The sequence below is a fragment of the Salvelinus alpinus genome, chromosome 27 (assembly GCF_045679555.1).
Source record: "Salvelinus alpinus chromosome 27, SLU_Salpinus.1, whole genome shotgun sequence".
Classification (NCBI taxonomy): Eukaryota; Metazoa; Chordata; class Actinopteri; order Salmoniformes; family Salmonidae; genus Salvelinus; species Salvelinus alpinus.
This window is the reverse complement of record NC_092112.1, coordinates 15,248,060-15,380,559: the sequence shown is the minus strand read 5'-3', so window position 1 is coordinate 15,380,559 and position 132,500 is coordinate 15,248,060. Positions and strand designations below refer to the sequence as shown.

The window sequence follows — 132,500 nt, the reverse complement described above, 5'->3', positions numbered from 1 at the left end:
AGTACACATAACTTTCGCAAAAGTCATGAGGTAGAAGTTCTGTGTATTTAATTCAATGTATGGTTTCCTTTGTTCATAGTTACAGTATTTCCCTTTCATGGGTTATGCCGGATTTCCGTGTGTCTGTTGCCACGTTAAAATCAACTGGGAACTCGAAACCTCCGACTGACGCCTTCAGTGTGTTCAAAACATCTGGGAACTCGGAAAAGAACGAGCTCCGACTGGGAAACATCGATTTGAACGGTCATCCAACTCGGAATTCTAACTCGGGAACTCGGGCCTCTTTCTAGAGCTCCGACTTTCCGACCTGAAGATCACTGACGTCATGATTTGACATCTTATTTTTCCGAGTTCCCAGTTGTTCTCAACGCGGCATAAATCCCATGTGTCTGTCATTTTTGTTGCGCGTAATAGGAGCGCGCCTCTCAGTGCGCATAGAAATAGGCTACGTGGCCAGCGCTCCACGCTTGACCCGTTCTACTTGGGACTCGATTTGAGAGTCGGACCTTGTGACTTGAGACTTGCTTGTGACTCGAATAATAGTGACTTGGTCACACCTCTGCTTCTGTGTGTACATTGCAATAAATTAGTCAGTCTGACCTACCTTTGTACAGTGAGTGTTTCATAACAGGGCATAGCCAAAGACTCATTGTTGACCACAATGGGTGTTAATAATCCCACTACTACAGCCAACACACACATTCAATAACTAAACTAGATTTACTGGAGTGGGTGGGTGCGAGAGTTATTTTGAGTCACATAGAAACTGTTGCTGAAAAAACAACTTGATTTTCCATGAAATCTCTGGAAAAACAAATGAATCAACACTTTGCATATTAATTATTGGGAAGATTAAGCCATGACTTCATGACGTCTAAAAAACTATTTTCTCAATCAGTTTTTGCCTCAGCTGTACTGTATGTGCAGTTTTCTCAAAACCTTTTTGAACCCATTTCAAATGTATCTTTGTATTAGAAGTACTCATTCAAAGGAACAGAACACACGTACAAAATGGAGCCATGACGTGAATTGTACATCAAAGCCATAATATTTTAATTACATATTGTTTATTCATGTGTTATCAATTATTATAAATATTATAAAGGGTAATGCATAGAATGCTTAGAAATGCTTAGACATTTTTATAAATGTTCACAAATAATGACAGCTAACCTTCAAAAGAGACACAATTAGCCTACTTGTAAAAAGTGTGTTCAATCTGGTTCTTACATATTAACAGCACTCCATTGCTTCTGGTTTTGCTTGGTTTCAATGCCTTTCTTTCTCATGTGCTGTAGTCTCCCACTCCTTCGGCTGTTTGATAGAGATAGTGGCTCTGTGTTGTTTTAAGAACTATGGCGCCCTCTAGTGTTAATTTACTGGATTACAATGGTTGTTCGAACCAGTTTCTATATTTCTTTGGTTATGCAAATATTTGTTTATTAGGTAATATTAGGCCATTTAGAATAACTTAATTTCATTTCTATATAAGGTGTATACATTCATTTGGTTATGTGGTCTTATGATTTGGATGAGAATAGGCCAATTACGCCTATGTGGGGGCCCGCCCAGATAGGTTAATTGAGTATTTAGAGTCAGGAAGTAATGCCTGCTAGCAATGGCAAATGTTTTGGATACCGAGAAGGCATACATGATTCATATATATTTTTACCGCATATGTCTTACCTTGATCTTTTTAGTTTAAATGTAATATTGAAACCTTTGTTTACCTTGCACTTATCATTTTGGATTCTATTATAAAACATTTTAAGTGTTATTCTTCAAGCCATTGGATTCTTGACTTTCAATGGGATTTTGGATGTGCATCTCAAATCTTTCAACTGGTGTCTCCATGGGTATTTGAAAGCCACTACGATGGTTATCTGGGGTGTATTCATTAGGAACCAAACCAAACGGAAGTGGGACCTAACTTGAATTTGGCCAATAGAAACTCTCGTTTTTACAGTAAAACGTTCTCCATTGAGAACTGTTTTCTACGGTGTGCACTAATGATTACACACTTGGACTGTCTTATAAAACAGGCTGAGTGACATATTTAACAAGGAAAGTCAGTTAAGAATATATTCTTATTTATAATGATGGCCTACCCTAGACCAATTGTGCACCACCCTATGGGACTCCCAATCACAGCCAGATGTGATACAGCCTGGATTTGATCCAGGGACTGTAGTGACACCTCTTGCACTGAGATGCAGTGCCTTAGACCGCTGCACCATCCGGGAGCCACATAGACCTACATAAATTACCAAATATGTTTCAGCCTTTGGATAGATATTAACGATTGCTTCAATAGATCAATAAATGACTCTTAGAGTATAATGTGACACAAACAGTGCAGTAGGTTGTTCTACACACAGATTCATAGGATTCCAAATAAAAAAACATACATGTTGATGTGCATCAATATAAAAAAAATGATCAAGTTAAATTTCAAATGGGTAATCCACACTATTGTCTTCATCAACAGACGATTGTTGTCAATTTTGTTATTCAAAAGGAGTCCACTAGATAGAAACCAAATATTAGAAATTAATGTTTCCCGGATTTAACCAAAGGAAAATCTGTAAACAGGTAAACACACAAAAGAGACTTGGCTGGGATAAATAATTATAAGGATACATAAAAACAGTAAAACTGAGAGATCTATTGATTTAGTTAGAGATTTAAAGAGTCCAAGATACCCTTTGTTTGGACCAAATGCATTCCCCATTCCTGTAGTCTGCTGGCTCAATAACCTTTTTGCTCCCACAGCTCTCTACACCCCTCCAAGGAAAAAGTGGGAGTGTAGAGAATTCCTCATTAGCCAGCGTATTGGATCAAATGACTTTAGGTTTGTATTGATTTGCTGACCGGCTGGCTGTCAAGGTAAAATCACAGAGCAGACTCCCATGGCTGTCATCAATACTTCAAAAAGTAGATTCCTCAAGCCCCTCGGCTTTACCGGGGTGCTGCTAGGCCAAACAATAGGAAATACCAGCGATTGACCATCCCCTTCAGGCCTTGTCTAAACCAGGCATCTCAAGGTTCTCAGTAGCCCTGTCAGTTAATTGGCTAATTACGTATTTATCAGAAGGGGCAACATTAAGGCGTATAGGCCACAATAATGTGCTATGTTGTTGAGTTACTCCATACAACGTACGGTAAAATGCTCTAAGATGTAGTGAAACTCCATACAACGCAATGTAAAATGCTCTAAGATGTAGTGAAACTCCATACAATGTACTGTAAAGCGTTCCAAGATGTAGTGAAACTCCATACAACGCACTGTAAAATGTTCTAAGATGTAGTGAAACTCCATACAATATACTGTAAAGCGTTCCAAGATGTAGTGAAACTCCATACAATGTACTGTAAAGCTTTCCAAGATGTAGTGAAACTCCATACAACGTACTGTAAAATGCTCTAAGATGTAGTGAAACTCCATACAACGTACTGTAAAGCGTTCCAAGATGTAGTGAAACTCCATACAACGTACTGTAAAATGCTCTAAGATGTAGTGAAACTCCATACAACATACTGTAAAATGCTCTAAGATGTAGTGAAACTCCATACAATGTACTGTAAAATGCTCTAAGATGTAGTGAAACTCCATACAACATACTGTAAAATGCTCTAAGATGTAGTGAAACTCCATACAATGTACTGTAAAATGCTCTAAGATGTGGTGAAACTCCATACAATGTACTGTAAAATGCTCTAAGATGTAGTGAAACTCCATACAATGTACTGTAAAGCGTTCCAAGATGTAGTGAAATTGCAACCTGAACTGATCAACTGGCTGGAAATTGTGTTGTAATGTGGTAAAACAATAACAATGTGTTCACTATAAACCAATAGTTGCAATGTACAGTAGGGAGTTATGCCCTACACCCCCTTGATCTATCTCCCTAATGCCAGTTAGAGACAGATTGTGCCTCATTTTCACAACCTTTGGTGTGACTAGATGAGGGATTGAACTCCCTAACTTGCAATCTCAGGGTGTACACTCCAACCACGGGGCTAAGGAGTTGGTACATCAGACTAATTCCTGTAATCAACATGTTTCACGTGGTAGAAGGACAATACCACAGTTTTTTTTTACAACCAGGCAGTACACAGTACCTTCTCTGTGAAACACAAAGATGGAGGATTCTGATTCCTACTACCCAAGAAATTGACTGGAGGGGGGCCATATTATCACTGGAGGGAGGTCATATATTGGATGGAGGAGTCATATTTTTGCTGGATGGGGGCTATATTTGGTTGGAGGGGGGTCATATATTGGTTGGAGGGGGGCCATATATTGGTTGGAGGGGGGTCATATATTGGTTGGAGGGGGGCCATATATTGGTTGGAGGGGGGCCATATATTGGTTGGAGGGGGGTCATATATTGGTTGGAGGGGGGCCATATATTGGTTGGAGGGGGGTCATATATTGGTTGGAGGGGGGCCATATATTGGTTGGAGGGGGGCCATATATTGGTTGGAGGGGGGCCATATATTGGTTGGAGGGGGGTCATATAGTGGCTGGAGGGGGGCCATATATTGGTTGGAGGGGGGTCATATACTGGTTGGAGGGGGGTCATATATTGGTTGGAGGGGGGTCATATAGTGGTTGGAGGGGGGCCATATATTGGTTGGAGGGGGGCCATATATTGGTTGGAGGGGGGTCATATATTGGTTGGAGGGGGGCCATATATTGGATGGAGGGGTCATATATTGGTTGGAGGGGGGCCATATAGTGGTTGGAGGGGTCATATATTGGTTGGAGGGGGGCCATATAGTGGTTGGAGGGGTCATATATTGGTTGGAGGGGGGCCATATATTAGCCAAGGGAGTGGGCTCACTCACAATTTTCCTAAGAACACAGCCATGAATAAAGAATGGTACCAACACATCCTCCGAGAGCAACTTCTCCCAACCATCCAGGAACAGTTTGGTGACGAACAATGCCTTTTCCATTGTTGGAGGGGAGGGGGGCCATATATTGGTTGGAGGGGGGCCATATATTGGTTGGAGGGGGGCCATATATTGGTTGGAGGGGGGCCATATATTGGATGGAGGGGGGTCATATATTGGTTGGAGGGGGGCCATATATTGGTTGGAGGGGGGCCATATATTGGTTGGAGGGGGGTCATATATTGGTTGGAGGGGGGCCATATATTGGTTGGAGGGGGGCCATATATTGGTTGGAGGGGGGTCATATAGTGGTTGGAGGGGGGTCATATATTGGTTGGAGGGGGGTCATATAGTGGCTGGAGGGGGGTCATTTATTGGTTGGAGGGGGGTCATAAATTGGCTGGAGGGGGGTCACATAGTGGCTGGAGAGGGGTTATATGTTGGCTGAGGGGGGCCATATGTTGGCTGGAGGGGGGTCATATCAAATCAAATCAAATTTTATTTGCCACCTACACATGGTTAGCAGATGTTAATGTGAGTGTAATTAAATGCTTGTAGAAATAATACATATTAAAACTAAATACTGCATAGCTTCCTAAGAACTCGAAGCGAGGCGACCATCTCTGTCAGCGCCATCACAATCAAAAGTGGCTGGAGGGGGGTCATATAATGGTTGGAGGGGGGTCATATGCACACTAGGTTCTCATTGGCCCTGTCAGGTAATTGGCTAATTAAATTTGATCAGAAGCTGTTGTTTTTAAACTGATAACTCTACAGTCGTGGCCAAAAGTTTTGAGAATGACACAAATATTAATTTCCACAAAGTTTGCTGATTCAGTGTTTAGATATTTTTGTCAGATGTTACTATGGAATACTGAAGTATAATTACAAGCATTTCATAAGTGTCAAAGGCTTTTATTGACAATTACATGAAGTTGATGCAAAGAGTCAATATTTGCAGTGTTGACCCTTCTTTTTCAAGACCTCTGCAATCTGCCCTGGCATGCTGTCAATTAACTTCTGGGCCACAGCCTGACTGATGGCAGCCCATTCTTGCATAATCAATGCTTGGAGTTTCTCAGAATTTGTGGGGTTTTGTTTGTCCACCCGCCTCTTGAGGATTGACCGAAGTTCTCAATGAGATTAAGGTCTGGGGAGTTTCCAGGCCATGGACCCAAAATATCGATGTTTTGTTCCCCGAGCCACTTAGTTATCACTTTTGCCTTATGGCAAGGTGTTCCATAATGCTGGAAAAGGCATTGTTCGTCACCAAACTGTTCCTGGATGGTTGGGAGAAGTTGCTCTCGGAGGATGTGTTGGTACCATTCTTTATTCATGGCTGTGTTCTTAGGAAAATTGTGAGTGAGCCCACTCCCTTGGCTGAGAAGCAACCCCACACATGAATGGTCTCAGGGTGCTTTACTGTTGGCATGACACAGGACTGATGGTAGCGCTCACCTTGTCTTCTCCGGACAAGCTTTTTCCGGATGCCCCAAACAGTCAGAAAGGGGATTCATCAGAGAAAATGACTTTACCCCAGTCCTCAGCAGTCCAATCCCTGTACCTTTTGCAGAATATCAGTCTGTCCCTGATGTTTTTCCTGGAGAGAAGTGGCTTCTTTGCTGCCCTTCTTGACACCAGGCCATCCTCCAAAAGTCTTTGCCTCACTGTGCACGCAGATGCACTCACACCTGCCTGCTGCCATTCCTGAGCAAGCTCTGTACTGGTGGTGCCCCGATCCCGCAGCTGAATCAACTTTAGGAGACGGTCCTGGCGCTTGCTGGACTTTCTTGGGCACCCTGAAGCCTTCTTCACAACAATTGAACCGCTCTCCTTGAAGTTCTTGATGATCCGATAAATGGTGGATTTAGGTGCAATCTTACTGGCAGCAATCCTTGCCTGTGAAGCCCTTTTTGTGCAAAGCAATGATGACGGCACATGTTTCCTTGCAGGTAACCATGGTTGACAGAGGAAGAACAATGATTCCAAGCACCACCCTCCTTTTGAAGCTTCCAGTCTGTTATTCGAACTCAATCAGCACGACAGAGTGATCTCCAGCCTTGTCCTTGTCAACACTCACACCTGTGTTAATGAGAGAATCATTAACAGGGCTGAAATTGTGGAAGGGGCAGGGCTGAAATGCAGTGGAAATGTTTTTGGGGGATTCAGTTCATTTGCATGGCAAAGAGGGACTTTGCAATTAATTGCAATCGATCTGATCACTCTTGAAAACATTCTGGAGTATATGCAAATTGCCATCATACAAACTGAGGCAGCAGACTTTGTGAAAATTTATATTTGTGTCATTCTCAAAGCTTTTGGCCACGACTGTACTATCTGCAGGTGAATCAACGTCTGCCCTGGGTTGTGTTCATCAGGGCACACGTCTTGCAAAATGACTTGCAACGGAAAATGAAAACGTTTTTGTTATTAGACAAGTTCAGATAGTAGCTCCCTGTTTTTGAGTGTTTTGTTCTATTTCATGCCCACTGAACACAACCCTGTATGTTGAAAGATCTCTTCTTAGAAACATGAGGAAGTCTTAGTTAATGGGAGCACCTTGTCTGTCCTCTCCAGGGCTGTTGACAGAGGAATGTGAGGTGCAGTTGTGAGGCTTCCTTGCACTGTTTCCCCTGGGTAGCACTGAATAACACTGAGTATTACTGTTGCCCCTGAGTAACACTGAGTAGTACTGTTGCCCCTGAGTAACACTGAGAAGTACTGTTGCCCCTGAGTAACACTGAGAAGTACTGTTGCCCCTGAGTAACACTGAGAAGTACTGTTGCCCCTGAGTAACACTGAGAAGTACTGTTGCCCCTGAGCAACACTGAGTAGTACTGTTGCCCCTGAATAACACTGAGAAGAAATGTTGCCCCTGAGTAACACTGAGAAGTACTGTTGCCCCTGAGTAACACTGAGTAGTACTGTTGCCCCTGAGTAACACTGAGAAGTACTGTTGCCCCTGAGTAACACTGAGTAGTACTGTTGCCCCTGAGTAACACTGAGAAGTACTGTTGCCCCTGAGTAACACTGAGAAGTACTGTTACCCCTGAGTAACACCGAGTAGTACTGTTGCCCCTGAGTAACACTGAGAAGTACTGTTACCCCTGAGTAACACTGCGAAGTACTGTTGCCCCTGAGTAACACTGAGTAGTGCTGTTGCCCCTGGGTAACACTGAGTAGTACTATTGCCCTTGAGTAACACTGATTAGCACTGTTGCCCCTGAGTAACACTGGGTAGTACTGTTGCCCCTGAATAACACTGAGTAACACTGTTGCCCCTGAGTAACACCGAGTAGCACTGTTGCCCCTGAGTAACACTGAGTAACACTGTTGCCCCTGAGTAACACCGAGTAACACTGTTGCCCCTGAGTAACACTGAGTAACACTGTTGCCCTTGAGTAACACTGAGTAGCACTGTTGCCCCTGAGTAACACTGGGTAGTACTGTTGCCCCTGAATAACACTGAGTAACACTGTTGCCCCTGAGTAACAATGGGTAGTACTGTTGCCCCTGAGTAACACTGAGAAGTACTGTTGCCCCTGAGTAACACTGAGAAGTACTGTTGCCCCTGAGTAACACTGAGTAACAGTGAGTAACACTGTTGCCCCTGAGAAACACTGAGTAACACTGTTGCCCCTGAGTAACACTGAGTAACACTGAGTAACACTGTTGCCCCTGAGTAACACTGAGTAACACTGTTGCCCCTGAGTAACACTGAGTAACACTGTTGCCCCTGAGTAACACTGAGTAACACTGTTGCCCCTGAGAAACACTGAGTAACACTGAGTAACACTGAGTAACACTGTTGCCCCTGAGTAACACTGGGTAGTACTGTTGCCCCTGAGTAACACCGAGTAGCACTGTTGCCCCTGAGTAACACTGAGTAACACTGTTGCCCCTGAGTAACAATGGGTAGTACTGTTGCCCCTGAGTAACACTGAGTAACACTGAGTAACACTGTTGCCCCTGAGTAACACTGAGTAACACTGTTGCCCCTGAGTAACACTGAGTAACACTGTTGACCCTGAATAACACTGTTGCCCCTGAGTAACACTGTTGCCCCTGAGTAACACTGAGTAACACTGTTGTCCCTGAATAACACTGTTGCCCCTGAGTAACACTGTTGCCCCTGAGTAACACTGAGTAACACTGTTGCCCCTGAGTAACACTGAGTAACACTGTTGCCCCTGAGTTGCTCTCTGTTCATGTCATCCAAAGCACCGGTTCCAATACAATTGCCAAACTGCAGGCATTTACATTTGTTGGATGACGTGAAAATAGAGCTCTTTAGCCATGCTGGGGTTTGTCGTTGAAATGAGAATGCATGAGCAGAAAGGAAGTCCATACCTACAGTGACATATAGTTGTGAATCTTTGTTGTTATGGGGTTATTCTGCTTCCTTCGGGGCCCTTGTCATGAACTTCACCCAGTACCAGGACATTTTAGCCATAAACCTGGTTGCCTCTGCTTGGAGGTTGAAACTTGGCCACAAATGGATCTTCCAGCAAGACAATAACCCAAGCACACATCAAAATCCACAAAGAAATTGTTAATTGGCCACAAAATCAAGTGTCAGTCTCTGGACTTGAAACACATTGAATACCTGTGGTTTGAATTGAAGAGGACAGTCCATAACTGCAGACAAATGATCTGTAAGGGTTCTGTATAAGGTTGTTACATCTTTAAGCATGAGCTGATTTCTCTATGTTGAGAGCTCACAGCGAGATTAAACTGTGCAATCGCTATGGTGTCCCGTGTCATATGCCATATTGTAAGCAGAGCTGCGAGGTTCACAGCCAGGGAAAATCGATCCTTTGTCTGGATAGGCCAGAATATGTGACATGTCGCTCCCTATGCAAATGAGGGAGCGAGATGAGAGCTGAGAGCGGCATGCGAAGCGGGACAACCAGAACTGTCTCGGAGTGCACAGCAAACTGATGTTGCACCGTTCACAGAGTGCTCTGTACTGAGAAATGTCAGTTTTGTGAGTTGGAGAACCTATTAGAAGGGACCTTAGACCTAGTCAGCAGCCATTTGAATAGTGTCTGTGCATCGTTCAGAGGATGCTGGGCAGAAAATGCTCTGTCATCCGTAATATGGTGCCAATTTTGTACTGTCACTAAGTATGACCATATTTATTTTAAAGTCATAAGAACAATTGGAACAGCGTTGTCCGGGTTAGGGGAGGGTTTGGTTGGGGTAGGTGGTCATTGTAAATAAGAATATGTTCTTAACTGACTTGTCTAGTTAAATAAAGGTTAAAAATGAACAATAATAACTGATGGGGTGGTTTATTATCAATGTGCAATATGCTTTGAATGTGGAATACTTGCTCTATGTACCAATCATTTCACATTCCTGACCCTTTCATGAATGCCAGAACAAGGCAATGCGAAACCACTGTGTGTAAACTCACATTCACAATCAAGCCTACAACACACGACACAATCCCACCTAAATCGATCGCATCCCCTGCCAATTTTGGCTGCCACCATCCCCCACTGTTACCACCCCATCACCCACCCTTCTAATTCCACTCGGGTATATAAACCTTCCATCCGTTCCGTCGTGCCACTTTAATCACTAATTAAAGAGGCAGTAAGATGGAGTCCGCAGAGCACCAATGGTAGGGGGAGACAGATGGGACATTACCCAGCTTTAAACTGTCAATATAAAAGCGCATTTAAAACCCAATGCATTTCCCCTTGCTTTCGGTGGACACTTGGTTCCGAATCGCTGAATTGGCCACGCAGGTACAAATGGAGAGTATTCATTAGTGCAGACTGTAGCAAACCATAGCAAAACATTTTTGTAACGAAAACAAGGGTTTTGTTATTGGACATGTTCAGGTTAGTCCCTTCTGCCTGTTTCGGGCCTATTTGTTTCCATTTGGTTCCTTGTGAATACACCAATGTTCTCCTCAAACAAGCTCAGTTGGCTCAGAGAATGAACGGAATGTGAAAACGTGATTGTTTCCGCCTTGGGTAGATCTGCCCCTCAGGCAATCCTACAATAGTTCTTCTTTGTTTTTTGTTTCAAAGGCAGTAATTAAGTTCTAGAGGGGGTTTCAGTCAGAATTTGTTCAACCTGTTTGGCATCTGGCTGTGGAGCTTTCAGAAAGATACACGTATCCTCTTATGCAATATCTAAATAAATCAAGTACAGTGCTCATTTGTGTAGGTGTATTTGTACAGTACAGGTGTTTAGAAACTTTTCAAGTCAAAAGGTGCATTTTATGCATTGGTGAATTTCATCAGGTTACAACAATGATTATGGACCTGCCATTGTTATATCACTTGCAATAAAGATTCATCTTCAGCTCACTTTCTCTACACTGCTATCATTTTTTGTCCAGACCCAGTGCTACATTTCAATGTGAATTTAATTTCTCTCCTTGAATGTAAATATCATCCCAATTAGCCCAATTTAGTGTCCTAACACAGGGTTGACTTGTGAAACCCTGTACTAACAAATAGGCCTGTTTTCATATCCTGTTTTACCACATCGCTACCTTCAAAAGGAATGATGCTACTGTATACTTTATCATTTGGAACAAAACTTTTAGCATACAGAAGATTATTTTGTCCCGTAGATATCAACACTTCTAAGTACATTTTTATGGTGTAATTGGTTTATAAGTGGAGTCCGGGCTATCACAGAAATGATCTGTCAAATAGTCAGAAGGACATGTTACCTTATTATTGGAAAGTCTTCATTCACTTTCATCACATCTGAAATTCAAAAGTAGAAGCTGAAAACTTTTCTTGGTCTGACAACCTGTGCCAAAGCACAACAGAATAATACATACAGCATTTGTAATTAACCAGTGTGCATGTTTGAAGTAGGGAGATTCTTTGTGTGAATTATGTTTTGTCCTCAAATACACTGGTAACATGTGTGAGTGCATCGCTTGTCAAGAATAATTCACAGTTGAGATAAGCACCAATCATTCATTGATGTCAATTGGAGACTGTGAAAATACTGCCCATACAAAATGACCTAACATTACTCAGAAACCTAAATTCCAAATGTTCACCCCTCCCCTCACCAATGGCCTCTCTTCTCTGCCAGTGCCAGTACAGCAGGCCTGGCATTGGTTGGCGTTGGCAGCACTTAGTGGTGACAAAATGAGCAAGGTTACGAGGCACGCCTAATCAGAGACAAAGGGGAGCTGTAGCTGAGACCTAAATATCCTAGAGGGAACGTTTTAAATCTCCTGAGTTGGCAACCAGCCAGAATCACTCTTGTTACGGTTGTTCAGGTCTTCACCACAGAGAGGTAATGGGCCTTTAACGGTTGACTACACGATATCACTCCCGGTCTACTTTCCCCTGTAATTTATTGGATTGATGTTGGGCAGATGATCTACTTTATTTTCTCAAATTAAAACAACATGCAATGCAATATATTATATACAGTACAGGTAATATCCAGTTTATGATGTTGGATATTGATGTTGAAAATATATGACGACAAACATATACTGTAACATGTCCAAACATTTTACTGGAGAATGGGATAACTCGAGGAGGAAGAGGATGAATGGGATAACTCGAGGAGGAAGAGGATGAATGGGATAACTTGAGGAGGAAGATCAATGGGATAACTCGAGGATGAATAGGATAACTCGAAGAGGAAGAGGATGAATGGGATAACTCGAAGGGGAAGAGGATGAATGGGATAACTCAAGGATTAATGGGATAACTCGAGGAGGAATAGAATGAATGGGATAACTTGAGGAGGAAGAGGATGAATGGGATAACTCGAAGGGGAAGAGGATGAATGGGATAACTCAAGGATTAATGGGATAACTCGAGGAGGATTAGAATGAATGGGATAACTTGAGGAGGAAGAGGACGAATGGGATAACTCGAAGGGGAAGAGGATGAATGGGATAACTCGAGGAGGAATAGGATAACTCGAAGAGGAAGAGGATGAATGGGATAACTCGAAGGGGAAGAGGATGAATGGGATAACTCAAGGATTAATGGGATAACTCGAGGAGGAATAGAATGAATGGGATAACTTGAGGAGGAAGAGGACGAATGGGATAAATCGAGGATGAATGGGATAACTCGAGGATGAAGAGGATGAATGGGATAACTCGAGGAGGAAGTGGATGAAGAACACGAAAGAAGAATCACATTTCATACAGATGAAGTTTTTTTGCACGTGTCACAGCATAGCACAGCGTGCCTCACTCACCTGGGTCACAATCCGTGAGAGAAAACAAATGTTATTTTCCTGTTGATGATGGCATTTCTTATTTCAATGTAATGCAGTAAAATACGTTTCCCCAGGCAGGTGCAACATGCTGTGCTGTGATGAGTATCAAAAAAGGTATCTAATGATGAATACAAGAAAGAAAAAACATTACGGCGCCAAGCCATAAAACACTTTATCCTCCTCCCAGGGGTTCAACACATTCCGTTAAGAAGTGGTGCAAAGCCACTGTGCATTCCATTTCCCCATATACCACTACCAACATTCGTTATGGCCTCTGTGTCCTCGTAAAACATCAGCCACTTAATATCCAGATGCCAGCTTCCACGCTCTGAGACGAACTGGGGGGCTTCCACACTGGTAAATTACCCACAGTCTGTTGGGACACACTGTACTGGCATATGGGATGTTAAAGTGTGGCACGGGTCATAAAAGCGATATCTGCATTATGTTCCTCTAAGGTTAAATAACATTTCGTGAGCAAGAACATGGTTTGGTATGGTTAAATGTGGGTGGTTGTTTGGTTGGTTCTTGAATGTAGTTTGAATGTTGCATTTTGGTTGTGTGTTGATTGCGATCAGAGATTTCTGCCAGATCCACAGCATGAACTGATTTGTCCGGAGTGCAGACACCTTGTTGGCTCTGCATCTTACACTCACTCACTCACACACACACACACACACACACACACACACACACACACACACACACACACACACACACACACACACACACACACACACACACACACACACACACACACACACTCACACACACACACACACACACACACACACACACACACACACACACTTACAAAAGCACACACAGATGTACGCACATGCATTCACAGACACACAACATTACTACAGATCTCCAAACGGGTTTTGTTCCCCAACCCTCTTATGGTTCATGAAATGCAATCTTTTCAGCTCCCAATTGTCTTCACATTGCAAGAAGTGGTGAACTCAAAGTGCCATTTAAACCGGGTGACCAGGTTTCCGGGATCAGTCAAAAACTTCACTTGTAGAATGCAAGATCGGGTTCATGTACTCAACAAAACAATGCACAGTATACATTGTGAAAACAAGGAACTACTCAGTAATTATCTGAGAGCTACAGATTTAGGATCTTAATTTGAGCCAGTTTGCTACAGCAGGACAATAATCCTGCAGCAACAGGAAATGTGAATTATTATGTGGATTATAATTAATACAAATGTTGTAGGGTTTACTACATTTTTCGTTTCCTCTGAAATGTCTGTGTAAATTACCCTTTTAAACCTAAAATACACTACAAGTTTAACATTTTCTGCATTTCAGGAAAATTCCCGGCAACAGGATTATCAAATTTAGATCCTACATCTGTACAAAGCTACAAAGAGCTAAATATGTAATGTATCTTCCTACAGATTGCTCAGCAACTTATCTGAGTAGACACCACATACAGTACCTGTATCAGGGATATGGCTGAAAACCTTGAGGGTGCCAGACATGCTATGAGATCAAAACAGATCTAGAATAGAGAATTATAGATCAGGGAAAGAAAACAATTTGTGGAAAAAGCTTTACTTTACCAAACATTTTGTCACAGTAATTAGAGGGCATGATCTAATGTAGCAATCTGGTAATAGACTAGTAATACCATGCTAATTATAAGTTTGAATTGGACATATGCAGCTAAATCAAAATCTGTGAGCCATTGTAAAAAAGCAATAGTGTCAGCATGTATGACTAGGCCCAAATCATAACAATTAGAGAGGTCTGGGCAAACAGAAAAGTTCAAGTTATTTCACTTACATAATCATAAACCCTTTGTGCTAACCACAGAGGTTTTCTGGAAGACAACTCTGTCTCAGTGATCACTAATAAAATAATAGATATAGCAGGGGGGGCCCGGCCCGCGCTACCGTACCTCCTTGACCGTCCAAATACCATATTGAAATATTGATAATTTACTTGACGAGATGTGCGCCAACAGAAAGACGCATCAATCTCAGATAAAGCATGAGAATGAACGAAACAGCGCCCCTCTGTCTCTGTATGTGTAGACCATGTATCTGATTCTGTCTGGACAAACAGAGTATGGCATGTCATACTATTTCTGGCCAGATACATGGGTTACATATATACAGTGAGGGAAAAAAGTATTTGATCCCCTGCTGATTTTGTACGTTTGCCCACTGACAAAGAAATGATCAGTCTATAATTTTAATGGTAGGTTTATTTGAACAGTGAGAGACAGAATAACAACAAAAAAATCCAGAAAAACGCATGTCAAAAACGTTATAAATTGATTTGCATTTTAATGAGGGAAATAAGTATTTGACCCCCTCTCAATCAGAAAGATTTCTGGCTCCCAGGTGTCTTTCATACAGGTAACGAGCTGAGATTAGGAGCACACTCTTAAAGGGAGTGCTCCTAATCTCAGTTTCTTACCTGTATAAAAGACACCTGTCCACAGAAGCAATCAATCAATCAGATTCCAAACTCTCCACCATGGCCAAGACCAAAGAGCTCTCCAAGGATGTCAGGGACAAGATTGTAGATCTACACAAGGCTGGAATGGGCTACAAGACCATTGCCAAGCAGCTTGGTGAGAAGGTGACAACAGTTGGTGCGATTATTCGCAAATGGAAGAAACACAAAAGAACTGTCAAACTCCCTTGGCCTAGGGCTCCATGCAAGATCTCACCTCGTGGAGTTGCAATGATCATGAGAATGGTGAGGAATCAGCCCAGAACTACACAGGAGGATCTTGTCAATGATCTCAAGGCAGCTGGGACCATAGTCACCAAGAAAACAATTGGTAACACACTACGCCGTGAAGGACTGAAATCCTGCAGCGCCCGCAAGGTCCCCCTGCTCAAGAAAGCACATATACATGCCCGTCTGAAGTTTGCCAATGAACATCTGAATGATTCAGAGGACAACTGGGTGAACGTGTTGTGGTCAGATGAGACCAAAATGGAGTTCTTTGGCATCAACTCAACTTGCCGTGTTTGGAGGAGGAGGAATGCTGCCTATGACCCCAAGAAACCATCCCCACCGTCAAACATGGCGGTGGAAACATTATGCTTTGGGGGTGTTTTTCTGCTAAGGGGACAGGACAACTTCACCGCATCAAAGGGACGATGGACGGGGCCATGTACCGTCAAATCTTGGGTGAAAACCTCCTTCCCTCAGCCAGGGTATTGAAAATGGGTCGTGGATGGGTATTCCAGCATGACAATGACCCAAAACACACGGCCAAGGCAACAAAGGAGTGGCTCAAGAAAAAGCACATTAAGGTCCTGGAGTGGCCTAGCCAGTCTCCAGACCTTAATCCCATAGAAAATCTGTGGAGGGAGCTGAAGGTTCGAGTTGCCAAACGTCAGTCTCGAAACCTTAATGACTTGAAGAAGATCTGCAAAGAGGAGTGGGACAAAATCTCTCCTGAGATGTGTGCAAACCTGGTGGCCAACTACAAGAAACATCTGACCTCTGTGATTGCCAACAAGGGTTTTGCCACCAAGTACTAAGTCATGTTTTGCAGAGGGGTCAAATACTTATTTCCCTCATTAAAATGCAAATCAATTTATAAAATTTTTGACATGCGTTTTTCTGGATTTTTTTGTTGATATTCTGTCTCTCACTGTTCAAATAAACCTACCATTAAAATTACAGACTGATAATTTCTTTGTCAGTGGGCAAACGTACAAAATCAGCAGGGGATCAAATACTTTTTTCCCTCACTGTATACTAAGACAGAGTGGCGCTGTTTCGCTCACTCGGATGCTTTCTCCCGTGAAAGAGAGTATAAACATAGTCAATGGTAGGCTTCGAGGGGACTCCTATGATAGGTACACCTATAGCTCATCTCTTGGCAGCAGTACTGTAGACTACGGTCGTGACGTTGTATTGATTAATGTGACAACTGCTGCTCATCGAATGATTAACGGTTTTAAATGAATCAGGTAATTATTAACTCATTAACCTGGGGCACCATGGGAAAGTTTTGGCTTTATCGAGTTTCTATTTCCCAAAATAACTAAAAGAATATCAGAATATCGATTTTACAACAGTCGCTAATTAATCGATTTCCTCCACAGTCTCATTCTGAACGTCGCATAATCCGGGAATCTGCACAAACCCGAGTCTCACCAAATAAATCCGTAGCACACCAATTGAGTTAATTGTTTATTTGCTAACAAGCTAAAATGATAATAAAAGACACACATACAGTTGAAGTCTGAAGTTTACATACACCAAGGCCTCAGAAAAAAATTGTAGACCTGCACATATCTGGTTCATCCTTGGGAGCAATTTCCAAACGCCTGAAGTTACCACGTTCATCTGTACAAACAATAGTACGCAAGTATAAACACCATGGGACCACCCAGCCGTCATATCACTCAGGAAGGAGACGCGTTCTGTCTCCTAGAGATGAACGTACTTTGGTGCGAAAAGTGCAAATCAATCCCAGAACAACAGCAAAGGACCTTGTGAAGATGCTGGAGGAAACAGGTACAAAAGTATCTATATCCACAGTAAAATAAGTCTTATATCAACTTAACCTGAAAGGCCGCTCAGCAAGGAAGAAGCCAATGCTCCAAAACCGCCATAAAAAAAGCCAGACTACGGTTTGCTACTGCACATGGGGACAAAGATGGGACTTTTTGGAGAAATGTCCTCTGGTCTGATGAAACAAAAATAGAACTGTTTGGCCATAATGACCATCGTTATGTTTGGAGGAAAATGGGGGAGGCTTGCAAGCCGAAGAACACCATCCCAACCGTGAAGCACGGGGGTGGCAGCATCATGTTGTGGGGGTGCTTTGCTGCAGGAGGGACTGGTGCACTTCACAAAATGGATTATTATGTGGATATATTGAAGCAACATCTCAAGACATCAGTCAGGAAGTTAAAGCTTGGTCACAAATGAACAATGACCCCAAGCATACTTCCAAAGTTGTGGCAAAATGGCTTAAGGACAACAAAGGTATTGGAGTGGCCATCACAAAGCCCTGACCTCAATCCTATAGAAAATTTGTGGGCTGAACTGAAAAAACGTGTGCGAGCAAGGAGGCCTACAAACCTGACTCAGTTACACCAGCTCTGTCAGGAGGAATGGGGCAAAATTCACCCAACTTATTATGGGACGCTTGTGGAAGGCTCCCCGAAACATTTGACCAAAGTTAAACATTTTAATGGCAATTCTACCAAATACTAATTGTGTGTATGTAAACTTCTGACCCACTGGGAATGTGATGAAAGAAATTAAAGCTGAAATAAATCATTTTCTCTACTATTATTCTGATATTTCACATTCTTAAAATAAAGTGATCCTAACTGACCTAAGACAGGGAATTTTTACTAGGATAAAAATGTCAGGAATTGTGAAAACTGAGTTTAAATGTATTTGGCTAAGGTGTATGTAAACTTCCGACTTCAACTGTACACAAACACAGTCTAGGCTATTGATTAGAACTTAGTACGATGAAACAGGTCCCTATCGGGCCAACACAATATGGCACGTGTTACACAAAATGGTGATTTCAAAAGAGAGAGAGAGAGAGTGCACAAGAGAAAAACACACTTGGGTGCATTTGTCAGCGATGCTTATTTTAACCCTAACCTTGCCGCGAACTATCCCTCTTGTGGGTCAGAATATAATGATGTATCTACGTGTTGAAGGTCTCCGATGGGGTGTCTCTCCATGGACCGGATTCCGACTTCTCTGATGACGGTCCGTCTTCGGTTACCGGGTGTAACTCTCTGTTTATCCTAACGATGTCAGTGTCCTTTCTGTTAGGGGTCTGTTTCCTCGCCCTTGCTCTGAAAAGGGGTCTTCGGAGGAGGGCTAATGTAGATGGTTCCAGCATGGGAATAAAAACAGTGTAGACACACGATTCCTTGGAGAGTGGTGACCGGATGGTCCTGCTTGAATTCACCCCCTTAGATACAGCTACTCATCCATAGCATAGGTTGTAAAAAGGCTCCTTTGTCTTCTTCAACCTTGTGTTGCGTTTTGGGTTTGCTGACCACTCAGACCTTTGCTGCAGCTCAGGGTCACTTAGTCTGATATGTTAATTCATAACTCACATGTTTTATACCCTCGGGTCAGAAATGGGCGTTTCCGCCTTTAGGGCAATTCTCTGGGCGTACCTAGTTACGAGGCAAGGTCTGGACTTTACTCAGATCCAATTTAGACAACTAACTTCACATTTCATCTTTACTTAAACATTCTCTTTCATCGGGACATTTTCCATACAACGTACAGTATGCAAACCTCAAGTACATAGTGTGAAAACTCTTCAAGTTACAATGTTTTCATTATAACTTCGTCATTTAACTTTTAATAACATAACAAAAACGACATTCATTTTCATGTTCCATCTATGGTCACTACTACCATTTTGGCTGACGAAACATATTGTCTCAAAGTCCATTTATTGCATGGTAATGTTCTGAGGCAGGTTATTATAATTTCCTCTGGCAATGTAGAGGTGAATCCAGGCCCTGCAGTGCCTAGCTCCACTACTATTCCCCAGGCGCTCTCTTTTGATGACTTCTGTAACCGTAAAAGCCTTGGTTTCATGCATGTTAACATTAGAAGCCTCCTCCCTAAGTTTGTTTTATTCATTGCTTTAGCACACTCTGCCAACCCGGATGTCTTAGCCGTGTCTGAATCCTGGCTTAGGAAGACCACCAATAACTCTGAAATCTCCATCCCTAACTACAACATTTTCAGACAAGATAGAACGGCCAAAGGGGGCGGTGTTGCAATCTACTGCAGAGATAGCCTGCAGAGTTATGTCCTACTATCCAGGTCTGTACCCAAACAATTTGAACTTCTACTTTTAAAAATCCACCTCTCTAAAAACAAGTCTCTCACCGTTGCCGCCTGCTATAGACCACCCTCTGCCCCCAGCTGTGCTCTGGATACCATATGTGAACTGATTGCCCCCCATCTATCTTCAGAGCTCGTGCTGCTAGGTGACCTAAACTGTGACATGCTTAACACCCCGGCCATCCTACAATCTAAGCTTGATGCCCTCAATCTCACACAAATTATCAATGAACCTACCAGGTACAACCCCAAAGCCGTAAACACGGGCACCCTCAAAGATATCATCCTAACCAACTTGCCCACACGGGCACCCTCAAAGATATCATCCTAACCAACTTGCCCTCTAAATACACCTCAGCTGTTTTCAACCAAGATCTCAGCGATCACTGCATCCGTAATGGGTCAGCGGTCAAACGACCTCCACTCATCACTATCAAACGCTCCCTGAAACACTTCAGCGAGCAGGACTTTTTAATCAACCTGGCACGGGTATCCTGGAAGGATATCGACCTCATCCCGTCAGTAGAGGATGCCTGGTTATTTTTTTTAAACGCCTTCCTCACCATCTTAAATAAGCATGCCCCATTCAAGAAATTTAGAACCAGGAACAGATATAGCCCTTGGTTCTCTCCAGACCTGACTGCCCTTAACCAACACAAAAACGTCCTGTGGCGTTCTGCATTAGCATCGAACAGCCCCCGTGAAATGCAACTTTTCAGGGAAGCTAGAAACCAATATACACAGGCAGTTAGAAAAGCCAAGGCTAGATTTTTCAAGCAGAAATTTGCTTCCTACAACACAAACTCAAAAAAGTTCTGGGACATTGTAAAGTCCATGGAGAATAAGAGCACCTCCTCCCAGCTGCCCACTGCACTGAGGATAGTAAACTCTGTCACCACCGATAAATCCACTATAATTTAGCATTTCAACCCCCACAAACCCCCACAAATCTGCCTTTCATGTCGTCTGAGATTCCCAAAGATAGGAAAGCAGCTGCGGTCATCCCCCTCTTCAAACGGGGGGACACTCTTGACCCAAACTGCTACAGACCTATATCTATCCTACCCTGCCTTTCTAAGGTCTTCGAAAGCCAAGTTAACAAACAGACCATTTCGAATCCCACCGTACCTTCTCCGCTATGCAATCTGGTTTCAGAGCTGGTCATGGGTGCACCTCAGCCACGCTCAAGGTTCTAAACGATATCTTAACTGCAATCGATAAGAAACAATACTGTGCAGTCGTATTCATTGACCTGGCCAAGGCTTTCGACTCTGTCAATAACCACATCCTCATCGGCAGACTCAACAGCCTTGGTTTCTCAAATGATTGCCTCGCCTGGTTCACCAACTACTTCTCCGACAGAGTTCAGTGTGTCAAATCTGAGGGCCTGTTGTCCGTGCCTCTGGCAGTCTCTATGGGCGTGCCACAGGGTTCAATTCTTGGGCCGACTCTCTTCTCTGTATATATCAATGATGTTGCTCTTGCTGCTGGTGAGTCTCTGATCCACCTCTACGGAGACAACACCATTCTGTATACTTCTGGCCCTTCTTTGGACACTGTGTTAACAACCCTCCAGACGAGCTTCAATGCCATACAACTCTCCTTCCGTGGCCTCCAACTGCTCTTAAATACAAGTAAAACTAAATGCATGCTCTTCAATCGATCGCTGCCTGCACCTGCCAGCCCATCCAGCATCACTACTCTGGACGGTTCTGACTTAGAATATGTGGACAACTACAAATACCTAGGTGTCTGGTTAGACTGTAAACTCTCCTTCCAAACTCACATAAAACATCTCCAATCCAAAGTTAAATCTAGAATTGGCTTCCTATTTTCGCAACAAAGCATCCTTCACTCATGCTACCAAACATACCCTCGTAAAACTGACCATCTTACCGATCCTCGACTTTGGCGATGTCATTTACAAAATAGCCTCCAACACCCTACTCAACAAATTGGATGCAGTCTATCACAGTGCCATCCGTTTTGTCACCAAAGCCCCATATACTACCCACCACTGCGACCTGTACGCTCTCGTTGGCTGGCCCTCACTTCATACTCGTCGCCAAATCCACTGGCGTCATCTACAAGACCCTACTAGGTAAAGTCCCGCCTTATCTCTGCTCGCTGGTCACCATAGCTGCACCCACCCGTAGCATGCGTTCCAGCAGGTATATCTCACTTGTCACCCCCAAAGTCAATTCCTCCTTTGGCCGCCTCTCCTTCCAGTTCTCTGCTGCCAATGACTGGAACGAACTACAAAAATCTCTGAAACTGGAAACACTTATCTCCCTCACTAGCTTCAAGCACAAAGCTGTCAGAGCAGCTCACAAATCACTGCACCTGTACATAGCCCATCTATAAATAGCCCAAACAATTACCTCTTCCCCTACTGTATTTATTTATTTTGCTCCTTTGCACCCCAGTATTTCTACTTTGCACACTCATCTACTGTCAAATCTACCATTCCAGTGCTATATTGTATTTACTTCACCACCATGGCCTTTTTTTTGCCTTTACCTCCCTTATCTCACCTCATTTGCTCACATTGTATATAGACTTATTTTTCTACTGTATTATTGACTGTATGTTTGTTTTACTCCATGTTTAACTCTGTGTTCTTATATGTGTCGAACTGCTTTGCTTTATCTTGGCCAGGTCGCAGTTGTAAATGAGAACTTGTTCTCAACTTGCCTACCTGGTTAAATAAAGGTGAAATAAAATACATTTAAAAAATTCATAGGCCCATCATACAGTCCATTCCTCCATAGTGAGAGGGCAGTGGGATTTTGTCTGCTGCCTTGAGATTTACAATGGGCGTGAGGTGTCATAACCCCCCCGTACCTCTCGATCTCTTCCCCTCTGGTGGGTGTGAAAGATCTCTCTGTAGGATTGTGGTCCATGTTAACCTGATCCTAACAGGACAGTCATGACACTACTTTATCACTAACCTACACCCAGAGTCTCTTAGAGCATTCAGTCAGTCAGTCCACGGACACCCCTATCAGATCACAGCAAAATCACACTCTACTTGAACAGATCTATGCATAATCATGAGGATTCAAAGCCAAAGGAACTGAATAATATTAAGAAATGCTATAGATGGAAGGAAAGTAGTGTGGAAATCTACCAAAAAACTATTAGGCAACAACAAATTCAATCTCTTCTAGACAATTTCCTGGACAAAATGTTTCACTGTAATAGTGAAGGTGTAAACTTGGCATTAGAAAACCTAAACAGTATATTTGACCTCTCAGCTTTCCTATCAAATCTAAAAATGTCAAGCAGACAACTTAAGAAAATTAATAACAATAACAAATGGTTTGATGAAGAATGCAAAAACCTAAGACAGAAATTGAGAAACCTATCCAACCAAAAACAGAGAGACCCAGAAAACCTCAGCCTATGCCTTAAATATGGTGAATCAATAAAACAATACTGAAATATACTGTGGAAAAAGAGGGAGCAGCACGTCAGAAATCAGCTCAATGTAATTGAAGAATCCATAGAGTCGAACCACTTCTGTGAAAATTGGAAAACTCTAAACAAACATCAACATGAAGAGTTTTCTCTCCAAAACGGAGATGTATGGATAAACCACCACCTAACCCTAACCACCTCTATAACAAAGAACAGACAACAAAAACATACACATGATCAAATTACATTGAATGAATTACAGAACAAAAAACAAACACTCCAACCCAAAAAGGCCTGTGGGGTTGATGGTATCCTAAATAAAATGATAAAATATACAGAACACAAATTCTAATTGGCTATACTTAAACTCTTTAACATCATCCTCAGCTCTGGCATCTACCCCAATATTTGGAACCAAAGAACGATCACCCCAATCCACAAAAGTTGAGACAAATTTGACCCCAATAACTACCATGGGATATGCATCAACAGCAACCTTGGGGAAATCATCTGCATTATTATTAACAGACTCGTACATTTCCTCAGTGAAAACAATGTACTGAGCAAATATCAAAATGGCTTATTACCAAATTACCTTACAACTGACCACGTTTTCACCCTCCTAATTGACAAACAAACCAACCAAAACAAATGCTTTGTTGATAAAAAAAAAAGCCTTCGACTCAATTTGGCATGAGGATCTGCTATACAAATTGATGGAAAGTGATGTTGGGGGAAAACATACCACATTATAAAATCCATGTACACAAACAACAAGTGTGCAGTTAAAATGGGCAAAAAACACACATTTCTTTTCAAACGGCCGGGGGGTGAGACAGGGATGCAGCTTAAGCCCCACCCTCTTCAACATATATATCAATGAATTGGCGAGGGCACTAGAACAGTCTGCAGCACCCGGCCTCACCCTACTAGAATCTGAAGTCAAATGTCTACTGTTTGCTGACGATCTGGTGCTTCTGTCCACAACCAAGGAGAGCCTACAGCAGCACATACATCTTCTCCACAGATTCAGACCCTGGGCCCTGACATTAAATCTCATTAAGACAAAACTTATGGTATTGCAAAAACAAATACAAATTCTATCTAGATACCATTACCCTGGAGAACACAAAAAACTATACATACTGTACCTCAGCCTAAACATCAGCGCCACAGGTAACTTCCACAAAAATGTGAACAATCTGAGAGACAAGGCAAGAAGGCACCTTTGGCCTATTATGCCATCAAAAGGAACATCAAATTCGACATACCAATTAGGATCTGGCTAAAAATACTTATAAAACTCATTGCCCTTTATGGTTCTGAGGTCTGGGGTCCGCTCACCAACCAATAATTCACAAAATGGAACAAACACCAAATTAAGACTCTGCATGCAGAATTCTGTAAAAATATCCTCAGTGTACAATGTAAAACACCAAATAATGCATGCAGAGCAGAATTAGGCCGATACCCGCTAATCATCCAAATCCAGAAAAGAGCTGTTAAATTCTACAACCACCTAAAAGGAAGCGATTCCCAAACCTTCCATAACAAAGCCATCAACTACAGAGAAATTAACCTGGAGAAGATCCCCTAAGCAAGGTGGTCCTGGAGCTCTGTTCACAAACACAAACAGACCCCACACAGCCCCAGGACAGCAACACAATTAGACCCAACCAAATCATGAGAAAACAAAAAGATAATTATGCTGTAAGGCTGTAACGTTAAAAAAAAATGAGGAAAGAGGGAACGGTTCTGAATACTTTCTATAGCTACAGTGCCTTCAGAAAGTATTCAGACCCCTTGACTTTTTCCACATTTTGTTAGGTTACAGCCTTGTTCTAAAATATATGAAATAGTTTTTCCCCTCATCAATCTACACACAATACCAGATAATGATAAAGAAAAACATTTTTTTTGACATGTTTGCTAATTTATAATTTTTGTTTTTTTACATTTACATAAGTATTCAGACCCTTTACTCAGAACTTTGTTGAAACACCTTTGGCAGCGATTAAAGCCTAAAGTATTCTTGGGTATGACGCTACAAGCTTGGTACACCTGTATTTGGGGATTTTTTATTTTATTTAATCCAATTTATAATAAGGCTGTAACGAACCAAATGTGGAAAAAGTCAAGGGGTCTGAATACTTTACATAGGCACTGGAAAAATAAACATGGCACATACCAAACTCTTTGTCAGTCATTGTCATGGCTACTTTTACTATCGTCATGGTGAATTAAAAAAGATCTTGTATTATTGGAACAAGGGAGACACGTTTCGCCCTACCTTGTTCTCTCACTATGTCCTTTTCAAACGTGTAAATCCCCTCTTTCAATGACACCTGACTACATGACTGCAATTTCCCCATCAACCTTTATTTCTCTAACTGACAACTATCACAAACGGAATGCTGTCGGTACAGTTCGAAGTAAACCTAAGACAAACAATAGCGAATCTGACGCAGGCAGACGGGCGTTACCTGTGATTGGCTTATTCACAGGTATTGTAAGCGCATCAGGCACCATGTTATATGATGAAATGTGTGGTATGAGATGCCATGGCAGGGGTGATATAAAAGATTTCCAATATCAAATGTGAACAACAATGGATTCAAATGAAAATCCACTGTAGCTGTCCAATGAGAGTTGCTATAAGACAAATTATATTTAATTAGATCCTTGTGAAAACTCATCTCATATTTTGACTTCTAATTAACATTACAATTATAAAATCACCGCCGGTTGAGCCTCCTGCTGATACCATGGTAACACCATGAGGTAAATACTTTGCCTTAGAACGGAAATCCCCATTCTATGTTCTATGTACTTTGCAGCCTTCTCCCGTTTGAACTGTTTCAGGGCATCATAAGCAGAGCTCTATACGCTGTGTTTTTCGTTCGTTTTTTCTTTCATTGAATTCTTTATTGATAACTTTTGTGCAGTATCTTGTATTTCTTGCAATAAATACATTTGTACACAAAACTGCTGACAATCTTGTTAGGAGGTTTGGCGGAATTGGACAGCATAACCATCTATTAGTAAATGCTAGCAAACCCCATACCTCACTGTACCTGTTTCCAGATCTTGATGCCTTCTTGGAAACAAGAGACACTCATGACAAAGACAGATACTGTCCGTGCCCTGCTCTGTCTCTCCTGAAGCCGTGGGTGGTATGACTTCCTCCTCCGAGCTGCAGGTTCAACTAGCTCAACTAGAATCACAGACACGGACAGGAATTCTCACTAGGTGATTGGAAGCCATTGAAACAAAACTGACTTGCTGATAGCAACACCCTCTCCAAATCAACACTATGTAACTGACATGATATGTCAACATTCTTTTTACATTATTTTGGTTGGTGGGGGCACCAACCATTAAGTTGGTTGGTGCTCTCTATTGTTTTCATTAGTGATGCTGCTTAACAAAATAATGTGTCCTCCAGATATACAGTGCATTAGGAAAGTATTCAGACCCCTTGACCTACTCCAGATTTTGTTAGGTTACAGCCTTATTCTAAAATGGATTAAAAAAAATATCCTCCTCAATCTACACACAATACCCCATAATGACATCACAATACCCCATAATGACATCACAATACCCCATAATGACATCACAATACCCCATAATTACAAAGCAGAAACAGTTTTTTTTTTACATTTACATAAATATTCAGGCCCTTTACTCAGTACTTTTTTGAAGCACCATTGGCAGTGATTACAGCCTTAAGTCTTCTTGGGTATGATGCTACAAGCTTGGCACACCTGTATTTGGGGAGTTTCTCCCATGCAGATCCTCTCAAGCTCTGTCAGGTTGGATGGGGAGCGTTGCTGCACAGCTATTTTCAGGTCTCTCCAGATCAGGTTCAAGTCCGGGCTCTGTTTGGGCCACTCAAGGACATTTAGAGACTTGTCCCGAAGCGCCTGCATTGTCTTGGCTATGTGCTTAGGGTCGTTGTCCTGTTGGAAGGTGAACGTTCACCGCAGTCTGAGGTCCTGAGCGCTCTGGAGCAGGTTTTCATCAAGGATCTCTCTGTACTCTGCTCTGTACATCTTTCCCAGTGGTGGAAAAAGTACAGAATTGTCATACTTGAGTAAAAGTAAAGATTCCTTAATAGAAAATGACTCAAATAAAAGTGAAAGTCACCCAGTAAAATTCTACTTGAGTAAAAGTCTAAAAGTGTTTAGATTTAAATATACTTAAGTATCAAAAGTAAATGTAACTGCTAAAATATACTTAAGTATCAAAAGTTAAAGTTAAAGCACAAATAATAAAGAAAAATCCTTATATTAAGCAAACCAGACGGCACAATTTTCTTCTGGCACACTCCAACATTCAGACATAATTTACAAACAAAGCATTTGTGTTTGAGTCTGAGTCTGCCAGATCAGAGGCAGTGGGGATGACCAGAAATGTTCTCTTGACATTTGTGTGAATTGAACCATTTTCTGTCCTGCTAAAGGCCTGATTGGTGGAGTTGTGCTGTATTTCTGGAAGGTTCTCCCATCTCCACAGAGGAACTCGAGAGCTCTGTCAGAGTGACAATCGGGTTCTTGGTCATCTCCCTGACCAAGGCCCTTCTCCCCAAATTGCTCAGTTTGGCCGGGTGCCAGCTCTAGGAAGAGTCTTGGTGGTTCCAAACTTCTTCCATTTAAGAATGATGGAGGCCACTGTGTTCTTGGTGACATTCAATGCTGTCGAAGTGTTTTGGTACCCTTGTGCCTCGACACAATCCTGTCTCAGAGCTCTATGGACAATTCCTTTGACCTCATGGCTTGGTTTTTGCTCTGACATGCACTGTCAACCGTGGGACCTTACTGTACATAGACAGGTGTGTGTCTTTCCAAATCATGTCCAATTATTTGAATTTACCACAGGTGTACTCCAATCAAGCTGTAGAAACATCTCAAGGATGATCAATGGAAACAGGATGCACCTGATCTCAATTTTGAGTCTCATAGCAAAGGGTCTGAATAGTTATGTAAATAAGGTATTTCAGTTTTGTATTTATAATACATTTGCAAAAATGTCTAAAAACATGTTTTCGCTTTGTCATTATGGGGTATTGTGTGTAGATTGATGAGGAAAAAATTGTGATTAATCAATTGACATCCACGGCACCCATGAAGCTGTTTTTGGGAGATTAACTACCTTGCTCAAGGGCAGAATGGCAGATTTTTCCAGCTTGCTGGCTCCAGATTCAAACCAGCGACTTTCAGTTGCTGACTCAACACTCTAAATCGCTAGGCTATCCACCTCACTCTCAGAACTAAGTAGTACTGATAGCTTTTACTCAGTCAAATTTAACAAATAACTACATTTTTGATAAAGAACTTTACACCTGATACATTTGTGATATCAATATTTCAAAAAGTTTTTACAAAACTGTTCAATACAGTAATATGAGATTTCTATGTTAAACATATTTGACATTTTAGTCATTTAAGACATTCTCTTATCCAGAGTGACTTATAGTAAGTGTATTAATCTTACAATAGCTCGGGGAGACAACCACATATCACAGTCAAATATACAGGATACAAACATTACATTCCAGCTAAATGATGGATATATACTGTATGCTCCCAGAAGTGAGGTAGACTATTAGGAAGGATTTAATGAGGCGATCATGGTTGACACCTTACAAACTGTTGCGCAGCAAATTAGTGTATCCTTTCTGCATTTGAAGAGTTTATTTCCAAAATGCTATATCCACATATTTCTCACATTTGTGTTTTCTCATCAGAAATGATTGCTTATGCTCTTAAAGAAAAGGTTCTGGATAGAACCAAAAAGGGTTCTATTGCTTGTTTCATATATGACACCCCTAAAGGTTCTATATAGAACCATTTTAGAAGGTTCTTTGATCAGAACCTCAGGGGTTCTTCTCCACTGAACGAAAACTGGTTCCATATAGAACCCTTAGGTTCCATATAGGGTTCTACATGGAACCAATTTTGGTTCTAGAACCTTTAGGGGTGCCATATTAGAAGCAAGCATAAAACAATGTTTGGTTCCAAGAGTGTATGAGTAGGCTACCTTCATGTATGTGTAAAATATTACTGTTCTTAGATTTCTAATTCATAGATTTGAGATGTGTGTGAAAATGTATTTTTTTTGCTAAATGCTACAGCTGAAGTCGGAAGTTTATACACCTTAGCCAAATACATTTAAACTCAGTTTTCACAATTTCTGACATTTAATCTGAGTAAAAATTCCCTGTCTTAGGTCAGTTAGGATCACCACTTTATTTTAAGAATGTGAAATGTCAGAATAATAGTAGAGAGAATGATTTATTTCAGCTTTAATTTCTTTCATCACATTCCCAGTGGGTCAGAAGTTTACATACACTCAATTAGTATTTGGTAGCATTGCCTTTATATTGTTTAACTTGGGTCAAACGTTTTGGGTAGCCTTCCACAAACTTCCCACAACAAGTTGGGTGAATTTGAGCCCATTCCTCCTGACAGAGCTGGTGTAACTGAGTCAGGTTTGTAGGCCTCCTTGCTCGCACATGCTTTTTCAGTTCTACAAACACATTTTCTATAGGATTGAGGACAGGGCTTTGTGATGGCCACTCCAATACCTTGACTTTATTGTCCTTAAGCCATTTTGCCACAACTTTGGAAGTATGCTTGGGGTCATTGTCCATTTGGAAGACCCATTTGCGACCAAGCTTTGACTTCCTGACTGATGTCTTGAGATGTTGCTTCAATATATCCACATAATTTTTATTCCTAATGATGCCATCTATTTTGTGAAGCGCACCAGTCCCTCCTGCAGCAAAGCACCGCCACAACACGATGCTGCCACCCTGTGCTTCACGATTATGATGGTGTTTTTCAGCTTGCAAGCCTCCCCCTTTTCCCCCCAAACATAACGATGGTCATTATGGCCAAACAGTTATAATTTTGTTTCATCAGACCAGAGGACATTTCTCCAAAAAGTACGATCTTTGTCCCCATGTGCAGTAGCAAACCGTAGTCTGGCTTTTTTATGGCGGTTTTGGAGCAGTGCTTTCTTCCTTGCTGAGCGGCCTTTCAGGTTATGTCGATATAGGACTCGTTTTACTGTGGATATAGATACTTTTGTACCTGTTTCCTCCAGCATCTTCACAAGGTCCTTTGCTGTTGTTCTGGGATTGATTTGCACTTTTCGCACCAAAGTACGTTCATCTCTAGGAGACAGAACGCGTCTCCTTCCTGAGCGGTATGACGGCTGCGTGGTCCCATGGTGTTTATACTTGCGTACTATTGTTTGTACAGATGAACGTGGTACCTTCAGGCGTTTGAAAATTGCTCCCAGACTTGTGGAGGTCTACAACTTTTTTTCTGAGGTCTTGGCTGATATCTTTTGATTTTCCCATGAGGTCAAGCAAAGAGGCACTGAGTTTGAAGGTAGGCCTTGAAATACATCCACAGGTACACCTCCAAATGACTCAAATGATGTCAATTAGCCTATCAGAAGCTTCTGAAGCCATGACATAATTTTCGGGAATTTTCCAAGCTGTTTAAAGGCACAGTCAACTTAACGTATGTAAACTTATGACCCACTGGAATTGTGCTACAGTGAATTTTAAGTGAAATAATCTGTCTGTCAACAATTGTTGGAAAAATTACTTGTGTCATGCACAAAGTAGATGTCCTAACCGACTTGCCAAAACTATAGTTTGTTAACAAGAAATTTGTGGAGTGGTTGAAAAACAAGTTTTTTAATGACTCCAGCCTAAGTGTATGTAAACTTCCGACTGGTGATAGACACATTTGACAGTCGATGAACCCAGCCTGGTCTCATAGACTAGACGTAACATTGTAAATGTAAATCCAGGACACTCAAATCAGTATGATACGGTATGGTTACATAAGACAGATGGTTACTAAAGGCAAAGTATGAAATGGGTGATGGACATTCACAAATGAATATATCCCATACAAAACGTATCATACTAAATGGAGTGTCTCGGATTTACGTACAGGATAATCCGAAATGCTCTGAGACCAGGTTGGTAAACCAAATCCTATAAAGATGATTGATGTCACCAGACAGAAGAAGTAGGTTCTCCCTTACAAGCATTCTAGGACTACGGACAGACCCACACGAGTTTAGCTGAAGCATACAGGTGTGTCCTCTCTGGCTTTAGACCGGTTGGACAGGTAAACAGAAGGCGACCTTGGAATGCCCCTGCCCGCGTGAATGGACCTGAGCTTGACTGGTCGGACCGGTAAGAGCTTCATTCCTTACCGGATCATCAGACCTGTTTGAGCAGTCAACCACCAAGTTGTATAGATAAATAGAGCACCTTGTTGTTGAGAGGCACAGTCGGGATTTGAGTGCTGGAACTCACTGTCTCCAGACGAAGGTGAAGGTACCAAATCTGTACTTTACTACAGGATGCCAACTTTAGAAAACCTGGATTTGCATTCAAGATATTTTTCCTATTTTTTTGTGCAGGTATTTTTGTGCCTGAAGAACATGAATGATTGTACCTCTTTGGTCCAGTGGTTCTTGACAGTTCAACAGTCTTTACCGAAATTGTGAAATGTTTAGGACCACTCGATCAGCGCAAGGGAACTTTCTACGCCAGCCGTTGAACTTTCGTCACTACAAAAAAGGACGTTTCCAAAGACCAACGGGACAACAGAGGTAGACTGCTGTATAGGCCTATCTGTGAAGTTTATTGACACTGTCCACTATAACATGTTAGTTTGTTTTTGATCGCAATAGTCACTGTTTAAGACGTGTTACAATTATTTGCAAATGCATTATCAGAATAGGTTAGGACGTTTTTTTGTATGGGCCTCTTGCAGTAGGTACACATTCTATTCATTTTCCCCATACTAGAGTAGGCCTATTTGTATAGGAACATAATGTATGTTTGTGAATGTTTATATTTATTGATTTACAACATACATTTAACTATTGTAAAGTGAATTGTTGTTATTTTCTAAATAAATGAAAAAAATTGGTCAATAAGCATAAAATTACTTTTTTTTGCTATTATTGCATGGTTGAAGCAAAATGAGATGTATTGTCTGTCTCTAACCCTAACCCTTTCCCCTGTACCCATTTTATCTCTTTGCAAGACAATGCAACGTTGCATCTAATAGCCTACAACATGAATCTATGTTGTCCAAGCCTCAGGGCCTCTTAAAAAAACCTTGTGTCCACATGAGCCTTTCTGACACAACAAAGGCTTCGTTTTTTCTTTATAAACAAGTGAATCACCGGTGGTTCATTAGGATACAGTCCGCTTCCCCTCTCATGTCAACGGGTTAAACAGATCTTTCTGGATCACTGAATGTCGAGTGCGGTCGTTTCTAGTTACCACAGCCACAAAGTAATATACCCCACCTATTTCTACAATATGATTCTAAACCATTTTCTACCAGACACTCTTACAGTATTGAGTGGATACATTTTTTCCATCATGGCACCCCATGGGAATCAAACTCACAACACTGGCAGTACCATGCTCTACCAACATTTCTTCAGCCACATTCTGCAGCTGTTAACCAAATCAGTAACATTTTTTATTTAAGTCAGTTAAGAACAATTTCTTATTTACAATGACAGCCTACCATAAACAAACCCTAACAACACTGGGCAAATTGTGCACCGCCCTATGGGACTCCCAATCATAGCCAGTTGTGACACAGGCTGGAATCGAACCAGGGTCTGTAGTGATGCCTCTAACACTGACATGCAGTGCCTTAGACCGCTGCACCACTCTGGGGCCCATTAACCACACTGCTAACCTTATGCCTAACCTTAACCTTAAATGAAGACCAAAAAGCAAATTTTTGTATTCATGAACTTTTATGATAGGCTTCTAGCCAATTTTGACTTGGTTCTGAGCAATGAACGCGAAAGCCTGAAAGCTTATGGACATGCTCTGTTTTGACCCTGGGACATTCATGAGGACATTACATTACACGCACGTGGGCGGCAGGCAAGCACTCACACACACACACGCATACACACAAGTGACTTACTTTTATTCAAAAACTGCAATCTTTGGAAAACCTTAGCATATTTCTGGACAAATTCGAAGGTTAAATATTGTTGTACTATAGCCTAGGTCTATATGCCTACTGTTGATATAGGCTACGATAGAGACCACATTCCTCAACCATAGTGCCTACCTCTCTCGTCTTTACTGTCTGACATCAAACACTCATTGTAGATTCATGTTTTTTTTATGTTTAAATGGATTCAGCCAAGCGCGGCCTTCAACCAACCAAAACCACAAGGGTTAAACCCGATAAATTAGAATGGAAAACAGCCCAGCCAAAGAGCCTTCCATCATCATACCTTGCAAATAGAACTTGGAAAAGCTAAAACTCCAAGATCTGCACCCTTGACACGGTCCACGGACCAAATGATTGCACCCAATTGTTTTTTCATTTGTACCAGTCAGTCAACTGTCTCCAAATTGCTTTTCTGTGGTAGGCTGTCTGGTGTGAATGAGGGTCCAAATCATAGATGGCTTCCAGGGAACATTAAGAAATAATGTTGTTGTCATCTCAACGCACCAAGTGTGATTATATAACTGGTTTGGAATTTATTTCCATTTAATTTTACGTTTCACCTCACTTCCCCCTTTCCATTGCGCATGGAGAAAAGGCCTTAAAACGATGATTTAATTCTAAAATGGATAAGAAATAACATATGGCAAGACTGGGGACAGTTTTTGCAACAGGCTATCAATCAAGGTTACATGAATAGAGATTAGTTTGGATTTACCCCACAAGCTTTCAATTTCCCTATAACTGGGCCAACAAATACCTTTAACCTTAGGCCTACATAGATGTGGTAAAGAGGTCAATGGAATGCAGACCGAGGAGGACAGAAGGACACCGGATTGGCGTACATTCAAACAAATCTTATTTTACAAAGTGGATATTCGTCAAATCTGTCATAAATGATGTATTGTAACAGGCCCACAATGTGGTTACTAAAGTCAGATTTGGATATATGTTCCTGTTTTCACTGCATAACATTTAGGAGTAGTCCCTTTTCAGGTTTAGAAGAAGTGACTGCTAAATGCTAATTCCATGTTCATATAAACTGGTACTGTAGCATAGCTAGCATAGAGAAATAGTAGCCAGTTGTTTTTAACTGTAATGCAGTTGATTGGTGACAATGACATGAACATGTCAGATTTTTTTTTACCTCAACATAGTGTGATATAGCCTACACATATAAACAACAGCCTAAATGTTGGCTAATTTTGCTGGGGGGACAATGAGGAGATTCGGGATCTTTCCCCTACAGCATCTTTTCACCAAACGTTTCCATGGCATCTCCATTGTTTTGGTCGAGTTCTATTGACCTCTTTACCTCATTTGTATTTAAAAAAAAATGTAGCCTTTATTTAACTAGGCAAGTCAGATAAGAACAAATTCTTATTTACCACATCTATAGGCCTAACCTACAATGTGACTCTCTTGTTGTCTAAAATAAGTGAAACAGCCTAAATCGATCGACGGAAGCAAACATGGCCTTTGGCTCTATTTTGCCAACTGTTTCCCTGTGTTTTCTTTCCCGAGGATAAGCTAAAGGTTAAGAAGTTGGACAAAACATTTCTATCAAGAGCTTCTATTTGTATTAATTAAAGGGAAATAGTTGACTGGCGAGATTACACAGGCTGGTTAACATCTGAGATGTCCCGTGGGACACTTTCTTTGGGATTCTCGTCACCTTTCGGGGCAGACCAAGCCTGCTCCCACAGATGGGTGGCCATGTTAAATATATATTTTTTACAATGGCATATAATGATTGCCTCTGGCAATTCCTTAAAATGTCATTTCTAAGGCCTCGATCACACCGACAGTGTTATTGCATTTTGGTACACCAGAAGTGCATTCATTTCCAATTGAAAGCTGCATTTGCCTTGCAGCATCGCGTTGCAGAGGCAGTTGTAGTGCATTCTGTGTGGTGCATACGTTGGATTTATTATGCGTCAAACTGAATGTGTAGACGGCTGGACAGAAATGATAGCAGAAGGTGAATGTTGAACTTTTGTCGCACACATATCCAGAATGATGCATACTATTTTGCGCAAATTTATACACTGTCTGTGTGGTCAAGGCATAACGCTCTTGACAGGTGTATTGCTGTTTGAAAGTGTGTTTAACTTATGGTCTGATACTGGCATAGGTCTAATACAAATACTGGCATAGGCCTTATACAAATACTGGCATAGGCATAATCCAAATGAAAGAATGCGAGTAAAGGGAGTGTTTGCATATTTCTCTGGATTGTCTCATTGATTGTGGGTGGTATAGGTAGGCGAACACGTAACATAAATTCATGTTAATATGCATGCATGGCTATCAGTTTATTGGATCTCTGCTTTTTGGCCAACATTTCCAAAGGAATGCGAGAGACTTCACACCACAGCACCCATTGATATGAAATTCAATCGTCCCTCTGTAACAGTATAAATTTAGTACGTCCCCTCGCCCCGACCCGGGCGCGAACCAGGGACCCTCTGCACACATCAACAACGGTTGCCCACGAAGCATCGTTACCCATCGCTCCACAAAGGCCGCAACCCTTGCAGAGCAAGGGGCAACACTACTTCTAGGTTTCAGAGCAAGTGACGTAACTGATTGAAACGCTAGTAGCGCGTACCCGCTAACTAGCTAGCCATTTCTCATCCGTTACACTCACCCCCCTTTCAACCTCCTCCTTTTCCGCAGCAACCAGTGATCCGGGTCAACAGCATCAATGTAACAGTATAACTTTAAACCGTCCCCTCGCCCCGACACGGGCGCAAACCAGGGACCCTCTGCACACATCAACAACGGTTGCCCACGAAGCATCGTTACCCATCGCTCCACAAAGGCCGCGACCCTTGCAGAGCAAGGGGCAACACTACTTCTAGGTTTCAGAGCAAGTGACGTAACTGATTGAAACGCTAGTAGCGCGTACCCGCTAACTAGCTAGCCATTTCACATCCGTTACTGGTTAAATCAATGCATGCATACAATTGTGATTGGATCCCTAGTCTAGACACATCTTAGTCTCAAAGGGTATAGGCCTATAGCCTATAGTTCTCCATATGGAAAAGAGGATCTGGAAACAAGCATAACTCTGACCAAAGGCATAAGCCTCAGTTGTAGGCTTCGTTAATCAGCTACAGGCATCACTCTGCACTAACTACATTTGACTCCTTTATAAAGGGTCACACATTTCCAGCTGAAGGATTCACTTTATTAAAAGCAATTTAGTCAAGGTCTTACAAGGAGAGTAATTGACCCCAGCTTCTTGGAACAATCAGACAAACCGACCCCTAACTTCTGGGAGACGAAGCAATAGTGCACGTTTGACAGAAAGGACTTTGTTTTCGCTCATAATGGCCGCCTGGTTATCTGAAACGAGCTTTCTGTGTTCAGGAGATAAGATTTTTTATTAGGCATTAGGATGTAATGTCTTACAATTCGCCTCTAAAGCGCCAAAGAAAAATAGACGTTATCTACTCAATTAAGCATTGTGATGAAGTCACTCGTGGATATTCCTCCATCTCTGGCAATACAAAACCCCCTGACTGCCCTGATAGGGTTGAAGTCATTTTCCGTTTTATCTGTGGGTCAGGTGGCTTTGGCGTGCATCAATCAACATAGACACACAGAAAAACAGGTTGTTAAAAACCCCACACAAGGAGAACGCTAATGGGCAACCCCTACATGAACCGGTTGATTAATTTCAGAGCCCATCTCCCTACGGGTAGGTAAAGGTTATCCACCAAACTGTCACATAATGATGGTCAAATAAAGGTGAAGTGGGCTATGACTAAGCTAGAAGGGCTGCGGCGCATAGGTATATTACACGAATATGAAAACAGATGAGAGAGCGCACTACTGTCACTTTTAAGCAAGTGCAGGCCTACACCATATAGGCCTACAAAGGTTAATATTTTTCTTTAAAAAAATAATCGAATGAAAACATCAGGCGATCTCTATGGCACTGACAACAGAACAGTCTAATGTAGTACTGATTTAAAAAAGGTTGGCCATTTTGTCCCATGACTGCCGATCTATGCATTGAAATATTTTAACTCAAGAAACATAGTTGCATTATTACATTACTTATGCTTGAGAATATGAAATCAGTCTCCCGACCAAAAGGACACACGCACGCACGCACGCACACACCTTGTAGAGCAATGGACACAAACCAATATGATTATGTCAATACACGACATGAGAGCGTGTGGCCTATGTGGCTGCTGGTGTGGCCACCGAATGAAGGGTGAGCGCGCATTCAACAACCAGTGTTTGAAGACGCTGAGTGTGAGTGAACGAGTGAATGGCAGGGGGCGGATGCTTTCAGGTGGTCCACGCGTGGTACGCTTATATGCTTTCATTTGGGACTGATGGAATGAGCGCGATCGAATAGGATCCGATTCCAGCGCCACTGTGAAAGACATGATAGCCTACGGACTTGGGATATGCAAATGGTTTGTTGTGCAACTTTCGGAATCGGACAAGAGAAAGCTGCTGTCAGGAATCATTTTGTCATGATGGATATATCAGTGGGAATATAACGTTGAAAATATGAGATGATATCTGGTGCGTGTCGGTTTGACAGAATTATAGCGACTTGAGGGACTTTCCATGGCTTTATATAATTCCGCTGGGACCTCTGAGGTGGAGAAAACGGTGTCCACATATGAGGATCTGGGTGCGTTCTATGTGGATACCGATGGCTATCCACATGGCTATATATTTGGATATACCAGTCATCTAATGCGAAGAAAAGCTCAGGTAAGCTCAAGACATAAGAAAATGGCAAAATGACAAATTTAAAATATTGCATATGCAACTAAGGTATTGCAAGTGGATTATATTTTGTTTTTGACTGAATGGTAAAGAAGTCTACGTCTTTATCAGAAGATACGTTTACTTTTGTTTGTTGATGACTCGCCGAAGTAGTCCAAGATTCAGCACCATGAACAGCGCCCGTTCTTCCGTGGATAAGATGTTACTTCGTTGTCGTGGTGAAGTTAACACAGACGGGCTACGAAAATATACTGTCAGAGTAGGTTATCGTGTCTGCGAAAGTATGCATTTGAAAGTTAGCAAAAGTTGTAGTGCAACATGCATAAAGCCTATTGATAAATGTCGGTTACGCTAAAAGGAGTCACGAGACCAGACTTTCCATTTTTTTGCTGAACACCTTTTTATATACTGCCGCTTTTGAGTGGAACAAACTACCACAGCAACACAAAGCCATGCCGTCCATAACTTAATTTAAAAAGAATGTCAAAAGCTGGCTAATGATCGAGCTATAGAAGAAAGGAAAACATGTCTGTATGTAGTAATACTCTAGACTATGACAATGTCGTCCTGTCCTTTGTTTTGTTATGTGTTATCTGTGTAACCAATGTGTGCCAAGTAGGCTAGGTATACTGTGTAACCTAGGAATACTACGTTTATGTTTGTACTTTTTTTTTAACCCTTTAAGAGGACCACAGTGGAAATACGTGTTCAAACTTTTTTGTGTCATCCTCGATGATTGTAAATGCATTATCCACATGTGTGGCTGTATTGTGTTTTACATTGTCAAATACATCTATCTTTCTATTGTCAAATCAAACTAATTAGTCATTTTCAGTAGGCTTGTCTATCCACGCAACAGCAGCAGTTGTTTGACGATAATGCATTTGAGAAACACAGATAGGCTACGGACGTGCTGCCATTCCTCCTATGTCAGATATCAATGTCTGTACTGTGAGTCGACATTAACAGCCTAATCTATAAGGAGTAATTGTGTCAGATAATGGTCAGGTGATGGCGCCAGAGCAATACGAACCAGGGCCTTCGTCTTGTTATAAGAGGTGGCGTTAGCAGGCATCCCAACCCGAGTACAATAGCCTACCGTGGGGCGAGCGTGAGTTCTTGACTATAAATAATTTCGATCACACAGGCGCACAAAATGCATCCAAATGGATTCTTTGCATAGGGGTGGACTTGACTGTAAACGAGTAGCTTCGATAATCCTTCAGACCAAGCACTCTCCATCCTCATTGTTGGAAATGTGCGGACTTTGTTATGCAAATGTACGCAATTGAAATGTCGATCACAAAGCATAGCAATTTTTTAAAGATGTTGTTCATAAATTGAAACAGTAGCCTAATCCTTGTCATCAAGAGTGAACATAAGTGATGCACGTTTTGGCAAAGTAATATGAGGTTTATTACAGTCAACCAATACAAATTGTACAATTGAATCTCCATTATGATCTATTTTAGGCCTATGTGCAGTCATTGTGAAACTGAACTTGCTTGACAGAGCGCCCCATATCCCCTAGTCAAACGTCCCATCACAAAGTTAGAGCAAGTTGAAAACCGAGAGCTCCACCCATCCATCCCATGTAGGCTAGTGCTTCATCCGAACAGTCCACCAAATTGAATTCTTCCGCTGTCAGACGCGCTGTGGGAATGAATTAAACTGCCGAGGGACTACTGCAAGGACTATTTTATCACCATACATTGTTCTGGGCGATTTACCAAGATATGGAAGGGCCAAATCGTCACCAATAAACGTGGGAACTGTAGGAAATAGCGTTAGATAGGCTGGAGGTTCGATCGAAAAAGTGTGTGAGTTGGTAACATAGACGAGATGTACTCACAGTATTGGAATACGGCTCGAGGACGCAAACCAGACTACAGGAGATATACGGTGAGGTCCCTTGAGTAAATCGATGGATGATATTTCAGATGTCTGAGATGAGTTAACTATACAACTTTATTTGCTATGCATTGTGTAAAGTAAAACATCAGACCCTGACTATAGGCTATGACTTCCTTTTTGTTTATATGGAGACTTTTGCATATCACCTTTAATGGGCAATCAGATACATACATTTTTGTACTTTTAAATTATTTACATATATATATTACCCATTGATTTTGTAAGAATATAACTTATAAATGCCTCATGAGCTTAGTTCAACTGTCATACCCCATCAGAACCCAAAATGTAAGCCTTTTTTACTACTTTTGTTTTGTAAACAAACACTGTATAGCCTCAATACATGATTAAAACCATGATTTTAATCTGATGGATGGCCACTCCTACAATCCAACCATAGTTGTGTCTATGCATTTGAGAGTGGCAACATTTCTTCAGCCACATTCTGCAGCTGTTTACCAAATCAGTAGCGGGGTAACCGGCTGCTTTGTTGTTGTTTGACGTGCAGATTGCCCCTTTAACCTATCACCTTTATCCTAATTTCTCATTGGGCGGAAGTGTCTGTTGAATGTGATTACCAACACCTGTGCATTATTATCAGTTACAATCCTCCATCATACAGGTGTGCCTATGTGTTCTTGCTGTATTGGTAACTAGTCAGAAGACAGACACCTTCATTAAAACTTATTATTACTTCCCTGTTTTATAAGGTTGTTGAGGGAGAGACCCTGATATCTCTGGGAGTCAATGCAAGGAGGAGGCTTCACTCGGCGCCGGTGGAGGAAGTCGAATGCGGCGGCCGGCCAAACCCTGAGGGCGCCGGGTCAGTGTCTGTGACGGAGTTGAGTCACTACGGGGAAAAGGGAGAAGGCGAGGGGCCCTTGTGCCAACGATGCCAGATCATCGCTACAGAGCTGAACAGGCAAGCGCTTGCTTTGGCCGATCCTGCGTCCCTGAAGGTTTGTAACTTTGAACACTCCCCTCTTCACCATTAAAACAATTACTTAATGCAACTGTCCCAGCAGTGTAGCCAGACACACAGTTCTGCTTTTATATATATATTTTTTTTCATGGTTTTAGGCTTATAGATGCAGTCACTGCATGGTTTAAACACCCAGAACAAAAGCCCAAGTAGGCCTACAGTTTAAAAGCTTATAACTTCAGATAGACATGTCATTGGTTCAGAGACATGTCATTGGTTCAGATAGACATGTCATTGGTTCAGATAGAAATGTCAATGTGGTGTCCTGAGTGGCACAGTGGTCTAAGACACAGCATCCCAGTGCAAGAGACGTCACTGAAGTACCTGTTTCAAATCCAGGATGCGTTACATACGGCCATGATTGGGCGGAGCACTTTTGGCCCAGCGTTGACAGGTAGGGCGTCATTGTAAATAAGAATTTGTTCTTAACTGACTTGCCTAGTTAAATAAAGGTAAAATAATTGTAAAAAATGGGTTCAGATAGACATGTAGCCTATGAATGAAACCCACACAAATACCAGATAAATCTACAAAACAGCTGATGTTACAAATTATTTTTCACCTGTAGGCTATATCACAACCTGGCTATTGCTTTGTGGGGAAAACAGGGCATAAAAGGCTGCTGGTGTCCCATAACCTCTCATGGGCCTATCCCGTGATTTCCCATGTGAATGCCATGGGACTTTTGCATAAGAGTTATTTTTAAGGCTACGAACCACGATCATAGGACAATGTAGAAGTGTGGAGAGGCATTTGATACTGAGGTCTTTTGTCAGGTTTGTATTGCTGAGAATAATCCTCAAAGTGCACTCCTGTCCCAATTGTGGTCGGGGACATTGCTCATGGGCCTGTTGCCAATAGTGACAGCGCTCTCTTCCCATCCTATCAGAGCGAAAGTAGAACTTGGCGGATTCGCTAGATGTACCCAGCTATGATACAGTATGCGCTGTGCTGTGCATGTGTGTGAGAGATAGTCACAGAGGAAGTCAGAGAGTGAGAGAGAGAAGCAGAGAGAAGCAGAGAGAGAGAGAGAGAGAAGCAGAGAGAGAGAGAGAAGCAGAGAGAAGCAGAGAGAGAGAGAAAGATAAGCAGAGAGAGAGAGAGCGAGAGAGAGAGAGAAGCAGAGCGAGAGAGAGAGAGAAGCAGAGCGAGAGAGAGAAGCAGAGCGAGAGACAGAAGCAGAGCGAGAGAGAGAGAGAAGCAGAGCGAGAGAGAGAGAAGCAGCGAGAGAGAGAAGCAGAGCGAGAGAGAGAAGCAGAGCGAGAGAGAGAGAAGCAGAGAGAAGCAGAGATAGAGAGAAAGATAAGCAGAGAGAGAGAGAGCGAGAGAGAGAGAAGCAGAGTGAGAGAGAGAGAAGCAGCGAGAGAGAGAGAGTGAGAGAGAGTGAGAAGCAGAGAGAGAGAGAAAGATAAGCAGAGAGAGAGAGAGAGCGAGAGAGAGAGAGAGAGAGAGAGAGAGATGCATAAGCAGAGAAAGAGAGAGAGAGGGATAAGCAGAGAGAGTGAAAAAGTTTTGGTAACACTTTATTTTCCATCTGTAGATGCTCTTCAGACTACCTACAGACTATCAGTAACATTTCAACTACTAACCCTAACCCTAATCTTAACCTTTATCCTAACCCTAAACTTAACCCTTACCCTTACCCTAAACCTGGCCCTAACCTTAACCCTTATTCTAACCTTAACCCTAGCCCTAAACTTAACCTTAACCGTTACCCTTAGGGCTGGTTTATACTTTGTCTATCGACATGTCTGTAGACAATTAGAGTGCGACAAGTGTCGTTGGTCAAAACTACATTTAATGTATACTCTGGTGGACTGTCTGTAGACCGTCACTGCGACTGTCGGTTTCCTTGTCGCAGACAGATGAAAAAGTTCAACTTTGACCCTGTCGCTGCGTCTGTTGTCATGGACTGAGGTAGTTCTAAAGTTATATATTTCTCCGGTAGAATCCCCTGCTTTATTTCGTCACACTCACAACCACAATTAGCTTGCCATTAACTTGTAAATAATGATCTTGTTGTGAGTTTACTTTTCTGTAATAATGAATAAAACTTTGTCAGCTGTGGGATGGTCATTATTTGAACTAAAAAGCTAGAAATGAACCTAAACATTGTTTAAAAAGTTGCTTTTAGTTGCCTGGTTTGCTAGATTGACAAATACTAAATAGATTTTTAAACGTATAGGTTTATTGCTGTTAATATACAGCAGCTATGCTATTTTGGAACACCAGGCTGCTGATGTCATGCAGCCTGTCGATTTGTGTTAAAGCTTTTTTATAACGACAACAATAAGTTTGATGTCAGACAACAATAGAATGCTCATGATGTCACTGCGACAACTGTCTACAGACATGTCGAAAGACGTAGTATCAACCAGCCTTAACCCTTATTCTTAACCTAGCGCTAAACTTAGCAAGCAGTTGCTTATCAACAGATAGTTTGTTGATAGTGTGACTGTAAAGCAGGGTTCCCTAACTGGCTGTGTTTTTTGGGGGGCCTTTCAAGTACATTTTTTAAAATAATAATTGTTTTTTCATTGTTGGATATAAAAGACTGTAACGACCCTGGGTTTATAAGCTCGGATATCAACGCTTGAGCATGCCTTTGCGGCACAGTCGATAGCGCGCTGGACTTCGGGCTAGAAGGTAGAGGGTTCGAGACCTGCTCCCTGCCTGTTTCATTACATTGGTGTCAGAAGTGAACGGACCTTGCATCCACGACAGTGCGTGTGCTTGGCCGGTGAGCGCGTTCCTGTCTGACGTAGAGTCGCGAGGGCGCGCTCTTTGAAAGGAGGGAGTAGTGTAACGACCCTGGGTTTATAAGCGCGGATATCGACTCTGCCGCTTGAGCATGCTTTTGGGGCATAGTCGATAGCGCGCTGGACTTCGGGCTAGAAGGTCGAGGGTTCGAGACCGGCTCCCTGCTGTTTTATTGCAATACTATAAACACCAGGAAATATTCCCACGCATAACAGAGAGATGTGACCCCCCCGACCAGCCGCTTAAGAAGAAATCGGCCTGCAGCTGAATCTAGTTGATGATCCGTGCAGTAGAGCGACTACAGAGCGACTATCCGGACTATCCAATGAAAGAGACCAGCCCTGCCCATTGTCATGGAATGTGAGACAATGGACCCATCCAGTTATCAGAACTTTACCAGTTCACACCCTGAAAAAAAACTCTGTCTTCTGTACTTGTCAACACATTTTCAAACTTGCGCACTTCCTATGTGTGACCTTCTCCTCCTCTACCATGGTACATTTTAATGTAACCCGCTTTGGCTTACATGCATGTGATTTCTCCTACTCTTAGCAGTCAAGATATGCGTTACAAATGTCACCCTATTCCCTATTATTCACTAATTGTAATGCACTATGTAGGGAACAGGAGACCATTTGGGACGCAACCAAGTTATTTGCCCAGCACATAAAGGGGACCTAGTCAGCACTTTGAGCTCATCATCATGAGCGATGGCTTTCATCGGATCCCCATCAGCCACGGAAGAAGGAAGTGCTGAACATCAGAAATGGAGCCAGTCATGCCCATTATTATTATTATTAAGGGTATCCAGATAATGTTCATAAAACGCCACTCTTCCGTACGTTGTCCATGGCAGTTTTATATTCACCTTCTGAGAAGACCGCTTTGGTTATGGAGTTAGTTGGATTTTTGAATAGGATTTGACAGAACATCTTCAAGCTGAATTTATCACCATTTACCACACACTTCTCAGTAACACACCCCACTGGGCACACACTGGATGAGGGTATAATATAATATACTGTAGTATAATATAACCGAGTATAATTGAATATAGTATAATATACTAACAATATAATCCCAAGTTTCCCTTGGCTCATTTGTTTTTTGTTAGATCGTGGAAATCCATGCCAGATCATGCTCTCTCTATCTGTGAGATCGGCATGTCATTCCCAATAACCAAATCTGAAATGAAGTCCACCTTGACTCCACGCTGTAATGGTGGTACGGGCCGGCATACTCTCTCATGGGGCGTGGGTTTCTGCCCATGCGTGATGGTATAGGGGCATGTCATGTATCAGGCAGAGCTTTGATTATCACCCCCCTCCCTGGGCCCATGGATAGTTTAGTCTGGCTTGGAGTCTGGGGAGCGACATTTTGTTTCCGGGAGCTCCAATACTGTACCATGCCATTGCATTGTGTGTGCTGTGTGTATCGTGCTGTTTACTACATTTCTGGTTAAGTTTGTTCTCACGGATATTGTTCAAGAAAAGTTACAATATTAAAAACCCAGGCACTTGTCATCTCCCGTCTGGATTACTGCAACTCGCTGTTGGCTGGGCTCCCTGCCTGTGCCATTAAACCCCTACAACTCATCCAGAACGCCGCAGCCCGTCTGGTGTTCAACTTTCCCAAGTTCTCTCACGTCACCCCGCTCCTCCGCTCTCTCCACTGGCTTCCAGTTGAAGCTCGCATCCGCTACAAGACCATGGTGCTTGCCTACGGAGCTGTGAGGGGAACGGCACCTCCGTACCTTCAGGCTCTGATCAGGCCCTACACCCAAACAAGGGCACTGCGTTCATCCACCTCTGGCCTGCTCGCCTCCCTACCTCTGAGGAAGTACAGTTCCCGCTCAGCCCAGTCAAAACTGTTCGCTGCTCTGGCACCCCAATGGTGGAACAAACTCCCTCACGACGCCAGGTCAGCGGAGTCAATCACCACCTTCCGGAGACACCTGAAACCCCACCTCTTTAAGGAATACCTAGGATAGGATAAAGTAATCCTTCTAACCCCCCCCCCCCCTTAAAAGAGTTAGATGCACTATTGTAAAGTGGTTGTTCCACTGGATATCATAAGGTGAATGCACCAATTTGTAAGTCGCTCTGGATAAGAGCGTCTGCTAAATGACTTAAATGTAAATGTAAATGTAAAAAAAAACAGCTGCAGATTAGAATTTAATTCATCCTGTATATTTCAAATATTACAGTGCATTTGTTCACAGCGCAAGTGTCTTTGCGGGAGGAAAATGTTGCCCTGGGCATGTGCCTAACTAACCGTAACCCCCAGGTCATTTGGCTTGGTGTGATGTAGTTTCAGCTCATACCTCATGGCCTGCCTGCCTGCCTGCCTCAGACTATGGCTGGATTTCAATGGCTTTTCCCCCCTCCTTTACTTTGTGACCATTGATATCGGTTTGAACCAAATTGCTTTTTCACCCCATCATGTCATTTTATATCAGTGTTCAAGGAAAAGAGATGAAGACAGGAGCCTATTCTAGATTATTGGGACATGGCCTACAGCGCTGTGTGTGTCAGAATGGCACCAGCCACATTGAAGGGATGGCTGTTTCCTTGAGTCTGTTTAGTCCTTACTTGGTTTTTACTTTTACATTATAAAAGTTGTCTATACACAGGGTCATATAGTTGTCTATACACAGGGTCGTATAGTTGTCTATACACAGGGTCGTATACATGTAGTTGTCTATACACAGGGTCATATAGTTGTCTATACACAGGGTTGTATAGTTGTCTATACACAGGGTCGTATAGTTGTCTATACACAGGGTCATATAGTTGTCTATACACAGGGTCGTATACATGTAGTTGTCTATACACAGGGTCATATAGTTGTCTATACACAGGGTCGTATAGTTGTCTATACACAGGGTCGTATAGTTGTCTATACACAGGGTCGTATAGTTGTCTATACACAGGGTCGTATAGTTTTCTATACACAGGGTCGTATAGTTTTCTATACACAGGGTCGTATAGTTGTCTATACACAGGGTCGTATAGTTGTCTATACACAGGGTCGTATAGTTGTCTATACACAGGGTCGTATAGTTGTCTATACACAGGGTCGTATAGTTGTCTATACACAGGGTCGTATAGTTGTCTATACACAGGGTTGTATAGTTGTCTATACACAGGGTCGTATAGTTGTCTATACACAGGGTCGTATAGTTGTCTATACACAGGGTCGTATAGTTGTCTATACACAGGGTCGTATAGTTGTCTATACCCAGGGTCGTATAGTTGTCTATACACAGGGTCGTATAGTTGTCTATACACAGGGTCGTATAGTTGTCTATACACAGGGTCGTATAGTTGTCTATACACAGGGTCGTATAGTTGTCTTTACACAGGGTCGTATAGTTGTCTATACACAGGGTCGTATGTACTGTATAGTTACACACGTGTGAGAACTATGACTTGCTTTGGAAGTTGGAGAAGCCATTTGTCGACGTGCCAGTCTTTGCTCAGAAGTTGATGTTGTTGGAGAGCTCTAGGGTCCATAAAAAACCCCCAACATGATTGTGTTTTCAAAGACATTGAAAAAATTGCATAGACCAAGGTCTGAGCATCAAATAGACTTTACTTAGCTTACTTCACGTGTTTCCCAGGACCTCCAAACTATCAACAGTTCAGATGGTGTCTTAGGTTGGGGGATATGACTCATATATCATATTTAATTGTCAACACAAGTGCAGAATTTTTCTCAACTAGAATGACATCATATGAAAGGGAGTGTGAATGTATCCACTCTCTCCTTGATGTTTACTTTTAAGAGAGTTGGGCCAGTAACCGAAAGGTTGCTGGTTCGAATCCCCAAGCCGAATACAGTAGGTGAGATATCTGTTGATGTGCCCTTGAGCATGTCCCTTAACCCTAATTGCTCTTATAAGCCGCTCTCTATAAGAGTGCCTGCGAAATGACTTAATGTAATGTCATTGAGAACAAATATATACACGGAGTGTACAAAACATTATGAACACCTGCTTTTTCCTAGACATAGACTATCCAGGTGAAGGCTACGATCCCTTATTGATGTCACCTGTTAAATCCACTTCAATCTGTGAAGAAGAAGGAGACAGGTTAGAGAAGGATTTGGACAATTGAGACATGGATTATGTATGTGTGCCATTCACAGGGTGAATGGGCAAGACAAAAGGTTTAAGAGCCTTTTATGGGTATTTTACATTTTACATTTGAGTCATTAAAATATTCTCTTATTCAGAGCTACTTATAGATAGTGCATTCATCTTAAGGTAGCTAGGTGGGACAACCACATATCACAGGTATAGAAATTACATTTATACTCAATAAAGTAGCTATCAGTAGAGTCAGAGCTAGAAAGGAGTTCCTGATTTTCCTGATTGACTGACCTTCATAAAAGTAATGATTGACTGTCGTTTCTCTTTGCTTATTTGCTTATTCGAAGGAACGAAATTCCATTCCAAATGAACTTTTAACAAGGCACACCTGTTAATTGAAATGCATTCCAGGTGACTCCCTCATGTGAAGCTGGTTGAGAGAATGCCAAAAATGTGCAAATATGTCATCAAGGCAAAGGGTGAACACTTTGGAGAATCTAAAATCTAAAATATATTTAGATTTGTTTAACACTTTTTTGGTTACTACATGATTCCTTATGTGTTATTTCATAGTTTTGATGTCTTCACTATTATTCTACAATGTAGAAAATAGAGAAAATAAAGAAAAACCCTTGAATGAGTAGGTTTGTCCAAACTTTTGACTGGTACTGCATATTATTTTAATAGCAGGACACGAGTGCCGCAGCGGTCTAAGGCACTGCATCTCAGTCCAAGAGGCGTCAGTACAGTCCCATCCGGTTGTGATTGGGCGGCGCACAATTGGCCCAGCGTTGTCCGGGTTTGGCCGGGGTAGGCCGTCATTGTAAATAAGAGTTTGTTCTTAACTGAGTTGCCTAGTTAAATAAAGGTTAATGTAATACATTTTTTTTTCCATTATTCCAATGAAGAGTATGAATTAGGCTGTTTGAGAAAGTTTGAATCCTAAGAAACTTACATACTTGCATATTATTTAATGTAATAGACCAACATAGCTACTGTAGTAAGTCAAAGTGCGGCAAATCTGCAGATTTTGAGGTGGTGAATCGAATGTTTCCCGGGACAACGGTGGTCTTCTCTGATATCGTGCAGCGAAGGAGCTGGATGTTCGATTGGGACCAGAAGATAAACAAGTGCATAGAGAGAGTTGGCGCTCCGTCAATCAGCTTGTGTACGCATTTCACGGAACACAATCTCCCACCCTGCCCATAAGCAATGTGTCCCTGGGATGTACCGTAGGGGTGGAGTGCATCTGATTGATGAGGGCAAGAACATATTCTTTGAGTTGAGAGTTGGTCTCTCCAGTCTCCACCTTTCTCTTCTCCGTAGTAGGAAGACTGAGAAGGGTGCAATTGGAGCCCGCAATTCGGGGCATTCATGCAATCTGCAGGAACCACCCTTTATACTTAGATTGGTACATTTTTAAGCTAGGACTCAGGCAGGAGTGCTCCACTACAGTAGGTGGCCGAAATGCACAATAGCGTTGGGTGCCAACCATCGATAAACACCACAGAAGAAGAGGCGGGGTGACAACGCCGGTAACTAGCTAGCTAGGGACACTGTAGATAGTGTCCCCCCCCACCTGTCGGGCATTATTTTCCCGCAGTTCTGTTAACGACGACGAGGGCAGAAGTTCGGCAGGCGTTAGCGATGGAGACTGGGTGCTAGCTAGCTAGGACTCTGGTACACAGCAGGCAGAATAGGTAACCAGCTAGCTAACGATAGCTAGGACACTGGTAGACAGTATCCTTTTCCCCCGCCTGTCGAGCACTGTTTCCGCAGTTCTGTTAACGGTGGCGAGGGCAGGTGTTTGGCAGGCGTTAGCGAAGGACACTGGTTGTTAGCTAGCTAGGACTCCGGTACACTGCTGCCAGGATAGGTAGCTAGCTAACGATAGCTAGCACACCGGTAGACAGTGTCCTTCGCCCCCACCTGTCGGACTGCTTTCTCTCACTTCTGTTAATGACGGTGAGGGCAGGTGTTTGACAGGTGCGAGCAAAGGACACTGTGTGCTCTGGTATGCAGTAGGCAGGATAGGTAGCTACCTAGCACACCGGTAGACAGTGTACTCCCCCCGCCTGCCAGCATTGTTTTCCTGCAGTTCTGTTATCGACGGCGAGGGTAGGTGTTCGGCAGGTTGCCGCGAAGGACACTGTGTGCTAGCTAGGGTTAATTCTCTAAAGGTTGAAACACTGTTTGAATGTAGGAGAAATATGTTGTCAATTGGTTCCATGGTGGCGATATACCAACCATTAAAACAATGAGTATGAAAAAATACAAATCTATTTCTAAATATATTTTTTAAATATATTTTTTAAATGTATTATATGAAAAAATACATAATAGGCGCCACTTGACATTTTGACAATTAATCGGCTTTATTACTCTCTAGTTGTAATTTACTTATCATCTCTTCTAAAGTCTTCTGAAGATCAATCTTGTCACCCAGCAATTCGATCACTTTCGACAGGTCCAGAGTTTTGCTGTTGTCCTGTGTCGGATCTGGACAGGAATCTATGCGGCAAATTATGACAGTCCGTGAGTAAATTAACATTTACATCATCACAAGTATTTTTCCCCAGAAGCTACTTTGCAGTAAGGTATTGCTTATTTCTCCCCATGTGGGTGCATCTTCCGAACAGCATGCAAAACAGCACGTTGTTGTTGGCCTATCCAACAGTGTCAAAGCACAATGTCAAATCTAGTTCGCTAGCTTATCATGCAGTCTGCGCTTCATTGATAACATTGCAAACTTTGGTTGAATCTTTCTAAAATGGTAGCTTGGTCGCTGAAAATAATTTCTGGTGAAAACTCTAGGTAAGGTAAGATGCTTACCTTTCTGTGGGTTTGTGAACACAGCTGGTGGCAAATTGAGACAGTCCACCTGTTTCTTAAACACTTCCAGTTCAGCAGAGGTCAGCTCCTTTCTCTTACCTGTTCATCATAGTGAATAGAAAATATATTATGAGCCAGAGGGCCCAAAAGAAACATATCTTCAAATACATATAATTCACTTATGGTTTATCATGTCCCATTAGTTAAGTAGTAATACATTTTTAAACAAGACTATAGTACTGAATTTAGCATGATAGTTGTAATGTAATGTTCTTACTGAAGATATACAGAGTGCTGTAGTTGCTAACCAATGACAACTTTAGTTGGACAAGGAGGCAGTCAGGGCAGGTATTCAGGTAGGTCTGGGAAAAGGTCAAAGGTCCCGCTATGGCACACACACACACACACACACACACACACACACACACACACACACACACACACACACACACACACACACACACACACACACACACACACACACACACACACACACACACACACACTTTTTTTAACATGACATACCACATTGATTCACTATCCTTTAGTGCAAAGTCATATTATCTTGATGATTAGTAATAGTATTGTTATGGCTTTACTCACTTGAGGTAAACGTGTTGTTTTCCATGGTCATTTCACTGGTCATGCTCATGCATTTGCCTCCACTGTTGAGTAATGAACTGAGATAAATATACTACAGTATTCAAGTACAAATTAAATTATAAAAACACATTCATCACATTACACTCAAAACACATTTCTCTAAGTTTTCTTTGTTCTGAGAACATTCCTCATGTCACACAATTTGACAACGTTCCCAGTAGAGGTCGACCGATTAATCGGAATGGCCAATTAATTAGGGCCGATTTCAAGTTTTCATAACAATCGGTAATCGGCATTTTTGGACACCGATCATGGCCGATTACATTGCACTCCACGAGGAGACTGCGTGGCAGGCTGACTACCTGTTATGCGAGTGCAGCAAGGAGCCAAGGTAAGGTGCTAGCTAGCATTAAACGTATCTTATAAAAAACAATCAATCAATCATAATCACTAGTTAACTACACATGGTTGATGATATTACTAGTTTATCTAGCTTGTCCTGCGTTGCATATAATCAATGCGGTGCCTGTTAATTTATCATTGAATCATAGCCTACTTCGCCAAACGGGTGATTTAACAAGCGCATTCGCGAAAAAAGCACTGTCGTTGCACCAATGTGTACCTCACCATAAACATCAACGCCTTTCTTAAAATCAATACTCAAGTATATATTTTTAAACCTGCATATTTAGTTAATATTGCCTGCTAACATTAATTTATTTTAACTAGGGATATTGTGTCACTTCTCTTGCGTTCTGTGCAACAGAGTCAGGGTATATGCAGCAGTTTGGGCCACCTGGCTCGTTGCGAACTGTGAAGACTATTTCTTCCTAACAAAGACAGCCAACATCGCCAAACAGGGGATGATTTAACAAAAGCACATTTGCGAAAAAAGCATAATCGTTGCACGAATGTACCTAACATTAAACATCAATGCCTTTCTTAAAATCAATACAAAGAAGTATATTTTTAAACCTGCATATTTAGTTAAAAGAAATTCATGTTAGCAGGCAATATTAAACTAGGGAAATTGTGTCACTTCTCTTGCGTTCATTGCATGCAGAGTCAGGGTATATGCAACAGTTTGGGCCGCCTGGCTCGTTGCGAACTAATTTGCCAGAATTTTACGTAATTATGACATAACATTGAAGGTTGTGCAATGTAACAGGAATATTTAGACTTATGGATGCCACCCATTAGATAAAATACGGAACGGTTCCGTATTTCACTTAAAGAATAAATGTTTTATTTTCTAAATGATAGTTTCCGGATTTGACCATATTAATGACCTAAGGCTCGTATTTCTGTGTTAGTATGTTATAATTAAGTATATGATTTGATATTTGATAGAGCAGTCTGACTGAGCGGTGGTAGGCAGCAGCAGGCTCGTAAGCATTCATTCAAACAGCACTTTCGTGCGTCTGCCAGCAGCTCTTCGCAATGCTTCAAGCATTGCGCTGTTTATGACTTCAAGCCTATCAACTCCCGAGATTAGGCTGGTGTAACCGATGTGAAATGGCTAGCTAGTTAGCGGGGTGCGTGCTAATAGCGTTTCAAACGTCACTCACTCGGAGACTTGGAGTAGTTGTTCCCCTTGCTCTGCAAGGGCCGTGGCTTTTGTGGAGCGATGGGTAACGATGCTTCGAGGGTGGCTGTTGTCAGTGTTCCTGGGTCGAGCCCAGGTAGTGGCGAGGAGAGGGACGGAAGCTATACTATTACACTGGCAATACTAAAGTGCCTATAAGAACATCCAATAGTCAAGGGTGTATGAAATACAAATGGTATAGAGAGAAATAGGCCTATAATTCCTATAATAACCTCAACCTAAAACTTATTACCTGGGAATATTTAAGACTCATGTTAAAAGGAACCACCAGCTTTCATATGTTCTCATGTTCTGAGAAAGGAACTTAAACATTAGCTTTTTTACATGGCACATATTGCACTTTTACTTTCTTCTCCAACACTTTGTTTTTGCATTATTTAAACCAAATTGAACATGTTTCATTATTTATTTGAGGCTAAATTGATTTGATTGATGTATATTCAATTTAGTTAAAACAAGTGTTTATTCAGTATTGTTGTAATTGTCATTATTACAAATAAATAAATGTAAAAAATTGGCCGATTCAGTATCGGCTTTTTTTGGTCCTCCAATAATCGTTATCGGTATCGGCGTTGAAAAACCATAATCGGTCGACCTCTAGTTCCGAGAGTCTACCCAGCAAACCAAAACTGGTTCTGTGAATGTTCCCAGACCATTTCATTAAGTTGTGGGAAAGGTATAAGAACATTCCCCCTAAAAGTTGTAATAACACAATCTGTCCAGTTGTGTTGATGATTATACAATGTTAGTATTAATGTGGAAAAAACATTCCTCTGATGTTGCAAGAATGTTAACAGAACATTTGTTATGTTAATTTAAAGTTTACAAAACATTTCATTATGCTGTGAGAACAATGTGGGGACATTAGCACTCACATCTGACCTGTAGCACTCACATCTGTAATCATAAAGTGCTTTGGAAGCCTGGTTATGGCACATATTTTGTCTTGAACAGATGGTCAGGGAACCAGAACATAATGACAATAAATGTGTAGACTGCATATTAACCGTAAGAAGCCCAAACATATATAATATTTGATTAAATCAATCATTTCAAACCTTGCTTGGGAATAGAAGCTGTTCAGGAGCCTGTTGGTGTCAGACTTGATGCTCCGGTACCGCTTGCCATGCGGAAGCAGAGAGAACAGTCTATGGCTTGGGTTGCTGGAGTCTTTAACAATTTTCCTAGCCTTCCTTTCACACCGCCTGCTATAGAGGTCCTGGATGGCAGGGAGCTTGGCCCCAGTGATGTACTGGGCTGTCCGCACAACCCTCTGTAGCGCCACCCTCTGCTGCCAGTCAATATGCTCTCAATGGTGTAGCTGTAGAACGTTTTGAGGATTTGAGTGTCCATCCCAAGTCTTTTCAGCCTCCTGAGGGGGAAGCGGTGTTGTCATGTCTTCTTCATAACTGTGTTGGTGTGTGTGGACCATGTTAATTCCTCAGTCATGTGTACACCAAGGAAACTCTCGACTCGCTCCACTATAGCCCCGTAGATTTGAATGGGGGCATGCTCGGACCTCCGTTTCCTGTAGTCCACGATTAGCACCTTTTTCTTGCTGACGTTGAGGGAGATGTTGTCGTTGTCCACCACGGTTGTGCTATCAGCAAACTTAATGATGGTGTTGGAGTCGTGCACGTAGGTAAACAGGAAGTGCAGGAGGAGAGTAAGCACGCACCACTGAGGGGCCCCCGTGTTGAAGGTCAGCGTGGCAGATGTGTTGTTGCCTACCCTCACCACTTGGGGGCGGCCCGTCAGGAAGTCCAGGATCCAGTTGCAGAGGGAGGTGTTCAGTCCCAGGGTCTTTAGCTTAGTGACGCGCTTAGAGGGCACTATGGTATTGAACGCTGAGCTGTAGTCAATGAACAGCATTGTCCAGGTGAGAGAGGGCAGTGTGAAGAGCAATCGAGATTGCGTCATCTGTGGATCTGTTGGGACTGTATGCGAATTGAATTGGGTCCAGGGTGTCTTGGATGATGGTGTTGATGTGAGCCATGTGAGCCAGCCTTTCAAAGCGTTTCATTGCTACAGATGTGAGTGCTACAGCCATAGTCAATTAGACAGGTTACCTTGGCATTCTTGGGCACAGGGACGTATTAATAACATTCCACCCATCAAGCCACTAGAGGGCGATTTGGTCACTTGACTGCAGGAAAGGGCTACAAAATCTGTAACTATGTTTGTACAATACCCAAAGATAATGATGTAAGATGATTGAAATGGCATTTGTTTAAAAGTTTGGCAACTTCAATTAATAATGTTACACTAAACATTAGCAGAACATTGCACCATTGTTTTCAGAATTGTTTCATACTATAACTTTGAGATCATTGAGAGGGTGGCATGTAGCCACATTTTTTTTGTGGCAGTATATTGTAAAAACATTACAGGAACATTACATCCCTGGCAACCTGTGGTAGTTTTTACAGATGTTGTCAAGAACATTTTAGTAAATGTTCGGAGAACATTTACTAAAATGTCTCCCTTTCACCTAATTTATCATCTGATTTACTTAAAGGTACAGTACAGTAAAGAAACTTGATTTTCCTATGTTTTATATACAGTATATTTCCTCATTAAATGTTGGAATAATACTGTGAAGTTGTGAAAATAATGATAATGCCCTTTTAGTGTAAGAGCTGTTTGAGAAGACTGCCTGTAATTTCAGCCTGTTTTGGTGGGATGGAGTTTTGGCATGGCTGGTGACATCACCAGGAGCAAAATAAATAGACCAATAAAAATGAGTTCCACTTCCCAGTCATAGCAAAATACTTGCTTTCGAAATTGCTTGTGGTATTTTTTATATTTTTTTACCCCCTTTTTATTTTCTCCCCAATTTCGTGGTATCCAATTGTTAGTAGTTACTGTCTTGTCTCATCGCTACAACTCCCGTACAGGCTCAGGAGAGACGAAGGTCGAGAGCCATGCGTCCTCCGAAACACAACCAAGCCAATTGTGTGTCGCCCCATGGACCTCCCGGTCGCGTCCGGCTGCGACAGAGCCTGGGCTCGAACCCAGAGACACTAGCTGTCACGCCCTGACCATAGTTTACTTTGTATGTGTCTATGTTAGTTGCTTGTGTCAGCACATTTCTTATATAGCTTCACGTTCGTTGTTCGTTTATTGTTTTGTATAGTTTGTTCAGTGTTCTCTGTTTATTAAATTCATGATGAACACATACCACGCTGCATTTTGGTCCTCCGATCCTTCCAACTACTCCTCCTCAGATGACGAGGAGGACGAGCGTGACACTGGCCCCGATTTTTGTATATTTTAATTGAAAACAATTACAGTGAGGTACTTCATTGTTAACCAGAAATTATTTTATATTGAGATAAAAAACAGCTGCATTGTACCGTTTTTAAAAGGTGAAGTCTTTTGGTATTTTTTTCATTAGTCCACTGTTGATACAGTCACGTTTTCAAGATATTGGATATTCAAGCGTTTCAATAAGTAATGTGTCACCGGCCACAACATCATGATGATAAAAAATGCAAGAAAATAATAATTGTGAGTGTTTAAAGAAGTGCTCTGAACTCCTGTAATATTATCAACTATTACATTATCATTCAAATAACTATGTGTGAACTTATAGGACATTTTCTGTTATGGTAATGAAATATTATTTTGTGTGAAGTTCCTAAATGTGCTGAGAATGTTCCAAAACAAAGCAACTATCCTGCAACATTCCCAGAACGTTGTGGGAAGGTTGCAGCAAAATAACCATAGGACAACCACACTCTCACCAGGCTCTAAGAAACATGGAATGTTTTGTTACTAGCTGGGTTTTCAAGTGTTTGTAAAAGCAAAGACGGGGTCATTTTTACGTGTTACAATTACAATTTGTGTTACAACGATGTTTGTTATTATTTCATTTTCAACACGTTTTTAACATTCACATTTCCGGTACGGTATGCATACAGTCAACATACAATAAACATGAAGCGCACTTACATGTTTATCGTCTGTAATTCTTTGACAGTGTTGTTCTGGAGCCCAGGAGAGATCTGAAGCCAGCCTGTGATCCATTCTTTTGCAGCATACTCCCTGCCACCAGGGACCTCAGTGCTCTCCGCGATAGAAATCCACTTACCCCAAATCTGCAAGATATATAGGACCCAGAGATACTGTATATACCAGTGTTTCCCAAACTGTTTATAGTCCCGTACCCCTTCAAACATTCAACCTCCAGCTGAGTACCCCCTCTGAGTACCCTCTCTGGCAAAAATATATTATTAGTATTATATATATATGGCATACCCCCGACGGCATTGCGCGTACCCCCTACCCCAGTTTAGGAATACCTGGTATATACCGAACAATACAAACATAGATGGATAACAGCAGTAGTTAGATAGGCAGGCAGAAAGAGACTTTCTAACCAAATGTCTTAACAGATAGATAAACAGATACAAATGGATGGATGGATAGACAGACGGACAGACAGATAGACAGAGACAGTGAGACAGACATAGTACTAACATGGTTCATGCTGTTCATCTCTAAAGGTCTCAGTAGATCCTCACAGGACAGAGGAGCTGCCAGTCCCACTGAGAGAAGACTGAGGACAGAGATGACACACAGGACCAACATGTCTGACTACGTGTCACTAGAGTATATCTCCTGTAGTCTACTTGAAGCCTCGCTATATCTTCCTATGTCTGCCCTTTGGTGCACTAGCTGGATTAAACAACACTGCTAGGGCAGCAGAAGAGTGCCAGTCTTATACCCATGAGGTTGCCCTCCCCTGGCCTGTGTACTCTGCAAACCATGTCTGTTTATGGGAACAGTTTCTGTTTGCATTGGCTTTCCCACCATTGATAAATAATTACTGGGCAAATAAGGCCTTGATATTAGGTAGGTAGCCTAGCGGTTAAGAACTTTAGGACAATAACCGAAAGGTTGCTGGTTTGAATCGCCGATCTGACTAGGTGAAACATATGTTTATGTGGCCTTGAGCAAGGCACTTAACCCTAATTGCTCCTGTAAGTCACTCTGGATAAGAGCGTCTGCTGAATGACTAAAATGTAAAACATTTAAATATTAGAAAGGGAGTCGTACTGAGAGCAGAGCACACAGTGCTTCTGAGAGTGGACGTGTGTGTTTGGGCCACTACACTTTGACCGCCCCCCTTATTTTTCCCAAAACAATGTAAACAAAGTAGAATCGTTCCCATTATGCAAATGCTTCACATGAATGTGAATTTATTTCTGGTAAATGTATCTATCTTTTTTCTTTTCTGCTTGTATATTATACAAATGGTCAGTTCATCGCAAAAACAAAACCAAAAGAATATGAATAGTGATAACAACATAATCAACCACACTAAAAATAATCATAGATTGGCCAGTCATGACAACATTATACTACGGTTTTGATGCTGCAGCCAGTGGATTCAAAGAGGTGTGAAGTAAAAAAAAAAAATTCATGGTGTGACGTCTTTCTGGTCAGATGTTGCATGAACTTTGGATCAGTGTTTCGTGTTTCATGTTTCGTGTTTCATGTTCGGTGTTTTATGTTCGATGTCAAAATCATCCCATCGTCTCTACACTTGATTGTGGAACGCAATAAAGTTACTTTAAGATGATTTGGACATGGAAAACTATAATACTGTTTAGGGGATATTGACTTGCCTTGATTTTTTGGGACAAAAATGCTAAACAGTTGCCAAGTAAACACAGTGGTCAGGTAAACACAGTGGTCAGGTAAACACAGTGGTCAGGTAAACACAGTGGTCAGGTAAACACAGTGGTCAGGTAAACACAGTGGTCAGGTAAACACAGTGGTCAGGTAAACACAGTGGTCAGGTAAACACAGTGGTCAGGTAAACACAGTGGTCAGGTAAACCAAACCAAAACATGGATTGCTGTCTTACCTTGTCCATAGACTGCCTACAGGTTAAGGAAACTAATATGCCATTTTGTAATTTGGATGAAATGTCCCTTTAAGACTAACATGTTATTTGAGAATATTTTTAACTTTTTTTATAGTGACCTGTTCAAAAGCAATCGTCTTTGAAACTGCATATGAAAACACCTAGAATAGATTATTGCATTTATGTCATAATGTAAAACTATAGTAACGTAGAGACTGAAATACTCTCTTTGAAATAATCCCACTGAATGGTATACGATACACCCAGAATAGAGAGGTGACATATCATTCAACACTTAGTTGAAGTAAAGCCAACTCATTTTATATCACTAGAATATCTGTCAGTAGAGCCCCACATTTAAACATCCAGCTCAGTGAAACAGTCGTTTCTTTTTCATCTCTTTCAAGCAGTGAATAAGCAGACTTTTGGCTTTTTTGTCAGTGTTGCATTGGACATGTTTTTGTCTTCTGTCAGCCATCTTGGACAGAACTTAACTGGCTGCTTAACTGCTTAGACTCGCCTGTCAGTTGTCTCCACAGACGACAGACCACTTAGCATTGTCATGCCAATATGCTAAGTCTTTTACAAAAGAGAGGGGGGTGACAAATAAGGCTTTTGCTAGATGGCTGTCATGACTCGACGTCCCAATTTTTCTGCATCATCCTGAAAGGACTCAAATTACTGCAGACATTTGGGTGGCAGCTGTGAAAGCACCCTGACTTTTGTATGGGAAAGTTCTAGAAAAACATTTCAAGGCTAGCCACTACTCAAAACTCTTCACCAAGCAAAAACATCTTACAATGACTCAAATAGATTATATCACAACCGTATGAAGATCTTATTTTTATTTTTTATTTTTTACAAAGCCTCTTAAACAAACCTTCCTTTTAAAATGTGTGTGTTGAGGACCGAAGCAGTACACAAATATTATCCTGTAACAAATAGAGCAATGGGTGGTTGAGTGAAATGTTTATTTTTATTTCTTTTTTATTTAACTACTGTAGGCAAAACCCTAACCCGGACGACACTGGGCTAATTGTGCGCTGTCCTTTGGGACTCCCAATCATGTCCAGTTGTGATAAAGCCTGGAATCAAACCAGGGTCTGTAGTGATGCCTCTAGCACTTAGACCGCTGCATCACTCGAGAGCCCATAATAATAACTAGTGACTCAGTAATTTAGCATTTCATCAAAACCCCTCAGAGTCGGGGGGACGAAAATGACTTAATATCCAAAGAGAGTATCAGGAGGGGAAACTGAGAGGTGCTGAATCCTATCACAGTGAACCATATAGTCATTCCCTGACCTTAGTTCCTTTGTTATGTATCCTATCACAGTGAACCATATAGTGGGAGTGAAGGCCAAAATGTCTGCTTACTTGTCTGCCAAAGTGATTGTGTAACAAATAACCCATGTGGTGTTTGTGTGTGGATCTCTGTGTACGTGTCACACCACTGGCCTCTGTGAGGGGTATGCAAAGGACCCTGGCTTGTTGCCTCAGCGTTTTGGCCCCACCGAAATGACTGGTTTCATAGGAGCTGGTGTTGGGTGTGTATGTGTGTGTGTGTGTGTGTGTGTGTGTGTGTGTGTGTGTGTGTGTGTGTGTGTGTGTGTGTGTGTGTGTGTGTGTGTGTGTGTGTGTGTGTGTGTGTGTGTGTGTGTGTGTGTGTGTGTGTGTCTGTGTGTGTCTGTGTCTGTGTGTTTGTGTGTGTGTGTGTGTGTGTGTGTTAGACCCAAGGTGACTGTTTGGGGCATCGCCAATGAAAACAACAGATACATGCCTGTACACGGGGGTCAGTGATTACTCTGGTAGATGAGTATGCCTGGGAGACATGCAGTACCAGCATGAATGACAGACATACGGACATGGAGACAGACATGGAGGCGGGCCTCAACAACTAGCCTGACTAGTATTCAATAGTTAGTCTTTGTGTGTGTGTGTGGCGGAGAGAAAAGCACAGAAAGGTTTGTGCCATAACAGATTATTTCGCCCTAAACATAATGCTGACTGTTGAGTAAAGGAGGGAAATTGATCTCTACAGTTTTCAGACCTTCTAAAAAGTTAATAAAACTGGTCAGTGGACTAACAAACTGTTTGTGTGCATCTGTGTGTGTGTGTGTGTGTGTGTGTGTGTGTGTGTGTGTGTGTGTGTGTGTGTGTGTGTGTGTGTGTGTGTGTGTGTGTGTGTGTGTGTGTGTGTGTGTGTGTGTGTGTGTGTGTGTGTGTGTGCTGTTGTGTCTCTACTATGGTTAAATGACATGACATGCTATTTTCAAATCGATTACCTATCATTTGATTGATTACGTGATTGAATTAAACCATTAATAAAACAATTAACTTGTTAATATCCTGGGGCACCATGGAAGAGTTAGTTTATATAGAGCGGCTATCTCCCGAATCCACTCTTAAAGAGCTGAAGATATTTTATATCAATAGCAGTCAATCATTAATTATTCTTTACCTTCTATCAGTCTCATCTGGATGTCAAAAAATTGTTGGTTATCTGCACGAACCCTAGTTTCCATAATGAATCAGCAATATGCAAATTGGCTTAATTATTTATTTACTAACTAACTAAATAATCACAGAAATACATAGCAAGCAAACAGTAGATATTGGTTAATAAGAATGATAGGAAAGTCCCTAGTGGGCTAAGACGATATGACAGCTTGGTAGACTAAAGGGAAGGGGTGGGACTGAGAAAGAGCGGGAAAGACAAATGGATTCATTACACACAGTCTATAACTATATTAATTGAAATGCTAATCCTTTTCCCATGAACGGCTGCTCATTCAAAAAGAAATTGCAATTCATATTTACGCCCGGATGTCGTTGTTGTCTTCTCTGTTGGAATCCTGTCCGTCTGCTGGTGAGTTCATCGGAGTCTCTCTGGTTAACTTTCATTGAAGTCACAAAGTCTTTCGTGGTTAAAATGGCTACTTCAGAGTACCATTCAGAAATGTTCTCATAGAATAGATGCTTCGGCGGTTGTCAGTATTCTCGTTCTAGACTTTCTAGCTGCAGACTAGTAATTATACGTCTAAGATTTGCTCTTATTCTGTAGGGATCGATAGTCTCAGAGTTGAACCATTTCCGTCGGTGTAGCCAATGCTCCACGTGGTATAGTCCTGTCCTTTGATAGAGTTGTAGTTTAATCCACTTCACACACCAGCGCCACCTGGTATGTTTTGGTATTAGAAATTCAACCATTTGCAACCTTAGCTTACACTGGGGTTTGCGTGTTCTGGTGTGAATTTCATCAGGAGTGGGTTTTTTACGTAACAGTAGAAAAGGGCAGTCCATGACGCCTAATGTGATGTCTGGGCTCACGGGGGTGTGGCCACTGACTAGTTCATCTTTATATGAAAATCCATACTCTCATTTAGAAGGTTAACATCACATTACATCTTCACAAATAGTTTAATGTTTAATCACATTCTTTTCACAATATTTAGATGTCAACCTGACAGCTGGGAAATGTAGACTTTAAGAGATACAGTTATGTGTGTTTCCTGTCCTTCATGAGATCACCAAATTAAACACACTCGTCATAACTGTCCCTTAAGTGTCCACGGACTATTCCCACACTCTCAAAAGATTAGGAGTTCGGCCAAGTCTCTGTTCTGGGAGACTCTCTCCCTCAATACTGCATGGTAGTTGCTACCCAATATTTACGACCGGGGGTAATAAACCTGGGTTAGGAGTGAGAGTGAGAGTGGAGAGAGTGGGTGGAAAGCTATGATCTACATCCAGAAAGGGCCACGTCATGACAGTGCCTTTGTGTAGGAATGTGTTTGCGTGCACATTAGTGTGCGCTTCAGACTGCTGTCTGGACAGCAAGCTCCTATAATCAAAGGTTAGAAGGGACACAGACATTCTCAGTAGAACTAACAAGGTTTCATTACATCTCTCCAAACCTTAGTGTAAAAGTAGTGTTCATAGTAGGTCTCCGACACAGAAGTCAAGCCCATTAATTTCTGCCCAATACACCAACACAACAACAAGCATTGTGGTACAGAGGGGTTTGCTGACAACCTCACAAAAATGATCTGTGAGCATCGATGTGGCTAGAAGGCAGGCGTTGTTATGATTCTGAGCGGTCAGATAGCTAGCAACAATGACAAGAAGCTGACGTGGGGAATCGTAGGTGGCTCGTTTCAGCTCGTTGAATCTTGTTATTGATACCATGTCTTGTTTTGAGGTGTTTTGACATAATGTCTATTGTAATATGGCTAAAATTGGCTAGCTAGTTAAGCCATAACTATAATGATGTACAATGCCTTCAGAAAGTATTCACACCCCTTGACTTTTTCCAAATGTTGTGTTACAAAGTGGGTGTCACGCCCTGACCTTAGATATCTCTGTTGTATGTCTAGGGGTTTTGTATGTTTCTGTTGGCCTGATATGGTTCCCAATCAGAGACAGCTGTTTATCGTTGTCTCTGATTGGGGATCATATTTAGGTAGCCATTTTCCTCATTTGTGTTGTGGGTTCTTGTCTATGTGTAGTTGCCTGTCAGCACTATATTGTAAAGCTTTATGTTTTGTTTGTTATTTTGTTAGTTTGTTCGGTGTTCATTCTTTTAATAAAGAGAATGTACGCATTCCACGCTGCGCCTTGGTCTCCTTCATACGACGAACGTGACAGTGGGATTAAAATGGATTTAATTGTATTTTTATGTCAACAATCTACGCAAAGACAAATTCTAACATTTGTAAAAAATATAATGAAAAATATAACACTAATATATCTTGATTAGATAAGTATTTAACCCCGTGAATCAATACATGCTAGAATCACCTTTGGCAGAGATTACAGCTGACAGTATTTCTGGGTAAATCTCTAAGAGTTTTACACACCTGGATTGTGAAACATTTTCCTACTATTCGTCTCTAAATTCTTCAAGATCTGTGAAATTGGTTGTTGATCATTGCTAGACCGTATCCAGGTCTTGCCATATATTTTCAAACAAATTTAAGTCAAAACTGGTGACTTTAACTCGGCTTAAAGGTGAATTCATCTCCCAGTGTCAGGTGGAAAGCAGACTGAACCAGGTTTTCCTCTAGGATTTTGCCTGTGCTTATCCCCATTCCGTTCGTTTTTTATCCTGAAAAACTCCCCAGTCCTTAATGATTACAAGCATACCCATAACATGATGAAGTCACCACTATACTTGAAAATATGGAGCGTGGTACTCAGTAATGTGTGATTTGCCCCATACATAAAACATTGTATTCAGGACAAAAAATGTATTGCTTTGCCACATTTCTTGCAGTATTACTTTAGTGCCTTGTTGCAAACAGGATGCATGTTTTGGAATATTTTTATTCTGTACAAGCTTCCTTCTTTTCACTCTGTCAATTAGGTTAGTACTGTGGAGTAACTACAATGTTGTTGCTCCATCCTCAGTTTTCTCCTATCACAGCCATTTAAATCTGTAACTGTTTTAAAGTAACCATTGGCCTCATGGTGAAATTCCTGAGCAGTTTCCTTCCTCTCCGGCAACTGAGTTGAGGAAGGATGTCTATATTTTTGTTGTGACTGGGAGTATTGATATGCCATCCAAAGTGTAATTAATAACTTCAGCTTCCAGATAATTGTATGTGTGGGGTACAGAGATGAGGTAATCATTCAAAATAGCTAAACACTATTATTTTACACCGAGTGATTCCATTGAACTTATTATGCGACTTGTTATACAAATTTTACTCCTGAACTTATTTAGGCTTGCCATAACAAAGACGTAGAATACTTATTGACTAAAGACATTTCACCATTTCATTTTTAATTCATTTTGTAAACATAATTCCACTTAGACATTATGGGGTATTGTGTGTAGGCCAGTAACCCAAAATCTCAATTTAATCCCAATTTTTATTCAGGCTGTAACACAACAACACGTGGAAAAAGTTAAGGGGTGTGAATACTTTCTGAAGGCACTGTATTTGAGAGACAACAAGTTGTCACGACTTCCGCCGAAGTCGGCTCCTCTCCTTGTTCGGGCGGCGTCCGGCGATCGACGACACCGGTTTTCTTGCCATCGCCGCTCCATTTTTCATTTATCCATTTGTCTTGTTTTCATACACACCTGGTTTTCATTTCCCCAGTCAATCTACTTGCATTTAACCCTCTGTTTCCCATCATGTTTTGTGTGTAATTGTCTTCATGTCAAGTGATGTATGTTTAGCGCTTTACTTTATTATTCCGTTTTTTGAGCGCGTTTGTTTTGTTGTGCTTCCGGTTTGGAACTATAATAAAGTGCGCTTTATTTAATCATACTCTGCTCTCCTGCACCTGACTTCGCCTTCATACACATCTTGACACAAGTGCTCATTGTGCAAATATATTTATGTTTTCAATAAACATTGAGACTAAATTTATTTAAAATAATTATATATACAGTTGCAATAAAAAGTATGTGAACTGTTTGGAATTACCTGGATTTCTACATAAATTGGTCAAAAAATGTGATCTGATCTTCCTCTAAGTCACAACAATAGACAAGCACAGTGTGCTTAAACTAATAACACACAAATTATTGTATTTTTCTTGTCTATATTGAATACATAATTTAAAAATTCACAGTGTAGGTTGGAGTCCAATCAATGAGACAAGATTGGAGATGTTGGTTAGAGCTGCCCTGCAATATAGAAAACACTCACAAAATGCATTGCCTGATGTGAACCATGACTCGAACAAAAGAGATCTCAGAAGACCTAAGAATTGTTAATTTGCATGAAGTTGGAAAGAGTTACAAAAGTATCTCTAAAAGTCTTGATGTTCATCAGTCCACTAAGCCAAATTGTCCATAAATTGAGAAAGTTCAGCGCTGTTGCTACTCTCCCTAGGAGTGGTCGTCCTGCAAAGATGACTGCAAGAGCACAGCGCAGAATGCTCACTGAGGTTAAGAAGAATCCTAGAGTGTTAGCTAAAGACTTACAGAATTCTCTGGAACATGCTATTAACTTCTTGAGAATACAGGGGGTGCTATTTTCCCATTAGCATAATTTGCTCTACAGATTAAACTGCCTCTTATTCAATTATTGCTCTTACTATATGCATATAAATAATACCATTGGAAAGAAAACAATCTCTAGTTTCTAAAACCGTTTCAATTTTGTCTCTGAGTGATACAGAAGTCATTTGACAGCACTTTCCATGACCAAGAAGAAAAAAGCAAGATGTGTATGCCAGCTTCAACGCTCTGCCTATATATGGTCGTGCCCCCTATGACCCGAAACACACCTCATTGGCCTTCCTCTGGGTGTCAAGAGGACGTCAGAGGAAAAATATCTTGTTTATCTGGGACTGACGTGAAATGAGAGCTAATTCTTTGGCGTGACCGACAACTTCCGGTTCTCTAAATCGTGCGACTTGTAGCTGCGATTGTCTTCTGTTGTGCGGCCATTATGGATGAAAACTATCTCCGTCTCGAAGTTTGTTTGATACATGTGACCAGATCATCGTAATGTATGTTTTTTCAATATAGTTTAATCAGATTATTTGAATTTTTTCGGGAGTTTTGTGGTGTTCCGTTGTCTGATTTTATTTACGTTTGAGAGATCCGTGCCACTCGACCAGTACCTGTGCTAAATGGAGTGGGAAAGGAACAATTCTGAACGGAACCAACGACTCATCTTGACAAAGGACACTTTGATCAACATTCTGATGAAAGATCAGCCATAGTAAGACCCAATTTACGATGTTATATCATATCTGTTGTGCATGTGAACTGGCCGTGGGCGCCTAGCCGAATCTGCCTGGTATAGCTATGCTAATTTAGTGCTACATTTTGTTTTCGTTATAAAACATTTAATAAATCTGAAATATTGTTTGGATTCACCAGATGTTGGGCTTTCAATATCTGTACGCTGTGTATTTTTCTGAAATGTTTTAAGATGAGTAATTCGTTATATGACGTTGGTCTCTGTAATTGTTCTGGCTGGGTCAGCACTATTTCAGATTGCAGCTGCAATGTAGAACTGTGATTTATACCTGAAAAATGCACATTTTTCAAAAAGAAAACTATGCTATACCATAAATATGTTATCAGACTGTCATCTTATGAAGTTGTTTCTTGGTTAGTGGCTATATATATTTTTATTTAGTCGAATTAGTGATAGCTACTGACGCAGGAAAAAACTATTGGGAGTAAAAAAATCGTGTCCTTTGCTAACGTGGTTAGCTAATAGATTTACATATTGTGTCTTCCCTGTAAAACATTTTAAAAATCTGAAATGGTGGCTTTATTCACAAGACCTGTATCTTTCATCTGGTGTCTTGGACTTGTGATTTAATGATATTTAGATGCTACAAGTTACTTGTGACGCTATGCTAGCTATGCTACTCAGTGGGGGGGGGGGGGGGGGGGGGTGCTACCGGATCAGGGTTGGTGACTCGTGAGAAGTTATCTCTGTTGACGAGTCTACGATACGTAAAACACTAAACAAGAATGGTGTTCATGGGAGGACACCACGGAAGAAGCCACTGCTGTCCAAAAAAACATTGCTGCACGTCTGTTCGCAACAGAGCACCTGGATGTTCCACAGCGCTACTGGCAAAATATTCAGTGGACAGATTAAACTAAAGTTGAGTTGTTTGGAAGGAACACACACCACTATGTGTGGGGAAAAGGCACAGCACACCAACATCAAAACCTCATCCCAACCGTAAGGTATGGTGGAAGGAACATCATGGTTTGGGCTGCTTTGCTGCGTCAGGGCCTGGACAACTTGCTATCATCGACGGAAAAATGAATTCCCATGTTAATGAAGACATTTTGCAGGAGAATGTAAGGCTATCTGTCCACCAATTGAAGCTCAACAGAAGTTGAGTGATGCAACAGGACAACGACCCAAAACACAGTAGAAAATCAACAACAGAATGACTTCAACAGAAGAAAATACGCCTTCTAGAGTGGCCCAGTCAGAGTCCTGACGTCAACCCGATTGAGATGCTGTGGCATGACCTTGAGAGCGGTTCACACCAGACATCCCAAGAATATTGCTGAACTGAAACAGTTTAATAAAGAGGAATGGTCCAAAATTCCTGACCGTTGTGCAGGTCTGATCCGCAACTGCAGAAAACATTTGGTTGAGGTTATTGCTGCAAAAGGACTGTCAACCAGTTATTAAATTCAAGGGTTCACATAGTTTTTCCACCCTATACTGTGAATGTTTACACGGTGTGTTCAATAAAGACATGAAAACGTATAATTGTTTGTGTGTTATTAGTTTAAGCAGACTGTCTTTGTCTATTGTTTTGACTTAGATGAAGATTAGATTACATTATATGACCAATTTATGCAGAAATCCAGGTAATTCCTAAGGGTTCACATACCTTTTCTTGCCACTGTATATACAGAAGTTTGGACACACCTACTCATTCAAGGGTTTTTCTTTATTCTACATTGTAGAATAATAGTGAAGACATCAAAACTATGAAATAACACATATGGAATCGTGTAGTAACCAAAAAAGTGTTAAACAAATCAAAACATATTTTATATTTGAGATTCTTCAAAGTAGCCACCCTTTGCCTTGATGACAGCTTTGCACACTCTTGGCATTCTCTCAATCAGCTTCATGAGGAATGCTTTTCCAACAATCTTGAAAACAGATGTGCATCTGTTGGTCACAGATACTGTACCTTAACAATTTTGAAAATAGTAAAAATGAAGAAAATCCCTTGAATGAGTAGGTGTGTCCAAATGTTTGACTGGTACTGTATATATAAATGCAACATGTAAAGAAGGCCCGACAGCGTTGTCGTGCCTTCTTTACATGTTGCATTCTTCCCCTTCAGGAGGCTGAAAAGATTTGGCATTGGCCCTCAGATCCTCAAAGTCCGACAGCAGCATCATTGAGAGTATTTTGACTGACTGCATCACTGCTTGGTATGGCAACTGCTTGACATCCGAACGCAAGGCGCTACAGAGGCACAGTGCGTACAGCCTAGTACATCACTGGGGCCGAGCTCCCTGCCGTCCAGGACCTCTACCAGGCGATGTCAGAGGAAGGCCCCTAAAATTGTTAATAGTCATAGACTGTTCTATCTGCTACCATATGGCAAGCAGTACCAATTCACTAAGTCTGGAACAAACAGGACCCTGAACAGATTCTACTGAGCCATAATACTGCTAAATAGTCCAGGTAGCTATTGGTTAACTATTTAAGTATCTGTATTGACTCATCTCTGTTTATTATCTATCCTGTTGCCTAGTAACTTTATTCCCACCTATATGTGCATACTTACTTCAATTACCTTGTGCCCCTGCACATCGACTCAGTACTGGTACCCCGTGCCAAGTCTACACCAGTTTTTTACGAAGCGTGTGACAAATATTTGATTTGATTTGATTATAGGGAATCAGCCTGGCCCTTGGTTCATCCATTGGGTATATTGAGGCTCCCACCCCTAGGGTGGTGGGATGGGATCTACTGGGGGAGTCTTGTCAATACATTAGTGAGACGTCATTGATGATGAGTGAAGTGTTAAGCTGATGTGGGAGTAAGAGGAAGTTGTCACATGCCTTTTTTCCAACACTGTAGCAACCTTAACTCAACACCTAACGATCTGGTCGAAAGGTTTGTATCTCTTGGCGTAGTCGCTAAGGTGTTGGGTTGACAGTAATGGGACCCGGGTTCCAGTACCTGTGGGGCCACCTCCAAATTCACTATAAATTGGAGGCTATTGTCAGAGATGATCCCCATTGGAATAAATGGGATACCAGATGCCCTCTGGTGTACTATTCATTTAATCTGACTTTTACAAAAACTTGACAATGTTTGGACCATACTAATGGTGCCATGAGCTGTACCAGGGCCTGTACTTTGCTTGAACCTTTAGTCCCAGGATTAGTTACAAACAAAGCTACGGTGACTAAGAGAAATCTCTTTTGCATTTGTGTCGGACTTGGACGTCAATTTTCATAGTTCATCCCTGTTACTTCAAGTACCAACACAGGACATCACACCAACGCTAAGTCACTTTACACATTCCTGTCCTGATTTCTCGCCATCACTCCTGGCTCTTTCTCTCAACACCCACTCCCTCTCTATACCCCTATCTGTCTCTCTCTCCATCCCTTCCTCTCTCTCTATCTGTCTCTCTCTCAACACCCACTCCCTCTCTATACCCCTATCTGTCTCTCTCTCCATCCCTTCCTCTCTCTCTATCTGTCTCTCTCTCAACACCCACTCCCTCTCTATACCCCTATCTGTCTCTCTCTCCATCCCTTCCTCTCTCTCTATCTGTCTCTCTCTCAACACCCACTCCCTCTCTATACCCCTATCTGTCTCTCTCTCCATCCCTTCCTCTCTCTCTATCTGTAATCTTCTCTCTGTTTTGACTCGCAGTGCCACAGGAGGCGCTGTCGTCTGTCCTTCCTTTCTTCAGTTACCTCTGCTGTAGTTTAGGTGTGGATTCAGTGGTGTGTGGCTTTGACTTTCTGGTCTGGTTTCAGGTTCAGCCAGTAATGGACTATTCATCATTGGAAAAACAAAGATCTAGACAAAATTGCTTCCTTACTACAAGCTTACTCTGGTGTAATAATGTACACTGATAAAAAATATAAATGCACAATGTAAAGTGTTGGTCCCAAGTTTCATGAGCTGAAATGAAAGATCACAGAAATGTTCCTATACGGACAAAAAGCTTATATCTCTCAAAATGTGTGCACACGTTTGTTTACCTCCCTGTTAGAGACCATTTCTCCTTTGCCAAGATAATCCATCCACCTGACAGGTGTGGCATATCAAGAAGCTGGTTAAACTCCATGATCATTACACAGGTGCACCTTGTGCTGGGGACAATAAAAGGCCTTTCTAAATTGTTCAGCACGATAATGCACGGCCCCATGTCGTAAGTATCTGTACCCAATTCATGGATGCTGAAAATGTCCCAGTTCTTCCATGGCTTGCATACTCACCAAACATGTCACCCACTGAGCTTGTTTGGGATGCTCTGGATCGACGTGTACGACAGCGTGTTCCAGTTCCCGACACAATCCAGCAACTTCGCACAGCCATTGAAGAGGAGTGGGACGACATTCCACAAGCCACAATCAACAGCCTGATCATCTCTATGTGAAGGAAATGTGTTGCGCTGCATGAGGCAAATGGTCACATCAGATACTGACTGGTTTTCTGATCCACGCCCCTACCTTTTTTTTAAGATACTGTATCTGTGACCAACAGATGCACATCTGTATTCCTAGTCATGTGAAATTCATATATTAAAATCCATAGACTAGGGGCGAATTAATTGATTTAAATTGAGTGATTTCCTTATATATGAACTCTAACTCTTTGAAAAATCTTTGAATTTGTTGCATGTTGCATTTATATCCTTAATCCTATGTAGGCTGATGATGGTTAGGTCAAGAGAAGTCAAATGAAAGGAAAGACTTAAGATATTCTAGCGTAAATCCTTTGGTAACATATTATTTTCTGTACATTTCTGTGAAGATTTCCATACTGTACGTAATTAACTTTTCTCATGCATATGCATGTATCTGTGTACATGTGTATCCGTATCTCTCCACATAATCTCACCCTTTTCTGGTCAGGCATTCTGTGGGCATCCCTATGCAGAGTGCTGCTCCACTGTTCCATGTGCACCCAAGGACCCCTGTGGAGTGAGCAGCTGAGAGTGTGACTTCATCCCCGGAGGCAGAACGTGGAGACTGGCTCAATCAGCCGGAGCGAGCTCGCGCTGTGCTCAACTTCCCTTAGCGATCTTAGCCTTCACGCTAACATAGCCAGAGCAAGAGCCCAAGACCTGTCAAAAAACATCTCTCTCAAAATGGTTTCCCCGAACAAGCTACGGTACTGCGTAAAGAAGTGACTTATAAGAGAAAGTCACTATCTGGTAGCCTAATAGGCATCTTCTCCCTCCGAGGAGTCAAAGTGATTTTTTTTCAGTAACTCGACAAATGTCTTTTAAAAACACAAAGCTCAGGCTGTAGATATAAGGCCATATTGAGTCATTAGGCTTTTTAAATGGTGAGTCATTCTATTGTATTATATTGCCCTCTACAAGACGACAATATTACAGTATTACCACCATGGCTAGTAGTTAGTGATTATCTAACTAGTGAGAAGTATTGGGGTAGAATATTTCAAAAGGCTACGGAGGTCATTTGTGCCTCTTCTGTACCTCTGCAGCCTCTTGTGACTGATGCAAGAACATAGCCAATTTCCCAGTGCTTTAAAAAAAATAACTTTTCACACCTTAATTGCATGCAATTACAGAAATAGGTTGACAAGGAAGCTGCTTCCAGGGTAGACACTTTCAACCTTTCTTTTTCTCTATATGTCTATATCCATCTCTTCTCTCGTCTCTCTCTCGCTCTCTCTCCTTTCTCGTCTCTCTCTCTCTCCTCTCTCTCGCTCTCTTTACGTAATATTCTCTCTCTCTCTCTCCTTTCTATTCTCTCTCTCTCCTCTCGCCTCTCTCTCCTCTCTTCCATGGCCTGCATACTCACCAGACATGTCACCCATTGAGCTTGTTTGGGATCTCTCTCTCTCCCCTCTCCTCTCTCCTCTCGTCTCTCTCTCCTTTCTCGTCTCTCTCTCTCCTTTCTCGTATCTCTCTCTCCTTTCTTGTCTCTCTCTTTCTGACACTTTTTGTTTTGGTTTCACACACATCCATCCTGTGGAGTTACCTCCTCTGCCTTTGTCTACCTCGCTGAGGTCTGAGTAAAAAACAGTTGACAGAACCCAATAATTCAGCTAGGCAGGTCTACACACACACACACACACACACACACACACACACACACACACACACACACACACACACACACACACACACACACACACACACACACACACACACACACACACACACACACACCTACTTCCACTAAGGTTGTCCCAGTGTGTTTTATGGCACGGCTGCTGCATTAAACTAGACAGCGTTAATCTGGTGTCAGGGGGCAGTATAGACACAAGAATCTATCAAAGTGATCTCTCACATAGAGAACATACACTCTCGAGTGTGAAGCCTATCCTCTTGAAAAGAATAGTGTTCAGTGGTGCTCGTTTGTGTGTGTAAGTGTGTGTGTGTGTGTGTGTGTGTGACTGTGACACAGAGGTAGGGAGGGGGTTTTATATATGGTATATACTGTATGTATGAGGACCCTGAATAGGTTCATACTGAAAGATTAATACAAGGCTGAAAAACGTGCAACAGGGTTAAATGAACTACTTTGAATGGGCATAAATCCATACGAGCCATGTTCACTGCTTCACAGAATGCTGTACATTATGCTACAACGGCACATCAGCAACAGCATTGTAAACGCCTGTAAATGCCTAGGGATATTTGGGGAGTTTCAGCAGTGGCAGCATTTTGTTTTGGTGGCATGGAGGAAAACACTTGCACTCAATCACCAGTCATGCTGCTACTTAAGGGAGGTTCCTCGACAGACCCTCGGGCCTGATGGGACACTCTTGCTCGATGCAAGTCCTTTCTTTGTCCACCCCTGTCCATACAGAAGCATCTCTTTCTAAATGCACTTAGTGTCTTAGGTTTTGACGGGAGCATGCTCGGATGGGTTCACCTCAAGCGTTAAAGGTTGTTCCCCTTTGACGTCTTTGTTTGCCTTGTAATGCATCCTGGGTATGCAGCCTCTGACATTGCCCTGTCCATCTTCCAAGGCTGTGAATTTCGATTGACATGAATAGCAGGTAACAAACTCTAATACATCACAGAGAATCAACAGACACATTAAGCGGTAACAAACTCTAATACATCACAGAGAATCAACAGACACATTAAGCGGTGACAAACTCTAATACATCACAGAGAATCAACAGACACATTAAGCGGTAACAAACTCTAATACATCACAGAGAATCAACAGACACATTAAGCAGGTAACAAACTCTAATACATCACAGAGAATCAACAGACACATTAAGCGGTAACAAACTCTAATACATCACAGAGAATCAACAGACACATTAAGCGGTGACAAACTCTAATACATCACAGAGAATCAACAGACACATTAAGCGGTAACAAACTCTAATACATCACAGAGAATCAACAGACACATTAAGCGGTGACAAACTCTAATACATCACAGAGAATCAACAGACACATTAAGCGGTAACAAACTCTAATACATCACAGAGAATCAACAGACACATTAAGCGGTGACAAACTTTAATACATCACAGAGAATCAACAGACACATTAAGCGGTGACAAACTCTAATACATCACAGAGAATCAACAGACACATTACGCGGTGACAAACTCTAATACATCACAGAGAATCAACAGACACATTAAACGGTGACAAACTCTAATACATCACAGAGAATCAACAGACACATTAAGCGGTGACAAACTCTAATACATCACAGAGAATCAACAGACACATTAAGCGGTGACAAACTCTAATACATCACAGAGAATCAACAGACACATTAAACGGTGACAAACTCTAATACATCACAGAGAATCAACAGACACATTAAGCGGTGACAAACTCTAATACATCACAGAGAATCAACAGACACATTAAGCGGAGCCTTTTTGATGTTTTACAAAAGCGCACACCTAACATTTATCTGTCGCACTGCCGTGTTTCCAATGTGTGTGCAGGAGAATAATTCAGCTCAGCCCGGCTTCCTCTGGATCTCTGTGTCACACCACTGGCCTCTGTGAGGGGTATGCAAAGGACCCTGGCTTGCTGCCTCAGCGTTTTGGCCCCACCGAAATGACAGGGGTTTTATAGGAGCTTGTGTTGGGGTTGTGGGGGTAGGAGTGGGCTCTAATGTATGTGCGTGTGTGTGTGTGTGTGTGTGTGTGTGTGTGTGTGTGTGTGTGTGTGTGTGTGTGTGTGTGTGTGTGTGTGTGTGTGTGTGTGTGTGTGTGTGTGTGTGTGTCTGTGGGCTTCGCTTGGTCGGATACACCTTCGCTAAGGATCTTCTTACTCCTCAGCTCAGCTCTTCTATTGTCACTGTTTGTTCTCTCACTGCAATGGCTTCTGGGAACCTTGCTGTCCCTGCTGGCTGAATGAATGCTGGCCGTGCTCTTTTTGTGTTCTTCCGTATACACAACATCCAAGGACGAGGTTGCAGTGACCCACAGCCTGTACACGATGCTTGGAGAACTGTAAGTGATTCTGGGCTGGGCTGCTGTTGGGTCTCCCATGGAAACAGTTTGGAACCCAATTGGGGTGAATTTAATTAAAATGTTCCATCAAGGCAACAAAATGACCTAAATTGCAATTCATGATTCAAAATGCTGTTTTTAATCAAACATAGGAAGATTTTTGTTCTGAGTTAATTAATTGAATTTCCTTAATTTGCTCTAGTATAAAAATGGAATTGTGTAAACCAGAGTCCTCAGGGTTGGGCGGGGCATAATTTCCCGAAGCATTCATTTTCTGTCAAGCTAGATGCTTGGCTTCACAGTTTCAACGGTGACGCTTGAGCAACGGCCATGTGAACCGCTTAATAGGTTGACCCGCTGTGTGCGATCAGTGACTCGCAGATTAAGAGCCTATCAAAATGCATTAGCCCTGGAGCCAGAACACTTTGATTGGTCCAGATCAGTGAGTCATGCACTGCTCGTGGTAGGTCCGTCAATTAATCGGTCCATAAAGTCTCCCTCAGCCATTACCGCTGCTCGTCAGGACTGTTCTGAGAGCAGTGATGGGTCTTTTAATTGCCACTTCAGTAAACAGTTGTTGAGTAACAAAGATGTCAGTAACAAAGTCGCTGGGTTTTTCCCCGCATAATTAGTTACAGTTTAGGTGGCTGTTAAACAAGATTTGTCTTACACAACATGATCAAAAGTATGTGGACAGCTGCTCGTTAAACATCTCATTCCAAAAACCATGGGCATTAATATGGAGTTGTTCCCCCCCTTTTCGGCTATAACAGCCTCCATCCACTCTTCTGGGAAAGCTTTCCACTAGATGTTGGAACATTGCTGCGGGGACTTGCTTCCATTCAGCCACAAGAGCATTAGTGAGGTGGGACGATAAGGCCTGGCTCGCAGTCGGTGTTCCAATTCATCCCAAAGTTCTTGTGCAGTCGTTGCTTCCAGAGGCAGTTTGGAACTTGGTAGGAAGTGTTGCAACCGAGGACAGACAATTTTTACGTGCCGCGCGCTTCAGCACTGGGCGGTCCTGTTCAGTGAGCTTGTGTGTCCTACCACTTGAGCAGTTGTTGCTCCTAGATGTTTCCACTTCACAATAAAATAACTTAGAGTTGACCGGGGGCAGGTCTAGCAGGGCAGAAATTTGACGAACTGACTTGTTGGAAAAGTGGCATCCTATGACGGTGCTACATTGAAAGTCACTGAGCTCTTCAGTAAGGCCATTCTATTGCCAATGTTTGTCTATGGAGATTGCATGGCTGAGTGCTCAATTTGTGTATACCTGTCAGCAATGGGTGTGGCTGAAATAGCCGAATCGACTCATTTGAAGGGGTGTCCACATACTTTTGTATATATAGTGTATGTCATGTGATTAACATTGTTTTGATATAAAATACCAGTCAAACGTTTGGACACACCTACTCATTCCAGGGTTTTTCTTTAGTTGTATTATTTTCTACATTGTAGAATAATAGTGAAGACATCAACATTATGAAATAACACATATGGAATCATGTAGTAACCAAAAAAGTGTTAAACAAATAAAAAAATATTGTATATTTGAGATTCTTCAAAGTAGCCACTCTTTGCCTTGATGACAGCTTTGCACACGGTTGGCATTCTCTCAACCAGCTTCATGAGGTAGTCATACGGAATGCATTTCAATTAACAGGTGTGCCTTGTTAAAAGTGAATTTGTGGAATTTCTTTCTTTCTTAATGCGTTTGAGCCAATCAGTTGTGTTGTGACAAGGTAGGGGTGGTATACAGAAGATAGCCCTATTGGGTAAAAAACAAAAAAAAACTGGAATGAGTAGGTGTGTCCAAACTATTGACTGGTACTGTATATCTTTGAAAGTATTATCACCAGTTGTGTAGCTATTATAGTGACTTTTTATTCCTTTGGTGGCTATATCTATATAATATTTGTTGTGAATCCCTGCTAGATGAGGTTTCTAGGACCTCCCTGACATATTTTCCACCACACATCTATAGCTGAAAAGACGACTAGCCCAAAAGGGGGCCGAGTTACGTCCATCAGAGATCAATCAATCCAACATGTCGCCTATGATTGCTGGTGCTGTCGTCTCCATGGTTACACTTATGACGGACAGGGGCTTGACCCCGATGCTACCGGTGTCTCTAGCTTGTCTCCTGTAGTTTCCACAGAATTGTAGACTGCGTGAGGTAGAGGCGGGTAGATGGACCCACCTCTGTGAGGTCATTCGTTTACCCATGATTATGGCAGATGATTGGCGGTGTGCCGGCTGGGGTGCTTTCGAGGGGTTTATTTGTGCGAGTGTATAAACGGGAGGGGTTACTGACAGTCCCTGCCAAAAATAACAAGATGGCTCTCATTTTCCAGGTGAACTTGACAATCATTTAGGGGAGTGGAACGCGCATGAAGGGCGGTTTCAGGTTTGATGAAAGCGGTGCCAAAAAAGAGACACAAAGAAGAGCTAACAGGTGTTGTGTCTGTTCTGGACTTGTAATTCTTTATGTTTGCTCAGCATTGCTTTTAGTCTGTCGTTTAAAAAAAACTGAAATTACCTCAATAAAATGAACTAAATTCTTCCATCTAAGGTGGACTCTTACACATGTGGTTACAGCCAATGCTGGTGATTGTTCTGAATGTTCATTATAGCATCTTGCCTCTGGGTTGTTTGTATGGACTATTGAGTTGTTGAGAGGATTTTCCTTTAATTCTTTCACTAATATGGCTTTAAACAATTATGTTAAGTGTTTGATGAATGAACCTCCGTTCCTGTTTTTTTTTCCCTTAGTGTTAATCCAGTCCCTTTATAAAATAGGCTTTTAGGAAACACTTTAGTTTGAATGTTTTTATATAAATCAGATGATGCAAGGCTCTGCGGGAACTGGACACTTGGCTTTAAACACGATGGGAACGGTTTTACACTTTGAAATGGGCAATTCCACGGCCAGAGTGATGCAGATGAGAGGGGGAATGCCTTGTGATGCTCTCCGTGAGTGTTTCCAAGGACGAGACATGAGTGGAATGACGAGAAAGAAAAAGCAAAAGAAGAATACACAGACGGTACAGAATTAGAGTGATTCAGGGGAATGTAGAGAGTGGCAGTGAGGGGCTGAGACATTGGAGAGGAGACAGAGAGCCCGCGAGACTGAGGTAGAGAGACAGTTAGTCAGGCACGACAAAACAGACAGAAGGGAGAGCGACAGGGATCGAGAGAGAGAGGAAATAGAGAGGTGCGAGATGGAAAGGTCTGTAATTGCTACCATCAGAGCCTGTCATTAACCTGGGGCTGAGGGGAGTGAGGTGGGGGGATGTCTAGTCTGGATGTGGCTGCCAGGACCTAGGGGGTTAGGGGTAGGGATGTGGAGGGAGGAGAGGGGGCTGGTGGGGTGTTCGAGGGGAATGAGTGAGGAAGAGTGGAGACAGCGAATGAGCCGTGAGGCAGATCAATGTTGCCCCGTTTTCATGGTCTTAATTCTGGACTGTCAAAAAGCCCAAAACTCCATCATCACTCTTCCCTCCCTCCTCTTCCGTCTATCCCATCCGTGGAATGAATGGGCCTTCGATCGGCCCCAGCCTCCATCTGTCTTTGATAGGGGACATTGAGCAAAAGTCTGTGTGCACAGAGGCGGACAGAGGTGGAAAGAGGATAGGGGGGTTGTGGAGGATCTAAAACACATGCTGGTGTCCCTTTTTCTATATGTTCTCTTTAATGGGTGTGAGAGAGAGTGCATCTCGGGGGAAATAAAGTGATGTTTAATCAACGCACATTCAATCTTCACATCAATAAAATTAAATCCAATTTTATTTGTATTATTCCTTTTATTTTATACAAATATACAATATATGGAGATGTCACCTACCTAGTTGCCCCACTGTCCTCAATGCATTTATGTGCCATGCCAAGATGGAGTCACTTCCTGATTATTGATTTCCTCTCGTGCTGTTTTAGCATAGCTAGCGTCCTATGGAATGCTTAAAGTCCCCACTGTGTCACTTACCGTCTAGTAAAGGACCCAGGGGATCGTTTTATTACTGTAATGCTAAAGTTTCACTACACTATGCAGATGCTGTTGTTGAGGTGAACAGCAGCCCCTCTGTGAGTAGAGCCCAGGGTACTTAACATCTTTCCTCCTCCCTAACCCGACACACCAACCCTCCCTAACCCAACACACCCAACCCTCCCTAACCCCCACACACCCTACCCTCCCTATCCCGACACACGCAACCCTCCCTATCCCAACACACCCCAACCTTCCCTAACCCCCACACACCCAACCCTCCCTAACCCAACACACCAACCCTCCCTAACCCCCACACACCCTACCCTCCTAAACCCAACACACCCAAACCTCCCTAACTCCCACACACCCTCCCCTCCCTCACCCCCACACACCCTATCCCCCCTAATGGCTACACACCCTACCGTTCCACTGGCGATAGGTGGTATGAGCAGAGGTTCAAATGTGATGTAATGAAGTTCCGCCATCTTAGGATACTTTGCATATTATGGTGGACTGAATTTATTTCTGTAGAAAATGACCATGGCCATTTCTGGGGACGGTTCCATCACCTATGATAGGCTGCATCGTACATCTCTATTCTAGCCATTCTGTAATGTTCTGTATTTATTTTCTTAGTCAATCTTGTGTTCTGTTTTGTTGTGTTCTTGAACGTAGCCCTGTTTCGTTGTGTTCTTGAACATAGCCTTGTCTTTCATTTTTGTTCATTGATTTCATCTGTGTTAGTTACTCACCTGGTCTCATCAGCTCCTTATTTAGTTCAGTTCATTCTGTTTGTGCCTTTGTGAGGTATTGTTCGTTTTGACTCTACTAAGCCTTTTCCCAGCTCGTTTGTGAGAACCAGTTAAAGCCTTAAGTCCTAATTTTGATTCATCTGCCTGTTTGCCTACCTGTGTATGACCTTTGCCTGCCTGTGACCACGATTCCTGCCTTCTGCGAAGGAGAAATTAACACTTGCCGCACTCTGCGCGTGAATCTATACCTTTTTCTCCCTGAGTATTCATTACACATTCCTTATGACTGTTGTTGATAAGGAATGAATAAGCCCAATAGGTTCATGTTGATGTGAAAGCACCATCATTCAGCTCAAGTAGCCTTCACTCAAGTACTCACTTTACTTCTAGTTTTACAATCACTTATATCAAGCTGTCTTTATCCCCTGTGGGTACAAGGCACTTAAAGTCACACCTCCTTTCACAGCCGTCATCATCCCTTCTCTCTTTCCCAATCCATCTACTGCTAATAGAAACACATTTGGAAAGTCTTAGTTTATGCTTTTTCCTTGACCACTACCACAACAACACCATCAAATGTCCTAGCCATTAGCAGTGAGTAAGAAGCATTTGAGACTTCAGTCAACTCTGTTCTGTCTGTGGTGACATTTCGCAAACCTGCTTTAAACTTTTGGTCTCTGTGAGCGCCGCTGACTCACTTTTGGTCTCTGCCAGTTGCCTGCTTCATAATCGGCCTCGTTGTCACCTAACCCCCATTACCACGCTCTCATACTTTCTGCCCCCTTATCTTTCCATTGCCTCAGGCGGTCTGGCTGTTATGCCCTCAGATTGGATGTCATCAGTGATGCCTCAGATTAGACCGTTGGCATTTGGGGTTTGTGTTGCGGCTGTTTTGAGGAGATAACAAGATGTTTTTTCACCTACTTTTTGATCTGTTAAACATGTTCTTAGATGTTGCAGTTTGGGATGCTGGCAGAATTTCAGCGGGCGATGCTCAAATGTTTCTGCATACTTTGTTGCACAGTGTCAAATGACCCCAGTGTCGGTGAAGTAATCAGGAAGGTCGCTCGACAGGAAAGTTGTGCAGAAGGCCCGCTCGCGTAAGCATGCAATCAATCCTTGTAGTTATAGTTAGTACATTGTATATGTACAGGTGAAGTTGGAAGTTCACATACACCTTAATCAAATACATTTAAAATCAGTTTTCACAATTCCTGACATTTAATCCTGGTAAAAATTCCCTGTTTTAGGTCAGTTAGGATCACCACTTTATTATAAGAACGTGAAATGTCAGAATAATAGTAGAGATAATTATTTTAGCTTTTATTTCTTTCACTACATTCCCAGTGGGTCAGAAGTTTACATACACTCAATGAGTATTTGGAAGCATTGTCTTTAAATTGTTTAACTTGGGTCAAACGTTTCAGGTAGCCTTCCACAAGCTTCCCACAATAAGTTGGGTGAATTTTAGCCCATTCCCCCTGATAGAGCTGGTGTAACTGAGTCAGGTTTGTAGGCCTCCATGCTCGCACACACTTTTTCAATTCTGCCCATGTTCTATAGTATTGAGGTCTTTGTGATGGCCACTCCAATACCGTGACATTGTTGTCCTTAAGCCATTTTGCCACAACTTTGGAAGTATGCTTGGGGTCATTGTTATTTGGAAGACCCATTTGCGACCAAGCTTTAACTTCCTGACTGATGTCTTGAGATCTTGTTTCAATATATCCACATAATTTTCCAGTCTCATGATGCCATCTATTTTGTGAAGTGCACCAGTCCCTCCTGCAGCAAAGCACCCCCACAACATGATGCTGCCACCCCCGTGCTTCACGGTTGGGATGGTGTTCTTTGGCTTGCAAACCTCCCCCTTTTCCCCCAAACATAACAATGGTCATTATAGCCAAACAGCTATATTTTTGTTTCATCAGACCAGAGGACATTTCTCCAAAAAGTCCCATCTTTGTGCCGATGTGCAGTTGCAAATCGTAGTCTGGCTTTTTTATGGCTGTTTTGGAGCAGCGGCTTCTTCCTTGCTGAGTGGCCTGTCAAGGTTATGTCGATATATGACTTGTTTTACTGTGGATATAGATACTTTTGTACCTGTTTCTTCCAGCATCTTCACAAGGTCCTTTGCTGTTCTGGGATTGATTTGCACTTTTCGCACCAAAGTACGCTCATCCCTAGGAGACAAAACACATCTCCTTCCTGAGCGGTATGATGGCTGCGTGGTCCCATGGCGTTTATACTTGCGTACTATTGTTTGTACAGATAAGCGTGGTACCTTCAGGCGTTTGGAAATTGCTCCCAAGGATGAACCAGACTTGTGGAGGTCTACAATTTAATTTCTCTTGATTTACCCATGATTTCAAGGAAAGAGGCACTGAGTTTGAAGGTAGGCTTTGAAATACATCCACAGGTACACCTCCAATTGACTCAAATGATGTCAATTAGCCTATCAGAAGCTTCTAAAGCCATGACATTATTTTCTGGAAATTTCTAAGCTGTTTAAAGGCACAGTCAACTTAGTGTATGTAAACTTCTGACCCACTGGAATTGTGATACAGTGAATTATAAGTGAAATAATATATCTACTTTGTGTATCATGCACAAAGTAGATGTCCTAACCGACTCGCCAAAACTATTTGTGTTCACAAGAAATGTGTGGAGTGGTTGAAAAACAAGTTTTAATAACTCCAACGTAAGTGTATGTAAACTTCCGACTTCAACTGTATATATCATTCTGATATGGTTTCACACATAACATCTTCATATTGCGAAAGCTCAGAAGGTGATGAAATAGGCGCAAACATTCTTCGACTTCAATGTAGTTGAGCATATTTTGAATTACTCCCATGCCATTTAAATCAAATCAAAATCAAATTTAATTTGTCACATGCGCCGAATACAACAGGTGTAGTAGACCTTACTGTCACGATCGTTATAATGAGTGGACCAAGATGCAGCGTGGTATGGTTCCAGTCTCTTTATTTTGAAGTGAAACTCAAAGAAAACAATAAAGCGCAAAACGAAACGTGAAGCTAATGTGGTGCTCGCAGGCAACTATACATAGACAAGAGCCCACAAAGCACAATGGGGAAATGGCTGCCTAAATATGATCCCCAATCAGAGACAACTATAAACAGCTGCCTCTGATTGGGAACCATACCAGGCCAACATAGATAATTAATCACCTAGATAACCCACCCTAGTCACTGTCACGCCCCAACCAACATAGAGAATAAACAGCTCTCTATGGTCAGGGCGTGACACTTACAGTGAAATGCTTACAAGCCCTTAACCAACAACGCTTTAAGAAGTTAGTAAGTGTTAACTTCTCTAGGGTACGTGAGACGGTAGCGTCCCACCTCTTCAACAGCCAGTGAAACTGCAGGGCGCCAAATTCAAATACAGAAATACTCATTATAAAAATTCTGAAAACAAAACATATTTTACATAGGTTTAAAGATTAACTTCTTGTGAATCCAACCATGGTGTCAGATTTTTTTTAATGCTTTACGGCGAAAGCATACCTTACGATTATTTGAGAACATAGCCCAGCATACAAATCATTACAAACAGTAACCAGCCAAGTAGAAGAGTTACACAAATCAGAAATAGAGATAAAATTAAATCCCTTACCTTTGATGATCTTCATATGGTTCCACTCAGCAACGATAAAGTCTCTTTATATCCAAAAACCTCAGTTTTGTTTGCGCGTTTTCTTCAGTAATCCACAGGCTCAAACGCAGTCAAAATAGGCAGGCAAAAAATCCAAATTGTATCCATAAAGTTCATAGAAACATGTCAAACGATGTTCATATTCAATCCTCAGGTTGTTTTTGCCTAAATAATCGATAATATTTCAACCGGACAATAACGTCGTCAATATAAAAGGTAAACAAGAAAGGTACTCTCTCGGTCGCGCGCATGAAAACGCTCTGTGACACTTTAGGGTCCACTCATTCCGACTGCTCTTACTTCCTCATTTTTCAGAATACAAGCCTGAAACAATTTCTAAAGACTGTTGACATCTAGTGGAAGGCATAGGAACTGCAATTTGAGTCCTAAGTCAATGGATACTGTAATGGCATTGAATAGAAAACTACAAAACCAACAAAAAAAACTACTTCCTGAATGGATTTTTCTCAGGTTTTCGCCTGCCAAATCAGTTCTGTTATACTCACAGACACTATTTTAACAGTTTTGGAAACTTTAGAGTGTTTTCTATCCAAATCTACATGCATATCATATCTTCTGGGCCCGAGTAGCAGGCAGTTTAATTTAGGCATGTTTTTCATCCAAAATTTCGAATGCTGCCCCCTACCCTAGAGAAGTTAAGTAAAAAATAGATAAATATAAAATAAAAGTAACAAATAATTAAATAGCAGCAGTAAAATAACATTAGGAGTGTATATATCAACGCACATTGAAATGCTATAGGCCTCTTCTATGAGTGTCTCTTAGGAACTCCTAACGGCCGGATACCGTCCCTGTTCCGTGTCAGCTCCTTTCACAACTGCCTCACATTGGCTTTGTGGGATCATTCCTCAGTCCCCTTTCACCAACCTCTGAAAAGGAAGTAGCCAGTAAACAAACATTCCAGGCCAGTCTCGTAGAACAGATGAATTTGTTGTACATTTAAAAAAAAAAGTCATTTAGCAGACACTCTTATCCAGAGCAACATACAGCAGTGAGTGCATACGTTGTCATTCATATAGGTCCCCCGTGGGAATCAAACCCACAATCCTGTTGTTGCAATTGCCATGCTCTACCAACTGAGCCACACGGGTCACCCTAGGCCGCAGTGCATATATTTACACTATGATCATAACCAACATTTATTTTATGTTCATGCCTTGCTCTTACTTTGCTTCTTCAAGCATGAATTTGGGGCAGCCGTGCCCATTAAAACCGAGGGGGATGTGCTCTGGGTGAAATCACGTCAGGCCTTTCTTCACAAGTCTTCTCTGCCGCTCCATATCCGGGTGTAGGCCGAACGGTTTGACACTACAAACTCTTTACAATCAGAGTGTCTTTAATACAAAATCTTTTACGTGACAGGAAATCCTGAAGTCATTCTGTTAGCGCTGTCACCAAGGAGCAAAGACACTAAGTAGTGAAACTTTACCGTTCTGGGGAAGTAGACAAGACAACACTTGCCTTGGTGATCATATTGTCTCTTCCCACATAAACATTTTTCAGAATTTTCGTTTTTCTATAGATCCTTCTAAGGAAGCTAGCGGTCCAGTCAAGGTGGGATATGAGTCTAGAAGTGAGGTGAGGATGTCAAAATTTGACACCAGAAGACATATCCTGCCTATATTGTCGACACGAAGAGTTGTCCGTGCTATCATGGCCCTGCTTCCTGTCAAAACAGGAAACCGAAAGTGGCAAAAGGGAGGAAAGGAACGTGTTGTAGGCCTATTTGAAGTGTATTTGGCTCGAGGTCCATAGTGTTCTGCTTTGACCTTCCTGGCTGTAAAAACAAGTCCATAAAGGCCGGGTCTTGCTGCTGGGGTACACCTGATGGGGATATTTTCATCTCTCCGCCACAGCATGTCGGAATACTTCACCCTTGCTTTTGACACTTGTTTTCTTTTTGGGAGAGATTCTACCTCCCAGCCCAAAACAGAGCGAGGATCAGGGGGATTTGGAGTGGAACATACGCTGGCCCGTTGACCACTCCTGTCAGCATTCGTTTTGATTGTCCGTTTAGGAGGGGAAGGCCCTGTTAGTTGGAGGGTTTGATGGATTTTTCCACGAGGCTATCTATTGCTTGATAACCTTGATGCATGTTAGTTTTTCCACAAAGTTCCGTCCTGTTTTTACAGCCCACATTGTTTATTAGCTTTTGCCCACCAGGGACAACAATTGTGTCAACACCTTACAAGTGTCATGTTGGCATGTTGGCAGTGGCACACTGGCTGTCCAATGGGCAACAACATAGAGTGCAGTGAATTGTGTGGCAGCCAGCGTAAGAGGTTACAGCAGGCATGCACTGACAATGACAGAACTGTGTTGGCATTAACCCGAACTAATGTTTTAAATTCGATAGACAGAGGGAGAATAACGCATGACGAGTTCAACAAACGCTGCTAATTATCAGGCGAAACACAAACCGTCTGGAAAAATGACGACAATGCTTTGCTGCTGGCAAATACGCCATGGCTTTGCCTGAGGAGGAACTGTCCTAGAATATCAATGAGGCATTAGTTTAGCTGGTGTGTGTGTGTGTGTGTGTGTGTGTGTGTGTGTGTGTGTGTGTGTGTGTGTGTGTGTGTGTGTGTGTGTGTGTGTGTGTGTGTGTGTGTGTGTGTGTGTGTGTGTGTGTGTGTGTGTGTGTGTGTGTGTTTGAAGCCTGTGGTGTTTGATGTTGTTTGCCATGGCCGTCTGTTTGGATGAAGGCATTCATGGTTAAGCAGATAGGGTTGTCCTCATGGACCCTGTTCTCTGGCCTCTCGCTGTGATTGATGTTACTCACAAACCCATAATGCACTGGCTCATGTGTTCCTGGTAGCGTTACACTTATAATATAGATTCTCGTGCTATGGTGGTCTCATCGAGTGTTAGGTATTGTATTTCAGCGAGGAAGTAGCCTGTCATACATAATGACAACTGCAGTGGTTCATGTTTGTTCTTAAGAGAATATAAACGACAGTATAGTTCTTCGCCGTCTAAGCATAACTTGGAGGAGTTGGAATCGGATGAATTGAGTGCACAACCATATAGCTATTCAAGGTTTTGACGCTCAACTCTAAGAATGTGAGGCAAATATAGAATCGTCAAGAACTCCAGTGTATGAGAAATTCATTTGAGGGGTAGAATGGCCCTATCACTGGCTCGTCCTTTGGAGTGATGCAAGATTAAGCTCTTACTGTGAATGTCACATGTCCTCTATAGTGACAGGAGGTGTCAAAGACGTCAAGGAGTCTGGAAACGACCTTGAAGAGAGTGCTGATGGCCTGTAGAGTGTCAAGAGCTGGGCTGCATTTGAGTGTCTGTCTGTCTATCTAGAGGCTGTGGGTGGAGTGGATTTTCCTGAAGAAGGAACATCTGCAGGCTATGCTGACATTCCTAGCTGACATTTCTAGCTGACATTCCTAGCTGACATTCGTAGTTGACATTTCTAGCGCTGAAGCGGGGGTGAGTCATCAACGGATGGTGCAAATAAAGAAATGAACACTGACTAGTTTGTGATAGAAAATATGTTTGTTCTCAATTTGAATCAAGACTTGATGTGACGCTGAATTAATTTGAAAAAGTGGGGTATCACTCGGTGTCATCAACCTATCATTTTAATTGTATAAGTATCACTTTGTAACACTTTGCTTGTCACAAGTCAGGGAAATGTTTCAGTAACTTAACTCTAGTGTCCTTAGTCATCCTGACAAGACTGTGTCAACAATTGGGTTAGTCAGGGTGACATGACATAGGTTATCCTTTCACAGCCTACACAAAATGCCAAGAAACAATATATGCACCTGGATAGCTGCATAAATACTGTATTTCTATACAACACTTAGCACTTATGCTCGAAAAACATATATATTTTTTAAACTGTGCTGTATTTATATACAGTATTTGGTTATTGTTCCCCTCCTGTAGCAGCTGTAAATGTTCATTTTCTCCCGAGAAGACTATCAGTGCTGTTAAACGGAGTTGTAGCCTACATTGTAATTGTGTTCCTTTGAGATTTCAATTTGAACAAACACAAAGAGAAAATCATGCAGTTCATCTACTTGGGAGGAGATTATTTCGCCACCGCTCGGAAAATAAAATATCTCAGTCGACTTAATCGAGACGCTTCCATTGATCAATGTACTAATTTGCTTCCCTGATAAGCAGGTTTTTAATCCTAATTATTCTTTGAAGTGTATTTCATATTGTGAAAGGGAACTGCTTCATATCCTCCTCAAGCTCTAATTACCACATATATTACAACTATTCTCCTTTGTCAGATCATGCGTTGAAAAATAAGTCAAATCTTTCTTTTATATCTGGTTTTAATCCCTCAAATGAATTCAGCCTCAATTAGCGACTTTTTTTCTCTCTCAGGTGCTTGTTGCACAGGTCACCATTTTTGTATGGAAGGTGACCCTACCTTGTCTGCTAAAAGCTCTGTCTGTGTCGCCTGTCTCATTTGAATGTAAAGTGGACCAGCGAAAGTGGCTCCAGGACTCTGTTCTTTATGGCAGCAAGGCTGGGGGGCCATTGTCAATCTCGTGCCGGCAGACAGATTGTGACTGAGCGACCATTGTCACCATGTTTGATAGGTTGAGCGCCTGGCAACAATAAGACCCCATTTGCTCTCAAATATGAGGATCATCACCTTCTGAGCTTTCGCAATATGAATACGTTATGTATGAAAACCTATCAGAATTCTATCTACATGTACAATGTACTAACTACAACCCATATTTTACAGTGCATTCGGAAAGTATTCAGACCCCTTTCCACATTATGTTACGTTACAGCCTTATTCTAAAATGTATTAAATAAATTCTTTCCTCATCAATCTAGACACAATACTAAAAAACCCTGAAATTTTAAATGTACATAAGTATTCAGACCCTTTACTCAGTACTTTGTTGAAGCACCTTTGGCAGCGATTACAGCGTCGAGTCTTCTTGGGTGTAACGTTACAAACGTGGCACACCTGTATTTGGGGAGTTTCTCCCATTCTTCTCTGCAGATCCTCTCAAGCTCTGTCAGGTTGGATGGGGAGCGTCGCTACACAGCTATTTTCAGATCTCTCCAGAGATGTTCGATCGGGTTCAAGTCCAGGCTCTGGCTGGGCCACTCAAGGACATTCAGAGACTTGTCCGCTCCTGTGTTGTCTTGGCTGTGTGCTTAGGGTTGTTGTCCTGTTGGAAGGTGAACCTTCGCCCCAGTCTGAGGTCCTGAGCACTCTGGAGCAGGTTTTCATCAAGGATCTCTCTGTACTTTGCTCCGTTCATCTTTCCCTTGATTCTGACTGGTCTTCTAGTCCCTGCCGCTGAAAACTTCCCAACAGCATAATTCTGCAACCACCATGCTTCACTGTAGGGATGTTGCAAGGTTTCCTCCAGACGTGACGCTTGGCATTCAGGCCAAAGAGTTCACACTTGGTTTCATCAGACCAGAGAATCTTGTTTCTCATGGTCTGAGTCCTTTAGGTGCATTTAGGAAAACTCCAAGGGGGCTGTCATGTGCCTTTTACTGAGGAGTGGCTTCTGTCTGGCCACTCTACCATAAAGGCCTGATTGGTGGAGTGCTGCAGAGATGGCTGTCCTTCTGGAAGATTCTCCCATCTTCACAGATGAACTCTGGAGCTCTGTCAGAGTGACCATTGGATTCTTGATCACCTCCCTGACCAAGGCCCTTCTCCCCAAGATCGCTCGGTTTAGCCGGGCGGCGAGCTCTAGGAAGAGTCTTGGTGGTTTCAAACTTCTTCCACTTAAGAATGGAGGCCACTGTTTTCTTCAGGACCTGCAGACATTTATTGGTACCCTTCCCCAGATCTGTGCCTTGACCTCATGGCTTGGTTTTTGCTCTGACATGCACTGTCAACTGTGGGACCTTATATAGACAGGTGTGCCTTTCCAAATCAGCTCAATTTCGAGTCTCATAGCAAAGAGTCTGAATACTTATGTAAATTATGCATTTCTGTTTTTTATTTTTAATAAATTTGCTAAAGCTGCAACGTAACAAAATCTGGAAAAAGTCAAGGGGTCTGAATACTTTCCGAATGTACTGTATAATGGATTGACTGCAATGCAAATGATGGTACATTAACTTAGCATGAGAGTCAAGCTAAACAAACCGCTACGCATACCTCAACATTAACATTAACAGGGTCAGATGTCTTTCGCAGTGTTGCTGCTGTTACAAGCAATTCACTGTGCTTTAGCAGCAGCTAATCATATCCGACTGAAGAGCATGTGTGCAATTCCATCAGCCAGCCCTGCCTAGTGTGCTACCGGTGCATGTTGCATGGGATTGAAGTTGCATGGGATTGAACCTGCTGTGAATCACAGCGTTGCCACAGACTTGGGAAGCGGAGGAAGGCGAGGCGGAGGGGTTATAATTTCTGAATAGACTGATCTCATATCTGGGGTTGTGAGTCACCTTACCCCATTATGACTACCATTAGCTTTGATAAAAGGCAGGACGTGACTGTAATAGGGTGTAATGGCTCTATTAAGATGCTCCATTAGCGTCCTCCCCCCTCTTCTTATAGTCAATTACGTCTGTATCATTATCATCGTTATCCTTCCGTCGCCTTGTTTCCTGCTGTTGCCTGGATTTGTGTGACAGTTGAGCCGTATATATTGCTTGTTCAGTCAAACCAGGGATCCCGTACTTTCATATGTCTATCAACTAAAACTGCACTGAATTGCTCAGTTTATATACCGTTTTTGATGAATGGATTCCATTTCCATTACAACAGGTTGTATTGTATAAACATGTCCTTCATGCACTTACTATAGTTGGCAACATTTTGCTCAGTACATTTAGGGTACTGCAATGTTGTATCGGAGCTCAAGGCTAATTGATATCCATGCACAGTTTAGAGAGAGAGAGAGAGAGAGAGAGAGAGAGAGAGAGAGAGAGAGAGAGAGAGAGAGAGAGAGAGAGAGAGAGAGAGAGAGAGAGAGAGAGAGAGAGAGAGAGAGAGAGAGAGAGAGAGAGAGAGAGAGAGAGAGAGAGAGAGAGAGAGAGAGAGAGAGAGAGAGAGAGAGAGAGAGAGAGAGAGAGAGAGAGAGAGAGAGAGAGAGAGAGAGAGAGAGAGAGAGAGAGAGAGAGAGAGAGAGAGAGAGAGAGAGAGAGAGAGAGAGAGAGAGAGAGAGAGAGAGAGAGAGAGAGAGAGAGAGAGGATTCTCAGAATAAACAAGGAGAGTGGTCGTCTATGAGTGATGGTATTCTTATGTCATAATGAGTCAATGGTGTGTCTCAGAGGCCTAGGTCGAAGAAGCGCTTAGGTCATATGGAAATCAACTCGGTGCTGGTTGAATATGATACTCATGACATACCATGCCTAAATAGGTCATGTTTTAGCAGAAAGATTGTACTGTATCTGAAACGGTAGCCTAGATGCAGTGAAACCCAAAGGTATTGGATTTGATTCGAACTCAATTCAAATGTGTAGTCATCTAACCACAACAAATACAGTAGTCATCCTTTCAGTCTCAGACTGGGCCAACTCCACAGTTCTTCTAGGGGGCAGTAAAGAACAAGGAAAGGGTGTACCCCATTGTGCAAAGTACTTTACTTTAATTTCCGCTGAAACTGGAGCCACAGTGTAAAACATCCTTTGGTCAATATGCTCTTTAAAAGCATCAATGGGTGGTTTTAAGAACACAGACCTTCATGTGAATCTGTGGGATTGGCTTGTTTCCTGTTTCTTTCATATCTTGCTAAAAGGAAGGAAGATGGTTATTCAATTATCTTAAGACTTCTGCTAGGAACCTTCCATGTCCTGTTAAGTGGGAACACACACTGTTTGAATCAACGTTGTTTTAACATAATTCCTTTATAAACGTATTGGGACCATGGCTTAAATGTGGAAAATACATCGGGACTTTAAAAAGTAATCAACCAGTATTGTTTTAATTTCATTTCAACCAGCGTGTAAACATTGAAATTAGGCTAAAACGTACATTTAAATAGATTACCTTAACCTGACTAACAGGTTGTTACTTCAATATAATTTCAACATAATCATCGGAATTATGTATACGTTGAAATTGTGTAATGTTCCACCTAGAACCTAACGCAATTCAATATCCTATATTCAGTATACATACAGTATATTGAGTGGTTGAAAATATGTTGAATTTCATATTTGATTCAACATTTTATTTGACCTTGTTTCAATGTTGATATAATGGTATGTTTGAATAAACGTCATTGTTTTAACGTCATGCTATCAACCTAAATAAAGAGGTATATTGAAATAAAATGTGAAGCCACAGTCCAACGATTTCTGCCTAAACAGTGACTCCTACTGGTATATGAGGGGTAATGCACTTCATTGAGAAAAAGTCTACCATTCAGATGCCTACCTTTAATTACCCTGCTTAGCTTCGGGAAATGAGCTGTGTTTGATTCAGCTGGCATCACATGTATAAATTGATCGGCTTCCATACTCATTTACATAGACTACCTAAATAACATTGAATAGTTGAAAGTAACCTCTAACTTTTCTTACACAAGGTGTATGTGAATGTTTTTGGGGAGTGAGGTTGGGTTTATGTAGGCTGCATTGACATCTGATTTGCCGTGTTTTATATCATGGAGTAGGTTTACATGTTCACAATAATATGATTATTGTGGATAGTCAGATTAATATAATAGTTTGTTTAAAACGTTTACATTCTGATGATTATGTTGAAATTACATTGACATAACAAGCTGTTAGTCAGGTCAAGGTAATGTATTTAAGTTAAAATTTTATCCTAATTTCTATGTTTACAACGCTGGTTGAAACGAGATGAAAACAGTACTGGTTGATGACTCAAATCCAATGTATTTTCCACATTGATTCCACATCACACTATGTTGACAAATGATGTTGAAACAACGTTGATTCAACCAGTGTGTGCACAGTGGGTCGGGTCTAGGTGAAATTGTAAAATAAGTTGATTTTACAAAAGGAGTGTGGGCAAGTTGAAAAGGCGACAATCCTTGTCAGCAGAGGAGGTCTGCTGAACATAACTAACATGCTCTGGATTTTCTTTGGAAATTCTCTCTCTGTTTAGAAGTGTTTTGAAAGAAGGGTGGCCATTCTACACATCCTGCGCACCTCTTTGTGTGGAGTGAGCCTTTCTCTCGCGGTGTGCTGTCTGTTTGGGGAGTTGGGTCTCTGCTTTGCACAGCTGGAACCTGTCCTCCCCTGAGGGCTTTCAGGCCGCTGTGCTGCTCTCTGCCAGAGCGCTTGTACACATTTGTTAGCATATAACCTACAAGCCGATCGCTTTGCTGTTGCACACGTCTCCACTGCACTCAAAAGTTATTTTTTTTCCAACTGTGGGAGGGAACCTTTGAACGATTGGTCATTTCAACTGTAGTTGGAGTGGTTACGGTATATCTTCCATACTTTCTCTTCAGTTACTTTTTATTATTTTATTATTTATGTGATGACACTTGTTTATGATGAGAGAAGGAGTGTCGGACAACACAGTCAAACAATGAAAAACTCCATTAGAAAATGACACTTGCCATTTGCCTGGACGGCGGCCACCAACTGTAGCGGTGCCGCCAGAACCTCAGTCACAGTCCACGTATAGCCGGAGATGGAGTGACACGTTTGACAAAGGACCCTCTGGCGAAGATCCCCAGTCCCCCAACTAACCCCCCATCAACCCCATTTCCCCCAAATCCTGTGTGAGGTCTACCGGTTGTACGGCGAGTTGTATATTGTCTCCTCTGACAGTGTACTGTACAAGTGAGGTTTTCAGTACACCCCCCCCCCCCCCCCCCTCCAGCCCCGCAGAGCATTTGGAGGGCTGCCAGAGAGTTCTACACAGGGTTTTTAATTAGGATCTGGCTGGCCCTATGAATATGCACGACATGGCTGCTCTATGTTTTGACTATGATGTGGGGGTGGCTGGGGAGCGAGGGGTGGGTGTGTGGGGTGGTTGGCATTATGGAATTCACATTCCTGTTTGCAGTGAGACCTTGGAGCTACAGGCAAAAGAAAGGGGAAAAAACACTGGTATACCAGGACACAACCAATCATCCAACAATATTAACCTGTCTGTGTGTGGCTCTGACACACTTTCTCAAAGCCTGAACTTGTTCTCTTTACGGCACACAATGAATTGCATTTCGCTGCACCTGCGATAACATCTCCAAATCTGTGTACGCAACCAATCAACTTTGATTTGATTTTAATTATATTTTACAATCAACTCAGTCTCATAATAGCTTGCCACATCGTGAAAAGGACCTTAGAGAAGACATCTCCTGAAGTGAACCTAACTAATCCCCAAAACCCTCTCAAACTCATCCATCACCACCCTTATTCTGTAAGCTCTGGGGGAGAGCACACTGAGCTCATATCAGCTCCCCAACAGCTCCCAGCAGCTCCCAGCAGCTCCCAACAGCTCCCCAACAGCTCCCCAACAGCTCCCCAACAGCTCCCCAACAGCTCCCAGCAGCTCCCAACAGCTCCCCAACAGCTCCCAGCAGCTCCCAACAGCTCCCAACAGCTCCCAACAGCTCCCAGCAGCTCCCAACAGCTCCCAACAGCTCCCAGCAGCTCCCAACAGCTTCCAACAGCTCCCCAACAGCTCCCAGCAGCTCCCAGCAGCTCCCAGCAGCTCCCAACAGCTCCCAACAGCTCCCAACAGCTCCCAGCAGCTCCCAGCAGCTCCCAACAGCTCCCAACAGCTCCCAGCAGCTCCCAGCAGCTCCCAACAGCTCCCAACAGCTCCCAACAGCTCTCAGCAGCTCCCAACAGCTCCCCAACAGCTCCCAACAGCTCCCAACAGCTCCCAGCAGCTCCCAGCAGCTCCCAGCAGCTCCCAGCAGCTCCCAGCAGCTCCCAACAGCTCCCAACAGCTCCCAGCAGCTCCCAACAGCTCCCCAACAGCTCCCAACAGCTCCCCAACAGCTCCCAACAGCTCCCAACAGCTCCCCAACAGCTCCCAACAGCAGCTCCCAACAGCTCCCAACATCTCCCAGCAGCTCCCAACAGCTCCGAACAGCTCCCAGCAGCTCCCAACATCTCCCAGCAGCTCCCAACAGCTCCCAGCATCTCCCAGCAACTCCCAGCAGCTCCTATCAGCTCCCAACAGATCCCAAAAGCTCCCAACATCTCCCAGCAACTCCCAGCAGCTCCCAACAGCCATCCTTATGAAGGGGGTCCTAGATTAGTAGACTAGAAGAGATTCTGATTCTTTCATCAGCTTGCTGTACAATCGCCCATCTGCTGCTATGGGACAGGGATACCACCATGCCTTGATTAGTGACTGGTCCCGATGAATGAATAGTATTATGAGCCTGTGAGACCGGAGCGTGGGCTTTAAACCCCCAGCCAGACAGAATAAGAGAGGATCAGGCCTGTGGCACCATGAAGATACATCTGCGGGCAGATTGCTAACTTTATGTTAGGAGCATACATTAAACCTACACTTTGGAGCAGTTTCACTGCTGGGCAAGGCTTGCAGACACTTGTTTCTCCACTGTTTATTTTTGACATACTGTAGTCTAGTGTTCTAACTTTGCCAAGCAGTGTCATTGCAGTGCAGTGTCCTTACAGTGCAGTGTCCTTATAGTGCAGTGTCCTTACAGTGCAGTGTCCTTACAGAGCAGTGTCCTTACAGAGCAGTGTCCTTACAGAGCAGAGCAGTGTCCTTACAGTGCAGTGTACTTACAGAGCAGTGTCCTTACAGAGCAGTGTCCTTACAGTGCAGTGTCCTTACAGAGCAGTGTCATTACAGTGCAGTGTCTTTACAGTGCAGTGTCCTTACAGTGCAGTGTACTTACAGAGCAGTGTCCTTACAGAGCAGTGTCCTTACAGAGCAGAGCAGTGTCCTTACAGTGCAGTGTACTTACAGAGCAGTGTCCTTACAGAGCAGTGTCCTTACAGTGCAGTGTACTTACAGTGCAGTGTCCTTACAGAGCAGTGTCATTACAGTGCAGTGTCTTTACAGTGCAGTGTCATTACAGAGCAGTGTACTTACAGAGCAGTGTACTTACAGTGCAGTGTCATTACAGAGCAGTGTCTTTACAGTGCAGTGTCCTTACAGAGCAGTGTCCTTACAGTGCAGTGTACTTACAGAGCAGTGCCCTTACAGTGCAGTGTACTTACAGTGCAGTGTCCTTACAGAGCAGTGTTCTTACAGTGCAGTGTTCTTACAGTGCAGTGTCCTTACAGAGCAGTGTCCTTACAGTGCAGTGTACTTACAGAGCAGTGTCCTTACAGTGCAGTGTACTTACAGTGCAGTGTTCTTACAGAGCAGTGTCCTTACAGAGCAGTGTACTTACAGTGCAGTGTCCTTACAGAGCAGTGTTCTTACAGAGCAGTGTTCTTACAGAGCAGTGTTCTTACAGTGCAGTGTTCTTACAGTGCAGTGTTCTTACAGAGCAGTGTTCTTACAGAGCAGTGTCCTTACAGTGCAGTGTTCTTACAGCGCAGTGTCCTTACAGTGCAGTGTTCTTACAGAGCAGTATTCTTACAGAGCAGTGTTCTTACAGAGCAGTGTCCTTACAGTGCAGTGTTCTTACAGAGCAGTGTTCTTACAGTGCAGTGTCCTTACAGAGCAGTATTCTTACAGAGCAGTATTCTTACAGAGCAGTGTTCTTACAGCGCAGTGTCCTTACAGAGCAGTGTTCTTACAGAGCAGTATTCTTACAGAGCAGTATTCTTACAGCGCAGTGTTCTTACAGCGCAGTGTCCTTACAGTGCAGTGTTCTTACAGAGCAGTATTCTTACAGAGCAGTGTTCTTACAGCGCAGTGTCCTTACAGTGCAGTGTTCTTACAGAGCAGTATTCTTACAGAGCAGTGTTCTTACAGAGCAGTGTCCTTACAGTGCAGTGTTCTTACAGAGCAGTGTCCTTACAGTGCAGTGTTCTTACAGAGCAGTGTCCTTACAGTGCAGTGTTCTTACAGTGCAGTGTTCTTACAGAGCAGTGTTCTTACAGCGCAGTATTCTTACAGAGCAGTGTTCTTACAGAGCAGTGTTCTTACAGAGCAGTGTTCTTACAGTGCAGTGTCCTTACAGTGCAGTGTTCTTACAGAGCAGTGTCCTTACAGAGCAGTGTTCTTACAGAGCAGTGTCCTTACAGTGCAGTGTTCTTACAGAGCAGTGTCCTTACAGTGCAGTGTTCTTACAGAGCAGTGTCCTTACAGAGCAGTGTTCTTACAGAGCAGTGTCCTTACAGTGCAGTGTTCTTACAGAGCAGTGTCCTTACAGTGCAGTGTTCTTACAGAGCAGTGTCCTTACAGTGCAGTGTTCTTACAGAGCAGTGTCCTTACAGAGCAGTGTTCTTACAGAGCAGTGTCCTTACAGTGCAGTGTTCTTACAGAGCAGTGTCCTTACAGAGCAGTGTCCTTACAGAGCAGTGTCCTTACAGAGCAGTGTCCTTACAGAGCAGTGTCCTTACAGAGCAGTGTTCTTACAGAGCAGTGTCCTTACAGTGCAGTGTACTTACAGAGCAGTGTTCTTACAGAGCAGTGTCCTTACAGAGCAGTGTCCTTACAGTGCAGTGTTCTTACAGTGCAGTGTTCTTACAGAGCAGTGTCCTTACAGTGCAGTGTTCTTACAGAGCAGTCCATTTTGGGTGTGCTTTTTTGTTTGTTTACTTACTCCCTTTATTATTATGTATTGTAGATCATTGGTATATATTTTTTCCATCACCCTTTGCCATAATATTTCATTTTATGCATTTAATTTGCTGTGTATGACATTTAAATGTGTATTAACCTTTTTATAGGTGAATGCCTTGTGTGTTTAACAATGCAATAAAAGCTGCAGGTTATTCTGTAGGCCTAGGTCTATGCAGCCTGGAAAGACAGAGCAACTGGAAAAACAACTTAGAAAGGGTAGAAATAGAACTACCCAACAAATATCATTTAACCTTGAAGGAAATACTGGTAGGTAATCAAATTATATATCCATTAAGTCCAACTCAGTGAACATGCAATTGCTTTTTAACCTACAGTTGTATCATGCATCCAAGGACATATTCGCAAATTGGCGATACACTCGCGAGAGACAACATTCAGCAATTTCTCATATGATAGTCTAGGTTAGAATAAACGAGTGACTTTGCGATGCGGTAGAAGTGGATTTGGGATAATCTTTGTTCATTGAAGTGTCAACAGCCGACACAACTGCTGCTGGAACGCCCAACTGTCATCTGTGAATGAGAGAGGCTATGTGATTTACATTGTGAGAGAGTAGAGAGACCACTATGTTCGTCTCTGTTTAGTTAGTTTTGGAAAAGTTAAGTAGATAGCACGCTGAGGAACTTCTTCCCACGCTTGGAAAGGGTCCTTGCTCGCGCTTGTGGGCCCACCTGCGTGCTGGTGTTTTTGGAGAGCAATACTGTCGTGAGAGAAAATAAGAGCTGGTATAAGACCTGGTAGGGCCGAGAATTTAAGGTAAAAAAAATAACTAAATTCTCTAATGTTCAGTTCAGGTTTAAAAGTTCGCTGTTTGTTTTACTTGACATTGAATGCAGTGATATACACTATATTATAAATTGGGTGGTTCGAGCCCTGAATGCTGATTGGCTGACAGCTGTGGTATATCAGACCGTATACCATGGGTGTGACAAAACATTTTTTTAATGCTCTACTTATGTTTGTAACCAGTTTATAATAGCAATAAGGCACCTCGGGGGTTTGTGGTATATGGCAAATATACCACGGCTAAGGGCTGTTGTGTTGTGCGTAAGAACAGCCGTTAGCTGTGGTATATTTGCCGTTTGCCACACCCCCTCGGGCCTCATTGCTTAAGTGTACTTAGTTATCCATGTTCAAACATGTTATAAATTACATTTTGGTGGGAAATGATCCTTCCACGTGCTGAACCATATGCACTGCCATGTGCAATAATGATCACAGTTGAATGCAATCCTAGTATAAAGGCCTATGGCTCTATACGTGTAAATAAATGTGAATATGTGTATATAAATGTGTGTGTGTGTATATATATATATATAGTTGAAGTTGGAAGTTTACATACACCTTAGTCAAATACATTTAATCTCAGTTTTTCACAGTTGGGATGGTGTTCTTCGGCTTGCAAGCCTCCCCCTTTTTCCCCCAAACATAATGATGGTCATTATGGCTATTTTTGTTTCATCAGACCAGAGGACATTTCTCCAAAAAGTCCCATCTTTGTCCCCATGTGCAGTTGCAAATTGTAGTCTGGCTTTTTTATGGCGGATTTGGAGCAGTGGCTTCTTCCTTGCTGAGCGGGCTTTCAAGGTTATGTCGATATATGACTTGTTTTACTGTGGATATAGATACTTTTGTACTTGTTTCCTCCAGCATCTTCACAAGGTCTTTTGCTGTTGTTCTGGGATTGATTTGCACTTTTCGCACCAAAGTACGCTCATCTCTAGGAGACAGAATGCGTCTCCTTCCTGAGCGGTATGACGGCTGCGTGGTCCCATGTCGTTTATACTTGCGTACTATTGTTTGTACAGATAAGCGTGGTACCTTCAAGCATTTGGAAATTGCTCCCAAGGATGAACCAGACTTGTGGATGTCTACACATTTTTTTCTGAGGTCTTGGCTGATTTCTTTTGATTTTCCCATGATGTCAAGCAAAGAGGCACTGAGTTTGAAGGTAGGCCTGGAATTTTCCAACCTGTTTAAAGGCACAGTCAACTTAGTGTATGTAAACTTCTGACCCACTGGAATTGTGATACAGTGAATTATAAGTGAAATAATCTGTCTGTAAACAATTGTTGGAAAAATGACTTGTGTCATGCACAAAGTAGATGTTCTAACCGACTTGCCAAAACTATAGTTTGTTAACAAGACATTTGTGGAGTGGTTGAAAAACAAGTTTTAATGGCTCCAACCTAAGTGTATGTAAACCTCGAACTTCAACTGTACATACTGTTTATGCATGTGTTGTTGTTTTTTTTTTATTTTTTACAAATGATATGTTTCTATAACAAGGACTATGTCTTTAGCCACTATGTGATGGATGTGTGATCAACCTTTAGAAAAAGTAGAGCAAGTATTATTGTACATTTGTATAACTTTTACATATAGGTTATTCAGTTGTAAAGACAGCTCCAATCAAAATGTTTCCATGCTCTTTATCAATATTCCATATGCTACTGGTATTTATATTTCATACTTTCGTTTTGTTTACAACCAATTGACCCCCCCCAAAAAAATGTATGTATTGATTTTTGGGGGAAGAAAGTATTTGGGCTTTGTATGGTATAAGATAGGGCTATTATTCTGGTTTCCTGACCTCCATCTCTACATCTGATAAAACATGCAAAAGGTCATTCTGTTGGCCTCACAGTAGGCCAAGCTCTCTCAGTACCTGTGGGAAAGTAAGGGGCAAGGAGGTTAGAAGTCGCACAGACTCCAGCTGGTCCACTGTAGAACCACTGTACCCTCATAGGCGGCTGTATGGTACCAGGGGCCAATTTAGAAAGAATAGTCACGTCTGTCTCAACAGTTTCTCAAGCATTAGGAGAAGGGAGAAAGGGGAAACACCATTGTTTTGTTGTTTAAACACCCTGGGCATCGACTGTTAACGACGTGGTACCCGTATTTGTATGTGTCGGCGTTAGGAGTTTAAGAAAACATGGCCGCATTGTGTGGCTAGTTAACGGCTTAACTCAACAGGCTGTGGTAGGAAGTCCATAAACTGTGCAGGAGACACACTTGTGTGAGAAAGTATAGATTAGAATTTGCTGCTGTATAGTGTAGACCTACTATTTCCCCTCTGGTCTGTTTGTAAAGAGAAGGAAGCGGACAGAATGCAGAGAACATGAAGACTGGGATGGAATGTATGTTGGAAACAGTAGTCTTCTCTTAGTCCCTGTCATATCACTGTAATCAGAAACATCTCTTTGTCCCCTATCATATCACTGTAGTCAGAAACCTATACAGTTTACACACAGTATTTGTATGTATGTCTGAGCATAACTTTCAATACTGTTTGAACACAGGTGTATCCTCTTCAGAGAGATCTATAAAGTGAAGCCACTCCTAACCCAGGTGACAGTACTGCAGCTCTCATTCTCTACACAGGTGACACTGTCATCAATAACCATAAGTCATTCTCCCCTGGTTGTTTTACAAGTTAAGTCCCATGGTGTAAATTCATTAAGGACGCTTCCTCCAGAAGGCATAGAAATGGGATTATTTCAAGAGGTGTACTCTGCTAATAACTATCCTTTCAATATTAGTGTGATATTAGAATGATAATATTGGACTGTCTTGTGTCAGTTCAAATGTGGAAACCATGTTTCAGCACCGCCACCGTTGACAGCGTCACTGACACTTGTTGAACAACGTCACTCACGTCTTTGGTATCCCTTCAAACAGATGTACAATATTACACCTTTACCCTCACCTCTTAACAGACTCCACAGTCTGTCTCTTTCAATGGGCCGTGAGACAAAGGCAATGATGAGCAGGTTTGGGGTTGTAAACTATCGCAACGTTCCCCACAAAAGCCTCTTGTCTGGAGTGTTTCCAACGTGTGCCTGGCTACTGCCACCCGGGTCTGGGTCAATGGGCATGCAGGGCCCAGCGCACGGAGTAAAGACATGGAGATATGCTTCCATTCAAAGGCATTGACTCATTACAAAGGAAGGTCACAACCCTGCTCTTTCTCCTGGCAAAGGACTCCGACATCCATTTTGACAGTAGGAACCACAGCCAACAGCATGCTCTTAAATCTCTGGACAAAGTGAGAAGACCTTCCAATGGTATTGTTTTTGGGCCTGCTCTACACAAGTGGGTATTGATGAGTCAGGGGGGAGGGTGGATGGTCTTTGAGAGACTCTGGGTCTTACCGGGAGCTTACATCTGTGTGCAGGACTTTTAGAAGCTCGACAGCTGTTAAAACGTAGATTATAGACTGACAAAAGCCAGACCGTTTTGTATCATTGTTACGGGAAATGTTTGTTATGCATTACCATACCGACACACCAGTGCTTGTTATGCACTACCATACAGACACACCAGTGCTTGTTATGCATTACCATACAGACACACAAGAACTGATATACAAGAATTTGAGTCCAGACTCCAGACAGAAGGCAATAACTAACTCAATTTGCCTTTTTTTTAGTTTGGGTCCCATTGTATTTGGTTTCTCATCCACCAGTCGTGTCTCGTGTGATAAGGCTGTCTCTTTCAGAAGAACCACTCATTCCTCTGGCATGACATTGTGCACAAAAACACGAGAGACATTCTCAATAATGGTAAAAAAAAATTATCCCAAAAAGTGATCAAAGTCAGATAACGAACAGGTTGTTGGAACGCAGAGCTCCCTGGAACCTTGAATAGATTGCAGCATCTGGCAAAGCCTGTCCACCAGACCCCAACCCCCTGTCAGCCCACTCCCATGCTCCGCTGCCCCAGACAAAAGCACTCAATCACCGAGCGCTGTTGCTGAGGATGGCTCTTTCTGCTCCTGACCTCCGGCTCACTCCAACACAACATAAACATCAGTGACATATAGGAGGGGAACTCCCGCTCCCGCCCCTGCACCCACGCCTGAGACACAACCGCAGGCAGGGCCAAGCACAGTTTATTACCAACCTTAAATCAACTTTTATACAATGTCCAGTGCGAGGATAGAGGAGTTGTGCATTGTGTGTTGTTGAGGTACTGCGAGCAGCTGTCGTGAGTTCAGTGTGCGTTCAAGTTCGCTCAGATGTGGGAGTCACTGTTCAGAATCAGAACTTCTTGGGAAGGTGTTTGAATAATGATTTGAAAGGGAAACATTTCACTCACAGTGTTTGAGTGTTGGTGATGGTAATAGATGTGTTCAGCTGCATTTATTTCCTTTATAAAAGGTGTCTAGCGATGAGTTCAGTAATCTATCCCTCATGAGTACTCAACAACCTGTTGTGTTGATATTACTAGACATTGTTGAACTACCCTATTCTGTAAAAAGATGTTCTCAATCACATGTTAAGGTAGTACAGTACAGCGGGTGTTTTTCAGGTCTTTCTCTTGGCTCACATTCATATTTACCCCTGCAGATATCTTACACCACCCATCAAGGAAGGAAACCTTTGAGCAAAAAATCTTTGTTGCGTGTTCTATCCTTTCTCTCTGCCTCATCCTATCTTTTCTGCTAAGGAGGGATTCTTTTTTTACCGATCTGAGCCCTTAGGTAGGCTCTAAATGTCTTGGTCTGAACAGTTTTCTGTTAGAGTAACGTCCTTTAGTGATGTGCGGGTCAGATGTTTGTTCACCTTCACTTGCCCGCATTTACTATTAACCATCTGCAGATATAGAAAATGCGCTGTACAGTCAGAGATGGCGGAGAGATTTTTTGACAGACTTTTAGGTCTATGTCTCTGCTTATGTTTTCCAACATTTTGGTTAGTCAACTTCTCTATAATTAGATACATCAAATACATTTGTATTGGTCACGTACACATATTTTGCAGATGTTATTGTGGGTGTAACAAAATGATTATGTTCCTAGCTCCAACAGTGCAGTAATACCTAAACAATACAAATATTATTTTTTTTAAAGAAAAAGAAAGGAATTAAGACATTTTGAAATATTAGAACGAGCAATATAAGTATGTATATGATGGTGTGTATAGACATTAGTATTATTATATTAATTAAAAAAAGGTGAGTACAGCAGTAGTTATTTAGGATGATCCTTGACTCTAATACAGTATATACAGAGCCTTCAGAAAGTATCCCCTTCACCTTTTCCACATTTTGTTGTGTTACAGCCTGAATGTAAAATGAATTAAGTTGAGATGTTGTGTCACTGTCCTACACACAATATCCCATAATGTCAAAGTAAAATTATATATATATTTTTTTTTAACAAATTTATTAAAAATGAAAAGCTGAAATGTCTTGAGTCAATAAGTAATCAACCCCTTTCTTATGGCAAGCCTAGATAAGTTCAGGAGTAAATATTTTCTTAATAAGTCACATAATAAATTGTATGGACTCACTCTGTGTGCAATAATAGTGTTTAACATGATTTGTTTATGACTACCTCATCTCTGTACGCCACACAGACAATTATCTGTAAGGTCCCTCAGTTGAGCAGTCATTTTCAAACACAGATTGAACCACATATAACAGTGAAGTTGTCCAGTGCCTCACAAACAAGGGCACATATTGGTAGATGGGTAAAAAAAAGCAGACATTGAATATCCCTTTGAGCATAGTGAAGTTATTAATTACACTTTGAATGGTGTATCAATACAGCCAGTCACTACAAAGTTACAGGCTTCCTTCCTAACTCAGTTGCCGGAGAGGAAGGAAACCGCTCAGGGATTTCACCGTGAGGCCAATGGTTACTTTAAAACAGTTACAGATTTGACTGTGATGGCTGTGATAGGAGAAAACTGAGGATGGATCAACAACATTGTAGTTACTCCACAATGCTAATCTAAATGACAGAGTGGAAGCCTGTATAGAATAAAAATATTCCAAAACATGCATCCTGTATGCAATAAGGCACTAAAGTAAAACTGCAATAAATTTGGCAAAGAAATTAAGTTTATGTCCTTAACACACAGCGTTATGTTTGGGGGAAATCCAATACAACACATCACTGAGTACCACTCTTGTCACGTGTGCACCCTCTCCTGCCTCTAGGTCACCAGGCTCCTCGTTAGGGCGCACACCTGTCACCAGCGTTAGGCGCATAATGACACTCACTTGGACTCCATCACCTCCTTGATAACCTACCCTATATATGTCACTCCCTTTGGTTTCTTCCCTAGTCGTCATTGTTTCTGTTCCTGTATCAGTTCTGTGCGTTGTTCGTGTTTTCTTGTTTTGTTTTGTGTTATTTTACTTTTATTATTAAAACACTCACACCCTGAACTTGCTTCCCGACTCTCAGCGCACATCATTACAACTCTTCATATTTTCAAGCATGGCATTGGCTGCATCATGTTATGGGTATTCTTGTCATCGGCAAGGACTAGGGAGTGTTTTAGGATAAAAATAAATGGAATAGAGCTAAGCACAGGCAAAATCCAAGAGGAAAACCTGGTTCAGTCTGTTTTCCAACAGACACTGGGAGACAAATTCACATTTCAGCAGGACAATAACCTAAAACACAAGGCCAGATATACACTGGAGTTGCTTACCAAGACGACATTGAATGTTCCCGAGTGGCCTAGTTACAATTTTGACTGAAATCGTCTTGAAAATCTATGGCAAGACTTGCAAATGGCTGTCTAGCAATGATCAACAACCAACTTGACAGATCTTGAAGAATTTTTTGAAGAATAATGTGCAAATATTGTACAATCCAGGTGTGCAAAGATCTTAGAGACTTACCCAGGAAGACTCACAGATGTCATCGCTGCCAAAGGTGATTCTAACTCTATGTATTGACTCAGGGGTGTGAATACTTTTGTAAATTAGATATTTTTTTATTTCATTTTCAATAAATTTGCAAGCATTTCTAAAAACATGTTTTCACTTTGTCATTATGGGGTATTGTGTGTAGATGGGTGAGAAACATGTATTTTATACATTTTGATTTCAGACTGTAACACAACAAAATGTGGCGTAAGTCAAGGGGTATGAATACTTTCTGAAGGTACTGTACTTTATTTTGTATTTATTTATTTTACCTTTATTTAACTGGGCAAGTCAATTAAGAACAAATTCTTATTTTCAATGACGGCCTAGGAACAGTGGGTTAACTGCCTTGTCCAGGGGCAGAACGACAGATTTTTACCTTGTCAGCTCGGGGATTCGATCTTGCAACCTTTCGGTTACTAGTCCAATGCATACTGTATGAAGTGGGTAAAGCAGTATGTAAACATTATTAAAGTGTCCAGTGTTAAATGACTATGCACAAAGGGAAGCAGTCCCTAAGGTGCAGGGCTGAGTACCGGGTGGTAGCCGGCAAGTATAGTGCATTCAGAAAGTATTCAGACCCCTTGACTTTTTCCACATTTTGTTACGTTGCAGCCTTATTCTAAAATTGATCAATCTACACATAATACCCCATAATAACAAAGCGAAAAACAGGTTTTTATAAATGTTAGCAAATTTATTACAAATAAAAAACAGAAATACCTTATTTACATAAGGTTTCAGACCCTTTACTCAGTGCAAAATTCAGGGCTTGCTGCTTCTCTTCTGTTAATACTTCTTGCCCTAGAAGACTAAATGAATCCTTGCTCACCAGAATAATGTCATAAATCAATAGAATGAATGCTTCAATCTAGTTGACATCTGTAAAGTTTTATCTTTCATCTCTGCTTCTCTCGGGCAGCAAAGATGTTTAGGGACCGGGGAGAAAATTAAAAACTCAAAAAATTACATCAGTTTCACTGGTTTTAAGGAAATAAAAGCTGTGAAAACTACCCAACATGTACATTTAAGTGGCTAAAATACTATCAGCTTTTATGATGCAGATTAAGATAGTGCCTTTACAGACAGTCCGTAACCGTGGTTGAAATACTATCCGTTTTTATGATGCAGATTAAGGGTAGCACCTTTACAGATGGTCCCTAACCGCACATTCATTCTCTCAAGATGCTGAATTAAATAAATTATATTTCTCCACTCCTTTTCCCGAGTTAAAATGTACATTTGGTACATAATTTCACTGCAAGAAATACTTAATTCTGCAGGAGTTAATATTATATTAGACTATGTGAGAGGTTACAGTCAGCGTCAAGATTTCAGTTCGGCTACTATTCCATTCAACCCATCTGAACAGTACAGTTCCGTTGACGCGTCATTTTGAAGTCCTGCTCTTGTGAATCTCAAATGTGTATGGCGCCTCACAATCACCACACGTGACATAGTCGACACTGCTATCATTCTATTTTACCACTTCACCAAATCTTTCCCAAACATTAGGCTACTGTTCTAGCCCTCCCTTCAATTTATTTTAAACTCTCTATTTCGCAGCTTTTCTCTTATTGAATTAAACTCTTTTTTCCTTTTTGCCTCAGTGGATCAACGTAAACTTTTTCTGCCCCAAATTATTTGGCAATTGCCGTGTATTTGGTGCGCTACAGTTAGGCCTTAAAACTTAGACTACGCACAGATAAAAATAATGAAAGAAAAACCTCAATGTAGCCTATAGATATGAATTGAACAAGAATTGTACATTTATGGATTTTCAATGCATTGTTTTCTCTCAATATTTCATGACCCATATCCACGGGGACTGCAGGTTATGACTCAACCCGCGCATCACTAACATCCTTATACAGCTGTTTCCTGAAGCTATGTTGTATTCGTTGAGACTCTTGGATACCCATCTTTCATTGAGTTGATCAGTGGATATGGTAGTCATGACTACCCTAGCTCTTGATGGTGTGCACTCCTCTGTGATGGTATCCGCCTGGAGCCTGTGTGTGTCTGCTTGCATGTATGTAGGCTATGTAATGTGTTTGTCTTTTAATAGAATACTGTAATATATGTTTTTGAATAAGTAGCAGTATGGCATATCAGAGATAAGAGAAATGGTTAGATCTTGTACAAACCTGAATATTTGAGATCTGACTCGTGGGTTGACTCTAATCTCGTTGTTTCTCCATAGGACCCGGGCTTCGCCGTGTTCCTGTTTGACAAGCTCCAGCACCTCCAGTGTCCACATAGGGGCCCGTATGCTAGAGAGGACAGCACCTGCCAGGTCTGTGGCACTGCCCTTCACCAACTGAGACGCCTGGCCCTGCAGAAAGCCTTGGGCCTCACCGGAGACATGCCCGACCTGCATCCTGGAGCCTTCTCCTCAGGGCTGACCCCCAGCCCTGCCGCCCACAGCGTGGTCACCCTACCCTGCCAGGACTGGTCCATGGAGGACTCGCCAGCCAAGCAGCCACCCAGGTTCTATGATCAGATTCCTGGGGAAAGGTTCAGGGGGGGACTCCAGGGTTGGGGTGGGATCCAGAGCAGCTACATGGGAGGGTCCAAGTCCACGGTGACTCCTATACCACAGCACTTTCTGGAGGGAGTGTGGAGAGTCTCTCGTGTCAGGAGGGATCATCATCCTCATTCTGCTGTGGTAAGTTCATATTCTCTTTTGTTTTCTTTAGGTTAGAGTATTTTGGGCTAGACTTCATTCATACAGTTTCGGTCTTTTAAACATTCTGAAATGTATTCAGACCTGTGTTTGTCTTTCGTCTGAAAGCTACCTAGCAACACCTAGCAAAGCCGAAATGCATAGTTTTTTTGGCAAAAAAAGACACCTTGAATTTGTCCTCCATTTTCATTTAAGAATGGCTACCATTTTCATTCACTTTGGTTAGTGCTGCACGGTAACACTTCTACTTTTTTTATACTCCATGTGCTATTACAAAACCATTCAGTACTGAGAAAAGACCTTGGTTTTGCTGTTACCTTGGCAACGCAGAACAATTTGAATTGCTGTGACTCTAGAAAGAGTTAGGAGTTGTGACCAGAGTCAACGGGAAAGGACTTATTTCTCCATCCATGGCTTCTGTTAGGAGTTTGGTTGCCAAGCATGACATTGCCATCTCTCTGGAATAGTGTGTATTTGACTGAAACTACTGTAGTTTATGTAATTTTTTTCAGGCCACTTATTTATTAGGCTTCATTAAACGACCCAGTGTCAATTTTATGGCTGGCCCTATAATCATATCATCATGATTCGCACTCCTAGTTCAAGGTTGAGGTGTCTTGAATACCACTCCAGTTAAGTGGCATGACAGGGCTGCCACCACAGGGGGCCTTCATCTGCCTGAATGAGATGTCACCCTCTGATGATGTCATTTGGGGTGTTAATCAGGACTCGGGGGCGACATGACCAGTGTCAAGGCAGGTGCCTGCTCATAGCTCAATAGAAACAGTGGAGTTGGGAGTCTCTGTCATATCACTTATTTTAGAGATGAACTTTTTAACATTTACCTCCTACTCCGTTCATAGCAGAATAATCATGCATAGTAGATAGTCAGATAACTTTTAATCCACCTTGTACTGTTTTGGGCATCCCTCTCAGGACATTATCTGATCTAGAAAAATTAACTATCCGTATATTGGCGTAATTAAATTAACACACCACTACATCATCTAGCCTGTACAAAACTAAAATGCCATCCCCTCTGACTCACAGTCCACTGAGGAATACAGAAGGTAAACAAAGCTGAGGTTCATATCACCGGAGAGTTACAGGCAACTCAGTTCAGCTTCCTTTTTACACTCTTCTTATAAACAACTCAAAAGGTTGTTTGGTTAGTGCCAATTCAAGTGACGGACTTCATCCCCATGAAAAAGGATGGCAGTAGGTGGAGGCTGCTGAGGGGAGGACGGCTCAAAATAATGTCTGGAACGGAGCGAATGGAATGACATCAAACCATGTGTTTTATGTATTTGACACCATTCTACTTATTCCGCTCCAGCCATTACCACGAGCCCGTCCTCACCAATTAAGGTGCCACCAATCTCCTGTGATGGCAGTCCAGTCAGTCCTAGGTAAACCCAGGTAGATAGATGTTGGCCATGACAATAAAGTACACCCCAAGGCTGCATCAGAAGTCATTAAACAAGCAGATTGCCCACTCTAAGCACAATACCCTCCGAGCCGGTATCACAGCCTTCCAAACACCACTTGACCTTCCTACCCGGAGATTGAACATTAGGTCATCTCAATGCGGTAGGATTATCATGCTGATGAGGGCCATTGTTGACCTTACCGCCACACAAGTACCATCCATCGATGTGCCAACTAACTCCCAACTCCAGTGATGGGCTGATTAAACTTGGGAACACGGGAATGACCTCCTGGCCGCCACGAGCCCCCATGCCAAGTGAGTCTGGATTCGTTTCAGACACTGAAAGCATAACCATGCTAACTGTATACCGCTCCATAGAGGCACTCCTATAGATTAGGCATCACAGTCCTGTTTGTAATGGGGTTGTAATGAGGGCCAGAAATCAATGGGGAGAGGATTGGATATGCAAATGTTGTCTGAGGTCATTGTAGAATCTACAGAGAGAATGGTCGCTATTGATCGCGGGTGAGATTTGTGAAGTGCTGGACAACGGCATTAAGTGCGTGTTGCGGCGAAGTGGGGGAGGAGGCTGTGGGTCAGAATGGGATTCATGCCAATTTCTCTTGATTGAAGAGAAGAAACGGATGAGAAACTGAGTGGTTTGATTGATTGGACGATTTGGGTGTGGAGGATGACATCGAGACGACTGATGGACCAGAGAACAGCTCTGATTGGCTTATCTTCTGTCTTTTGTGTCGATTGACAGCTACAATAGTTTTCAGTGAGGGCTGACCTCTATGCCTCATGGTAGCCTCTGGTCAGAGCTTGTTTTACAGCGGATATACCAGAGATCTGTATATAAGGACGAGATGCTCTTGTCTCCGCCCCAACAATGGGAGTCATTGTCCCAAAGGCGGGAAGGCAGGTGACAAGTTTAGTTCCAAAATAAGCTCATATGGCTTATTTTGGACAGATTTTGGCAAAAGTGAAACCTCTCGCTTCTCCTCTTCCTCTTTGGAACCTCTCTACCCAGTCAGATACCTTTAATAATGTATTTTGTCTCTTAACATCTCACCTGATATCCCAATGTGTGCTCTAAAAACCTAAGAAAAGATTTGTCTCCTTTTGAAAACAGAATATGAATGTGTATCCACCCAGTATGTATATCCACCTAGTATGTATTGTATAATAATGATCCTAAGTATGTTGTATGCTCATTTGCTATGCTGTTGGGACTTACAGGCAATCTGTTCTCAATGTTTATTTTCTGTGTATCTGTTAGCATCCACTCCCTCCAATGTCAACAAGTGCCTCTGTGCTGCCAAGAGTTGGACAGCTAATGCTTTTGATTGAACGTGTGCCGCTTAAGGCAGCCAATCGTATCCCCTTATTCCTTCTCGGTGTCTGAAAGCAATTAGACCTTGAGCTGGCACATCGCATCCCAATTATACAAAAACCTGAGTTGGACACCTCAGAGAATTGAGTGCCCCTGTAGGGACCTTTCAGTGGACGTATGGCAGGTGTGTGTGTCTGTGAGTGGGTGGGTGGGGGTCATGTGGGTGTGTGTACGTGAGTAGCCACGGGTGTGTCTGTGGCCATGTGGTTGCGTGTACGTGAGTAGCTGCGGGATGTGTCTGTGGGTGGGTGGGGTGTGTGTGTGTGTGTCTGTGTGTGGGTGTGGGTGGTGTGTGTGTGTGTGTGTGTGTGTGTGTGTGTGTGTGTGTGTGTGTGTGTGTGTGTGTGTGTGTGTGTGTGTGTGTGTGTGTGTGTGTGTGTGTGTGTGTGTGTGTGTATGTGTATGTGTGTCTGTGGGTGTGGGCGGTGTGTGTGTGTGTGTGTGTGTGTGTGTGTGTGTGTGTGTGTGTGTGTGTGTGTGTGTGTGTGTGTGTGTGTGTGTGTGTGTGTGTGTGTGTGTGTGTGTGTATGTGTACTGTGGGTGTGGGCGGTGTGTGTGTGTGTGTGTGTGTGTGTGTGTGTGTCGTGTGTGTGTGTGTGTGTGTGTGTGTGTGTGTGTGTGTGTGTGTGTGTGTGTGGGGGGGCCGTGTGTGTGTGTGTGTGTGTGTGTGTGTGTGTGTGTGTGTGTGTGTGTGTGTGTGTGTGTGTGTGTGTGTGTGTGTGTGTGTGTGTGTGTGTGTGTGTGTGTGTGTGTCCTGATCTACACTCACAGGACAGTTTTTAGGTACACCACTCGTTCACGAAAATGGATTGCTCCTACAGACAGTGAGTCAAGTGGCCGTGGCTTGCTATATAAAGCAGGCAGGCAGGCATCAAGACATTCAGTTACTGTTCTATTGAGTGTTAAAATGGGCAAAATGAGTAACCTGTGACTTTGAGCGTGGTATTATCGCCGTTGCTATGCGCGCCGGATCCAGTATCTCAGAAACGGCCGTTCTCCTGGACTTTTCACCCAGGACAGTGTCTAGAGTTTACCGAGAATGATGCAACAAACACAAAACATCCAGCCAGCGAAGATCCTTTGAGCCAAAACAGCTCGTTGATGAGAGAGGTCAAAGGAGAGTGGCAAGAATCGTGCAAGCTAACAGGCGGGCCACAAACAGATAAATAACAGCGCACTACAACAGTGGTGTGAGCACGGCATCTCGGAATGCACAACTCGTCGATCCTCGTCACGGATGGGCAATTGCAGCAGACGACCACACCCGGTTCCACTCCTATCAGCTAAAAACAACAACCAGGAAAAAGAGTGGAAAAACATTGCATGGAACATAACAGCGAATTCAGTTTACCTGAGTGGCCTGGTCAGTCCCCAGACCTCAACCCAATAGAGCATCTTTGGGATGAGATGGAATGGGCTGTTCGTAGGCATGAATGCACCGCCATCCAATCTGTAGCAACTGCATGATACCATCGCTTCAGCATGGACCAACATCCCTGTGGAACATTTCCGACACCTTATAGAATGCACCGAATAATTCAGGCTGTTCTTGAGGCAAACGGGATCCGACCCGGTACTAGAAGGGTGTATATGCCTGTGTGTGGGCTGTTAATTTCAAAATGTTCTCCTCCCATTTCAAGCAAAATAACTCAGAACACTACAGAAGCCATAGGATTTGGGAGGCCTGAGAAAGAAAGATGGGTACTTGATTTAATTAGGGAGGAGGTAGGCGAGGGCACTGGAGACAAGGAGACGTGTCAGTAACGCTCTAAGGAGACACCACCCCATTCGGCCGAGCCAGATGGTTCAATGCCGTCTGCAGCCTTCGAATGCTGCCCTTACCAGAAAAGTGACTCACCAAATTCTCGGAGGAGAGGGAAAGGTGTTGGTTTATGTTGAGACTGAGAGAAACAAGGGAAGGACAAATGGAAGAGAACACAAAGGAAAAGGAAGCCAGGATCATGCCTCCCTCCTCTCTGTGCTGACAGATGGGACCTGGTTCTCACCTGAGGTGAATAAGCACGTCTGACATCCATCTGGGAGGCTTGGCTTGGGTTGAGTGGAGGAGTGGGCACACCTCACGCTTCACTGCCTTCCCCCATTTTGGACTGGGCTCTGATTATGAAGGACACGATCAAAGATGGGGATTCAGAGAAGGATCTGTAGTCATTTCAGTATACCATGCTGAAATATACAGACAGATATAGGAGTATTATTAGACGAATATAAGCATTTTCCATCAAATAAATTGTTCCATTCACTAAACATTGAATTTACTAAGACTAAAATGTTTGATTACTGGGGAACAGAGAAGGACTAGACACATACCAACAAAGCAAGCTATATTATTAGTTAAATTTTTATTTTGTAGCCTACACATGGGATTTATATCAGACTTAGTTGACAAGCAGAAAAGGATCAAGAGGGTGAACTGCTGATCAAAGATGTATTTTTTGCACAATGTTGAAAACCAGGTGCAGACAAACAGCCTCACAAACTGTGAAAGGTTTGATCGACAAAGAAAGTTGTTTAGCTTTCTGCTTCAAATCACCAACAGGTCCCTTTGAACCAACCCGATGGCAGGCACACTGTAGGGTTCCTCCCTCTCAATTAGTCCCATAGGCATCACATTTCGTGAGCACTCTGTTGCCTAGAGTGACCTTCCCGCTGTCATCGGTGCCTGGGTCTGCCCCGGAACAGCCGTGCCAATATTGCACACCTCCAGGGTTGGGTACGTTACTTTCTAAATGTAATCCGTTACAGTTACTAGTTACCCGTCCAAAATTGTAATCACTAACATAAATTTTGGATTACCCAAAATTAGTAACATAATCTGATTACATTCAGTTACTTTTAGATAACTTTCCCCTTAAAGATATACTTCTCCTTAATGCAACCGCTGTGTCAGATTTCAAAAAAGCTTTACAGCGAAAGCACACCATGGAATAATCTGAGTACAGCGCTCAGCCACCAAAACAAGCCATACAGATACCCGCCATGTTGTGGAGTCAACAGAAGTCACAAATAGCATTATAAATATTCACTTACCTTTGATGATCTTCATCGGAATGCACTCCCAGGAATCCCAGTTCCACAATAAATGTTTGTTTTGTTCGATAAAGTCCATCATTTATGTCCAAATACCTCCTTTTTGTTTGCGCGTTTAGTTCACAAATCCAAATTCACAAGGCGCAGGCACTTAGTCCAGACGAAAAGTCAAAACAGTTCCATTACAGTTCGTAGAAACATGTCAAACGATGTATAGAATCAATCTTTAGGATGTTTTTATCATAAATCTTCAATAATATTCCAACCAGACAATTCCTTTGTCTTTAGAAATGAAAGGGAACGCAGCGCGTGTGATTTAGCTCATGGCATTCTGCCAGACCCCTTAGTCAAAAGACTGTTGACATCTAGTGGAAGCCTTAGGAAGTGCAATCGGACCAAATTTACACTGTATCTTGGATAGGCATATACTTGAAAATCTACAAACCTCAGATTTCCCACTTCCTGGTTGGATTTTTTCTCAGGTTTTTGCCTGCCATATGAGTTCTGTTATACTCACAGACGTCATTCAAACAGTTTTAGAAACTTCAGAGTGTTTTCTATCCAAATCTACTATATAAATCTACTAATATGCATAGCTTAGCTTCTGGGCCTGAGTAGCAGGCAGTTTACTCTGGGCACGCTTTTCATCCAAACGTGAAAATAGCGCCCCCAGCCATAAGAAGTTAAGAGGCATTAGAAGAAGACAATATAGTATGTTGAACAATTGAACAACATCTATTGGATAAATCAATGTTAAAGTTTACATAGCTGGCCATATATGGATGTTACATTTATAGGTTGGTTATGTAGACTTCTTCTAACCCATCGCTTTCTACTACATATAATAATACGATTCAATTTATCTTTACATTTAAAAACCAAAGTCTATCAGAATTCCAGTCATTCCAATAAATGTTATACCCCTTGATCTTCAAGAATAGGATTCGAAAATATGGAAGTATAGATTAACAAAATTGTTTAACCTGATCATAACCCCAAACTAAGGATTTATTAGCCAGCCCTACTCTGTTGTTTATGATTTTGTTGTCATGGAAGACTGATTGGGCTCATTGATTCAAGTCGAAAAATAAATGTTACTCTCATGGAATGGCATGCTTGAGCACTACTAAAGTGCTATTTAGATGTGAAAATGAATGCCACATGCTGCATTTGCTATGGGCCTATCATTTACCTTTTTGTTAGTGACACTTTGATATCTTGATAATATGCAGCTCTTTAAAAGGGCAAATTACAAAACAATTACAAAATGCCACCCCGCCTCAGTTTTGTTAAAAACCCCTCTCAGACTAATAGACAGAGCTATGGATGCAAGGACTGATTATCCATGATATCAAAATGATTGTTTTAACCATGTTATGAGGCTATACAGTGTTTGTTACATTTACAATTGAACTAAGCTCATGAGGCATAAGTTATATTCTTCAAGAATCAATGGATATATATATCATTTATAAGTCCAAAAATGGATGAAACTACATATTGCCCCTTTAAGTCTATCAAAAGTGTGTGAGTTTGAGCATGTGTCCATTAGGCCGATGGATTTTTTATTTTAATCAGCATGAATTAGATTGAGCAATAAAAACCTCAATTTTGTTCCATAGGCTGGGTCCGCACTATGCAGCTGCTGCAAGAGCACATTTTTCACTGGCTATCCACTGGTTTCAAAAACAATGATTGATAGGCAGGTTAAACTTCTTGAATTCAAACATTATTGGGTTCAAATAAACATTTAGATTTGTGAACAGCCATCCACAACAACCACAATCCGTAAAGCACAAATAGCTAAATGAGAGAGTAGCATTGTTTCACATCAATGCGCTATGTACAGTATATATCAATAATAAGTGATATCCGTATTGCCGTAGACTACACCACTGCTGTCATCCTTACCTCCAAGCGTTTATTCAAGTTGGATAATCTTTTGATGCCGACAGCAGTCACACCATTGGAAGACATATCTTGGACTGTAGCCTACAAAAGCCTATTCCTGCTCATTTCCCGCGATCCATCAAACACATTTGGTGTGTCATCCTAGTGGTCTCTGACTTGTGGTCAGACTCGCTCAGGTGGAACAAATTTAAACATGCGCCTTTTTTCGAAGCTGATTTGAATGTCATTGAGAAAACAGAAAATTGTCAAAGATTATATCGCAAACATCCTTTCTGAATTTAAAAGTAATCTTCAAAGTAAACATTTTGTTTTTCAAAAGTATATGTAATCTGATTGCAATATGTTTGCTGCTAACGTAACAGATTACAGTTACCGTTAAAAAAAAATCCTTTACATGTAATCGGTTACTCTCCAACCCTGCACACCTCCCAGGGGTAGGGAAGGAGTGAGAGAGAAAGAGAATAAGAAGAGAATGGAAAAAAGAGAGAAACATTTTCTACTTGTGAATGGTAAAACTACAAATCTCAAACCTCATACACTAACAACAAGGAATTATGGCAAAGCACGCTCACTGAAAAGATACTAGTCTCGTAAATGATATATTCTGAGCTGAAGAAATGTAGAATTGACTAACGGGTGAACCACAAGGCCAAACTGCCGCCATAGCACCGTGAATGACCCAGTTCCATAATTTATTAAGTCATGTGACTTGACTTATTGCTTTTAGTTCCTAGAGGTGCAAAGGGCCAGTACTGTATGGAATTGTCAGACTCTGGTTACACCTCAGCCAACCCGGTAACATCCCAGCCACCCCGGCTCTTCACACCCACTGCCTTACCCTAACACCATAACCTAGCCGTTACATCATACAAATATGGACCTCCAATTTAGACCCAAATGTAGATTTCCTGCTGGCCATTAATAGGCTACTGCTCTGCTGGCCAGCCTCTACATTTGAATTATTATAGGATGTGTGAGAGGAGTTTGTGGTAATATATACAGTCTTGTTCAGTGGGATGTGGGTGTTTGAGTGATTCTGGATCTCTGTAATCTGTTCCACTGCGAGGAAGAGACAGCATTATTCTTCAATCTACAGCTCGTTATCTACCCATCAGCCATTTGGACTGGGTCTGACTTCCAAGTTGCAACATTCCTCCTCGCGGCTTATTCACTGTGACTTCCATTGAAGCTCGGAAACAAAAATAGCAAAGCGTAATGCATCTGGGTTACTTGTTGCCATTATCTTATATGTAGTTTAGCACACGCGTGTCACGTACAGGTACGCTCACTCAAACTGCCATGCTATAGAATGAGAAAAAAACGTGCTACAGCGTCTATGAGTGGCACCCTGGAGATGATTAAAACGCGAGTGTGTCACGAAGGGCACCTTTGAAACCATACTGAAGGTGCCTCTTCCCATGGTCACATGTGTCTGTCAGACTAGTGCGCTCCTATTAGGGGTTATATAAATAGCACTGCTATCAGGTGTAGTCGGCAGATGGTTTACCCCTGGGGTGGAAAAACAAGTTACCAAACGAGTACTGTTGTTGTTTGTACTGTAGACATGCTTCAACAACCATATAGATATGTATGTTTTCAGTCTTTGTGGGGGGTGATTGAGGGGAGGGTGATTGGGGGGGTGATGATGATGTAACATGCCAAAGATTAACAAAGAAATAATAGCTTGCTCTACCTTTTTCATAAGGTATTTAATTCTATACATTATCTCAATGTAAATACTATCTATAGATTGGGGGAAGACCCTGTTTGTTAGGAAGAACCCCCAAAATACTGTTCTTTTCATTAGGATTGGAACAATTGTAAGGAAAATAGAACTTGACCTATGAGAAATGATGATTCCCTGACCACTGCATCTTACGTTTGAGTCAATTTCTCTGTTACTGCCAACAGAAAAGCAGTAGATCAGGGGTAGTCAACTAGGTTCAGCCGCGGGACGATTTTTGTCAGAGAAGGTGGTTCGGTAGAACACAATGACAATAGTTTGTACACTGCAAATTGACCACAACTAAGCCCAAAAAAGAGATTGTATTTGAAAATAACAATAATTTAATTCCTTTATTACATTGAGACATAACCACGTCTCTTTTTTTTAATTCATGGGAATACTTGGGAACAGTTCCCTGAATTAAACTCATTTTACAGTCAAAAAAATTCACTTTGGGGGGCCAAAATAAATCACTCCTGGGCCGGTATTGGTCCGCGGGCCGCCTGTTGCCAACCCCTGCAGTAGATCAAATTGCTGGCCATCAACAATTATAGTTGTATGTATTAACATACATTTTACATATACAACTACCAGGTACTGGCCCTTCTTTTACTCAGAGACCTAGAATCACTTTAAGAGCAATACAGGGGCATCTGTGACAGTGTGGCAGCTGGGGGTGTCTTGGCTGTGTCAGTGTGGCAGCTTTTTGTTGTTGACTACTTCCGTCCTCTCTCTGTGTGGCGGCGCCCTCCGTGGAGGGGCGAACGGCGTGCGTCTCTGTAATCCTGTTAGCTGCCGCGCCAACGCCGCAGTCAAAGAACTGAATAATGGACTCCCCGCCAAATGTCGGCACTCCGCAGACATCGCCGCGGTAATCCACTGTGATGAGTACAGAGTGGATGCCTGCCCCAGTTTCTTCATTTCCTTATAGACCAAAGGGATGAGAGAGAGAGAAAGGGAGAGAGAGGGAGAGAGAGAGAGAGAGAAATTAAAAGACAAAAATGAAACAGAAAGAGAAAAATAAAAATGAAACAGAAAGAGAAAAATATAACATCTCCAACAACAGGCGTCACCAGAAAAAACAGACAGCACACTAAAAGATGCATCTTGCTCATTTGAAAGAACAAGGACAAATGGAGATTGTGGGAAGGGCTGCGTTGACTTGTGAACTTACAGTAGCCTATGAGATGATTGGCACAAATGGTTTATCTCTGTTAAATCAAATGGCATACAAACGACTGCTGTGTTTTGTCCAACACTCAAAAGTTCCCTGTCATTCTCATATTGCACGTCAATCTGGTTGAATTATATATCCTATGTCATCTCATAGTTTAGTCACAGATGATTAGAACAAGTGATAGTGGATGGGACTCTATCAGTTTTTCAACGCTAACCATATTGTAGCACAGTGTGAGTCGGTAATCAGGCCAAAGCTAATGACCAAAGCTAATGACCAAAGCTAATAAGCTAATGACTAGCTAGCAGTGAGAGTAAAGGACCAAGATTACCAACCTGCAGCTGCAGCAAATGGAGTGACAATGAACGGTAGCCATGTTACACAGGTCATTTCCTGCTGTGGAGTGGCTTGCGTGATGTGTTTTCCCTAAGCTTTTTGGTACTCCTGCTCACAACTGCAGGAGCCACATCAACCAAAGCTGTCGCTCAACTGAGTTCCCCAACTGAGTTCCCCAACAGGCTTCTCTGACTGTGAGAGCATATTATGCAAATTGTTTAGTTTTTTGACTTCATTAAATGTTTTGGTTTGTTGAAAGCAAGTCATGGTAATACACATTGAAGTTGGATGCAGAATTTTTATACTTTTTTGTCACATTGGTTGATGCTCATGTCTCTCTCTCTATCTCTCTCTCCCCACCCACCCCCTCCCTCTTCTCCCCCTGTCCAGACACCAGGCTTGGCTCCTGATCCATACAGGAACTACATGCCCATTGCCCCTGGGAGCCCCATCTACGACTATGCCACCATCACTCCTACCGTCCCCCAGCCCCAGCCCACCCCCACCCCCACCCAAACCAGCCACACACCCTCCGCTGCAGCCTCGTTCTTCATCAGGTAAGTCAAAGCCATACTTTACCCTAAAAAGCCTTGTGGGTGATATATGCATATGTAGATTTCAGAGACTTGTGAACTTGTCGCTTGATCGATGACGCAATCCACTTTGAAACTGCTGCCTCTTTTCACATATCAGGTCAGTCAATTCAGGAAGTGAACTGACATTTCAATTCAGTAATAAAAAAAATGGCATATATTTTCAATAACTCATTCAATCGAAAAGTTTTTACATTTGAAATTTAAACCACTTCCTCAATTGACTGCCTTCAACTCGAATTGACCCCAAACCTGCTACACATCATACAAATAATGGTTATATCCACCTTTGTCTTGGATTGGACCCATCCAATAGGGCATATGTGACCAACAGCCTCGATTGGGTCTTATGTAGCGACATTTGAAATTGTGATTTTTACATTGGATTAAAGTAGAGACTCAGAGCTAGAAAATGGTATATCAAACACTGCAGTTGAGAAACAATGGGAAAGTAATTCTGCCTCGAAAGCTGATAAACTTGTATCCCCACTTTTGAGAAAATGGCACTTGAATGTTTTGGTATCCCTACTGGAGACCTCTTCTTTGTCTACACCAATTCAGCATCGTTCACGCCCTCTTAAGCCTCAGCCCCACCCATCTCGAAAGGGTTCACATGTAAGGCCATGTGCTAAACCGAGTGAGTAGTTTAGTAAACAACCAAAGATTTCAAGACTAAAAGTGGTAAAAGTAGTAGCCTACAATAAGGAAAAACTCCAGGTAAAAATCCATGTTATCTAGTCCTTGGCCCATATCCTAATCTGACTTTGGTGCAGATCATGTTGTTCTTCACATTACCATCTCTGGTAAACACACACTATATCAAACAAAACTACATTTATTTGTCACATGCACATGATACAGAAGGTGTAAACGGTACAGTGAAATGATTACTTGCATAGTAGCAATATCAAAAACAGGAAGTGTACAGATATAAATATTTGATCATTATTAGATGACCCTTACCCAGACACACTGGTCTAAATTGATGGGTCATGTGAAGGAAATGCTATAATCAATCCCCCAGCCACATCTAGCTAAGTGGATAAGTCACTATTGTCTAGACATGTACACATGTTCATTAAATACAATAGATGGTCGTAACCACCCCCAGACATAACTGGCTATCTTGATGGGTCATGTGATCATCTCTCTTGTTTAGACATGTAGAGTCTTGTTTAGACATGTAGCTAAATAGCTAGCTAAACAATTAACCGGAATAATCCCAACTCATACTACTACCAATACAAAATTGTCATAGCTGTAGTATGAATCTGCAGGTAGCTGGAACCATTTAACTCTGGTTTGTTTGGCCAGTGTTGTGTCAAGTAACATTGGTTCACACTGACCGTGGCGTATGCAGAAAGTAGCCCATCACTTTTTCCCAACTAATCTGTCGATAGGGTCTGCTAAATTCAGGGCATCAATGTTGTTGAGAAAAGTAGCAAAACTCTTGGCCAGGTCACAGTTGCAAATGAGAACTTGTTCTCAACTAGCCTACCTGGTTAAATAAAGGTGAAATAAAAATAAATATGACTAACGTTATATCTTTAAAAACTGTGCAGTAGAAAGGACTATCAACACATAATGAGCAGCTCACGTTATAGACAGAGGCATGCTACGTCTCAGCCAATCATGGCTAGCAGGAAAGTCCCTGTCTTTTCCGTGGCTAAACCAACTAGGCTCGTAATTTAACAGTTTTACTGGTATTTACAGATAGAATACAAGTTTGTTATTAAAGCACAGGAAAATGCTCATGTTCCAGAGGACATTTCTGGCAAAAAAAAACTAATTTTGATAAAAAAAATACATGTTTATTTTCAAATTCCTCTCCTGTAAAGTAGTGATGTGCGACATATGCCTAGTTTCCTAAAACTAGTTACATGACCAGAGACTCAACACATTCCCTCCCCCCATTTGGTTGTTTTAAGGCTATATACCTTTTAAAGGTAATTAAGGAAGACTGCATTCACCGTAAACGCTGCATGTGTCGGCTTAATTGGAAATCTTTAAATGCCAATCGCGCTATAACGCAGATCTTCCTCGGTCCAGATTATATCTAAGCCGTAGTCTCCTTCTCCACTTCCAAGGGGAAGGCAGGATACAGTCTGCCCCATTACTTATTCAGCCCTCCAGTACTGTTCGTGTCAAAATCTCTGAGCCTTTTCCCAGGCTACCAAAATACTCTGTCGCTGCTGGCAATCCATATATATTGCTAGTATTGCTTGTAGCCCTAGCCTCAGATGTCAGTGATGGATGCCTGGGTTAGTCACTTGGAGTGGGGAGATAAGTAATTTATATATATTTTTCACACATTAGCTACCATTTGACAGCCTATGGAAATGATGATGCAGATGTTCCTTAGCTCTGGAACACGACATTGGAAACTAAAAGCATAACAACCTAAATGAAAGCCTCAAAGTGAATTTTTCTGTCCAGAATGAAGTTTGAGCAGTCTACATGCCAACTAGCTGACTAGGTTAACTTCCTTAACTTCCTACATTGTAGTATTTGGAGGTTGTTTAGAGTGCATCCAGAAAGAAGGGTAGAAGACAGAGAGAAAGTAAATACTTGTGTTTCCCTGAGCGAACCAAGGAAACTTATTGAGAAAGATTTCACACTCTGACACTGAGGATATTTTCTGCCAGCACTGTGAAATAATAATCTGTATCTAGTGTAAGAGAACATACCTCAAATGTCAAGCGTAACGTTCACTCATATGCTACAGTCATTATTTGGTTGGACTACTATTTTTATCCTGGTGAGATTGACACACTTGTCATAAATCTTTGTCTCAGGGATTAATATAGAGTTGCTAGTTTGTGTCTGACAGAACTGCGTCGCTAATGGGAAACCTATTCCCTATATAGTGCACTACTTTTGACAAGGGCCCACAGGGCTCTGGTCCACTATGTAGGGAATAGGGTGCCATTTGGGACTTTGACAATGCCTCCACACTCTTTTTCCAGTTCTAAAAATTGCAACTGTGTCTGTCTGTAATTTGACTCCGATTTTCATTGGAAACTGAAATTGATGTTGGATTTGAGTTAGACAGACAACTATAGCAGGACAAAATCTAACTACGTAAATCATAAATATGTATTCCTGTAGTTTCTTGTAGGCCTGGATGTATTACGCTTTACAGCCAGCTGTAGTCGTGGTCTTATCATGCTATATTTCCCATCAGCCAAAGCTCTAGTTCAAAGTAGCCTACCACTTCAAAGAAAAAGTAGAACTTGCACACGCAAAGACCAAATCAATCCACTTCGACACCCTTTCAGCAGGTGGCCAGATTATCAGATAGGATCTATTTCAGCAAGTAGGCCAGGCATTCTCTACTGAAAGGTCAACAACAAACATGGAGGAGAAGAGGAGAAGGCTGAACTGACAGCCTTCACAATACCACTACTCTGGATGTCTGTGTGTGTGTGTGTGCGTGTGTGTGTGTGTGTGTGTGTGTGTGAGTGTCTGCGTGTGTGTGTGTGTGTGCGTGCGTGTGCTGGTTGTGAGTGCGTGCATATGGCCTCTATATTCTTTCAATGAAATCCAACGAAAGGAGGTACAAGAGAACCTATATGGTTCATATAGGTTAGGCTATAGAACCTATATGGTGCAGGTTATAGAACCTATATGGTGCAGGTTAGGTTATAGAACCTATATGGTGTAGGTTAGGTTATAGAACCTATATGTTAGGTTATAGAACCTATATGGTGCAGGTTAGGTTATAGAACCTATATGGTGCAGGTTAGGTTATAGAACCTATATGGTGTAGGTTAGGTTATAGAACCTATATGGTGCAGGTTAGGTTATAGAACCTATATGGTGCAGGTTAGGTTATAGAACATATATGGTGTAGGTTAGGTTATAGAACCTATATGGTGCAGGTTAGGTTATAGAACCTATATGGTGCAGGTTAGGTTATAGAACCTATATGGTGCAGGGTAGGTTATAGAACCTATATGGTGCAGGTTAGGTTATAGAACCTATATGGTGTAGGTTAGGTCATAAAACCTATATGTTAGGTTATAGAACCTATATGGTGCAGGTTAGGTTATAGAACCTATATGGTGTAGGTTAGGTTATAAAACCTATATGGTGCAGGTTAGGTTATAGAACCTATATGGTGTAGGTCAGGTTATAGAACCTATATGTTAGGTTAGGTTATAGAACCTATATGTTAGGTTATAGAACCTATATGGTGTAGGTTAGGTTATAGAACCTATATGTTAGGTTATAGAACCTATATGGTGTAGGTCAGGTTATAGAACCTATATGGTGCAGGTTAGGTTATAGAACCTATATGTTAGGTTATAGAACCTATATGGTGTAGGTTAGGTTATTGAACCTATATGTTAGGTTATAGAACCTATATGGTGTAGGTCAGGTTATAGAACCTATATGGTGCAGGTTAGGTTATATAACCTATATGGTGCAGGTTATAGAACCTATATGGTGTAGGTCAGGTTATAGAACCTATATGGTGCAGGTTAGGTTATAGAACCTATATGGTGCAGGTTAGGTTATAGAACCTATATGGTGCAGGTTAGGTTATAGAACCTATATGGTGTAGGTTAGGTTATAGAACCTATATGGTGCAGGTTAGGTTATAGAACCTATATGGTGCAGGTTAGGTTATAGAACCTATATGGTGCAGGTTAGGTTATAGAACCTATATGGTGTAGGTTAGGTTATATAACCTATATGTTAGGTTATAGAACCTATATGGTGCAGGTTAGGTTATAGAACCTATATGGTGCAGGTTAGGTTATAGAACCTGTATGGTGCAGGTTAGATTATAGAACCTATATGGTGTAGGTTAGGTTATAGAACCTATATGGTGTAGGTTAGGTTATAGAACCTATATGGTGCAGGTTAGGTTATAGAACCTATATGGTGCAGGTTAGGTTATAGAACCTGTATGGTGCAGGTTAGATTATAGAACCTATATGGTGCAGGTTAGGTTATAGAACCTATATGTTAGGTTATAGAACCTATATGGTGCAGGTTAGGTTATAGAACCTATATGGTGCAGGTTAGGTTATAGAACCTATATGGTGCAGGTTAGGTTATAGAACCTATATGGTGTAGGTTAGGTTATAGAACCTATATGGTGCAGGTTAGGTTATAGAACCTATATGGTGCAGGTTAGGTTATAGAACCTATATGGTGCAGGTTGGGTTATAGAACCTATATGGTGCAGGTTAGGTTATAGAACCTATATGTTGCATGTTAGGTTATAGAACCTATATGGTGCAGGTTAGGTTATAGAACCTATATGGTGCAGGTTAGGTTTTAGAACCTATATGTTAGGTTATAGAACCTATATGGTGCTGTTTATAGAACCTATATGGTGCAGGTTAGGTTATAGAACCTATATGTTAGGTTATAGAACCTATATGGTGCAGGTTAGGTTATAGAACCTATATGTTAGGTTATATAACCTATATGGTGCAGGTTAGGTTATAGAACCTATATGGTGTAGGTTAGGTTATAGAACCTATATGGTGCAGGTTAGGTTATAGAACCTATATGGTGCAGGTTAGGTTATAGAACATATATGGTGCAGGTTAGGTTATAGAACCTATATGTTAGGTTATAGAACCTATATGGTGCAGGTTAGGTTATAGAACCTATATGGTGTAGGTTAGGTTATAGAACCTATATGGTGCAGGTTATGTTATAGAACCTATATGGTGCAGGTTAGGTTATAGAACCTATATGTTAGGTTATAGAACCTATATGTTAGGTTATAGAACGTATATGTTAGGTTATAGAACCTATATGTTAGGTTATAGAACCTATATGGTGCAGGTTACGTTATAGAACCTATATGGTGTAGGTTAGGTTATAGAACCTATATGTTAGGTTATAGAACCTATAGGTGTATGTGTAACATCCCATATAACCAGGTGGAAACTGAAATGGACAGTTGGTATGATAGGAGTATGCGGTATGAGAAACATTTTGCACAATATCATGATGTGAATAGGATAAATACTACAGAGGTGGATGGAGGAAAGTGCTTTTCATAGATGAGAGCACTCAAAATGATTTCTTTTTTTCTTTTCTTTTAAGTGCTTTGAAAGCCAGAGTAAAACTACAGAGTAAAACTACAGAGTAAATCTACAGTGGGAAATTGGTAGGATAATAGATTTTTAGGAAGAAGAAGGTCTGTGCGGGAAAAAGCATGACATACGAGTGACATTAACAACACAGATATACAATGCCACAAAGCACACAGAAGCCGCTTCACAGAGAATTTCTAGAAAGTGCTTTCCATCACCAGTGCTGTCTCTCAAAGCCCCTCCACCCTTAAAACGTTACAGCACATACCAAAGGAAAAGCCCTTCAGAAATCACCAGGCGAGAGACAGAGAGCCTTAAGTATTAAACCTACGATCACATCAAAGTCATCCCGGGCAGCCTTTTTTTAAGACACAGAGAACGAACGAGAGAGAGAGAGAGAGAGATAGAGAGAGAGACCACTCTCCTTTTATCTGTAAATCTTTGAAGGTTAGATTACCATTACAGTCATAAAACCTCTCTCTCCCAGCAGATTGGATTTTTGCACCGCCGAGCAGATTTTGAGAGCCATGCCAGGGCAAAAGCCTGGGAGTGAACCGTCCTGCGAGGGATGGATCATCCGAAACAGATAGATCATATACCTATCTGACACACACTGACTTATTGGAGATACAGTAGCTGACGCATTATACATAGGCAAGAACTTGGACGCATCCAACTGGTTTATGCACTGTGTGTGCTATAGCGCACATCTTGTTGGATTTCGGTGCATTTGAAAGAATGGAAATTCAGCTTAAGGGAGTTCTATGTGGACATACACTCACCAGACAGTTTATTAGGTACACCCATCTAGTACTGGGTCAGACCACCCCCCTTGCTCACAGAACAGCCAGAATTCTTCGGGGCATTCTACAAGGTGTCGGAAACGTTCCACAGGGACGTGGGTCCATGCTGATGCAATGGCATCACGCAGTTGCTACAGATTGGATGGCGGTACATTCATGCTGCGAACAGCCTGTTCCATCTCATCCCAAAGATGCTGTATAGGGTTGAGGTCTGGGTACTGACCAGGCCACTCAAAGTAAATTGAACTCACTGTCATGTTCCAGGCATTGTTTTGTCAATTGTCAATTGTCCAGTGTTGGTGATCACGTTCCCACTGGAGCCACTTCGTCTTGTTTTTAGCTGATAGGAGTGGAACCTGGTGTGGTCGTCTGATGCAATAGCCCATCCGTGACGAGGATCGACGAGTTGTTCGTTCCGAGATGCCTTTCTGCACACCACTGTTGTACTGTGCTGTTATTTGTCTGTTTGTGTCGCGCCTTTTAGCTTCCACAATTCTTGCCATTCTCCTTAGACCTCTCTCATCAACAAGCTGTTTTCGCCCGCAGGACTGCCACTGACTGAATTTTTTTTTGCTTGACGCACCATTCTTGACCAGGAGGGCGGCCATTTCTGAGATACTGGATCCTGCTCACCTGGCACCGACAATCATACCAAGTCTCTTAGGTCACTCGTTTTGCCCATTCTAACGTTCAATCGAACAGTAACTGAATACCTGTCTGCCTGTCTGCCTGCTTTATATAGCAAGCCATGGCCACTTGACTCATTTTCGTGAACGGGGTGGTGTACATAATAAACTGTCTGGTGAGTGTATATCTGACTATATCGTAGGTGAATTTCTTCTCAGTGCAGCAAATCATGAGAAACAGCATTTGTCTTTGACACATAGACCTAAAGAGAAGGGCTGCTCTGCTGTAGGACCCCATGGGCAGCCTCTACATGGGCAGCCTCCACATGGGCAGCCTCTACATGGACAGCCTCTACATGGGCAGCCTCTACATGGGCAGCCTCTACATGGGCAGCCTCCACATGGGCAGTCTCTACATGGGCAGCCTCCACATGGGCAGCCTCTACATGGGCAGCCGCCACATGGGTAGCCTCCACATGGGCAGTCTCTACATGGGCAGCCTCTACATGGGCAGCCTCCACATGTCCTGTTTTTACAATGCCAGCGTGAGTACTCCTTCCTAACACGACTTGTTTTACCACACTGCCAGCTCCAACCCGGCAAGTGGGAGGACGACTGTCACAACACTGCTTGGGTCCTGGGGTTTCGATTCCACCACTCGACTGGACAGTCTCAGAGGGAAGCCAACAGGGTCAGGGGTGAATCAGTCTGAAATATTTTAAGGAGCGGTGGCTTAGCGTCTACATGCAATATGAAAATACCCAGGGATGCAACTGAAAGTAGAATGGGTTGTTTGTAGACCATCATGTGGTTGACGCTTCTTACATACAGTGTAAGCAACCTGACAAAAAATGTATACAATATACTACAGTTTAATTCAGCCCTTCCTGAAAAAATGTCAATGGATTTCAAATAGCAATAAACCAGTCACCTACTATAGACGAAAGTGAAGAGCCCCAATTTTCACAATCCATCCCACAACCCCACTTCACTCCATTCTTCATCCTCCATCCTTCCATCCCCCTTAATATGTTTGTAAAATACAACCCTGCTGCCATGGCAACTTGCTTTGGAGGTCCATTCCAAAGTGTGGAGGTCGGGTGCTCTCCTAGACTCCAGGGATGACTTTGAGAGACGGGTAGTTGCTATTCCATAATCACACTGCATTGAGCCTTGTGCATTCAACAATACAGTAGTTACAAATCCAGCATAATGGCCCCAGAGGTGGGCAGCTGAACCAAATGAAACGCGGCTCAATCTTCTCGTCTGTCTCATATCATTTGCATAATGGGCTAATGCTTTGTTTCATAGGATTATGGTATTAATGTTTGTGTGCCACGACGCCACCATATCCCCCCATGTATTTCTACACACTGTACTTTCAAAATGAGCTTTTAAGTTGTTCTAGTCCGCTGGAAGTAAGTGACTCTTGGTGTCTTGGACACTTGCACAGATTCGCTGATCGCCATGTCAATAGGATAGGCTTGGCTCGTGATTGGTTAACAGGTTGGAATAAGCTACACTGTAGTTAGGTTAGTCATGGTGGATAGACATTTTGTCAGCTATAATTTGCTCATGGCAATCCCTTTGTCTTGAAGGACCAGAAAGTGCTTTCTATACTACACAATAAAAACCTGACTATTTGCTGTATGTAGACTTGGTACTACCATTGAGATAATTGTGGGCCTTGGACACAAGAGGTTGAGAATTATAATTGTTGACGAACACTAGCATTAATTAGAAAGGAATATTCAATTTTGATAGAAAATTATGCTTTCATTGGCTCCCCAAAATGATCCACCTAAAATCCCTTTGTGAAAAACATCTATATGTAGGGTTTCAGTCCTGTTTCATAGATCTAATCTCTATGGAGGATGAGGCTGTTTCTGATAATATGCCAGTGGGATGCACAGGGCCGTGGCCGGTTAGTCATTTTCAGCGATGTGGGCTGACCACATCTGTTTGTTGACTGATTCCATCCTGGGCTGCCCCGCTGGTCAATACGGTTAATGTATGCAGAGACACAGGGCAGTCAGAGCCAGCTCAGCGTCTCTTACCACCACTACTGTGTTCCGAACAGACACCGAGACTAATACAAACATGAAGTACACACACACACACAAATTAGCAGCTCATACTCTTGCACACAATGCACCTTCTAATTTCCTCATTTCTTTTGGGTGCCTATCTTTACCGTTCATTTGGTTTGGGGCGTATAGCTGGTTGGCGTGGGACAGGGACCAATCTTGACATTTGACTTATTTTGAGGTCTAAAAACATCTGACAGTCTTTAAAGCAGTGCCCCCAGGACCCCTTCCCTCGACACACCTTTTATAGTCAATACAACTGCTTAGTTGGTATCCCACAAGGGCATGTGGATGGGAACCCCTCTCTCTCTCTCTCTCTCTCTCTCTCTCTCTCTCTCTCTCTCTCTCTCTCTCTCTCTCTCTCTCTCTCTCTCTCTCTCTCTCTCTCTCTCTCTCTCTCTCTCTCTCTCTTTCTTTCCATCTCTCTCGTTCTCTCTCTCTCACTCTCCAGCCTGTGCACTAACTGACTTAATCAGTCACACCTTTCTTACCCTGCAGCCCTCAGGCTGTTTGTGTTGATAGCCCCAGCGTTGAGACTGCTGTATATAAATAATCGCTCACCACTGCGTCGCCCCATCCCTGCTGAAGGAAAGATTAATTACAGATGTGAAGATTTCTCCTTCTATCCTCTTCCTCCTCACTCTCTCTAACCTCTACGTAACGGATCAACTCTCTCCTCCTCCTCCTCACTCTCTCTAACCTCTACGTAACGGATCAACTCTCTCCCCCTCCTCCTCACTCTCTCTAACCTCTACGTAACTGATCGACTCTCTGATATTTCCTCTCTCACATTCCCTCTCTCCCTCTCTCTGTGTTTTTCCCTCCATCTAACCTCGGCTCTCTCTCTCACTCGTATTCCTCTCTTTCTCTCGCTCTGTCTCAATCCCCCGTCATCTTCCTCTCTCTCTCACTCGTATTCCTCTCTTTCTCTCGCTCTGTCTCAATCCCCCGTCATCTTCCTCTCTCTCTCACTCGTATTCCTCTCTTTCTCTCGCTCTGTCTCAATCCCCCGTCATCTTCCTCTCTCTCTGTCGACCTCTTCTTTTTCCTTGTCAGGAAACTCTTTTCAGGATGTAGAACATAGTGTTAGAGGTGATGAATACACTACACTAATTACACTGTGTGAGAGACTTGCTGCTTGTCCCTTCGCCTCAGCTACAGGAATGAAGAGTGGTGGGACTCAAGGGTCTCTTCTCCTGTCGAGTGAGTGCCCTTGGACAGATTGCCTTTCTTTCTCTCTCTCTCTCTCTCTCTCTCTCTCTCTCTCTCTCTCTCTCTCTCTCTCTCTCTCTCTCTCTCTCTCTCTCTCTCTCTCTCTCTCTCTCTCTCTCTCTCTCTCTCTCTCTCTCTCTCTCTCTCTCTCCACACACCCATGCTAGGACACACATACGCTGCCCTCTGCCTTCACTTGCAGTGCTCGCTTTGATTCATCGCACTGGTTGGCTGCTGCTAGGGGAGTGCTGAGCACCTGTCAGTAACAGCTTTATAATCCACAGTAAGGTATGAGGAGGCACGGGCGCAAGGCCCAAACACACATAGGATTTATGAGTGGAGGTGTGTGAGCCGGGAAAGGGTGTGTGCGTGTGCGTGTGTTTGTGCTGAGCCAGGGACAAGGTCCTAGGCTATGCTGTGTGTATTGTGTGTGTCAGTGTATGTGTGTATGAGAGAGAGATAGTGTTTATTGGGTGTGTATTTGTGTGCATATGAATGAGACTGTGTGTGTGTGAAGGGAACCATAATTATACCACCAACTCTAAGCGCGAAGAAAGCTCGACAACACCTTGCTCGAGCACCCTAGATGTCAGCGAGGAGTGGTGAAATAGAAAAACAACAACATTGTTCCAAATAGCAAACCTGAAGTGAACACAAGCAGTTCAGAGAGAGAGAGAGAGAGAGAGAGAGAGAGAGAGAGAGAGAGAGAGAGAGAGAGAGAGAGAGAGAGAGAGAGAGAGAGAGAGAGAGAGAGAGAGAGAGAGAGAGAGAGAGAGAGAGAGAGAGAGAGGTGGAAACTGAGCTGCACTTCCTAACCTCCTGCCCAATGTATGACCATATTAGAGAGACATATTTCCCTCAGATCACACAGATCCACAAAGAATTCGAAAACAAATCCAATTTTGATAAACTCCCATATCTACTGGGTGAAATTCCACAGTGTGCCATCACAGCAGCAAGATTTGTGACCTGTTGCCACAAGAAAAGGGCAACCAGTGAAGAACAAACACCACTGTAAATACAACCCATATTTATGTTTATTTATTTTAACTTGTGTGCTTTAACCATTTGTACATTGTTACAACACTGCATATATATAATATGACATTTGTAATGTCTTTATTGTTTTGAAACTTCTGTATGTGTAATGTTTACTGTTCATTTTTATTGTTTATTTGACTTTTGTATATTACCTACCTCACTTGCTTTGGCAATGTTAACACATGTTTCCCATGCCAATAAAGCCCCTTGAATTGAATTGAATTGAAATTGAGAGAGAGAGAGAGAGAGAGAGAGAGAGAGAGACTTCATAATAACTGTCAAGCAGAATCTGAAAATAGTAAGTCTCACAACAGCTTCTGGTTGCATCTACTGTAAATGGAAAGGAGTAGTGTTTGCAGTGTTTGTGCATGGGAATGTGTGGGCAAAATCCACATTTCAATTCGATCAGATTTGTAATATTTTTGTTATGTCATAATAACATGAAAACTACACATTGATTTGTTGCCTTACTTTTGTCCTTAAGGGCGAGCATTCACTTTAGAAATACGTGCTCATCCCTGAAAATACACACAAATCATGCCTTGATATCAATGGAAGATTTGCTCAGAACATTGAATGACGCACAACGCTCTTAAGTCAGGACTTCAACCCAAGTTACAGAACAAAAGAGATTTAGCCAAGTCTGACATGGGCAGAACAGAGTCACACTGAAGCCTGCTTACTGTCCATACGCCCCTATAGAAAAACCCAGTGAACAGACTTCAGAACTTAGTTCTGTCTGCAATGTCTGCTTAGTGCCACTCTGTGGTACCTCTGTCAGGGCATGTCTGGATGCATCAAGCAGCTTTATACAGTTCAGGATGGGGGAGAGATAGATAGAGGCAAGTCTGATCACAAATCAGTTTTAGACCTTACATCTCAGACGTGCACCCCAGATTCTTATCAAATGACATGAATGCGCTATAAACTGATACTAGATCAGATTTACAGTCTTTGATCAGTCTTACTGTGCATCTCTCAGATCTGTACCTCATGTTCTTATCAGGTGACCTGGATGAGCATGACTTTAATCTAGTCCTGGATCAGTTTTGTATGTTAGACCTCCACCACTAGCTGGCATAAAATACTTTTGACATTTCACTGAAGATTCAGGATGTGAGATCCTCCGTCACCTGCTGCCATTATTATTGTTAGAAATGTAATGTATTTCGGTGTGATTTTTCATACTATTCAAATGTAAACATTCCCCGTTCAGGCTCTTGCTGTTTCATTTATTCTAGGCAAAGAGCTTTCACCCTGGGAATTTGAGGCATTGAGCTAGCGAGGCCAGAGTGGTTTTAGCAATCATGTTAGTTTGAAAATGATTTGCCTTAATTCAGTGAGCTTTCGGTTGGCTGCTAGCCAGAAAGGGGCTCCCTACTGCCTCCATTCTTTCTCCCTGGCCTTTCTTTCTTTCTTTCTTTCTTTCTTTCTTTCTTTCTTTCTTTCTTTCGCTATTTATTTATTTCCTTCTATCCTTTTCGTTGGCATACATTCTTTAGTCTTTCCTTCATCTTTCTCACTTTTCCTCTCTCACCACTTCTCAATTCCACCCCCCCTCTCTCTCTCTCTCTCTCTCGCTCTCTCTCTCTCTCTCTCTCTCTCTCTCTCTCTCTCTCTCTCTCTCTCTCTCTCTCTCTCTCTCTCTCTCTCTCTCTCTCTCT

General features: G+C 42.2%; 1 protein-coding gene and 1 long non-coding RNA gene across 2 annotated transcripts; one reads left to right on the top strand and one right to left on the bottom strand.

The window, feature by feature from the left end:
- Positions 1-39,768: 39,768 nt before the first annotated feature.
- LOC139555802 (kinesin-like protein KIF26A) lies at positions 39,769-118,973 on the top strand. Its single transcript, XM_071369201.1, has 4 exons — positions 39,769-40,066; positions 40,789-41,037; positions 106,907-107,371; positions 118,803-118,973. The coding sequence occupies exons 1-4, from the start codon at positions 40,007-40,009 to the stop codon at positions 118,971-118,973; spliced, it is 945 nt and encodes a 314-aa protein (XP_071225302.1). The 5' UTR covers positions 39,769-40,006.
- On the bottom strand, positions 50,264-57,703 carry LOC139556011 (uncharacterized). Its single transcript, XR_011671054.1, has 6 exons — positions 57,437-57,703; positions 56,909-57,054; positions 51,349-51,410; positions 51,023-51,130; positions 50,746-50,844; positions 50,264-50,424 (listed from the first exon to the last, which is right to left on the bottom strand). It is a non-coding gene; the product is annotated as an uncharacterized lncRNA (long non-coding RNA).
- Positions 118,974-132,500: the final 13,527 nt, after the last annotated feature.

Bases quoted from the DNA above. Each gene is read 5' to 3' on its own strand.
- LOC139555802 (XM_071369201.1), top strand. From the start codon at position 40,007: ATGTACTCACAGTATTGGAATACGGCTCGAGGACGCAAACCAGACTAC. The intron at 41,038-106,906 runs GTTTGTAACTTT...GTTTCTCCATAG, and splicing joins CCGATCCTGCGTCCCTGAAG to GACCCGGGCTTCGCCGTGTT. The intron at 107,372-118,802 runs GTAAGTTCATAT...CCCCCTGTCCAG, and splicing joins ATCATCCTCATTCTGCTGTG to ACACCAGGCTTGGCTCCTGA.